Consider the following 144,179-nt stretch of genomic DNA (forward strand, 5'->3'; position numbering starts at 1 on the left):
TACCTCTTCAAACACCAGCCTAAAAGTTCAAGTGCCCCATCTCAATCACTTGACAATTGCCCTCAGAAGATTCAGGAGGCAAGGATGTCTATCATAGGAGTTAGAACTAGAAGGAAACAGAGCTAATAATGTACAACTTCATTTTACAGAAGAGGAAAGTGAGGCACAAAAGAAGTGATGGGGGTTCCAATATACTCTCCCAACTAGAGTTAATTAAAAGTGTATCCAAATTAATGATCTGTCTTCTGCCTCACCATCATCATTTCCAAGCTTACCACTTTCATGCCACAATGGTCTGGTCTGGTAGTCTTCCTTGGGGGTGGGGGTGGATAGACAGATAATTATACAAAAACTTCCCTTCCCCCCTCCCCTCTCAATACTAAGAATATGCTTCCCTTATTTTTCTGGCTATTAAAAGCCATCTCTGCTCTCCCTTCTAGTCCCTATGCACTGCCTCCTCACTCTTGCTTCTTAGTATGTATCCCTCAGTTCCCCTCAAAATTAAGCATGACTGTCACCTTCTGTATAATCTTTCCTGGGTCTCATTTTCCTGTTCTCATTAACTTGTATCCAATTTGTATATAATTACATAGTACATATTGCCTGCTTCATCAGAAAGCAAGCTCCTTGAGAGCAGAAGCCTTAATTTTTTTCTTGTCTTTGTATTGTTGGGCACAAAGTAGGTAATGAATGCTTACTACATCTTGCTTCAGACAAGCTCAAGTATTATCCCTTTCCCCTGGTCTTCCTCCTATATCCATAGAGCACTTTGTCCAGTTCTCTCCTTTGTATCTGAAAGTACTTATTGTATCTCCCATATTGGATAGTAAGCTCAAGGTCAGTCCCTGTTTTTCATCTTTGGCTCAACAGCACAAACAATGTGCATTACAACAAATAGGAGTTTCTTCAGTTGAATTCTGGTTCTGTCACTAGTTCGGCTTGGCATATTATCACTTTCCTTCTCTGAGCTCCGGTTTTCTAATTTAGAGAGGTTTAGGGCAGAGAGATGTGGAAAAGGACCAGTCATTTGACTTGGCATTCTCTCATTCCCACCTGCTGAAAAGCCCAGCTAAGAAGTTACTTAGAATCACTGAACTGACAGTTGGAAGGGATCTCATGCTTTATCTAGTCCAACCCTTGCCTGAAAAATCCCCTCTACAACAAACATTCCAACAGTCACACAGCCTAATTTTGAAGGTCTCTAGAGATTAGGGGAATCATTGCCCAATGGAGAGGTTTACTCCACTTTTGGACATCTCTAATTATTAGGAAACGTTCTGATATTAAACCAAAATCCTTCTTCTACATGTCAACTGATTCTAGTTCTGTCTGGGATCACCCAGAGCAAATCTTACCTTTTCCCACATGATACTATTAGGCTAAGTTTTACTTTTTTTTTTTTTTTGGAAGCTAAAAACTTCTCAATCTCATAACATCCAATGCTCTCACCATCCTGGTCACAATAATCCAGATAGTGTCTGAACAGGCTAGAAGACTAAGGGATTTTTCTGAGGGCTACCGCTGCCATCCAAGTCACTTAATCTCTCTCTATATATATATCTTGTCTTTTCCTGCTCCCCCAGCTGAGGTGATTTCTCATTGTATTATTTATAATCCACATACATACAAATACACTCCGTTCAGTAAGCCTACTTTATCCTGCCCACCACTATCCCTCTTTCCCCAAATAAAATGTGACCTTGAGAACACAAACTGTTTATTCAGGAAGATCTGAGTTTAAAGTCCTGCCTCAAGACATATACTGGCAATGTGACTATGGTCATTTTGCAACCTCTCAATGACCAAGGCAACTCTCTTAAGACTACAAGTTAGAGTAGCTACATTAATTAGTAATGAGAGTTCCAAAACAGTGATAAAAATCAGATTGCTTACAAACATATTGCTTACAAAAATATTTTTCAAAATGAGGAAACTGAGGCCAAGCATGGAAAAGGAACTTGCCCAACCAAGTCAGCAGAGGATTCCAAGAAGTGTAGTAAAGGGCAGTGAGCACAGGAAAGTTTCCAGGAGATGGGAATATTTGTCAAGACTTGATCATCCCTCAAAAAATTATGAACATTATAAAAAGAAAGTAGGGATTTTTTAGGAATCAGAATGGAGTCAAGAACAAGCCATGACAGAGTAATTTCATGTTCTTTTATGAAACAATTACTCAATACTCTAGCTTTGTGGAATGCCAGAGACATTGCTGAATTTGAGCAAATTATTTGACAAAGTTTCTCATGATATCCTTGAGGATAACATGGAAACATTATAAATCCAAAGATAATTAAGTATGCACCACATAAAAATTTCTTGACAATCAGAGCTGTCCAAAGTGGAAGGAGATGTCACAAGAGGTTACTAAGCTTGTCACTGGAAATATTTAAAACAAAACCAAACCCCAAACACCTGAATGACCTCTTGATTGGGGTTATTTTAGAAGGTGAAAGGATAAAGTTGTCCCTTCCCAATAGAATAAAGCAACACTTAAATTAAGCCTCTCAACCATGTGGTTTTCTGAACAGTATTAATATTTAAATATGTTGTAATGTTAGTAAACAAGCATTCACTGTTTTTTACTAAGGGCCATGCACTGTGCAAGCACCATAGATACATAGCAAAAATATTATTCCTGCACTCAAGAAGCTCATATGCTATGGGCAGAGCTCATTAATCAATGGGGAAAAGTGGGATCTAGCACTTAGGGGCGCGGGAAGAGAGGCATCAATAAAACTTTTAAGCTGCTGCCTCTGTTGTGGTCTTATAGCATGACAAAATTCAGAGGTTTTCTCAGGAGAGCTAAATTCAGGATTAGATTCAGTGGCACCAAGTCAAGAAGCAAACTTTGTTCATAATGACATTTTTGGAAGTGTAAATGAGACATAAAAGAAATCTGAAAAAATTCATAAAATTTATTTTAAAAAATTGAAAGTTTGTTCAAATTTTTCTTATATTTAGTTTTTTATTTCAAAAAGTTTCTGGATGAAACTTTCTCAGACCAGAAATCTGGAAGAGTAAGTCTTCTTGCTTGGTCACCTTATCTTCATTATACCTTTTCTTGTGGGATCATGTCAATTGTCATGTATGCATCAAAAACTTGTTCTTGAGATGTTCTTAGAGCTAGGATTACAAATACAATCCTTTCTGTCATTAAGCAACAGTTGATGAAAGTTTCTATAAACTTGGATAGAGCAATATATAACACAAGATAGTTATATATAACTTTTAATAAGAAACATCAATATTTTAAAAACAAATAACCTCCCCGCTTTTTTTATTACAAGTCTGTAACATTTATATTTCTTAAGTAATTAAAACTTTAAAACTACACTAAAACTTTTGGGACACCCTGTATGTGTATATCTATTTACATATATATATACAGACAGGGATACATATACACATATACACACTAAGTATGCATCTGATTACATAGTTCTCTCATGTTTTCATATACATTGTTACATAGCACTAATAAAGCCTTTTGACTCACATGTGAATTTACCTCGTTACTTAGAGCACAAATGGGAAGGAGTCCACTTCTCATTAGCCCAGTGATTATAGCATGTACAGTGGGAACTCTTGAAGGTTGACCAACAATGCAAGAAATGATTTGGGGTGATATCACCCTTTTAGACACTTCTCCCTCTGGTGAGATTATTAAAAAAAAAAAATTAGGGAAACAAAGGCAGATCACCATAATTTCAACCTTTAGCTTCAGTGGTGTAAAGTTTTATGGTTTGAATAAGCCTTTGCCCCAAATCTGAGTATCCTGGGGTTCAGGAGTAGCTAGGTAGGTGTTACAACTTCAAACATCATTTATCCTTTCTTGCTTGCTGTTATTTAACACTTGCTATCTGTTGTAAATCTCTGACTTTTTTTTCTTTGCCTAACCCTGGAAAAAAGAAAAACAGGTAGCTAGACTAATGCAGACTCTTTAACCTGGCTCATATCAACGTGAGTCACCAAGAATTAACTTCACAATGCTACAAGGGACCTTGTCCACCTGAAATATGGGACTAATGTAGACAAACCCAAGACAATTACTATGCTCAAACCCACATTTCACTTTTAAGCTCAACAAATATTCTGATTAAAAGGTTAAAAAAAGGAAGATTAGCAAGGTCCCTTAAGAAGAAATTTAGTTCCATTTTAAGAGCTGTGATATTTGTTGACTTCAGTTAGCTCTTCACAAAACTGCATATATGGGGAAAATAGTTAAGTATGAAAAGAGGGCCATGTAACTCTCTTCCTGATCAATCAAATGTTACTAAAGAAACTTTAGATATAAATGTGCATACAGGTGGAAAACAAATATATTTGATGTCTTTATTTCAGGAAGGGATTAAGAATACCGAGGGGGCAGCTGGGGGGCGCGGTGAATTGAGCACTGGCCCTGGAGTCAGAAGGACCTGAGTTCAAATCTAACCTCAGACACTTGATACTTACTAGCTATGTGACCCTGGGCAAGTCACTTAACCCCAACTGCCTCACAAAAAACCAAAAGAACAACAAGAGGGTTCAATTCCTGGGCTAATATTTTTAGATAAACTATAACCTTGCCAATACCAAACAGAAAATACCAGTTTAGAACATTTTCGTTGGGGGGAGGGGGGGGGGAGAAGAGGTGGTTTTACTCCACGTTTTATTACATCCATGGCTTGAAAAGGTTTTATTTTATATCAGCGAACATTGCAAATCATAGAAAAAATTGAATTATGCATTATTTCACAAATGAATTTTTCAATCTCCACTATAATTCCATTTACAATAAAATGATAATCAAAAAAACAAAAGTTACCTTTTACCTTTCAATGGCTTAGCAAGTTTATAATGCTATGAACATTCACCACAATAAATGTGCTGAATAATAAAAAAACAGGCCGGAGAGACGTTAAAATATTACTTACAACAGCATTATTACAACATACTTTCTTTAAAATTCCAACGTGTAATTTATCACTTCAAAAGCTATACAGCATTTCCATTATATTTGCAAACTTAACCTTATACATCTTTTAAAATCTTGAAAAACTTTTTAAGCTGTCTAAAAGCACTTAACAAAATTGATAAAATCTACATAATGGAATAATACTATACAATCCAGTATAAATTTTCATCTTCAGAGAATATGACTGTAAACACTCATTATTATACAACATGCATAGACTATACTGACCTTCCTTCTTCTGAACTGTTACTGCAATTGTGCTTCACGATCAACAGAAAAAGCTCCACAAATCCAGGGAGTGGCTGAAAGATTGTAGGCAATTAGGCCCCTGCACGGGATCATCAGCATCAGACTAGCTAAAAACTACCTCAAGTCAATAAAGAGAACAGGAATTAATTTTGTTTTAAAAGCTTGAATCCTAGGTCATTTGTCAATAGACTTTAAAACAAGGGAAACTGAGAGGCTCTTATTTCGGCTTGGTGCTGTATGTAGGGCCTTGGCTCAATTGAGGAGTCCGTGGCTGCCCTGGGCTCACCTAGCAGTGGCCCAAGTGAACTGTAATGCACTGTTTGGCTCATATTTGGTGTGCAATTATACCAACAGTATATCAGATATTTAGAAAGACAAATATAGGGCACAGTTTAAATTTAAAGTGACGATGAGTATATTTAATTGGTACAGGTATGTTTAAGAGAACTTTTTAAAGGACATTTTAAAAACTAGTTTGAACACCATGGTTGGAGTTTTAAAACCCAATGACCTTCTGTAGATTAGAGGCTTATGTGTGACCATTAAGGGATCCTCTGGGTTGAAAACTTTTATCAGGAAACTATCAGGAAAGCAGTATCTTTATTGGTATGAACTTAACAAGACACAACACAATGGTTGTGTTATATATACTACCTATGGCTCCTGTGGACCAGAGCATATACTGTAATTGTCCACAACTGCTCAACTATTAAGCACAACTGAGGCATAGTCATTTCCTTGGTTAAGAGAGCTATATTACAAAATTGATCACTGTGTTTCAGGAACATTTAACACAATATTCAAGTAACAAGGTGTTTAAATGGTTAAGTGGAAAAATCTTTACCTAGTATTTTACACACCTATGAAAAATTAAATAAAACAAATGTAATTTGCTTATGCATACACTTTATATCTCTGGGGGATTCTAAACTAAAAGTTAAACTATCATTTGCTTTAATGATACCATATTTTGCACAATAACTTATAATTAGGAGAAATAAATTCCCGTTTCCGCTAAAATTTATAATTATGACATTCACATTGATAATTTTTAAGAAAACAAAATTTAAGTGAACATTACATCTTCTGCAGTTATCATTGCAGACTTTCACACGTCTGAATGCCACCATTTGATGCATATAATTCTTGATCCATTAAAAGGGGTCTTAATAGAAATAAGACCAAACTGCTTAGCTTTTAAAGTTAAGCAATTTCTTACATTTAAAACATCATCGCAAAGACAGTGTAATGAAAATCAAAGGTAAAAATACAGTGCTATCTCATGTATATAGCTACAATGGCAGCAGTCAAGCAAAGATGGGTCACTTATTTTTTTCCTTCTATCAAACAAAAATTATATGCTATTTATTATCCCTTAGGGAGTGTGCCAAAACTTTTTTGCTAGGAAACATGAATGGTAGGAAGCTTGACGGGGACTGGAGCCTAATTCACTAAAGATTAAAGACTTGGTGGTATTGACCTGTTTGCCATTCTAAATTACAGGCAATAGCATCTGGCTTCCAAAGCACTGCCATAAGGAACTATTTCTTACTAAGACTATCTGTGGTAGATGAAATGAGCTTTTTGGCAAAGCCAAGAGGGTGCCTGCAGCACAAGTTGCTGATGTGTTGCCATTAGCATAGAGAAAGCATATGTTGTTGCAAAATTGTCCCTCGATTCTTCCCTACACCATCCCTGCCAATTCCCCAATTCAGCAGAAGGCTGGCTGTTTTGTTTTTTCTTTTTAAAAGGTGATTATTCTAGTGTTATACTCCTACTGTCATCATGCAAGAGCAACCAGTTGCTGCCCCTCTCATCTTTCCTCCTCTGATTTCCTCAATAGCTTCCACTAAGCAACACACAGACCTCATTTAGGTGCAAAAAGGAAAAATGAAATGTTCTCTTCCCTCCGACTTCTGTACTTGAGTAATCTTTCTCCAGAAGCATTTCTAAAAATCTACAGTTCCCAGATGACCCTCTTCCTAAGTAGAGGATCAATAAGCTTAAAAAGCAAGGTGCACAGAGGGACTTAAAAACACATGTCCAATTTTAATTGCATATTTTAAGTTCTTAAGAAAATGTACCTTAAAGCATCTGGCAAGCATTTTTTGTTTTTGGTATTGAAAACAGAAACTAGAAATCAAAGTTGATGATGATAGGAACAAGTTAATTATACCTAGAAAAATGCAGGCTGAGTTTAACACAGATCTGAATCTGTGGCTTGCTAGTCTGCTCCTCCTCCATCTTTGCATACACAAGGCCTGCTTTAAAGAAATCTATTCTCTAAATCTTAAAGCCTTGGTCAGACATGTTTTATCGATCTAACCAAAGGGCATTATCATACTGCCTTGGACTATATTTCTTTTTATCATAGTCTCTTTAGATCAAAAAGCTGACCAATCATTTCTACACCCTATCCTTTGACTCGTGTATTTTTGTTAGCAAATGTTGGTGCATAGCTACACAAAGGGGGTTGTGATTAAGAGACAAGTCGTACAAAGAAGAAGGAAAATGCAGTGGGCTTTCACTAAGTAGTCACCAGCCATTCAACCACTCATAAATAAGGAGAAATTCTAAACCTGTGCTCCTGTTCGGGTCTATGGCAAGCACACTCATGCTGGCCACTCCTCATTTAAATACAATCATCTTTGGCAAGCAGCAAGCTTTAAGGAAAGAAGATGACATTGAAGCGTAATGGTGATACGGATGCCCAATGTGAAAGGCACCAATTCCAAATGGATAAGCACCAGATAAAGTTGTTTGGATTCAATCTCTAAGGGTACTGAAAAAGGCAGGGAGTAGAGTGTAGGGGAAGGTGTGCCTGACCAGGGCTACAATGCAAAATGACAAGTTGGGGGGGGGGCACTTTAGTCAACCAAATTTTGAAGCTACAGTAACTTAGGCTGGTCTGTTCACTACTAGTGAATTTTCCACCAAGACAGATTATTAGGGGTTGGCTTAAATGAGACACCTGCCATTATCCCATTATGGTCTGACAATTATAAACCATCATTAGGACCTAAGTTGAGGAGACCACGAATGGCATTGGGACACTCAGCACTAAAGAGTCACGATGCAGTTTACAAACACAGACTATGTTTTCAGAAAAAGCATGATGTCTCAGGGGTGGTCAGTCAACTCAAAAATGAATAGGAGGCTCTTCCTGGAAAGCTAACAGTGTCACTATTATAATTACAATACGCACAAAGCAAAGATTACAGGCAATACAGAGTTAGACCTTCTGAGCTGACTCTTCTCCCCCTTCCACACCCTGCCGATTACAGTGAGACTGTTGGGAGAGTAACTCCTATTTATGGAGACAGTTCAAAAACAAACCCACAAACTAGGTGGGACGTGATGATTCCTCCCCAGCATTCAGGCAGGTACCGATGAAACGAAAAGCAAACTGGGAAGTGGAGGCAATGCAGAGGAATGAGCAAAGAATTAAGGCAGTTGCAGCACAGGACTGGAAGTGTTTGCCTTTTTTGGTAATAGCTGCTTGTCCACATAGGTATGATGCAGATGGCTGTCTGAGGTTCGGTAATACCTGATATCTTGAATAACAGTAGTTAATGCAAATTATTCTAAGCTACTCAAGTCTTTCATGAAGCAGATGCATATCTGACGTCAAGAACAGAAGTGGCCTGTAGAGGAGGAGAAAATCAAGTATTAGACAGCAATACAATGGAAAGAGTGCTAGACGTAAGTCAGGAAACCAAGGATCCCAGCTCACCATAAGGCCTTTAGACACTAGCAATATAGCTAATAATAATAGCTGATATGTACAGCTCCACTTTAAGGTTTCCAAAGTATTTTACATACATTTATTTGATTTTATTATAACAACTTTGTGAGATAGATGCTACCTTACTGATAAGGACACTGAGATTTGGCAATTTGTTTATGGGTCATACAACTAGTAATACCTGAATAATATGGGAAAGATATTTTAAAGAAGCTGCTGGGGGGCAGCCAGATGGCGCAGCAGATAGAGCACCAGCCCTGGATTCAGGAGGACCTGAGTTCAAATCCAGCCTCAGACACTTAACACTTACTAGCTGTGTGACCCTGGGCAAGTCACTTAACCCCAATTGCCTCACTAAAAAAAAAAAAAGAAAAAAAAAAAGAAACCGCTGGCCTATAAATTGTGACCTACTTCAAATTACTAACAATTTATTTAAAATATCACAAACTTTTTCTAGTTAAGTCAAGCAATTCTAAGCTGACCATATGAAAATGTTACTCATTTTAGCAAACCTTCCAATTGCTAAGTCCCCTTCTGTCTTAGGGCTTCGAGTAGTTAGACTAGACCAAAGAAATGACCTACTCAGTCTAACATCTTCAATTTATAGATGAGAAAATTGAGTTCACACAGGCATCAAAATACAAAGCCAAGCTATGAACACAGGTCCTAAGTCTAAATAAAGTGCCACCTTCTACTATACTATATATTATACTGTTACTGTACTTTCCTGCCACAAATGAGAAATTTAGACTAGGTAGTTTCTAAGAACCCCCTACTAGGTTACACTCTATTGTTTCTGCTCCTTGACTATGGAGGATGTATGTAGGGTGGTATAAGATTAGGAATTCAACAAGGAGCCAAACACTTGGATTTCAGGGGATTTATAAAACCTTTACTTCATCACCTCTTCTGTATTAGGCTACAGACCCAGGGATCCATCAGTCCATTCTGAACCTTGGAGGAAAATGGCTTTTTAATTAAAACTGGGAATGATCCATTGTCCACTGCTTGGACAATTCTAACACCAGATTGTATAATAGATTTTTCCCTCCTCCTATGCTACTCTACTATTGACAGCCCCAGTATGTCCTACCCAAAGCGATGAAGTGTGTTGTCTACACCCGGCAAAGGGGAGGCATAATAAAGTGGAATTCTTTGTCTTTCACTTCAATCTCTTTCTTTAGCCTTGACCATGGAAAGGCCTCAAATGGCATCAGAACATATGACCCTCAACATTTTTCTTCCTCCCCCTTCCCCAAGAGAACAATCTGATATAGGTTATATGTGTACAATTACATTAAACATATTTCCACATTAGTGAAGTTGTGAAAGAATCAGAACAAAAGAAAAAAACCTCAAAAAAGAAAAAAAAACACACAAAAAAGTAGAAACAGTATGGTTCAATCTTCATTCATATCCCATGGTACTTTTTCTGGATGTGGAGAACATTTTCCATTATGAGTCCTTTCGAATTTTCTTTGATCGTTGTACTGCTGAGAAGACCCAAGTCTATCACAGCTGATCATCTCACAATGTTGCTGTTACTGTGTACAATGTTCTTCTGGTTTTGCTCACTTCAGTCCACTTAAGTCTTTCCAGGTTTTTCTGGAATCTGCCTGCTCATCATTTCTCATTGCACAATAGTATTCCATTATATTCATATGTCATGACTTGTCCAGCCATCCTCCCCCGGCCCCCCATGAATGGACATGCCTTCAATTTCCAATTCTTTACTACTACAAAGAGAACTACTATGAAAAAGACATACATGAATTGATGCTGAGTGAAGCAAGCAGAACCAAGAGAACATTGTACACACTATCAATTGTAATAGACTTAACTCTTCTCAGCAATACAATGATCCAAGACAATGAATGCCAACTATGGAGTCTGAATGCTTCTGAAACATACTATTTCCACTTTTGTTGTTACTTCTTTTTTGTGTTCTTTTTCCTTTTATTCTGATTCTTCTCTTACAACATGACTAATGTGGAAATATGTGTAACATGACTGTAATGTATAACCTATATCAGATTGCTTGCTGGCTTTGGGAGAGGGGAGGGAAGGGAGGATGGCAGAAAAATGTGGAACTTTTCCCTATTACATATAAAGATATTTAAATTGTTTTTTTAAAAAGCTGCTATAAATATTTTTTTACATGTGGGTCCTTTTCTCTTTCTTATGATCTCTTTGGGAAAAAGACTGAATAATGGTATTGCTGGGTCTAAGGGTATGCACACAGCCTCATAGCTCTTTGGGCATAGTTCCAAATTGCTCTCCAGAATGGCTGGATCAGTTCACAGCTCCACCAACACTGCAGTAGTGTTCTAATTTTTCTACACCTTCTCCAACATTTATTATTTTCCTTTTTTGTCATATTAGCCAATTTGATAGGTGTCAGGTGGTACACCTCAGAGTATTTCTCTAATAAGTATCACAATAATTCTTGAAGCAGGACATGCAGGGATTATGGTCTACTTAATACAGATGAAGAAACTTAGGTCCAAAACACATAATCAGGGCAAATTTACACAAATATAAATTAGCCCTGGGCTTCCGAAGTTAGTACTCTAATCCACTACATATATTCAAATAAATTATTTGGAATCATTTGTTGTTCGGAAAAGCTAAGCCAGTGAAAGATAACCATAAATGAGGCTAAAACTACAATTCCCTGGCTCCCTACCTACCTGTGGAATGGAGATAAAACTAGCCTTTGGAGCAAGAAAGAGATAGGACGATAAAAGAAAATTTTGGTTTATCTAGAAAAAAATTTTAAATAGTATTTTTCTAGCCTAAAACACTTTTTAGTCTTTTCTCTCACTAAGAAAGAATTCTTTTCAGTCCTTTAATATGCTGAAATCTTAATATAAATGCAATTATCATATGATAAACCCAAAGATCTAAGCTTTTGAAACGAAACTCATTATTTGACAAAACCTGCTGGGAAAATTGAAAAACAGCATGGCAGAAACTAGGTATAGACCAGCACCTTCTTCACACTGTATACTATAATAAGGTTGAAATGGGTACATGATTTACACATAAAGGGTGATACCATAAGCAAATTAAGAGAGTATGGAATTGTTTATCTGTCAGATTTATGGACAGAGGAAAAATTTAGGACCAAAGTAGACAAAGAGAGCAAAACACAATATAAGATAGATAATTTCAAACAAAACTAATATAACAAAGATTATAAGGGAAGCAGAAAACTGGGAAAGAACTTTTAAAACAAGTATTTATTAAAGGCCACATTTCTCAAATATATAGAGAACTGAGTCAAATTTATAAAAATAAAATTCATTCCCCAATTGATAAATGGTCAAAGGATATGAAGACTGCTTTGATTTGTCTGATAACTATCTATAATCATAAGAGAAAATGCTCTAGATCTAGATCATTACCGATCAGATAAATGCAAATTAAAACAACTCTGAGGTATCACGTCACGAGTAGCAAATATCATAAAAAAGGAAAATATTGGATGTTGGAGGGGGATGCTAATCCACTGCTGGTGGAGTTGTGAAAAGATCCAACCATTCTGGAAAGCAATTTGGAATTATGTCCAAAGGGCTACAGGTAACTGTTCATATCCTTTGATCCAGCATTATCACTGCTAGGTTTTTATCCCAAAGACATCCCCCAAAAGAGAAAAAGACCTATGTGTACAAAAATAGTTATAGCAGCTCTTTTTGTAGTGGCTAAGAATTGGAAAACAAAGGAATGCCTGTCAATTAGGGAATGCCTAAACAAGCTGTGGTATATGATGGTGATGAAATAGTATTGTGCTATAAGAAATGACAAGCAGGATGATTTCAGAAAAGCCTAGAAAGACTTATGTGAACCAATGTATAGTGAAGTGAGCAGAACCAAGAAAACATTGTGCACAGTGACAGCAATGTTGTTTGACGAAGACAACTATTCTCAGCAATACAGTGATCCAAGACAATCCCAAAAGACTAATGAAGCCTACCATCCACCTCCAAAGAAAAACTGATTTTGATTGAACACAGAATGAATCATGCTATTTTCCATTTTCTTTAAATTTTTTTTATTCAGGTTTTCTTATACAAAATGACTTAATAATTGCACATATATAACCTATATCTGATTGCTTGCCACCTCCAGCAGGGGAGGGAGAGAGGGAAGGAGGGATAATATTGGGAACTCAGAACTTTAAAAATGTTTATCATTTAAAACACTTTAAAAGTTTACTAAGCGGGTTTTATGTACATTATATCATTGGATCCTTACAACCACCCAGGAAAAGAAGTCACTAAACAAACATTTATTAAGTTCCTATTTCTTATTTGATTCAACAACCCTGTGAGGTAGCTGCTATTGTGATCCTCATTTTACAGTTGAAGAAACTGAGGCAGCCAGAAGTTAGGCAATTTGCAAAGGCACACTGCCATTAAGGGTTTGCAGTCATATTTGAACTCAGGTCTTTCAGACTTTAAGTCTTTTTACTTTATCCACTATACTACCTAGCTATTTCAAGATGTCAAGGAGAGAATTGAGGTCACGAGAAGAATGCAAGGTCATAATGAGGGCAACTGGCAGGTATAGGAAGACTAAAGAGTGGAACAATTCAAGTTTTATGTTTCCTCACATATAACATTCCCCAGAAACAGAGGATAATATTTGTTGCTAATGAACAGTGAGACCACTCATTATTCAGATGACAATCACTTAATACAATCGCTTAACATGATGAGTCATTTAATCTCTCCAAGCTTTGATTCCCTCATCTTTAAAACAAACAAACAAAAACCTCCTGCCATCTACACATTCATTTCTGTTCTGCTTTTGGGCCTAGGTATACACATCCATGATATGGAGCCCTAGAGGTAAGGACCACAAAGGTCATTGCAAGGGCACTTCTACTTCATTCTGGGTCCTGGGTAGGAATCTGTGGGGGTCATATTCCCCACCTCCCATGGCTGCTGTGAGGAAGTCAATCAATAAACTTTACAAGTAGAATAGAAGTGCCTACTACATAAGAGACACTACAAACCCGATAGAAATGTGACCTACACTAACTGGAAAAGCTGAAAGATGATTAAAGACTGCCACAGAATCTGCACTGCATATTATTCACACAAAGGTGACCAAAAATTGATTGGAGGGTATAAGTGGGAATATTCTTTTCTATAGTATGTACAAGATATCAAATTACTGATATACCTAATTCACAAGGTAATGAGGAAAGTACTTTGCAAGATGCTATTAGTTTCGCTGTAACCGAAGGATAAAAGTATCTCTGTCAAAATCATAAAAACATTAGAAACTGACGAACATTCGTTGCCTAAGAAAAAGGTCAGATTTTAGGCTGCAGATTTACCTCCTCCTCTTCTTCAGGTATTTTAATGGGATTATCTGGGGACTTTATAGGTTTCTGGGTACTAGTTCCATTAGTTTCTTCTTTGCCATGTTCTGCTTCCCATTCTTGTAAGACTTCATCAATGTTGAAGCGGCGTCGGTAATTTACAAAAAAGTTTTTCACTTGTACCACTGATTTGTTTCCAATAACATCTGAGATTGCCTGAAAATCTCGACCATATTTCCTGATTGCTAAAGAATTAAAAAGTCAATTTAGTGTCAAAGAAAAATAATGTTCTGTATCCCCACCCCCCACCCCAGAGATTGTGTAATATTAAGAGAAAACCCTTACAAAAAGAGTGGAGAAAATTGTTTCCTTCACTTTATTTACTTTGCATATTATTGTATAGAACCCACTAAAATGTGGCACTTGGATTCTTGAAGGCTAAACAAACTCTGGCAAGTCTTAAGAACCAGAAATGGTTTTGAATATGGAACTATACTGTCACCCAAGAATAAGTCTAAATAAGTTCAGAGAGGATCATAAAACAGAGGGTTGATAACCAAGTGATAACTTCTGCCACAACTCACAAAAGACATAGGATTATGATTTGATTCAACAAAATGAATGCCTACACTGATGAAAAGCAAATTCCATTGGTGTTAAAAAATCATTACATAGATGAAAATTTGAAAGGTAGTGGGTCTATCAAAGGTAAACCAGACAGTGCCAGAGTTCTAAACTAAAGAAAGCATAGTGTGGATTTATATCAATCAGGAGAATGGCTTTCATACTATCTAACCATTCATAAGATAACTGAAATCTTCCAGAAAACCACCACAAGGAGAGCTTAAATTTGGCAAACACTTATTAAGCACTTACAATGTATATGGGGTATTGCTAGGCACTGCATGTAAGGGAAAAAACAAAACCAAAATAATTTATGCCTTCAAGAAGCTTGCTAAAATTGCCAAGGGTTATGGTGAAATACAAAATATGCACAGATAAATAAAAACAAGGTAGAAGGAGTCATGTACACTAATGAAACCTAATGAAACCAGTTCTACAGCTATGATTCTATGATGTTATCAGCCTGGTATATCAGGAGGGGTGTTGTGGGGGGAGGGGGTGCCCAAGGAGGGCAAATGAAAAGCATACTCTATACTGGAAAGGCCTGTCAGGGATGGAGTATCTTCTGAAGAGACAAGTTTCTATGAATTTAAGCCAAAGACAGGTAACAACATGCATGAATCCCAAATTTATTCTCAATTTAACAGCTCCAGGAATCAGTCATGATGTGGGATCTATTTTCTTTTTGGATTTCATCACTGGTCCAAGGATCTCAAAGGAAACGAGGTAGTTCTAATACTCATGCAGTCAAACTAATGTCAACTTTTATACATTGCAAAGCAAAAAGAAAAAAATCTAATTCCCTCCATACCTTGTACAGCAAGAAGCTGTTCTTCTGTGGTCCAACGTGCATTAAACTTCTGAATAACCTAAATGTCATCAGAATAAGTCATTGTTAGCCAATTTATGGTTGGAACTCTATGAGAGATGAACTGTTTTCATTTTCTATTCAATACAAGATCCTAAAATATTGGAACTTTACACTTATTTTCTCTTCCCCCAAAAAACTCATGACCAGGAATAATAGACTAATTACTTTACATATCAAATATAACAAGGTTATTGAGAAAAAAGTGACAGTATTAACAGTTTTACCTCTGGAAGTCTATACTGTTCTATTCCACCATCAAGTTTTTCTTTGAGAGCACTGTTTGTCTGTTTAATATTCTGAATCTGGAAGTAGAAAAAAATTATTCTTTTTAAATGAACAAAAAAAATTATAATAGCAGCTCAGCAGAACATGAAGATTTGCCTAGTGCTATCTCATAATACTATAATATTTAAAAATGTAAGTAGCTATAGATAAACTGAGGCTTAGCAAGATTAGATGACTTGGTCAGCTATTCATTTACACTGCCAAGATTTGAATCCAATTCTCTGAAGTCTGGTGTTCTTTCCCTTATACTATATTTTTTAAATAAAGGCTAATGAAAAAGATATCTAAAATTATGTTCACATTATTAAATCTCTCAAATTTATTTTGTCTGAATTTCTTGGGTGAAAAGAGGACAAGGGTAGAAAAAGTTTAGGAAGTCCTGGTATAGCAGACAATGAAAAATAGTCAAGATTCAAAAAGATCTTAACTGATTAGTGGCACGACAGCTATACTTCAAGTTTTTTAAGGGCTCTTATTCAGAAGAGAGATTAAGGCTTTTTCTACTTGGACTTAAGGAACACAAAATTCACAGTAATGGTTAGTTGGACAGAGGCCAATTTAAGCTTGATTTAAGGAAAATCTTCCTAATAATTAAAACAGTCCAAAGATAAAATGATAGTAGTGGAGGGATAAAAAGGTGGTGGAGTCATTATTGTGCTATAGAAGAAATGACAAGCAGGATGATTTCAGAAAAAACTGGAAAGAGTAACATGAACTGATACAAAGTGAACAGAACGAGGAGAACTTTGTACATAGTAACAGCAATATTGTACAAGAAAAACTGTGACTGACAGCTATTCTCAGCAATACAATGATCCAAGACAATTCCAAAGGACTAATGAAGTACACTATCCAGTGCCAGAGAAAGAACTGATACTGTTTGAATATAGACTGAAGCATGCTGATTTTCACTTTCTTTCATTTTTTCTTTAATTCGAGTCTTTTTGTACAAAACAACCAATGTGGAAATGTTTTACACGATTGCTTATGTATAACCTATGTCTGATTATTTACCATCTTAGAGAGAGGAAAGAGGAGGAAAAGATAGAATTTGGAACTCAAAACTCAAAAAAATGTTAAAAATTGTTTTAACATGTAATTGGGGAAAAATAAAATATATTAAATTTTTTTTAAAGGTAATGGAATCGGGGCAGCCAGGTGGTGCTGTGGATAAAGCACTAGCCTTGAGTTCAGGAGGACCTGAGTTCAAATCTGACCTCAGACACTTGACACTAGCTGTGTAACCCTGGGAAAATCACTTAACCCTCATTGCTCCACGCCAAAAAAAAAAAGGTAATGGAATCCCATTCTTTGGAAGCCTTCAAGAAAAGATGCTGCTGAAGAGGTCCCTCCTCAGGTTTCTATGGGACTAAATGGCCACTATGGAGATCACTTTCATTGCTAAAATTTGATGTATGTAAGATACTTACAAATAAAGAGCCAAACACTGAAGGATGGACATTAATTTTGCCATAAATAGTTCAGCTGTACCAGATTTAAATTTGGAGTTATGGAAGAAAGTTATGCTGTTCATATCCTTTCATCCAACAATTCTTCTACTAAGCACATATACCCAAAGCAAGACAAAGAAAGAGCAAAGGCAGTGGATAGAGTACTGGGAATGGAGTCAGGAAGACTTGTCTTCCCTAGTACAAATCTGGTGCAAGAGAGGGGACCAAGAGACTGATGATAACAAATAATGAAACATGTCAACTTAGAGAGGCAGGGAGGACAAATAGGATAAAATGTTGTATACAATGTCAGTTGTGGTCACTGTACTGGATGTTGATTGCCTAATTATATTTCTTTGTTAAAAGGAAGCATTTCAAGGTAAGTGGTGGGAAGAGCTGTTTTATGACTGTAACAAGAAAAGGCATTAATAAAACTTATTTTGAGAAATTAGTAACTCTTCAGCACAGACAGAAAAAAGCAGGCAGGAAAGCTAGAACAGCAGTCAAAAGTTTAGGGAGAGGCTGTTGTTCCTTCAGGAAGAAGGGCTGGTTGGTCAACAGTGTCAAAAACTTCAGAGGTCAAGAATGGTAAGAACTTAAAAAAAGAATCACTATATTTAGCAGTTAGACTGTTATTAACTTTTGATAGAATAGCTTCAGTGGGGTATTAAAATCTGAAGTCAGAATATAAAAGTTTGAGAAGTAAATAGGAATTAAGTGAGCTGCATTACTGTGGACAACATTCTAGTGCAAGGGTCCCTAAACTGATGTTCATGAATTTGATTTTTTAAAAATGTCAACAGTATTTCAATCCAACTGGTTTCCTTTGAAATCTTTATTTTATGCATTTAAAAACATGATTCTGAGAAGGGGTCCAAAGGTTTCACCAGATGGCTAAAGAGGTCCATGACACAAAAAAGGTTAAAATCCCCGTTTTGAAAGATAACTCACTGTTCAAATGGGACTGTACGAGCACAAGGCAGATCTAGACTAAAACAGGTTTCACTTTTCTCTTATGCCCAAAACAGACCTAGGATAAGTCAAAAAGGCTTCCTCTAGGGGCAGCTAGGTGGCACAGTGGATAGAGCACTGGCCCTGGAGTCAGGAGTAGTTCAAATCCGGCCTCAGACACTTAACACTTACTAGCTGTGTGACCCTGGGCAAGTCACTTAACCCCAACTGCCTCACTTTAAAAAAAAAAAAAAAAACAACGTTTCCTCTACTTGTTCGCTGGTACAAAGAACTGGTCTACCCTCAAATTATAATTGTTCTTTCATATTTTTGTAAAATCAGCATGATTTCAATGGTAAGGTAGTCAGCCTTCCTTTTACTACATTTGCACCTTAGGCATGGGAGAAGGAATTTTTCCAAAGGATGACTACTTTTCAGAGCCTTGACAAAGGAAAATCCTTACTGGAAATTATTTACTTCACTAAGCCTCAACTTCCTGTTTTATAAAATAAGAATCCTCTTTTTATGAGCAATCTCATAGGTTTGTTATAAAGATATGGTGTAAATAGGACTTTGTAATAATAAAGTGCTGTTAAATGTGAGTTATTCTCAATCTGGACTCTCCATCATAGACCACATACTATAGAAAGAGTAAAATTTAGAATCAGGACAACTGTGCACAAATCCCAGCTGCTACACTTGTTAGCTAGGTGACCATAGACAAGTCTCTTCTGACACTCAGTTTTCACATCTATAAATTGTGGATAGGATCTGTACCATCTTTTTGGCATGAAAGAAAGTGATCAGCAAACCATTCATCAATATGGTAATTTTAGTTATTACATTTGACTGGGATTTATCTTTGTTTGATAGAGTACAAAGTACTGTCACAGTTCTTCATTTGCCCTCACAAACCCTTGAAGATTGGGAGAGGAATAAGAACCAATTCCTAAACCCTATTCTTGTAATTATTTTATTCCCTCAGAAAGAGGGATTTTGTAAATAAGAGAATAAATATCAAGAACCAGGACTAAGTCCTGCCTCTGACACATACAGGCTATTTGGCCCTAGGAAAACCATTTCAACACAGTGAACCAAGCAACTCTTGAAGACAACTATAAATTACAGAGCAGGTGTTGATTCCCACTAGCTATCATTTTATATCTTTGCTTACCTTTTGTGGCTAAATTCCTTGAAAGGAGCATCTATAATAGGTGCCTCTCCCTCTTTTCAGTATACCTTTGACCTCATTATTCGACTCAAATTGCTCTTTTTTTGAATGGCCTTTTCTCAATTCTCATCCTTCTTGATCTTTAATCAATCAGTGGCCTTTTGTTCTCTTGATCACCCTCTTCTCCTTGATATTAGTGGTACTGCTTTCCTAGTTCTTCTACCTATGACATGATTCCTCAGTCTCCAACAACATATACAGAGCCCTCTGTTTTCTCCTCTATACCATTTCAGTTGTTGATCTCATCAGTTCCCATGGTTTCAATGCTCTCTATACAGATGATTCTCAGATCTACTTGTCTAACCTGAACCTTTCTTCAAAACTCCATTCTGACATCTGCAGCTGCCTTTTAGCATAGACACAATTAGACTCAAAATGTCCAAAAGTAACATTTCTCCCCAAACCTTTTCTTCTTCCTAACTTTTCTTTTACTGTTGGGGATATTACCATCCTCCCAAGCCACCCATGTGCACAACTTGTTTGTCATGTTTGTATCCTCTTATCCCAAATCACCTTATGCCTGGACTCTTGGAATAATCTTCTGGGTGCTCTCCTTGCCTCAGGTCTTTCCCCACTCTAATCTATCGAATCTATTCCCTACTTAGCGATAAAGTTAATGTTGGATGCAGGTCTGTGCATATCATGCCCCTATTCAATAAATTCAATATGGCTCCCTATTATTTCCAGCATAAAATTAAAAATCCTGATTTTAAAGCCATTCATAACCTGGCCCCTTCCTACCTTTCTAGTTCTCTTACACCATATACCCATCTTCACGTACTTACAAACCAGTGACATTGGCCTTCTTACTCTCTCACACAACACCCCATTTCCCTGTTCTTTACATTTTTATAAACTGTTCTACTGATGTGGAATACTCTCCCTCCCCATCCATACCTCCGAACTCTCTTGGCTTTCTTCAAATTTCAGCTAAAGTCCTACCTTTGGCAAGAAGCATTTCCCAGTCAGTCCTCCTTAATCTGAGTGCTTTCCTTCTGGAATTATTCTCACTTTATCCTGACTATATCTTGTTTATACAACATTGTTTGTTGTCTCCCCTATAAGACTGTGAGCTCCTTGAGAGCAATGACTATTTTTGGCCTTTCCTTGTATGTCCATTGGTTAGCACAGTGCCTGGAACAGATTAGGCACTTAATACTGATTGACTGGGAGTTTCTTATACCACTGAAATCACACATCTGACGACAAAGAAAAAATTAATATCCTACCATAAATAAGCACATGATTAAGGAGACAGAAATGCCAAGAACTAAATAAGACCACATAACTAAATGAAATATCAGATTATTGAGTTATAGAAACAGAATACTTAGGAAAAAGGTCCTCTGGATCACTGAGTGTCAGTTCTAGGTATCTCCCCAGCATCAGTACTAAAGGGCAGGTACCTGTCGTTTGATTGAAACCAATTCCATGTCCAGTTGTCTTAGCACTGTAGTAGCAGCTGTAGCATTGGCAGAAACTGCTTCCACATCTTCTTGAGAAAGAAACATTCCCTTGGGAGGTTTCCTCTTGGCCCTATTTTTAGCTTGTGTACTATGCTTTTCTTTTTTGATTTGAGGAATTGCCTCGGTTGGTGGTACCTGCAAAACAAATATTTGGAAAGAAAAGCAGTAAGTTCTCAGAACTCATGACTCCAAACTATCCATAGTTTGAAAAAACTATTGCTCCAAAAACCAAATATTTGATAAGTAACCCATGCTTAGCAAAGGCTTTCAAAATATGTGAAAGAAATCCATTGTCCTACAAAATAATTAACTGTTCTCTTTAATATGTCTCTAAAGGTGCTATCAAATACATGCCATATTATAATTACATCTACAAATTTTAACACAGGTGGTTCAGAGTAATAAGAAGTCACCAACTGACTTCAAAGCTGACTCCTGTGTCTCTTTTACAAAGAAGATTCATTACTTCAGTTTAAGCCTCTGCCATCAAGATTATTGTCTCTACTAGGATCTTAGCACTCTTGGATAATTCCAGCAAAAATAGGGGAAACCTCAGCATACTTTTGATGAGCTTTGCTACTCCATAATGTCTTTTAAGAACACGGGCCTATTTTATTCTGAAAGCTTTGCATCAAACTATACTCACTACAGTCTATCTTAAAATTATACTTCATTCCAGATACAACTGGTATAGTTTTGTTCATAATGAGCAATTATCAATGCTTATTATGAGATAAATTTTCAAAGTAAATCAATAATAAAGTGAAGTTCTCAGTATGTTGTGATTTAATATCCTAGCAAGGAAAAGCAGAACTTTGCTAATAAGATTTAACAAGTTTTTAATTTGTTAAATGTCTCACTTTTCAAGCTTTTACATTGTCAAGTTTATCATATTAATTAACATTTGAGGGTATATATACATATGCATGTGTTTGTATATATGTATGTACACACACATATATATATAAATAAAACCATCTGTAAACTAATATTAGTGAAATATAATTTGCGGGGCAGCTAGGTTGCTCAGTGGATACAGCACTGGCCCTGGAGTCAGGAAGATCTGAGTTCAAATCTGGCCTCAGACACTTAACACTTACTAGCTGTGTGACCCTGGGCAAGTCACTTAACCCCCATTGCCTCACCAAAAAAAGAAAAAGAAATATAATTTGCTCATTCATTACAATTAAGGTTAAGTACTTTTACTAATAAAACAATTTTCAGATAAAAGTCATTGTTTGGCATTAAAAAACCCCAAATCGCTAGAAATGAACAATAATGGTAGCAATTTCTTAAACAAAGCTTCTTAGAAGCAAACCATTACACTCTCAATTCTCTGTATAACATGATGGTTGTCTATTCAAAGCCAGGTGTGTAAAACATTCATGCTTTACTGAGGTTTCAGTTCCTAAGAACCCCGAGATGTAACCTTTTTTAAAAATAAAAAAGAATCAGGAATTATCTATCAGAGTAATTACTGTATGTTTACCCCTTTCTTGGTGATTTAAAATGCTTCAATGAAGAAATATTTTCAAATGACAATACACAAACAAATTATATTCCAAATGTAGTAGAATCATTTGGTTTCTCAAAGGAAACTCATAATCTAACACAATGTCCTGTGTAGTATCTGCACTTACATTTGAAGACATAGAAGAAATTTTTTTGGGGGGTGAGGTAATTGGGGTTAAGTGACTTGCCCAGGGTCACACAGCTGGTAAGTGTCAAGTGTCTGAGGCCCAATTTGAACTCAGATCCTCCTGACTCCAGGTCAGGTACTCTATCCACTGTAACACCTAGCTGCCACGATTTTTTTTTTTTTTTTTAAGGAAGGGGTGGCACCTTGCTTTCATATGTGAAAATGAGGCTGTTTATTAAGCCAAACCCTCTTTCATGGTTCCCCTTATGGTGAAAAGCATTCATTTCCCAAGAGTGCTAATTAGAAATGAGGATGTGGCAGAGAAGAAATTGGTCCAAACAGGAATCAAATATGGAACCATATCCTTATCCAGCACCAATTTCTAACCAAATGAGTCAAATGATTTAAATGAAAGATATGGGTTTATAACAGATGATGCTAGTATAGAGAATCTTTAATTACCTTTAGTTAAACAATATGAAAGAAAAAAAATTCTTCTTTACATTTATCTTTCCCTTCCTTGAACAAAATTGGAAATAGTATCAGTGTCTAAACTGTAACAATTTTTCCTGTGACATGTATTTATTTACTAATAAAAATAGATAATGAATTGTATTAGCCTTTCAAAAAATTAGGGAAAATATACCTCCTTTTTGCTTTCCTTGTTTGGATCAACCTCAATGTCAATTGGGTTATTTCCATTTGTTTCTTCCAGTTCATCCTCACTGTAAGACAAAAGTAAGTTACTGAAAAATTACTTTGTGATGGGTTACACACACACACACACACACACACACACACACACACACACACACACACACACTCTAAGCTAGCTTGGGTTCATTTGGTGTATATTTTAAACTTCTAAAGAAATGACATTTAAATCCCCTATTATTTTTGGACTGCATTATTTCTCTCTCTCTCTCACACACACACACACACACACACACACACACACACACACTCACTCACTCATACACACACACACACACACACACACACACACTCTCTCTCTCTCTCTCTCTCTCTCTCTCTCTCACAAAAACAGGCATCATTTGATCCCTTTCTCTAAACTACCAACGGAACAATCTGTCAGTAAGTATTTATTTATTAAATACCTATTATGTGCCTGACCCTGTGCTATAAGTTGGGAATATAAATGCAAAGAATGAAATCATCCCTACTTACAAGGTGCTTACATTCTAACAGAGAAAACAAGTACATGTGCTAATACACACGACATACTGGGAATAAACTCGATACAGAGTGGACACTAATAGGCAAGAATCAGAAAAGGCTTCACACAGAGCTTGAGCTGTATTAAAGGAAAAAAATAATTCAGTGGGGCCTAAGTAAAGAGGGGGGTGAATCTCAAACACACAGAATAGTTGGGGCAAAGGCCCTGAGAAAGGACGGGGAGCATTACGTCCTGAGGCCACTCAGGCTAGATCAAAGACTGTAGGATGAAGAATACTGTCCAGTGAGGCCGGAAAGACAAGTTGGGGCCAGATCGTGTAGGGTTTTCAAAAGCAAGACAAATGGAAATTTTATCTTTGAGGCAACAGGAAGCCACAAAAATTGACTGAATAGGAAACTCACATGGTCAGAAGTACATTAAAAGAAAATTACTTCGGCAGTAGTATGTATATTAGTCTGGACTGGGAAGAGACCTGAACAACAGGAAGACCAATTAGAAGGCTGCTGCGATAATCTAAGCAACAGGTTATGGGGACCTGTGGCAGCTATGTAAGTGGAGAGAAGGGGTTAAATGACAAGATGTAGCAAGTGCTTGTACTTGTAGGTTAAGGGTGAGTAAAGAGTTGAGGATTGATACGAATGTTGGGACCTAGTGGACTGGAAGGATGGTGGCACATTCAATAGAAATGGGGAGTTACTCAAGTCTTAATTTGCCCTACCCCCCACACCCTTTTTCTTGCCAGGGAGAATGAATTTTAAAGTAGAAAGAATAAAACCAAAATGAAAACCATAGTAAAGAGTTGATAGCCAAAAAAAGGTAAAAGCATCTAATTTGCCTTTCATGAGCTCAAGTCACTGACTCAGAATCCAGATTAGAATTCTGGAAGATATGATTGCTGAACCACTATCGACAATGTTTCTTATCTTTTTTTGATCTTTTGATATTTCAAATGTAGAAAGCTGGAGAGGTAGAATTGGAGGTGAAAAATATCCTGATTTAAAAGAAGATGAAGAGAATAAAATCTATTAATGAGTTTAACTTAGATTCCTGGCAAAAATTTTAGAAATGGTTAGTGAATGTTTAGAAAAGGAAATGAACAGAGAACAGAATGGATTTATTGAAGAACAGGACATGCCAGACTATTTCTTTTTTTGAAAGGGTCACTAAACTGTAGATAACAATTACCTAGATTTTAGCAAAACATTTGATGAATAAAGGTTGGTTACAAGACAGTACAACTAGGTGGATTTGTAGCTGGTTGAATGGCCTGATCCAAAGCATGATCATTACTAGTTTCACATCAATATGAAAAGACATCATCAATTAATTAGATTGTATTTTTGGCCCCAAAAGAAAGAATGAGGAGTATCAGGTAGGCATTGCTAAGAAGCAAATTTGAAGGAAATCTGAAATAATTTACTTTTTCCTTTTTTGTGCGGGGCAATGAGGGCTAAGTGACTTGCCCAGGGTCACACAGCTAGTAAGTGTAAACTTTTTTTTTACTTGTATAAGTAAACTTTCTAACAAATAAAACTACTCAAAAGTGGAATGAGTTGTCTTGGGAGGTACTGGTTTCCCCATCTCTAGTTGGGATTCTTTTTCAGGTATGCATTGGTCTATATCAATGGTTTTTAACTATAAGGTGTGAGAACTTGGTTTTTAAATATTTTGATGACTGATTCAATATAATTGGTTCCTTGGGTAATCCTACATTTAGAGTTAGGAATATAAGTATGAATTTGATAGATCCCAGAAGGAACTCGTGAAACCATTATTACAAAGCCTATGAAACTATCTAGAAATTATATTATTACTTTAAATATTCAATAAAAGAGAGGCTGATATTGGCAAAAAGAAAAATATGAAGAAAACATTTACTGTTTAATTATAATATTTCTGTTTAACTACTATTCTATCGAAAAATAAATGGGAAAACTCCAAGAAATCTATTTTTCCTTTTTTGTCTCTATCTGCTCTCATGAATTCTGGTGGCTAACCAAAATCACCCAAGCTAGTGAGACGAGAAACATAGCTATAGATTTAGTTACCTTTCTTCTCGTTCTCTTTTCTGCTTCCGAGCATGACGATCCATTACACTGGTTTTGGTTCTTGTCTTCTTCCAAGAATAGTAAAATTTCACTAGACTGGCTATAGACTTATCAGGAAGCTAAAAATACAATGAAAAAATTCATTCTAATGAAACTATATTGGATAAACTACAATTTGAATTTAAATACAGTAAGTTATTATCAAGATTAAAATACAACACTAAGTGAAAATTTTTTCTTAGTGCTAAAACAAATTTTAGCCTAGCCTATATAAAAAAATTACAATAAATTTTGATTACTGTCATTTAAGGGACACAGTTCAACTGTACTGAGTGGCAAAAGTGATCTGAAATAATAGAACATATTTAAGCTACATAGGAAATCCAATGTTCCTTTTTAAAAATTATTGATGCCCTGTTACGAGCAGTGATATCTGAGGATATTCATCCCTACCATCAGAAATGAACCTTCCTTGCAAGAAAGAAAAATAGTTCAGCAGAAGCACATGAAAGTGACTTCATCTAATGATATATACATGTAAATATATATATATACATATACATACATATACACACATATATATTGTAAAACCCCATGTTTCTACTATAGCCCTTGTTTTATTTTTTTAAGCCTTCTATTTTAAAAAAGTATCTTTAGAGATTTCTTAGACAAGAATTCAATTTTTTAAAAAATTCAATGAAACATCTTTAATCAATGACTAAAAGTCATTCTGCAGTCAGGTCTAAACAATAGAGATGGTCAACTAAAAGAAAACAATGAAATATCCTTTTTTGAATACTTGGCACACTCAAATCAGCATAGCTGTGCCAAGATATAATGTACTGAATAATGTCCTTTCTTATTTTTCTTCACTTACCATCTGTTGGATTCTATGAAAAGTTTTCCCATGAAAACTAAAGGCCTGTTCAAACAGAACTTTATCTTCCACAGTCCACTCATCTGGAAATGGGGTAAAGTTGGGTAGATCAGCCAAGGATTTTTCAATATTGTGCTTATGCCAAAAAAGCATCCCAAGTGCCTAAAATATATATATATGTGTGTTTTTATATGCAGTACTATAACAATAGATCAAACAATCTCAAAAACATACATGATGTTATGAATAGAGGTAAAGAACAAATACAAAAAGGTGATTAAACTTGTTAATATTGTCTTAACACTACAGTTTCCTAATTATGGTTTGTGAAGAAGTATTTAAGAAGAAATAATAAGTAGTTGTATTCCAATCTTGAAAAATAGCGTACGAGGAGGTACATGATAACATGGCTGTTGGAAGCAAATGGAGCTGTGCAGAAGTAGCAGAATTATGGCAATATAAAGTGCTTCCCTGGAAATTGGGCATCAACTGGATGATGGTCAAATGTTCTCTAGGAAAAAAGGGAAATAGTCTTGAGTGCATCCGGGGTATTTGTGGAGAGGGAAGGGTGGAGGAGGGTGGTGTTGGTACAGATTACCAAAACCAAGATATGACATAGGGAGTCTCTCAAACTAAGCCATCTAAAGATAATAGATACTCATGGGTCAGGTGGATGAGAATCTTCATAAAAGATTCCCTTGAGTCCATAACTAAACATTTGTGTTTTTTTAATTCTTTCCTTTTAACTTTAATAAATGGATTAAAAACCCATCCCCTTTCCCTTGAGCTGCTTCAGGATGAAGAAATAGGGATAAGGACTTCCACTTGAAATACCACCTTCTCCCCTCCTGCCCCACCTCTAACAATATGAACAGGGTCCCTTCTCCTTACCCACCAGATAAGCACCATTGGGATTAAATGAACTATTTAACAATGAAAGGACTTCCTTGGTAGGAGCAGATTTTTCCCATCAGTGGAAATTTTTAAGTTGAGGGTAGATGGCCAAATCTTTTGTAGAAAGATTTGCAAATGGAGAGAGATGCTACACTAGTTATTAATTCCTATTCCACAGCATTTTAAAGGCTTATAAACCACTTATCTGCATATTCATCGTGTGAGGTAATTATTACCCTGTTTTACAGAAAAGGTGATCTCTAAGCTCTCTTCAGAATCTATGGTCAGATGAAGAGGTAGAGACTCTTTCAGTACCAAAAGAAAACCCTTTTCAGCCGTTTGTTTAAACAACCCCACCTAATGGCAACAAGGGGAGGAAATCACTTTATTACCTGCTCCATATTATACCCATGCTTCTCCTTGGCAATGGCAATGTATTCATCTACTGAAAAACACAAAATAAAAGGATTGTAAACAAATTAAAGATTGATAGAAATACATGTATTTTTGTGTTCCCATTTCAGTTTTCAACACAGTGTTTGAAAGGATAGTGAATTAGAATTAGTCTGGGCTGAGGTTGAAGAGGAAATGTTCTGTTAATGTTTAATAGTAAAATTGCATTACCATATGATCCAAGCAAAAAAATCAAAATTTTTAAAACTGTACAATTGAGTCACTGGTTAGGCCTTTGATATATTACATCCTCCCTTTCATAGTCAAACTACTAGAAAAAGTTGTCTTTACTCATTGCCTATACTTTTGTAGTTTCTAACTTCACTATTAACAAATTATTTTCTTTAATGATACCAACAATTCTGATTTAGGACAGCCAGTTATCATAGTGCATGATCCCACTCTAGCTGTGGCTTTCCCTACATGGCTATTCCCTAGTTCTCCTACCTGTCCAGCTGTTATCTCCTGTATATCATCATTTGTCTTCCGTCCCATAACTGTGGGTGTCACCCAGAACTCTTTTTTAATCTCTACATCTTCTCAGCAGCTCCCATGGGTTGCATTACCTCTGTTCAGAAAGCTTTCAAATGGATATATCTGGTCCTAATCCTTCTGAAACCAAGTCCCACACAACTGATTGCCTAAATAATTCCACCTAGAAGTCACTTATGCATCTCAAACTCAACCTATCCATTGAAGGATACTACCATCCCTTTTAATCACCAGGTTCACAACCTTTGAGTCACCTCTGACTCTTCTTTCTCTCTCACACTCCGTATAACCAGCCAATCAGTTGCCAAGTTCTATCAAATCTATCTCTACAACATCTGTCCCTTCTCTATCTTCACTTTGCCATTTCCCTTGTTCAAATTCAGATCAACACTTGCCTAGACCAGGGTTTCTTAAATTTTTTCCATTTGTGACCCCCTTTCATAGTAGAAATTTTTACACATAGTAGAAATTTTTACACAACCCTGGGGTATACAGGTATATAAAGTAGGTATACATAACCTTTTACTGTTGCCAAATTTTTCATGATCCCATATGGGGTCAAGACCCACAATTTAAGAAAGCTTTGGCCTAGACTACTTCTAACATCATTCTAACTAGTCTCCCTTCTTTTAATCTCTTCCCTTTGCAATTTACCCTTCATCTAGCTATAAAAATAATTCTCCTAAAGAACAGGTCTGACAATGTTACCTTCTTGAACAAGAATATTTGGGGGTGTGGGGTGGGGAGAGAAAAGAATCCTTAGGAGCTCCATATTGCCCACAGGATAAAACACTAACTCTTTAACTTGGCATCTAAAGGGAGAATAAAGCATTTTAAGTGCATATTCTGTGCCAGGCACTATGCTAAACACTTTACAAATATTATGTCATTGAATGCCCTTCATAGACTTATTTTCATCATTCCTACCCCTGCCTACTTGTTCTTCCCCAAACTCTGTATGTAGTCTACCGCTTTTCTTAAGTGACCCTTCGTTCTCTATCTTAGAATCCTTAGCTTCCTTCAAAATTTATCAGGTACCATCTCTCTTCAGAAAAGCCTTTTCTGATTCCTCTCACCTCTCCCTCAAATTTTCTTGCATCTACTTATCTGTGTAAATGAAGTTAGTAAACCCTTCCACTTCCCCCTCTTCTCTCCTATTGTCTCTGCATCCCTAGCACCTAGTTCCTTGTTCATAGAAGGTAATGAATGTTTTTGAAATTGAATTAAATACCTTGTTCCTGATAATGGAATATAATAAAGGAAATTAGACATCATTCAACAAAATATTTTGTGAGCACCCATGTATAAGACATTAATCTAGGTAACATGGTAAATACAAGGACAGTGTACGCCCTCTGGACAACAGGAAATTGATTTTAAATGCCATGGGAAAGATTCTAGTTATTCAATAATACAAATGCAAAAATCATATCAAAAAATTTTCTAGATTACTCTTAAAACCAATAGAAATTTCATCCTCACCAAGTACTTTCTAGTCTTCTACTAAAGTCTTACTCTGATGCCTTACCATAGCATGGAGACAACTCCAGCTTCTTAAAGGATATGCCAGCAAAGCACAAGTTCTAGTATGTCTCACCCAAACTGTAAAGGCTTTGAGATTGGAACCAGTGACAGACCACATATATTGCCTAGCTACAATTCTGAAAGACTTATACTCAAAAAGATTGGCTATTAGGTGATTGATTTTTCAGAAACTCTAAGATTATCTAGATTAAGGTATGAAAGGGCTGCAATCTACATTCTAGGAAAGTATACTCACATTTGGAAATACTGAAATAATTTCACATGGACAGTATAAAAAGAAACACAGACACTTAGCAATATCACTACTAGGTTGGTATCCTAAAAATAATTTTTTAAAAAGCTGAATTCAAAATTGGGGTGATGCCCATCACTTGGGGAAAGGCTGAACAAATTATTGGATGAGATTAGGATGGAACACTACTGTGCTGTAAGAAATGATGAGTAGGATGCTATCAGAAGGACTTGTGAAAAATGCAATCCATCTACAGAGAAAGAACTAATGGTAGCTGAATACAGATTGAATTAATTTTTTTTGTTGGTTCCTCTTTCTAAAGTTTTTTTGCTGTTTTCTTTCACAACTTGACTAATGTGGAAATGTTTTGCATGACTACACATGTATAACATTGAATTGCTTCAGTTTTTAATGGGGGGGGGGTTGGGAGGGAGGGAGGAAGAGAATTTGGAACACAAAGTTTTAAAAATTGATGTGAGGGCAGCTAGATGGCGCAGTGGTTAAAGCACCGGCCCTGGATTCAGGAGTACCTGAGTTCAAATCCAGCCCCAGACACTTGACACTTACTAGCTGTGTGACCCTGGGCAAGTCACTTAACCCCCATTGCCTGCAAAAACAAAAACAAAAAACAAAACAAAACAAAAAAACAAAAATTGATGTGAAATTTATACATGTAACTTGGGGGAAATCCCAAATAAATTAATTAAAATTTTAAAGAAATAATCGCATACAAATACTCAAGACTCACAATATTAATATCTACTGATAGCATATGGAAAATATTGAGGGAGGAAAAATATTTGAAAAAGAAACAAGTACAGCTTTTAAAATAAACATTAATTTCTATCTAGAGCAATCAACTACATGCTTAAAATACCTCTAAATGAACTGTGTTTACTTGATCTAGAACAGTACAAACAGTAATAAGTCAACTTGTCTAGAACTCACCTTATACAATGCTTTCTTCAAAAATCAAATAATATTGGCATGCTACTTTTTCAGTAAAACATTTAATTACCTTGAAAGTAGTTATAAGTGGACTGATCTGTTTTAATAAAGATTTTTGATGATGAGATGAGATATAAATGGTTCCTGACTACCCTCAGTCAAATAGGAAAAATAAAATTAGAAAACATCCTAAGCAATCTGATCATTTAAGGTAAAGAATATATCCTACTTTACAGTGGTTGTGCTCTACAAATTCATGTTCTTCTGTACTAAGAAGGGAGGTCACAGAGGGTAGCAACTATGTCATTTAGAATAATAACCCCCACAGCTGTAAGTAATACTTTATACCTAGCTTATTGTGCTTTAATTTATTTGTAAATTGATTATTCGGAACTCAATGCATTTTCTACCAAAAAAAAAAAAAGGTTAATTCAGTATGGAAGCTAAAATAAAGGACTAAAGTAATTTTTATAGTTTTTAGCTATATGGCTATATGGATGATTGTATAATGTCAAGGTAGGTGCCCCCTCCAATTGATGAAGTGCTCACATAATCTATTTTCCCTTTCAATTTGCACAGTTCTTGCCCAAGTCATCATGTAAATCCTCCACAGGGGGTATATTCAATGTCCTGGCCATTTCCTTTAGGTTTTTGGGCATTATTTGCCAACAATGAAGCAGAAATACTACTCACAGAATATCTCTTGCTCTTACTACATGACTGGCCAGCCCATTTTTCCAATTATCTCTCACTTCTGATGCTATGATGAGTAAAAGCCTATTCACTACTCTGGTGCAGGCCTTCCTCACCTCATACCTAGATTATTGGCAACAGCTTGCTGGTGGGTCTGTCTGACTCAAGTGTCACTCTACTCCAATCCAGCCTCCATTCTGCCACTAAAATGATTTGATCATGTCAGACCTCTTCTACTCAAACTCCAGTGGCTTCCTATTGCCTCGATGATCAAATGCAAAATGCTGTTTGGCATTCAAAATCCTTCATAATCTAGGCTCCTCCTACCTCCCCTCTTCTGTTACACCATACTCCCTACTTTTCAAGTCTTTGCTAGGTAAAGTATTTCCCTTTGGTCCCAGTTATTCTTTAACTTCTTTAGGAAATGGTAATAGTCTGTTTCAATATCTGTTCCTTTATCACTTTTTAGACTAGTTAAGGTAGGGCAGGTTGCAGTTACCTTAATGGTTGCAGTTACCTTAATTACAAAGAAGTTTGATGGTTGGGCTATTCTCTAATGGCCGAAGGATAGGAGCAGGCAGTTTTCAGATGAAGAAATCAAAGCTATCTATTGTCATATGAAAAAATGCTCTAAATCACTACTGATTAGAGAAATGCAAAGTAAAACAACTCTGAGGTACCACCTGACACCTATCAGATTGGCTAATATGACAAAAAAGGAAAATAACAAACGTTGGGGAAGCTGTGGAAAAATTGGAACACTAATGCATTGTTGGTGGAGCTGTGAACTGATCCAGCCATTCTGGAGAGCAATTTGGAATTATGCCCAAAGGGCTATAAAGCTCTGCATACCCTTTGACCCAGAAATATCCCTATTAGGTCTTTTTCCCAAAGAGATCATAAAAAAGGGAAAAGGACCCACATGTACAAAAATATTTATAGCTGCTCTTTTTGTGGTGGCAAGGAATTGGAAATTGAGGGGATACCCATAAATTGGGGAATGACTGAACAAGTTGTGGTATATGAATGTAATGGAATACTATTGTGCTGTAAGAAATGATGAGGAGACAGATATCAGAGAAACCTGGAAGGACTTACATGAACTAAGGAGATGGACAGAACCAGTAAAACATTGTACACAGTATCAACAACATTGTGTTTTGATCAACCGTGACAGACTTGACTCATCTCAGCAATACAATGGTCCAAGATTGTTCCAAAGGACTCATGATGGAAAATGCTCTCCAAATCCAGAAAAAAGAACTGTGGAATCTGGATAAAGATTGAACCATACTATTTCTACCATTTTTTTTTTTTGAGGATTTTTCCCCTTTTGTTCTGATTCTTCTTTCACAGCATGACTAATGCAGAAATATATTTAATGTGATTGTACGTATATAACCTATATCGGATTGCTTGCTGTCTTGGGGAGGGGGGAGGGAGAGAAGTTTAGAACTAGAAATCTTATAAAAACAAATGTCGGGGAAGCTAGTTGGTGCAGTGGGTAGAGCACCGACCCTGGAGTCGGGAGGACTCGAGTTCAAATCCAGCCTCAGACACTTACTAGCTGTGTGACCCTGGTTAAGTCACTTAACCCCAATTGCCTCACCGCAAATAAAGACAATTGTAGAAAACTATCTCTACGTGTAACTAGAAAAGAATACAATACTTTTATGATTAAAAAAAGAAAAAGAAAGAGGTCAAAGACAGAAGGAAAGGACCAATACACACCAAAATAATAGCAGAATTTTTTTTTGTTCTTGAAAAGAACTAGAAATTAAGGAAGCATCCATCAAATGGAGAATAGCTGTGCAAACTATGTTATATGAATAAAACTTTTTTTTGCCCTAGGGGAAAAAAAAGATAGTGCTTTAAGGTTTGCAAAAGCACCTTATTAAGTCAGGACCGTCACCCCTCACTCAAGCTTTCCCCACTCCCAAAGGTAACTTTCCTTTGTCAGTTGGTCACCCCATTCATCCACCCCATCTACCATCTATAAAAGCTTTTTGCCTTTCTTCCATTTGAGGAGAAATGAGTTTCAGAGAATCATCTCTCTAAACCATTTTCTCCCCTCGAGAGTCCCTCTCCTCTTTTGGTTCCCGTCTCTAGCACTTAAATAAAAAACTTTTATTCTAATTGGATTTGTGTGTGAGAGGGTGTAATTCTTTAATGAGAAATACCTAAGAACCCTTCACCACCAATTTCTCTGCCACAATGACTAAGGACGAATATGAATTCAGATCTTCTTGATTCAGGTCTAGCACTCTATCCACTAAGTAACATTTTCCTGGTTCTGTTCAATTCATTCTCAATAAGTTATCGAGTCTTTCTGGATTTCTCTGAAACCATCCTCTTTATCATTTCTTACAGCACAGTATTATAATATTCCATCAAATTTATATACCATAACTTGTTCAGCCAATCAATGGGCAGCTCCTCAGTTCCTAATTCTTTGCCAACACAGAGATGCTATACATCTTGTACATCCTTGGGATTAATCCTTCCTTTAACCCACCCTTCCCCTCTCCTCTTTCCATTCTGTTTTCCTGTTGAATGAAATGTATTTTTGTACTGAACTGTGTATCTGTATGTATTCTTCCCTCCTCCTTTGACCAGTTCTGGTGTGAGGTTCAAGAGTTACCCGTTTCCCCTACCTCTTCCTGTTTGTATAGACTCCTATTTGTATACTGCAATTATATGAGATAATTTTTCCCATTCTTCTCCATTTTCTTCCTCCTTTTTAAGATCACCCAGACTTAAAAGAACCACCTCCCATACCCTCTATTTAGACTCTACCTACAATCCCTGATGGTAGGGTTCAATCAATCAATATGCATTTATTAAGTGCCTGCAATATGTCAGGCTCTGTGTTAAATTCTAGGAATGTAAAAGCAAAAAACAGTTCCTGTCCTCAAGAAGCTCACAATCACAGGGTAGGAAACATGCAAACAAATATGAACAATCTACAGAATAAATTGAAAATAATTAATGTAAGAAAAACAGTACAATTAAGAGGTATTAAGGAAGGCTTCCTAAAGAAGGTGGGATTTTACTTGAGATTTGAAGGCAGCCAGCTAAGCCAGGAGGTAGAGGAAGAACATTCCAAGTTCAGAAGAGACATATTATTTCCCCCATATGAGTATGAAAAACAATTCATCCATTAGGTTTCTACCTGGCTCAAATCTTTTAATCAAGAGTGTTTGGAAATTCTCTATTTCAAGACAAGTCCATTTTCCCTCATGGGATAATATTTTGTTTTTCTGGATAAGTTAATTTTGCATGTAACCTTTACTTTTTTTGCCTTCTGGAATATTGCAATCCAGTCTTTTAAAGTGGTAGCTGCTAAATTGGGTGTGAATCTGACTATGGCTCCTTGGTACTTTGATTCTTTCTTTCTGACTCCTTGCATTATTTTTCCTTTGATCTAGAAACTCTAGACAGGTTTTGGCTATTGTGTTCCTAGAGTTTTCATTTAGGAGTTTCTTTTTCTTTCTTTCTTTCTTTTTTTTTTTTTTTGCAGGGCAATGGGGATTAAGTGACTTGCCCAGGGTCACACAGTTAGTAAAGGGTCAATTGTCTGAGGTCGGACTCGGGGGTCCTCCTGAATCCAGGGCCAGTGCTTTATCCACTGCACCACCCAGCTGCCACCCATTTAGGAGTGTCTTTCAGGAGGGGATTAGTGGGTTCTTTTGATCTCCATTTTGCCCTCTGGTTCTAAGAGATCTGGCCAGTTTTCTTTTATAAAGTCTTAAAGTAGTTTTCAGGTAGTACAATTCCTAAATCATCTGTTTTACATGTCAGCTGTTTTCTTCTGAACTCATCTTTTATTTGACCCACTCTTAATTTTCAAGGAATTTGTTGCTTGGGAAAGGTAGTTAACTGCTTGCTCCAAACTGTTAATTTCCATTTCAGTTCTTTCTGTAGCTCTCATTTCTTTTCCACTTTTCCTCTTATATTCTCATTTCATTTATAAAAACTTTTTCAAGCTTAAAACTAATCTCCCAATACCAAAGAAGGCACAGTGGAAAGTGTTGGACTTGGAGTCAAAAAGACCCAAGTTCAAATCTGGACTTGATCACTTAACTAGATGTGTGACAAAATTATTCTCTGCCTGCCTCAGTGTCCTCATCTGTAAAACAGACATAGTAATAGCCCCTACCTTCCAGGGTTGTTATTAGGACAAAGGAAGATTATATTTGTAAAGTGCTTTGCAAACTTTAAAACACTATTATGAATGCTAGTTGTTAGTATTATTATATTGATGTTTTGGAGTCACTTTCTTCTGGGTTTGTATCTTCAGCATTTCTATCACCAATTTTTTTTTTTTTTTGGTGAGGCAATGGGGGTTAAGTGACTTGCCCAGGGTCACACAGCTAGTAAGTGTCAAGGGTCTGGGGCCGGATTTGAACTCAGGTCCTCCTGAATCCAGGGCCGGTGCTCTATCCACTGTGCCACCTAGCTGCCCCTCTATCACCACTTTTTAATGGTCCTTCTGCTCTTTTCTTGTTCATATTGAATGTTGTGTTATTCCAGGCTGTCAGGGTCATCTCACAGGCTGGCAGACCTGCAAGATTTCAGTGCTCCTAAAGTGGTCTGATAAAGGGCAAGGTCTGATTTCTACCTTTCTATTTGAGGTCTGCTAAAGTTCCTAAACTGGGTTTGGGTCTGAACAATACAACCATGGGTTTGCCCCAATCACAGTTTTAGTAGACTGCTGCCAAACTAAGTCCCTATCAACAAGCTAGAAAGCTCTGCTAGTTGAGTCGCAGAACTGCAAGTTCCCCTTTGGTCTGGGATTCCTACACTAGTTATTTGTCTGTAGGCTTTAGACTGGGCTAGAAGCTGGAATTGAGACCCACTTCACTCCTGGGGTTAGTACCAAACAGCTACCACTTGCTTCTGAACTCATTCCTTGTTCAGCACACAGCCTAGCAACCATAACCACTCCTCACCCTAGGGGCAGGTCTCCTGTGTCAGACCTGAATCTGTGACCAAGAACTGAAGAGTAGGTGACAGTTGCCAATTTGCATCTATTCTTGCACCCTGCATGAAACTAGGCACCTCTGCACTCTTCTTATTCTGCTTGGTTGTTCTTGCCTATACCCCATTCCCAGAGCCTACAGACTCTGTCTCCCTATACTGACCTGGGCTAGAAGAATTACTTCCTGCGGCTTTTTTCTTGGATTTCCTAATCAGGACTTTTTCTGGTGTGCTTTATTAAATTAATGCATAAGCTGTAGTTATTTGAAAAACAATCTTTTGGCAAATGCCTTTAAGAAGCAATGCAGTGGGGCAGTTAGGTGGCGCAGTGGATAGAGCACCGGCCCTGGAGTCAGGAGTACCTGAGTTCAAATCCGGCCTCAGACACTTAACACACACTTACTAGCTGTGTGACCCTGGGCAAGTCACTTAACCCCAATTGCCTCACACACACACAAAAAAGAAGCAATGCAGTGAGATGACTTTCTCGATGAACAATAAAACCGACTCTTACCTGAAAAGCATGCTGTATAGTAAAAGGAATGTTGAATTCTTTATCATAAGGAATGGCTCCCTATACGGGGGAGGGAGAGGGATACAAGGGTCTATGTGTAAAAACTAAATATATCAATAAAAACAATGTAAAAGAAAGAACCTTGGATTTTGGATTCAGTGGGCCTACTTTCAAAACCTGACTCCACCACTTGCTACTAGTTTGCACTTCAGGCAAATTCCTTCACCTCTCACAGCATCAACATTCAGCTGTAAAATGAGGAACTGGGCTATATTACTTCTAAGGTGGTCTGAAGCTCTAAATATGTGGTTTTATGAACTTTTTGATTTGATTACCCAAGGAGAACATGAATGTCATTTTTTCTCATTTAGATAGAACTTCTTTTTGTCTTACAGTTTTATTAACAGAAAAAAAGGTCAAAATTGATATGATTTAATTCCTCTAGTACTATGTTCACCATGTCACTGGACAAGGTTCTCACATTTCTAGTATCCAGCATCTAAGTGAATGTTTATAAATGGTCTAAAAACTGTGATTCTTTAAGATCTTTTGTTAATTTTCCTGCCATATTACTGCAAAAAATAGAAGGACATTTTCAAAGATTGTTATTTCATGGTGGGTTTTTTCCCCCACAAGTTGTCACAGTCAAAGAATTTATCATCAAGAAGCCAACCAATTACGCAATTCTGGTAACGAGTCTCTCTAAACTAAGCCAGGCTGTTTCTCAAAAAGCAGTTTCCTAAAAGGACTATCTTAGAAGTTCCACTAAAATGGGGGTTAATAAGGTCTTTTGTGACCCTAACCAGTATGGGAAAATGCATTAGAAGTAGCAAATAAGGAGCCATAACACTGCAACTACATCTCCCCCTATTCTATTGTACTTCTAGTAGGAGCAACCGGAATAATGAGAAAGTAACACTATAAAAATGGGAACCTCTTTGTCTCCTTATTGCCACTGTAGCAGCCATCAGGCACATGAGGCAAAGAGTGGCAAGTTAAGTAATAGTAACTGCTATGCTCTTATTTTTCTGAGGTTCCAGTATACAAGCTGCCTATACAAATATTTAGAATACTTTGAAGTTAAGGAGTACGTGTTTCCTTTTAGTAATCTGTTTTAACTCACCTTTAGGTGGCCCTTCACAATTTACAAAGAACTTTGCTGTAGGTAAAGTAGGTAGTACAAATAGTATTATCACCTTTTTAGAGAAAATTTATTCATGGTTATACAGCTAATAAAGGCTAGAAAGAGCCAGGTCTCAATTCCAGGTAGTCTGACATTTACTCTAGTGATCTTTAAATTACCCAATAATATCTGCAAAACAGTTTACTGTTCTGCAAAAATATTTATTTTAACTATATTTATTATTGTGGCTAATTCTGTTAAAATCTAATAATAAATCCATTCTTTTTATCTAAATGATATCTTAAGGCACATAAATGGAAAACAATCCCATCAAATCACCTGGACACAACCACCAAGGTCTACCTATTAATACATTAAAACCATAACACAAAGCTGGTAGCTCGAATTGACCTCAAGCAAAAACATCATTATTCTTCAGAAAGTTATATAATGGGTCTTCTAACTAGTGGGTGCCAACCACATGTGACAACCTCTCTTATTATTTTACTTAATCCTAGCAGTATTACCATGATATTAAAATCTCTGAAACAGAAAGAATTTCATAGAGTTCAACCCATATCTCTGTAACTGGAATTCTTAACCTATTATTGTGTCATGGAAGTGTCATGGGACTGCCTTTTGGCAGTCTGGGAAGCCTATGGATTGCTTCTCAAAAGAAATGACCCTTCTTGGGGTGGAGTCAAGATGGCGGAGGAAAGATATTAAACACACAGAGGTCCTAACACAATTACCCCCAAAACAGTCATAAAACAACCCTTGGAGCAGCAAAACCCACAAAAAGACAGGCTTAGATTGTTTTCCAGCCAAAGATAGCTTAGAGGAGCTGTGCTGGGCTACAAGAAGAGTCCAACCCCATGATCCCACCAACACAGACCCCAGGCACACTGCTGCACCAGAGGAACTTGTCCCTGAGCCTTCAAACCAGCTGCAGCACCAGCGTCTTCTGGAACTAAGCTTATGGTCAGGTGAGAGGGCTGAATGGCTGGCCAAGGGGGGAAAATATAGGGGTGTCTGCAGGACCTAAGAAGGAATTCAGCTATCCCACCCCAGTGGGGAACCAGGAAGAAATCGTGAGCAGTGAGGGGCCCACTTGGGGGAGAGTTGTCGGAAGCTAAGAACCACCAGAGCACACAAAGTTCTGCTGGCTGGTTAATTAGCAAGTTGGCTTAAGGTTATCTTAGACCAGAGAACAGGCCAGGTGAGAGAAAAACTTCCCCTCCCTCAAACCAAAACACCTGGGACCCACTGAAGCTTGACACAGTGTAGCTTGGAAGTAGGGCCCCACTGTTTTAAGTCAAGTAAAAGACAGCAAGATGAACAAGCAAAGAAAGTTGAGAACAACATAAAGTTTCTTTAGCAACAAGGAAGATTGAGGTGCACCCTCAGAAGAGGATAGCAACCTCAGGGCCCCTATATCCGAAGCTTCCAAGAAAAATATGAATTGGTGTCAGGCCATGGAAGCACTCAAAAGGGACTTTGAAGAGAAAGTAAAAGAGATAAAAGGAAGATTTAGACAGGTGGAGGAAAGAATGGAAAGAAAAATGAGAGTGATGTAGGAGAGACATGAGAAAAAAGTCAACAGCTTGAAAAGCCAAATGGAAAAGGAGATCTAAAAGCTCTCAGAAGAGAATTATTGCCTAAGAATTAGGATTGAACAAATAGAAGCTAGTGACTTTATGAGAACCAAGATACAGTAAAGCAAATCCAAATGAATAAAAAAAGTAGAGGGCGATATGAAATATCTCCTTGGAAAAACAGCTGACCTGGAAATAGATCCAGGAAAGATCATTTGAAAATCAATAGACTGCCTGAAAACCATGACCGAAGTAAGAGTTTAGACAGCATCTTCCAAGAAATTATTAGGGAAAATTGCCCTGATATCCTAGAAGCAGAAGGTAAAATAGAAATTCAAAGAATCCACCTATCATCTTCTGAAAGAGATCCCAAAAGGAAAACCTCCAGGAATATTATAGCCAAATTCCAGAGCTCCCAGGTCAAAGAGAAAATATTGCAAGCAGCTAGAAAAAAGGAATTCAAATACTGTGGAGCTACAGTGAGGATAAAACAAGATCTAGCAGTATCTACATTAAAGGACCGGAGGGCATGGAATATGATATTCCAGAGGGCAAAGGAACTGGGACTACAGTCAAAAATCATCTACCCAGCAAAACTGAGGAAGAAATGAGCCTTCTTACTAAAGCAACCCCCTCTACATGTACCTTTTTTTTTTAGTGAGGCAATTGGGGTTAAGTGACTTGCCCAGGGTCACACAGCTAGTAAGTGCTATGTGTCTGAGGCCAGATTTGAACTCAGGTCCTCCTGACTCCAGGGCCAGTGCCCCGTACATGTACTTTTGATTTCATCCCCTCCTGTGCTCTCCAGTTGACTGTCCCTATTATCATTCCTACATTCTGAATCTTCTTTTTCTCCCCCATCTACTGGCTCCTTTGGCCTACAAATATGTGCATGTATTTGCAAGTCCTTAAAAAATTTTCATTTGCTCCAACCACCTGTGGTCCTTTATCTTTTCTTCCTTCTCAACTAAACTGCTTGGGGGAAAAGAGAAACATCAACAAGAACCTTCACCACTTCCTCTCAGTTGACTGTTCTTAATTGGCATAGTTAATGGCCTTTTCTTGATCCTCAACTTTTACCTTTCTGCATTTTTTGATTGACACTTCTAAATTCTCTTTAGGTTTTGGTGATATTGCTTTCTCTTAGTTCTCCTATTCTTACAATGACTTCTCAGTCTCCTTTGTTGGACCTTTATCCAGGTCCAATTCTTATTCTTTCCCTCTGCATTACCTCATTGTGATCTCACATCAGCTTCCAAGAGTTCATAGATCATATCTATATTGATGATTCCCAGATTTATCTATTCAGCCCAATCTCTCTTCCAAGCTCCAATTCCAGATTCCAACCATCTCTGGACATATCAAATGTCCTAAAGACACCACCTCAAATTCAACATTTCCAAAACAAAGTTCATTTTCTTTCCCTTCAAATTCTCCTCTTCTTTACTATTTCCCTATCACATTCAAAGGTATTAACCATTGTCTCTGGTTCATAACATGGGTGTCACCCTCCACTTCTCATTCACAAGGAGCCCATATATCTGATTTATCAAATCTTGCTGTTTTTTCCCTCATGATACTTTTTTTACAGTATCAAATGTTTTATGGTATCTCTTCTCCTCTCATGATTACAAGCTTTTTAGTTGGTTTTCCTGATGTTCTCTACGACAATTCATGATTTCCCTAAAACACTGGTACACCTGTGTCATTCCACTGCCTCTCTATTAGCTCTATGATCAAATATAAAACCCTTTGTCATTTAAAGCCTTGCTTCTAAAACTGTGGGTTGCACCCCTATATGGGGGTTACATAACTGAATGTGGGGGGGGTCACAAAAATTTGGCAACAGTAAAAGGTTATGCATACCTATTTTATATACCTATATACCAGGGGTCGCATAAAAATTTCTCGGGCAAAAAAGGATCACAAGTGGAAAAAAATTAAGAAGCCCCGATTTAAAGCACTTCATAACCTGGCTCCTTCCTATCTTCCAATCATTTTACAGTTTATTCCCTTCCAAGTACTCTACAAACACTGTCCTATTTAGTTTTCTTCACACAGTACACTGTCTTCCAACTCAATGCCTTTGGACTGGCTGTCCCCCATATCTGGAATGCTCTCCCAACTCATTCCCACCTCAGTTTCCCTGGCTTCCTACAAGACAGTTCAAAGTCCACCTTCGGGGCAGCTAGGTGGCGCAATGGATAGAGCACCAGCCCTGGAGTCAGGAGTACCTGGGTTCAAATCCAGCCTCAGACACTTAACACTTACTAGCTGTGTGACCCTGGGCAAGTCACTTAACCCCAATTGCCTCACTAAAAACAAAACAAAAACAAAACAAAAACAAAAACAAAACAAAACAAAAACAAAACAAAAACAAAACAAAACAAAACAAAAACAAAACAAAACAAAAACAAAACAAAACAAAAACAAAACGAAGCCCACCTTCTTTCTACAGGAAGACTTTCCTTGTCATCCCCCCCATCTCTGCCCAAAGCTATTATATATATCTCCAAAATTACCCCTCATTTACCTTGCATAAACCTCTCCCCCAAACATTATTTATTTGGGGTGGTATTTTCTTTTTAAAATTTGAGTTAGAAACTTCTCCTTTCGATGCCTCCCCCACTGAGAAGTCAAGGAAAATTTTATTAATTATACATGTGAAATCATGCAAAACATATTTCCATATTAGTTTTATTGCCTATCCTACCCCCAAAGGCATGAAAAATCATGTGAGAAAAATCACACTTCAATTTGTACTCAAGAGTTTCAGTTTTTTCTCTCTGGAGATAGATAGCATTTTTTTTTTCATCACATGTCCTTCAGAATTGTCTTGGATTGTTGTATTGATCAGAGTTTGGTGAATTCATCTCATTCACTTCAGTTAAGATTACTATTTCCCTCCATCCCATTTTTTTCTGTTCCTTCTCTCTATCTCCATTTTATTCCATATATTTTGCTTTTAATCTCTGCCTCCTTTAATCTGCCCTCCCTTTTATTATCCCCTCTCTTTTTCTCTTATCCCTGGTCCCCTCCTATATTTCCCTACTGAGTAAATTACATTGCTACACATAACTAAGTGTGTATATTCTTTCCTCTTAGAACCAATTCTGATGAATGTCAGACATTGCCTTACCACCCACTCTCCCCACTTTCTCTTCCACTGTAAAAGTTGTTCCTTGTTCGCCTCTTTTATGTAAGAAAAATTTCCTCATTGTACTTTTCCCTTCTCCCTTCTCAGAGCATTTCCCCTATGCCCCCCCTTTTGATATCAGAACTATATATGGGCAATAGACTTGCTAATCAGTACTAGATTCACCCAATGACAGCAAAGGATTCCCTATAATCTCTTTCTGACCAATTGTCTGACCCTCTTATTGTCTCTGGGCTGAGAGCTCCTAAAGTTGCTGTTGCTCCCAAAGGAGCACCTGCTCCAAACTGGCCTCTAGTTCAGTGTCACAGACCTCTTCTGCTAACCTCCTAAATTTTCTTAGACTGGAAAAATGTTTCACTCTGACCTTTTGTTGGCTCTGCCATTCCAAAATTTGACTTGAGGTATTATTTTAAAGTTGTTTGGAAGGGAATGTTGAGAGAGTTCAAGTTGGGTTATTTCTGCTAATCTACCATCTTGGCTCCCAAGTTACCTTATACAAATCTTTTATGAACCCTCCTTGAGGGTAGGGACTATGTGTCTGACTCTCCCTTTCCCCCTAATGTTTAGCATTATGCCCAATTCATAGTAAGTGCTTAATAAATGCTTTTGATTCACTCTCCCTCATGCCAATTCTTCAGATATTATAAGATGGCAATCATGTCTGAGTTCCCTATCAGTTGTTTTCTTGAGGATAAACATTCCCCACATCAGACAAATGATCCTGAATCACCATGTGAAGGTCTTTATAAGTCATAGAGGGTTAAAGACAAAGCCCACGGGGGCGGCTAGGTGGCGCAGTGGATAAAGCACCGGCCCTGGATTCAGGAGTACCTGAGTTCAAATCCAGCCTCAGACACTTAATACTTACTAGCTGTGTGACCCTAGGCAAGTCACTTAACCCCCATTGCCCCGCAAAAAAAAAAAAAAAGATAAAGCCCACGCTAGCCATCTGCCATAGGTTCTAGAACCTTTAGGAAAGAGCACCAGGTGGAATTGATAAACTACCCACAAAGCTTCTTCAAAACAAGACTAAAAACAACTTTGTTAAACTATGCTTTGTGGGAAAGGACATCAAACTCAAGGGTTACAAAGCTCATAAAAAGCTGCAAACATAGAGCTAGCATTATGGTCTTCTAGGAAGATACATCATTGATTTCACCATTTAGAAGTTAATGGTTAGCCTGCCAATTGCTACCTCTTCACAGGATTTGGAAGTGATACCAAGGTCTAATCTGTAGACCCTCACCAAGTGAAATCAATAAGCAGTTATTAAGCACCTATAATATGTGCTAAGCATATAATTTACTGTGCTAAGCACTGGAAATACAAAGAAAGGCAAAAACAGAAGCATATTTTATGGGAAAGATAACGTGAAAAGTCTATACCAACAAGATACATACAAGATAAGTTGCAGATAATCAACTGAGAGAAGGAACTAGAATTAAGGGGTATTATTGTTGGATCACAGGGTATGCAGAAGGAATTATGGTGTAAGAAAACTAGAAAAGCTTTTAAAGACTTTAAACACCAAACTGAGAATTTTATATTTGATCCTGGAGGTCATAGGAAGCCAATGGAGTTTACTGAATAGAGGTTACAAGGTCAGATTTAGGCCTTAGGAAAATCAATTTGACAGCTGAGTGGAGGATGGAGTAGAACGGAGGGAGATGAGGCAGGGAGACCAATCAAAAGGCTACAGCAATAGCTCAAGTGGGGTTGTCTTATATTTGGAAAGGAACTAAGGATAATAGGACATATTAAAGGTCCTTAATTCTCACTTTCATACCACAGAGAATATTCAAGTTGATATGCATTCCTGTCTGTCACCATAAGCCATAGAAGTATGTACAATCTGTTATGGGATTAACCATACTCTGTTTTTAAAAATAATTCTGAAATTGCATCTATGAAAAAAACCTAATACACATAAAACTACTTTGGTAATTCATGCTAGAAATGCCCAAGGACAATTACCTAACATTTAAACTCTAAATTTGGGACACATAAATCCACTGTATCATGTTTTTGATTTTTTAAAACCCAATATCATGTAAGAGGGGTAAAAAATTTCACATACCATTAACTTTTTCAAAGAAGAGACTAAAAATAAGGAAAGCTACAAAATATCAAATGGGCAGCAAGACAACATCAATTAATGACTAGGACAACTCAGAATTTCAGCTACCCAATTAATAAGCATTTTGAATGTCCATTATGTAACTTGTGAATTTAGGATACAAAAGAAATACATATATGCCAATGAAAGAACTTTATAAAGGATATTTATAATCCAATGGAAGAGCCAAAACTTATATTCAACTTGAGGAAAAAAGTAAAAATATCAGGAGATCCAGCTTGATGATTTGGCAAAACTCTGCGTAGGTCTCAGTTTCTTCAACTGTATGAGGAACTGAGCTACATGATCTATAATCTCCTTCTCTGTCTTTGCACTGGCTATATTCCTTGAATGAAATACACTGTATTCCTTCCTCACTTTTACCTCCAGGAATCCTTGATTTTTTTTTTCAAGTCTTATCTCAAGTATCTCTTTCTGCATGAAGCATTGTCCAATTCCACCAGCTATTTTTCCTCCAAGGTCACCTTCCCTCTATTTTATATTATACTACATATACCTAAGTATGTACATGTTATCTACTTACTAAATGAATCATCCTTGACAGCAGGAATGTCTTATGTTTTGTCTATGTATCCTCACAGAGTTCCTGGGGCTTAATAAACGTTTATGGATTTGGAGCAGCTGGTGGCACAGTGGATAGAGCACTGGCCTTGGAGACAGGAAGACCCTAGTTCAAATCTGGCCTCAGATATGATACTAACTAGCCATACAAGGCACTTAATCCCAATTGCCTCTCCTGGGGGACAAAAAAAGTTTATGGATTGAATGTGTAAGGCCAAATAGCCAAGTAAGTTGCAGAGCTAAATTCAAACCAAAATCCTCCAGATTTTTTATGGCACTCTTTCTCCTATAACAAAGATACCTTGAGGTTCTAGCACAAGCCTTCACTAGCAGAGAAACTAGAAGAATGACAGACTGGCTTGGATGGAATGAAAAGAATATTGGAAAATAAAGGTAATGGGATATTTTGAAAGTAGAGGCACAGCAGGTAGATTCTAAAATTATCTTGTTTTCTAAATTAATTTTTGTATCTGATGAACAAATCAGCACTAGAAAGCTTATGATTCTCATATCAGTCTCGAGATGGAAAGGAAAAATCAGCCAAAAAACCACTACTATCACCTTAAGTCACCCTCTTCCCTATTTGCTGCAGGCATTCAAAAACACCTTGTGATTCTGCATATTCTTTGTGGTGCAACAGGATGACACAATAGGGTGAGTTAAGGACAGAGCTATCCCTTTAATGGAGCCTATTTAATGTATGGGCCATTTGCAGTAGCATTAGACACTGCAAAGGAAATCTGGCACAGATTTCTTCTCAAAATGAAATCTTGAGCATGCCCAATATTTTTTTTATCTAGACTGCGATGGCAAATGAATACATGGCTGACATTTTTATGATTAAAGGAATGGGCTATTGCAGCATTTCAATTGAAAGTATAATTAGCACAAGCTGTTTTAGTAAAGCAACAGTGCCATCTGGTGGTTAAAGAACATTAATGCAAGCAACATTAAGAAAACCTTGAGTTTGAAAGAATAATAGTAATAATAATTAATGTTTAGGGATATAAGGTTTGCAGAATATTTTGCATACACCATTCCACTTGATCTTTATAAAAAACCTATTAGGTAAGCACTACAGTTATTATTATCTCTCTTTTATAATGATATTTTAGTATGGAACTGCACATAAGAAGGCCAAATTAAGGTCAAAGATTGTCAGGCAACCACAATCCAATCAACCAAAGGTAACATTAAAAAAAAAATATGAAAGGTCAAGATTTAGATGAAGGAATTCAAAATGCTCTTTTGGTTTCTGAGCTCTTAAAAGCGAGGCTTTACTCATTACATTCTTCAAAAGTCCAAGATTAAAAGTTAGCTCAAAATTTAAATATAGGCAGTTTGACCCAAGCAAATGTCTTCCTAAAATGTGTCCTCTCATGTCAACTTTCTTTCCCTATACAATATAGGGAAGGAACCAGGGACAACATTAATATAAAAAATCATGAGTTAACAGAAAATGAATGACCCCATTCTCTGCCCATATTCATTCTGTAGAGCCACTCTACGTGAAAATGTTGTGTTTGGATGACCGAGCATACATCTCAGTGAGAAAGAGAGCTAAATTTGAAAATGACAGATATATGGGATCCTGTGACAGATTTCACAATTGATAAATGGTCAAAGGATAAGAAGACAGTTTTCAGATGAATTAAAGCAATATATAGTCATATGAAAAAGTACTCTAAATCACTACTGATTAGAGAATGCAAAAACAAAACAACTCTGAGAGACCACCCCACACATTAATCAAATTGGCTAATAGAAAGGAAAGGAAAGATGACATATCAGAGGGGATGTGGGAAAACTGAGACACTAATGCATTGTTGTTGGATTTGTCAACTGATTCAACCATTCTGGAGAAAAATTTGGAACTATGCCCCAAGAGCTATAAAACTATGCACACCCTTTGACCCAGCAATATCCCAAAAGGAAAATGATCTATGTGTACAGAAATATTTATATCAACTCTTGCGACTTTTAGTGGTGGCAAAGAATTGGAAATTATGGGGATGCCCATAAACTGGGGAATGGCTGAACAAGATGTGGTATATGATTATGATAGAATACTATTGTGGTATAAATAAGAAATCAGCAGGATACTCTCAGAAAAAAATTGAAAAGACTTACATGAACTGATGCAAAGTGAAATGAGCAGAAAGAGGAGAACATTGTACACAGTAACATCAATATTTTACAATGATTTAGCTACTCTCTGCAATACAATGATCCAAGACAATTCAGAAGGACTTAAAATGAAAAATGCTATTCATCTCCAGAAAAAGAATCAATAAGGTCTGAATGCAGAACACAGCATATTTTTCTTACTTTGGTTTTTTTGGAGGAGGTGAGGGTCTGTTTTCTTTCATAACATGACTAATATGGAAACATTTTGCATGAGTGAACATGTACAACCTATATAAAATTACTTGTGTTCTCAATAAGAATAAGGGGGGAGGGATGGAAAAGAGGGAGAGAATTTGGAACTCAAAAACTTTAAAAAATGTTTTACAAGCAATTAGGGGGAAAATAAAATATTAAATATGTATATTTATTCTTAAAAAGAGAGAAGAATGGTTTTAGAGTCTGGATAACTGAAAAAGATTTAGTGAAGTTGGAAGAAACGGTTTGATGTTTAGTTCATTTTTAGACAGTGGTGAGTCTGTGGTACTGATAGGTCATCCAGATGAAAATGCACAGCAGACAAAACAGAAATTCATTTGAGCAACTGGAAGGGACTAAAATAATGAAGTGTTTAAATTCTAAGCACTTATATTTTTTGGAGAGAAATAAAGCCAGAATAAAGCAGAAAGGGAAATAAAATCCTAACCAAATCAAGTATTAACTGTTTACTTATGTAAACTGTGTTTACAGACTACATTTATAAAAACTATATTATATTTAGCACTGTGGTAGGTTCTGAGCACACAAGTACAAACAGTGTTACTAATATCCAACTTGCATTGAGTTTATATTCTTTGAGGGCAAAGAACAGGTTCAACAGGAATGAAAGGAAAGGACAGGAATTTATGATCAGTTTTAGCAAATCAAAACCATGCCAACTTTTCAACTTATGATATGGACTAAAAACTAAACATGACTAGTTCTGCTTTATAACGGGTGCAAGAATAACTGGGAAATATTTTCTCTTGTCTCTTGTTTCTTCCACTGGCATAGATACTCCAAGGACCACAACTGACCACCAGATTTGCCAGAACTAGACACAACTGCCTTCTAGCTGAAACACCACCTTCTACTCATGCCTGCAACAAGGCAGAGTTCCAGACACCTCCTAGGACCCAGCAACGTGGCAAATGAGTACAGTTCTGAAATCTTTAGGATTCACTTCAAACCTTCTAATCATCTGCCTTCATCATTGGAATGCAATTCCTCTGCCTAAAAATTCATTCATTCTCCACTGGGAATACCCCCACTCCCTTTTCTTTGCCCTATCCCTATGATACTAAATTCCCAAATGGTTTAAAAAACTCTTCCCCAAATCTAGCTATTCACTCCCTCATTTCCAAAAACCTCTACCCTTCCCCATATAAAATCCCAATACTATGTCTTCTGGAAAGTCTGCTCCATAAACTAACACATTTCGTCTTTTTATCCTTCCATTTTCTGGCATTCACTGAAATGTGATGTCCTTTTAATAACATTTTATCCCTGACCACCCTTTCCATTAGTGGTTATTCATTACCAGCTTCTTCACTCAACGGTCAAAGTGGGGAGTTGGAATGTCCCTTGTTCTCCATTGCCAATCCCAGATTACTGCCATCCCTTCACTCAGCAAGCTCTACCTTTGAGTTTCATGCAATCAAGATTCTAGTAGACTACTTTGCTTCACTTCATTCTATTTTCTTCAAATACCTCCTCAACAATGTGTGGTACGCCTTACCCATTCTTCTGTCCCATCTTCCAGTTCTGGAACCACACATCAGAATAAAATCAACACTATCATTGTTCCTGAATGGACTGTATCAATCTATTTTCCTAGTACTGCCCACAGGTAAGTGCTCTTCCCTGGCCATCATTCTCTCTGTGTGTTGGTATCCCTCCTTATCTCACTGAGAACAGGGACTATCATTGCTTTTTTATTTGTAACCCCTGTGCTAAGTACAGGGTGTACCTAGAACACAGTATGTACTCAATAGTACAGTGGAGAGAGCACTAGTCTTAGGAAGACATGAATTTGAATCCTGCCTCATATACTTACTAGTTATGTGTGACCCTAGGTAAATCATTTAACTTCTGTGCCTCAGTTTCCTCATCTGTAAAATGGAGACCCACCTTCCAGGGTTCTCATGAGGATCAAATAGGATAACAAACAGCACTTTGCAATCTTAAGATGCAATATAAATGTTAGCTATGAATATTATTAATAAATGTGGACTGATATAGTGCCTAGCACATATGATCTCATTCCACATATCATTTGCAAAATGTTCTGTCTTTTTGTAAATTTTCAGTACACAACCCTTTTTCTCCACTCATATAGCCTCTTTACCCTACTTCATCCCCTTCTCTCCTCTGGACTATTGAAATGCACTAATAGGATTCCCTTCCTAAAATCTTTTCCTACTCCAACCCATTTTTTTTCACACAGCTGCCAAAGTGAGTTTCCTATAAAGCATAGGTCTGACCATGTCACTCCCTGTATTTGATAAACTGATATTTCCCTCTAGAATAAGATCTAAGCCATTATGATGTTTAAAAGCTCCTTACAACTTGGCCTTTTGCTATCTTTCCAATCTTAATACATTATTCCTCTCTATTTGCCATGGTCCACTCTCACACATACCCATACCTTGTGTCTCTAACTTTACAGTGGCGGTTCCCAATGCTTGAGTTTCAATGGGGGGGGGGCAGCTAGTTGGCACAGTGGATAGAGCATTGGCCCTGGATTCAGGAGGACCTGAGTTCAAATCTGGCCTAGGACACTTAACAATTACTACCTGTGTGACCCTGGGCAAGTCACTTAACCCCAACTGCCTCACCAAAAAAAAAAAAAAAAAAAAAGAATCAATCCTTGGCTTCTTGGCTTTAAGATTCAGTTCAAGTGATCTAACCATTCTGGAGAGCAATTTGGAATTATGCCCAGAGGGCTATAAAGCTGTGCACACCCTTTGACCCAGCAATACCACTATTGGATCTTTTTCCCAAAGAGGTCATAAAAAAGGGAAAAGGACCCACATATAGCCGTTCTTTTTGTAGTGGCAAGGAATTGGAAATTGAGGGGCTGCCCATCAATTGGGGAATGGCTGAACAAGTTGTGGTATATGAATGTAATGGAATTCTATTGTGCTGTAAGAAATGATGAGCAGGCAGATTTCAGAGAAACCTGGAAGGACTTGCATGAACTGATGATGAGTGAGATGAGCAGAACCAGAAGAACATTGTACACAGTATCATCAACATTATGTGTTGATCAACTGTGAAACTCGATTCTTCTCAGCAATACAATGGTCCAAGATAGTTCCAAAGTACTCATGATGGAAAATGCTCTCCAAATCCAGAAAAAAAGAGCTATGGAATATGGATGTAGATTGAACCATACTATTACTTTTGTTTTTGGTGCTGTCGTGTTTTTTTGAGGTTTTTCCTTTTTGCTCTGATTCTTCTCTTATAACATGACTAATGCAGAAATATGTTTAATGTTATTGTACATATATAACCTATATCAGATTGCTTGCTGTCTTGGGGAGGGAGGGAGAAAAATTTGAAACTAGAAATGTTTATAATAAAAGAAAAGATTCAGTTCAAGCACTACCTCTTGGAGGAAGCATTTTCAGGCTCCTCCCCACTCCTACTATCTTCCCCTCTAGGGCTACTTTCTATCTATTCTGCATCTTGTACATAATTGTACATAATGTTTTTTCTCCTTCCTCACCCCCATTTGAATGTAAGCTATTTAATAGCAATGACTATTCTTGCTTTTTTTACTGCTATTTCCCAGTAGTATTTCCCAGTCTTGCACATAATTAGTGCTAAATTAATGTCTGATTAATGCTAGGGGCATTGCCACATACCTTAAAGTGTGCCCTGCCCTGGATTTTTTTTTTCCAATCAACAAACATCCTCTCTCATCCCAACTGAGAAAGAAAAACAAAGCCTGGTTACAAACGCAGATAGCCTGGGCAAAACAAATGCCCACATTGGCCGTGTCAAAAAACAAACAAAAAAATCCCCCTACTAAATGACTGAAGCTTTGGAAAAGTGCTTCAATATTTCTGAGCCTGTTTTCTCATATAGAACCCCAGGGACTTACACTACTTGAATCTATGACTACTACATGGTAATTCATTTCTATAGTGCTTGACAACTTTCCTAAAATATTTTCCTTACAGACCTACGAGGTATATATTTTAAATGTTACCCTCATTTTCCAGATAAGAAAACAGAGGCTTCAAAAAGGTACGAAAGGTACGACAACTTGAACAAGGGACACACCTATCAAATATAGGGCCAAGATAGGTTTAGAACACTTCCCCACCAATACTATGTTTATATTCAGTTGGGGAAAAACAAACAAAAATACAGAGTGGATGCAAAGTAATTTCTGGATGAAAGAGAAGGGTAATCAAGAAAGGCTTCCTGTAGGACAAGACAGCACTTAAATTGAGTCTTGCAGAAAGTCAGGGTTTGTTTCTGAGATGCATTCCAGATGAGGTGCATTTCAGCTAAGGGGGACATTTTGTGTATACCCAAAGACACGAGATGGAATGGTGGGGGTCAGTTTGTATGTAACAAAGTGGTTGAAAGGAAGAACTTAGATTGCCTGAAGCCAGACTATAAAGGAATTAGAAAAAAAAAGTTTATCCTAAAGGCAAAAGGGAGACTTTGGAACTTTTTAAGCATGGAGTACGGAGAACAGTCTGTTCCACTGGTGTGCTTCCCCATTTTTTAACGAATGCCAAATGGTTTTAAATGCCTTATACTATACTTCGAGGTCTTCCTTCATCCTTACCCTTTTCACCATTTCCCTTTATACTCTAGATTTTTTGTTTCTTTAAGTGAATTGTGTTATTACTTTAAGTTCTGCAAAATATCCCTTTGTTAATTTGATTACCTTTAATTACATTCCCTTTCTCTGGAGGTAGGTAGCATATTTTGTCTGTATCGGAGGGGGACCTGGCAATGAGGGTTAAGTGACTTGCCCAGAGTCACACAGCTAGTAAGTGTCAAGCGTCTGAGGCCAGATTTGAACTCAGGTCCTCCTGAATCCAGGACCAGTGTTTTATCCACTGTGCCACCTGGCTGCCCATCTGTATTCTTTTGGACTGATGTTTTATCACTGTGTTGATCAGAGTTCCAAAGTCTTTCAAAGTTCTTTTCCCTCTATCATGTTATTATTGTATAAACTGTTCTCCTAGTTCTGTTCACTTTGTTCTGCATCAGTTTATAAAGCTCCTCCTCTGAAATTGTCCATTTGTCCAATTGTCTTTCTTATAGCATAACATCCATATACCATGATTTGTTTAGCCATTCATTCCCCAACAGGAGGACACATCCCTTTAGTGTCCAATTTCTGTATGGCACAAAAAAAAAAAAAGAAGAGCTACTATAAATATTTCTGTACATGTAGGTCCTTTTCTACTTCTATTCCTTTGTCGGTACAAGCCTAGTAGTGGTATCAGTGGGTCAAGGCAACTTTCTGGGCATAATTCCAAAGTGTTTTCCACAATGTCTGGATCAATTCATAGCTCCGCCAACCACTCCACCAATAATGTACTAGTATTTTCCCAGTCTCCTTTTCCTCTTTTGCCACACTTGCCAATCTGAAAGGCAGGAGTTGGAACCTCAAAGTTACTTCAATTTGTATTTTTCTATTAGTGATATAGAACATGTTTCACATGATTGTTAGTTTGAATTTCTTTCTTTCAAAACTGGCTATTCATATCCTTTGACCTTTTATATATTGAGAAGTAGCTGTTAAGTCTTATAAGTTTGAGTCAGTTCCTTATATAGCTTGGATATAATCTTTTTCAGAGGTACTTGTTATAAGGATGATTTCCCAGTTGTTAATTTCCTTTCTACATTATATTTGTTCAAAAACTTCTTAAATTTTAGATACCCAAAACTGTACATTCTATCTTCTATCATCCTCTCCATCACTTCTTGTCATGAATTCTTCATCTAGCCAAAGTTCCAAAAGTTAATTTCTTCCTTGGTGCTCTCATTTGCTTGTGATAGGACTTTTTATGTCTAAGTCATGTATCCATTTATAGCTTATCTTGGTAATATAGTCTGAAGTGCTGGGCTAACTAAACCTAATTCCTGCCAGGCTGCTGTCTAGTTTTCCCAGGAGTATGGCAATCTGCTATTGATAGACCTTCTTTCTTCATTACCCTTAAGATTCTTGACCTTTTATTCCTCCATATTTTATTGTTTTCTCTAGTTCTATATAATATTCTTTGGGGAGTTTGATTGATACAGCACTGAATAAAAAGATTTAGGTAGTAATATGATTTTTATTGTGGCTCAATCTACCCACTATCAACTAAAGTTTCAAAAAGCTATTTTTAAAATTTCCTATCAGAATCTTACATAACAGCATAATATTTTGCAAAATTACAAGATATTTTAGCAAAACGGGTAGATAAGTTATGATCTATACTAGACAAAAATGAGATCACATCCTTATGACACATTTAAATACTTCAGTGGATAAGAGTTTTGTTTGTTTGTTTTTTTTAGTGAGGCAATTGGGGTTAAGTGACTTGCCCAGCGTCACACAGCTAGTAAGTGTTAAGTGTCTAAGGCCGGATTTGAACTCAGGTACTGCTGACTCCAGGGCCAGTGCTCTATCCACTTTGCCACCTAGCTGCCCCAGATAAGAGTTTTTAACTGATGAGGACTTTAGAGATAGGCAGTCACTTATTTTCAATATAAAGATGCCACCAGAATTATCACAAATATATAATTTGTAAGATAAAGGTAATTAGTTTCCGTTTCCCCCTTTCAAAAGTCATCTGTATTTAAAACAAAACCTCCAGGAACAAAGCTTTTACTCTAATGTACATTTAAAGAAGATAAGATAACAAATTTTTATGTGGGCATTCTACAAAGGATCATTTGCAGAATACTGGTTCTAAAAAGCTATGATTCATGTGTTATGAGTCCACGTATTATTAATGAGAATTACAAAACCCCTACCAACTTTGCTAACATCAAAGACCCACTCATAGAATCAAAGAATACTGGTGTCAGAAGGGTGAATCGTATAGTTCAAACTCCCATATTTGACAGATGAGACTGGAGCCCAGGGAGCTAACATAACAAGTCTGAAAATCTAGGACTAAAATCCAGATTGAATGACTCTTGTTCAGTAGAGCATACCTCTCATTTCATCAAATTTGACTTTGGGTAACATTGGTATATTTTATTTACATATCCTTTCATGAGTTACCATATTAAAATAATTTTAAATCAAGTGAATAGTTAATCCCAAAGTTGTTGATGGGCTTCATTTGTATATCTCCCAATAGTCCAATATTGTACTCAGCTGTTTGCTTCCTAAGCAATTTCTGTGCAATTAACATTCAATTTTCTGAGTAAAACTTTCTGGATGCCAATGTTCTCAGGCTGTCAGTCAAGAGAGTGACAACAAGATTCTTTACTCCTTCCTCTCACAAGACCTCTTTTGAGTCAGACATCTCCTTCATAAAGTATTTTCTATTTCTTTTCAAATGCAAATCTTCAAGAGTATAATGAAACCTTAAACCTAGGTCTTTTCCACTGTCTTCTAGATTACCCATAATTTTGACTCTTAAGATTATGTTCAAGTAAAAGGGACTGTCTTCTTGTCCTGCCATTTGATTAGACCACATCAATAATATGTTCCACTCTGGGTATCACAATTTAGGAGTGCTATAGACAAATTGGAACACATCCATAGGAAAGATCAAAGATGAAAAACTGAAGGCAAGTCACTTAATCCCAAGTGCCTCACCAAAAAAAAAAAAAAAAAGAGAGTGTCAATTAGGATGTGTCAGAAGGAAGATCTGAAACCCAGGTCTTTCTGGATCTGAGGATGCTCTGACACTTCACCACCCTGCTTCTCAAATTTGTAAAATAATAATATGGTGAGAGTAAAAAGGTTAGAACAGATAAAAGGCTGATAATAAGATAACTGACATAAACTAGATGTGATACAGATTCCATCTTCTTTAATTTGCTATGGTCTGCCTACCAGAGTTTAGAGAATTGTATTTTTTTTGTATAAATGAAACCAATGTTGCTAACATTAGAAGAAACGACAAAAAAAATGGAGAGAAAAATGTTTATAGACAGTTTCTCAGATAAAGGTCTCATATCTCAAATATATAGAGAACTTTGTCAAATTTATAAAAATGAGTCATTCCTCAATTGATAAATGGTCAAAGAATATGAACAGGCAGGTTCTGGATGAAGAAATGATTTCTTCAAAGCCATATATAGTCACATGACAAAATGTTCTAAATCACTGATTGGTGAAATGCAAATTAAAACAACTTTGAGATATTGTCTCACACCTATTAGATGTGGATAGACAGAAGGGGAAACAACAAGTGTTGGAGGGGAATGTGGAAAAACTGACACTAATACATTGTTGTTGGAACTGTGAACAATCTAGCCATATCGAAGAGTAATCTGGAATTATGCCCAAAGATTATATTATATATACACACCCACCCTTGGACCCAGGAAATGTCACTATTAGGTCTGTTTCCCATGGTGATATCAGGGAAAAATGAAAAAGAACGCCATGTTCTCAAATATTTACAGAAGTTCTGTTTTGTGGTGGCAAAGAACTGGAAATTGAGACAATGCCCATCAATTGGGGAAAGGTTAAATGAGTTGTGGTATAGGGTTGTGATGGAATATGACTCTGCTGTAAGAAATAAGAGGTTGATTTTAGAAAAACATGGAAAGACTTGCATGAAATAATGAATAAAATGAGCAGAACCAAGAAAACATTATATACAGTAACAGCAATATTGTTCAAAGAATAACTGTGAATGACTAAGCTATTCTGAGTATTATAAATATTGAAATCAACTACAAAGTACCTGTGGTGATGCTATCTACCTTTAGAGAAAACTGAAAAATAGAAGTATGCATAGTATGGTTATCTATTATTGCAATTATTATTGTCTATTATAACAAATGGTAGCCTTCTCTATGGGAGGAGACAGCTTGAAAGTTAAAATGTAGTTTTTTTAGAAAAGAGAATTGTATTTTTGCAAAATGTATTTAAAGGAAAAAGTTCTTTAAAAAAACTTGGGAGAAAATAAGATTTTTGAGAATCATTTAGGAAATTCATCTTTAATGTTAGTTTGTGGTATGTGTATGTGTGTATGTGTTTAGGGGTGGGTAGAGGAGGGGAAAGGGCAGCAGGGTGGAAAAAGACCAAAAGCTAAAAAGCTACACACTAAGCATCAAAAATTACTAACAGCTGGAGTATTAAAAGAGAAAAACAAACAAACAAAAAACAAAGCTTAGAACACAAATACAAATTTAAAACCATACAAACTACAATTCTTTAGATAGTTCATCATAATTAAATAGTCTTGCCTTTCTAGTTTGTGAAGTCTTAGCAACAGAAAACTTATTTTCTACAACACGCATTTGCCATTGTGATTCTTCCTTTTACATTTCAAGGTTTTTCAAATTTGGCACCTTAAATATCCTTAAAGTCCCAGCTGGATTAGTTACTGTATTGCAATGTTCCCTCCCCTCCCTGAGCCTCTCATCCTGCCTCAGCAATGTTATTTTTGTGTCAGCTGCTATAGCACTGTGAAAAAATGGATGATTATGAAAGCTCATGGTGCAAAATTTTCAAAGGTTTGTGCCTAGATCACTGAAGACCTCTTTTTTGTGACGGCTGGCTGCCTAGCAGTATAGAAATAGTACATACATATCCATGAATTCATTAGCTATGCATACATATAATTAAAGCAAAATGCAACAGAAATAAGCACTTTTGGTTGAAAAAGGACTAATATGGTTCACAATTAAACAAAAGTAGAAAATTAAGTTGTTTTTAAGACTTACATTTTGCCTCTGATAGATTCTGATTAGGTGACCATACCAGCATGCCAAGATTTTCTCTTTCCTGAGAGCGCCTTGAAATTTTAGCTTGGAAAAAGAGCAGAAATGGTAACTTAAATATTTTATTATTTTAACAGATACAAAAAGCAAAGCAGGTATTGTTTTTTTTTTAATCCAGTGTGTTCTGATAAGATTATTCACCCTTACCTAAATTTGCCCTGACATGTGACAGAAAAATACATCCATGAGTATGCAAACCAAATGCTTTTTAAAATGTAAAATACTTCTACTTGTTTATTTAAAAAAAAAAAAAATCAATTTCTTGTATTTACCCTTCCTTAAGAAGGCCACAAAATATAAGGAAACCACTATTTCAAGTCAGAGAAACTTACAGCTTTACAATTATAGGAACCTTGGAATAAAAGTGACAAAAACTAACATTAATATCTACACCTTTTATCCAGGAATATTAAAGAACAAATATTTTTAAAGACAGTCACCAGACCTCTTTGAATGGATAATCATATTATTGTACCATTAGTTAAGAAATGGAAGCCCTGAGTAAGATGACTGAATATAGCCAGCTGAGATGGCACATGGAGATTGACAAATTGCTGACAACAACAATGGTACACATAGCCCACAGAACCATGGAGCACTGTATCTAAAGATACATAAAAAAGCAAGTTTAGGGGAAAAAATGACACATTAACCAAATCTTTATCAATCTCTTTTTTTTTTTTTGGCAGGGAAAGGTGGTTTACTTCTAACTGCAATCCTTCTGTAATAGTAGCCTTTCAGACATACTAATCTCCATCAGATTCTCTATCAGAGAATGTCAAAGAAGAAACTTAGAATTCACCTAGTTTAACCTCCATCATCACATGTTATTGTTCTGAAACAAGTGCTGAAATAAATAACCAACTTCAAGTAAAAATGGACAAAGCATTTAATTTCCAAAAAACCCCCAAACAAAACAAAACAAAAACCAATAAGCACTGTGAACTTGGATAGACTAAATTGTAGGGAATGGGAAATGGGACAAGGCAATTTAAGTAACTAACAATATACAGGGTACCACAGTCTAATGATTTAGGCAGAGTGTCTATGAGTTCTCAGTACCAAAGCTATAGCAAAACAAAACACCAAAAAACAAACAAAACAAACAAAAAACCCAAAAAAGTCAAAAGCCCAACAAACAAACAAAAACAACCAATCACCTTCATTTATGAAGTACACAGATTTCTGTAAAGTTGTATATCACTTCTTACATTTTTGAGAATCAACTGAGAAGCACATAGTGCAATGGTAATAGAACACTAGACTCAGAATTACTGTACAAGCAGTTCTGCTATAACACAACATATCTGTTCATAAAAATCACAGCTATGCAAACCTGAGTAATCAAAACCACAGGGCTTATAGGGAAAATGAAGTGGAGATGCAACACAAACTCAGTCCCAGGGAAAACTCTTTCAACTATAGGATCAGGGGTACCAACACCAGTGTCTCCCTAATGGAAAGCAAAAATGGGATCAGACTAAGGGACATAGGTGGAATCTACTTTGGACCTAGAAATGGGAGGCTTTAGGCAGAGTGTCTTATGTGAGGATGCTCACAGGACCACTCTTCCCACTAAGCACAAGAAAGACATTTAGTTCTAAGCCCATTTCCACTGAAGCACTACATTGCAACTATCTCCATCTGGGCTTTTCCCTTGGCAGGTGGCTGGGGTCAAAGGGGCTGAGTAATCATCAGTCTGTTCTGGGGTGAGGGGTATGTTAGGGGTCTTCCCTTCCCTTTTGTGCCTGCCTCTCAAGACCCCCACCTCTCACTCTCCCTAGTGTTATACTTCCCCAAGTAGCTCTCATCTCATACTAGGTAGATGAGGATGACTGCTTGCTGTTGCACTTTTCCCCCAGTGGGAGTCAGACATCTCTTCCCAAAGGCCCTACCCCCACCCCCATCATACCCAACTACTATGGTATGATGAAATCTGAAAAAGCAAGGTAAAATTCACATTATTTTAAAACCGTTCCTTAATATATCAATGACCTTGGAACAAATTCACATTTTCAAAACAAATGGTACAGCACAACTCTCTATACATACTCTAATATATGCTACTAAATTGCTGTGGTGATTTGGGGCAATCCCTTTATCTCACTGAACCTCAAGTTCCTCATTGATAAAACCAAGAAGGTCCCAACTCTAATATTTCATGATTCTATGAAATTTGTTTCTTCATTGACAATTAGTTTCAATGGTGCTATGTCATCATTTCATAGTTATCTTCAATTAACAATGGATCCTAAACCTATTTTGTCCCTATAAATGTGTTAATAATCTATACAACAACATTACAATGGACTAAGGAAACTTTTTTATAATTCGATAAGATAATTCTGTAAAAGCTTGAATTAATTTGTTTTGTATGTTAGGTTTTCTTAAAGCAAGACAAATGCAAACAAGGAATTGCCAGCAATGCCTAGAGCACAACTTTCCAATATGGAAACAAAATAGTATATCTGCAGAATTTAACAACTTCAGGGTAATTCAAAACCAAGTAACAGCCTAAGTTTATACACTTTACACTCATTATCTCATTTGAGCTTCACCTGTCTCTGTGAGGCAGGCAGTTCAGGTATTACCCTATTTTATAAATTATGAAATTGTAGCTCTCAGGCACATTAAGAGACTGTCATAATAAGATTATAGCTAAGATTATATCCCAGATCTTGTGACTCCAAATTTAGTGTATTTCACACCAAAACATATTGAGAATTGGGAGTATTTAACCTGAAGCTGTGACAGTGTGAAGAAAGGTATTCCCCCTTACCACCTCAGTTGATGTGGTCATAGAAGACACAGAATGAAATCACAATGTATTAATGAGGTGTTAAACTGACAGGAGAGATGCAGCTTTGCCCAGATCCTTCTGCCAGGTGTCAACACTTCACTGAGTCAGGAAGGGAACAACACAATTGGCTGAGAAAATAAATTAATTCTAAGGGCTTTAAATCGCTATGCCCTGAGGCATCTATGGAGGAGACCCTCAGGGAGAGGGGGAAAAAAGAATTTCTCTCTCCTCCTTCCCCCATATTGGCCATGTAGCTTAGAAAGGATACTATTGGACCAAAAGGAAATATTTTTATTTAATAGGGAGTAGACACACACTGGAGACAGATACAAAGAGAAAGTCACCTAAGAGAGTAAACAGCTCTGGAAAGAACTCTGGGAAACCAGGTTGGGGAAGCAGGGGAGAAAGAAGATCTCTACAAGGAGAGAAAGGGGGGACTTCCAGGACCTGCAGTACCAAGAATTGTGAGTTGCCACATGTGTATCCATCATGTCTCACTTCTATTGTACTTCTGAGTTTAATTCCACTATTCCCATGGACACTGTATGTATGTATGTATGTGTGTGTGTAAGAATATCCTCTACATTTAAGTAAGTAATGTTTTGTAAGTATTGTTCTTCAATTTCAGTAAATGCCCCTGATAAAAGCTAAGCCTACTGAATGATTGTTAACTGGAAGCAGAAAGTAAGAGTTCATGAGCAACAGTTATAGCAGTACTACCCATTGGATGACCCCTAGAGTCTAAGGTAACAGTACCCCACAGGTGAGTACATACTGGAGAAACATTCCAGAGAAGGTGTTACAATATCAGAAAGACTGTGGAACAGTGACCAGGTTCTATGTAACTCCAGAAGGCATAATTAGGATAAATGGTTGTAGAAGTTACAGGGAAGCAGATTTCAACTGAACACAAAGAAAAGATTGTTAATAATTACAGCACTGTAGAGGATATAAAAGGGACCTTAAAGATCACAGCTTGCTCATCACCCCGTTTTAGAGTGGTTGTTTACATGTCAATTATTCTTTTTGCTTCAGCACAAACTACAATCACATATGTTATGAGAAAAAAGAAAATGGAAGTGTCTTCCAATGGTTAGTACAGTGATTGGCACATAGTAGATACTTAATAAATGCTTACTGACTGACATTCTGTCCTGAGCAGCTGAGGGTCCTGAAACACCAGCAAGGACCTTGAAGATGCAACAATATAAATCTCAAAGATCAAGGGGGTGCATAACCCTGAGAGGTACAAGTCAGTACAAGAACCTAGAGAACTCATAAGACAGCAAGCAAGGCTGACCATCTGATGTAAAAAAAGTCCAGCAGGAGGAAGCCTAGACACAAATAATATGATATAAAGCCCCAACACACAAGCTAAATCTGTGGAGCTGAATAAATCAAAGAAAATACTGATCAGTAACTAAAAGGAGATTCCTTTTAAAAGGAGAAGGTAACTACGTAACAATTGCAAGCAGAAATTTAAAGGAAAAAAAAAAGGATTTTCTACAAGGACTATAAGAATGCCTAGAAAAAATGAAACAAGGTGCAATGAAACAAAAAAGGAAATAAAAGCTCTGGTGGAAAGTTGAATAACTTAGAAGAGAAAGTGATAAACTTTACCAATTAACAGATTCCCTGAAAACTAGACTAGACCAAGGCTTCTTAAACTTTTCCCACTAGAGATCCCTTATATTTTTACACAACCTTGGGTATATATGTATATAATAAAATAGGTATACATAACCTTTTACTGCTGCCAAATTTTTCATAACTCCCCCCATTTCAGTTAGCAACCCCATATGGGGTTGAAGCTAGGGACTAGACCAAACAGAAATCAATGACTCCATAAGAAAGCAAGAAATATTAGGACAAAATTAAATACTGGGGGAAAAAAATGAATATCATCTGATGTAAAAAACAACTGACTGGAAAACAGGCCAAGAAAGGAGGGATAATTTAAGAAACATGACTCCCTGAAAACTCAAAGGAGGAGAGGAAAGGTCGAGAAACAATATTTCAAGAAATCATATATGATAAATGCTAGGATCTATCAAAACCAGAGGGCACATTAAAGAGAGGGGAAAAAAACCCAAAACAAACAGCAATCACCAACAGAAGGGAATCCCAAAAGAAAAAGGTCCAAGAATAGAAGAGCCAAAATCCAGAGCATACACATCAAAGAGAAAATACTGCATGCACCTAGAAACCAACAATTCAAGTACTAAGTAATTCTAGTCATGGTCACATAAGACCTGATAGCTATTACTATAAAAAAGGAGATCTTGAGGGGCAGCTAGGTGGCACAGTAGATAAAGCACCGGCCTTGGATTCAGGAGGACCCGAGTTCAAATCCGACCTCAGACACTTGACACTTACTAACTGTGTGACCCTGGGCAAGTCAGGTAACCCCAACTGCTTCTCTCTCTCTCTCTCTCTCTCTCTCTCTCTCTCTCTCTCTCTCACACACACACACACACACACACACACACACACACAAGATCTTGGAATACAATATTCCAAAAGGCAAAAAAATTAGACTTGTAACCAGGAATAACTTATCTTACAAAACAGAGTATACTCCTAGAGGGGGGAAAACAATTTAAATACATTTTTGAGCAGGAACTTCGAAATACAAGCATAAGTGTCCAAAGAAAACTAGAGTGTGTACTTTGGCAGCACATATACAAAGAAAACTAGAAATTTATTTCAGCAATTATTAGAAGTCTTTTAATTTCTCATAATTGGGGTGCCTGAAAAGAGTATACAAAGCATGGAGGAAATGAAGGAAGTAAATAAACATCATATGAAAACCTAATACAACATCAAGGCAGAGCTAGGACCAGAAATCAGGTTTCTGGACCCCTAATCCAATAAAATCCTCAAAAATCCAAATTATAGTCATTGTATTCCTGAGCAATGTTACTTTTTTGGTAAGATTTCTTAAGAGCTAAACTAAGAAATGAAACTTTAAGATGTCACACCACAAGTTATATAGCTCTATAGTTGTACTAGACTGGTGATTAATGTGTATGGAGAATCAGGACTAAGTTTTAAGGCATTAGAAGATAAGCCCCTTTTAGAGTAGGGACTGTTTCCTTCTCCATATTTATATCCCAAAAACTTAGCACAGTGTCCAACTGATAGTCATGACTTGTTATTGTTGATGAGTTGCTTCTGTTGTGACAGACCTTTCATGATCCCATTTGGAATTTTCTTGGCAAAGATTCTGGAATGGTTTCACTAGTGCATTTTACAGATGAGGAAACAGAGGCAAACAGGGTTAGGTGACAATGTTTATTGACTACTTTATTAGCACAAATGTAATATCTTCATCCTGAAGATCAGTTATAATAAAGGTATTTAGACTTATTTTCCTCAAAACCAATATAAAGTAGTCCTCTTACTTAAATGAATGAATGAATTTAGAACAACATTTTAAAATATTGCGTGTGTGTGTGTGTGTGTGTGTGTGTGTGTGTGTGTGTATGTTTTGCATAACACCTATGAAATCTGTTCTTAATTTTACTAGCAGTTTGGTGAGAAAGTCTGAGCTTCCCCATGTGTAGAAACTCATTTAGAAATTGTAGAAATTACTTAAAGATTACCAAAAAATTATAAAAGTCTAACAGGATATGGATCAAATGTTGGTTTCTTGCTCAAGTTCCTTAAAATAAAAAACCCTAAAATAAACAAATAGATAACCCTAAAAATGAAGCTACATGTTAACGTATAATGTATAGTGATATGTTATCATTTGCTGTTAAAATAAGGCCAAATAGGTTTGAAATAATTATCAGAGGACCAGCCTAGGAACACTGCAATGCAAGCATATGTTATCTCATTAACTAGCTTCAGAAAATGACATTAGGTGAGAAACCACAAGGACAGTTAACTCCAGTAAACAGAAGAAATCTTAGGATTATAATCAGCCAAACAGCATTAGGACATTAAATCAAAGAATTTCAGAGTTGGAGGGGACCTCAGAAGCCAATTCATATTCAATTCAATTCAATTCAATTCAGTTCAATCTATACCTGACCAATAATGCTTCCAATATATCCCTGTTAAGTCTTGAACATTTGTTGAAAGCATCCTTTTGCAGTATGTATCCATACTCACGCAATAAGACTGCAAGGGATTTTTAACAGTACATATTAGGACAGACAGTAGTAATCAGTTCACCAACTGAAAAAAGCTACAAAATCCCAATTATAGAAACAAAGAATGTTAGAGCTGAAAGAGACTTTATAACCTGATATAGATCATCTAGTCCAACGCCCTAATTTTACAGATAAACTACACACTGGCTTTTGATTCAGAAAGATCCATTTAAACATGAAATAAATGAACAGAGAGGAACACAAGAAAGCAGCAGATCTGGACTTTAAACCCAACTTTAGCTTGTGAAACCCCAAGCAAGAAACTTAAATTCTGGGCTTCGCTTTCTTCGGAATAGAGGAGATGATCCAAAGAATGGTGGATTTCTGAGCTACGGCTTAAAATATGATAGGGCTTTTGACAAGGGATAGTATGCAGCTAACAAAAGCTAATAAGTTATATTGATCTGTCTTAGTGATAACAACAAAAAAAAAAACCCTAGAAAAAAAATGGATACACACCAATTGAGGAATGGCAAACGAATCATGGCATATGAAGGGTCAGTGAGGTGGCACTGGTCCTAGAGTCAGGAAGACTTGAGTTCAAATCTCACCTCAGATACTAGCTGTGTGTGACCCTGGGCAAGTCACTTAACCCTAATTGCCTTAAAACATCCAGGGCCACCTTCAGTCATCCTGATATATATCTTGCCACTGGACCCAGATCTGGAGAAGAGAGTGAGGCTGGTGACCTTGCAGAGTCCTTCCTCACTTAAATCCAATTAATTCACTTCAAGTCATGGCATCACCCTGATATAATGGTCCTTCTCTGAGAACAAAGAACAAACAATAACAACATGATACACGAATCACTTAGCCTCCCTTGTCCTCAGTTCCTTCATCTATAAAATTATGAAACTGGATCTCTTCTAGTTCTAAATTTGTCCTATGAATGTAATGGAATATTATTGTTCCATAAGAAAAAATGAATGAGGAATTCAAGAGAAATATGGAAAGATTTGTATGAATTAATACAAAGCTAAGTAAGCAGAATCGAAACTACAATAACAAAAATACAATGTAACTCACTAACGAGAATTTTGTAATGACCAATCCTTTTTCTCTAGAAGTAGATTATTCATGGAGAATATATATATATGCCACCAGATATAATCACAAGATATAGTGGTTAACTGTATTTGTAATAAGGATGGCTTATTGGGACATGTGAATTTCTAGAAATGACTAATGTTAAAAATAAAACACATCAGGGAGAGGAAGATAGAAAATTTTCTATGTACAATTACCAAGCTCTGTACTACAGAGATTAGCAGCTATAAAATAGGAATAGCAGTAGATGTATATCAAATTATATGCAGGAATCAAAATTCAAGAATAAAGTGATTTTAAAATCCAGCAATGAAAATCATGCCCTCGGATTATATACACAAATGTACAAATATAGTCAGGGAGGCAACTTGGAAACTTTTAGCACTAAGAAACAAACACAGAGTGAAACTTGTTGGGTGGAAGGGTAGAATGGCTCCTTTGGCTAAAATGTGGCTCTGTAAAATTGTAATAAAAGGACCAAAATAGGGGGAAAGGGTATGCACAGGGGAATAGTATCAAATATTAATAAGATATACTCACATGTGAGGAAATCTGGGAACCAGAGGTAAAAATCAAGAAGAATTTTCTGGTGAAGATCAAAACGAGAAAGAAATAGGAATGATATTGTCAAGGGACTATACTATACTATACCTGTACAGGAGGAGGAGTTAAGGAAACAGAACATAAACTACGCACACGAGCATAATATAATGATTGAGGACTTAAATTACCTGAATATTTATTAGAGGTCTGACTGACAAAAACAGCAGCTATTACATTAATGACATTCTCTAATAACTTCAACCTTCAAAGAGCAGAAGAAGCAAGAAGAAGAAATGCTATTATAGATCTAATTCTCACCAAGAAAGAAGAAATTGTTGCTGAAACAAAAATGATAGGAACCTTGGGAAGAGAACTGACAAGGAAAAGAGAGGCAATAGGCTGGGATGCATTCTAGATTTGGTGATAGTTTTATTTCAAAGAGTTCAGACAAAGAAACAACTGGATTATATGGCCCAAAATAATTCAGAGGAAATGTTAGCCCAAGAGGAGTGGAAGTTCTTAAGGATGAAATATTTAATACACAAAGAGAAATAATGCCAAAGAAGAGAAAATAAAGGAACTATGGAGGAATTACAGGGGAGCTCACTGACCAAGAATTTTTAAAGATATTTAAGGTGGAAGCTCAATTAAGGGATAGAGAATTAATAAAAGGCATGGCATAGACCTGTAAGAGTAACATCCAAAATGAAATAATGTTCATATAGAATATTGGAGAAAAAGAAGACATTAGAGAAAAAGAAGATAAAAGGGATAGTAAATGGAAATACAACGGATGGAGAAAAGGTTGAATATTCAACTCATATTTTGCTTATGTTCTCTTTATTTTACTTTCCCTTTCTACCTGTAAACTGGACTAGAAAGGTTGCATAAAAATGGTTAATAGGGTATTGCTACCCAAAATATAGTGAGGAAGAATATAGCTCTCCTCAACTAGTCCAAACAAACTACATTCACAGTGAAAGAACTGGCAGAAGTAACACTTAGTGGTCACTTAAAATTAATGAAGTATACCCAAAAAAGGTCAATACAGAAGTACACATATGTGCGAAAAATATTTATAGTAGGATTTTTTGTTGGTTTTTTTTCTTGTGGTACTCCAAGGAACCCAAATAAATGGGCACTCATCAATTAGGCTGAATAAATGGTGATATATGAACACAACAGAAAAAGAAAACATGATTTTTCATTAGATATACCCCATGCCTGGAATGATTTCCTTTCTCACCTCTGGCTCCAGACCCAGCTCAAATCTACCTTCTCTAAGAGGCTATGACCTCCCTCACTTTAACTAACCCCACTGTATGTACATAATTATAAAGGGCAACTAGGTGGTACAGTGGAAGGAGTGCCAAGCCTGGAGTCAGAATGACTCATCTTTCTGAGTTCAAATCTGGCCTCATTGACATTTACTAGCTCTGTAACCCTGGGGAAGTCACTTAACCCTGTTTGCCTCAATTCCTCATCTATAAAATGAGCAGGGAAAAAATGGCAAACCACTCCAGTATTATCTTTGCCAAGAAAACTCCAAATGGGGTCACAGAGTTTGACACAAGTCAACAACAACACCACACTGTTATATCTATGCTGTCCTCTATATTAGAGTATGTGGTTCTTAAGGACAGAGACCATATTTTTACCTTTTTTTAAAAAATCCCCCAGAGTAGCTGTACCTGCATATGATAAGTGGTTATGTTTGGTTAATGGTTGCTGAATCACTGAAAAAGCAGTCAGTAAACACTTATTAATGGCCTACTATGCGCCAGAGATACCAAAAGAGGCAAGAGACAGTCTCTGCGCTCAAGGAACTTACAATCTAATGGATACAACAAGCCAACAAATATGTACAAACAAGCTACATAGAAGATAAATAGAAAATAGTTCACAGAGGGAAGACTCTAAAATTAAGTCCAGAGTCCTGGACACCAACTCTCAAAGTAGCCAAAGATCACATTAGCTTTTTAGACTTCTGTATCAGATTATCAAGCTTGCAATACACCAAAACCACTGGATCTTTTTCAGATTAATAGCTGTCTAGCCACATATTCCATTTGTACTTGTACAGTAGCTATTCTGAACTCAAACATAGGGCTTTACATTTATCCCAATTATATTACATCAAGGTAGATGAAAAATGCCTGTCTAGACATACACAATTGAATGAACAACCTATAAAGAGCTACATAGGTCTGTTATCCACCTACAGTGTTTGCTAAAACTGTATTTTGTAAATTAATTGCTATTATACCCATTTTGTAGTAAGCATTTATTATTAATATTGAATATCGATAAAGTATTGACTGTGTGTCTCCCTAACTTCTCATTGTCTCAGGCCTTCATACCTACATAATCCTAAAAGAAAGAATTCCCACCAACAGAAAGCATTCCAAGACAAGGGATTGGGTAAAGAGAGGGACAAGAGGCATTGCCATGGGTTTTATCTTCTTCAGATAGAAATTATACACTGATCAAAGCTAATTAGTTAGCATCATTCAATTCCATTGGTTGACATGACTTGAAGGTGGTCTAAATTAAAATGAACTCTACCATGACATAAGGGAAGAGACGCTTGCATCTAGGTGTGGTTTAATCCCATCTGAGCTAGACAAAACAAAAAAAATCAATCTCCATTTCTTTTTTTCCCCAGACAAGATTTGGTGAAGTTCCTTAAGAACTGAACTTTCTGGAGTGAGGAGGAAAAAGTACTGAAACTGATCTCTGGGTCCCACCCAAGAAATTCATTATTAATAATTATTTTCTCACAATAGGATAAGGAAATTGGGCCAGATTGCCTTTGGAAAACTGAATAATGATTTTCAAATGCACTAACTTTTCTCTAAAACAAAAATGCTTCTTTATAAAGATCAATGTTCCAGAGCTTCTCAATCTCTAATTCTTGCCATTACCAAAAAACAAAAACACTGCTATAAATATTTCCTTTGCCTTTTTCTTTTTTTTTTTTTTTAACCTCTGGGATACAGACCTAGGAGTGGTATTGCTGGATAAAAAGATATATTGGGGGGGGGGTGGCTCGGCAGCTAGGTGGCACAGTAGATAAAGCACCAGCCCTGGATTCAGGAGGACCAGAGTTCAAATCCAGCCTCAGACACTTGACACTTACTAGCTGTGTGACCCTGGGCAAGTCATTTAACCCTCATTGTTCTGCAAAAAAACAAAACAAAACAAAACAATAACAAAAAAAAACCCTGTAAGGGGGGTTGGTTTTAAAAGATCTCCCAGGCTCGTTAAGCCCTGTATGGGCCACTAATCTGTAAGGGCCAAATTTAATATGGGAAGAGCTAGCTGCCCCCTCCCCAACTGTTCCTCCCAGACTGATAAGAAATGAGATTAAAAAGCCTCCTTTCAAATAAACCAAAAACAGGGTTTATTGATGAGAATAAATTTAGAAATAAGGATAAAGAAAAGTAGGAAATGGGGGCAGCTAGGTGGCAGGGGGCAGCTAGGTGGCATAGTGGATAGAGCACCGGCCTTGGAGTCAGGAGTACCTGAGTTCAAATCCAGCCTCAGACACTTAACGCTTACTAGCTGTGTGACCCTGGGCAAGTCACTTAACCCCAATTGCCTCACTAAAAAAAAAAAAAGAAAAGAAAAGAAAAGTAGGAAAATACAACCTGTAAACTCACCCACCAGACTCAGCTGCTTGGCTTTTAATTCCTTAATCTTCCTTATCAGCCATGGCTTGCTATTATGAGTTTTAGCATCCCACACCCCCTCCCCTTCTGCATTCCATTACATTCTGAATTCCTTGAGATCAAGGAAACATCTCATTCCCTTTTCTTATATCCCTAGTTGCTTAGCACAGTGTCTCACTTAAGGTAATGAAAATAATGATTAGCGGGGCAGCTAGGTGGCACAGTGGATAGAGCACTGGCCCTGGAGTCAGGAGGACCTGAGTTCGGGTCTGGCCTCAGACACTTAACACTTACTAGCTGTGTGACCCTGGGCAAGTCACTTAACCCCAATTGCCTCACTAAAAAAAACACAAAAAAACCCCCAAAACCCCGAAAATAATGATTAGCCACTGACATTTGAAGGAACATGAGGATAAAATGAAATAACATATATAAAGGGATTTGTAAAGCTTAAAAACTGCTAGCTATTTATTATATGTAAAAGATCTTGAGGTTTAAAAAATGGTTTAAGAAGCCAAGATGGGGGAGTAGTATAAGAAAATAATGGGCTTTTTGCCACCTCCCAAAAGCCCTAAATTGATTTGGACTTATTAGATTGACTGAAAGTGATTGACCTAGCTGATTAACTCAAAGTTAATTCAATTAAAACCACACCTTCATATGAACAAGCAGTTTTCTGATGAAGATTTCTGATAAAGGCCTCATTTCTAAAATATATCAGGAATGGGGGCAGCTAGGTGGCACAGTGGATAAGCACTGGCCCTGGAGTCAAGAGTACCTGAGTTCAAATCCAGCCTCAGACACTTGACACTTACTAGCTGTGTGACCCTGGGCAAGTCACTTAACCCCAACTGCCTCACCAAAAATATATATATATATATATATATCAGGAACTAAATCAAATTTATAAGAATCTAAGTCATTCCCCAATTGAGAAATGGTCAAAGGATACAAACAGGCAGTTTTCTGTTGAAGAAATCAAAGCTATTGCCATATGAAAAAATGCTCTAAATCACTATTGGAGAAATGCAAATTAAAACAACTCTGAGGTGTACCACCTGACACCTATCAGATTGGCTAAAATGACAAAAAAGGAAAATAACAAATGTTGGAGAAGCTGTGGAAAAATTGGAATACCAATGCATGGTTGGTGGAGCTGTGAACTGATCCAACCATTCTGGAGAGCCATTTGGAATTATGCCCAAAGGGCTATAAAGCTGCACATACCCTTTGACCCAGCAATACCACTAGTGGGTCTTTTTCCCAAAGAGATCATAAAAAAGGGAAAAGGACCCACATGTACCTTGTGTCTCTAACTTTACAGTGGCTGTTCCCAATGCTTGAGTTTCCATCCTAACCACTGACTCTTAGAATCAATCCTTGGGAGGCAGTTAGTTGGCACAGTGGATAGAGCACCGGCCCTGGACTCAGGAGGACCTGAGTTCATATCTGGCCTCAGATACTTAACGCTTACTAGGTTTGTGACCCTGGGAAAGTCACTTAACAAATCAAAAAAAAAAAATCCTTGGCTTTAAGATTCAGTTCAAGTGATCCAACCATTCTGGAGAGCAATTTGGAATTATGCCCAAAGGGCTATAAAGCTGCGCATACCCTTTGACCCAGCAATACCACTATTGGGTCCTTTTCCCAAAGAGATCATAAAAAAGGGAAAAGGACCCACAAGTACAAAAATATTTATAGATGCTCTTTTTGTAGTGGCAAGGAATTGGAAATTGCCCATCAATTGGGGAATGGCTAAACAAGTTGTGGTTTATGAATGCAATGGAATACTATTGTGCTGCAAGAAATGATGAGCAGGCAGATTTCAGAGAAACCTGGAAGGACTTACTGATGCTGAGTGAGATGAGCAGAACCAGGAGAACATTGTACACAGTATCAACAACATTATGTGTTGATCAACTGTGACAGACTTGATTCTTCTCAGAGATACAATGGTCCAAGACAGTTCCAAAGGACTGATGAAGGAAAATGCTTTCCAAATCCAGGGGAAAAAAACTGTGGAATCTAGATGCAGATTGAACCATACTATTTCTATTGTTTTTGTTGTTGGTTTTCTTTTTTGAGGTTTTTCCTTTTTTGCTCTGATTCTTCTTTCACAGCATGACTAATGCAGAAATATGTTTAATGTGATTGTACATATGTAACCTATATTAGATTACTTGCTGGGGCAGCTGGGTGGCGCAGTGGATGGAGCACTGGCCCTGGAGTCAGGAGTACCTGAGTTCAAATCCAGCCTCAGACATTTGACACTTACTAGCTGTGTGACCCTGGGCAAATCACTTAACCCCAATTGCCTCACCAAAAAAAAAAAAAAAAAAGATTACTTGCTGTCTTGGGGAGGGGGGAGGGAGGGAGAAAAATCTGAAACTAGAAATCTTATAAGAACAAATATTGAAAACTATCTCCACATGTAACTAGAAAATAATAAAATATTTTCATGGAAAAAAAAAAACAATAAAACACCATACCTTTCTGGCCCTCAAGAAGGTGTGTTTTCAGAGGGTGTGAACTCTGACCTCAATGCAGAACCACCCTAAAGTTCTGTGGATCAATAGATTTGGTTGATGCTAGCCAATTAGATTGAAGAGGTATGTACGGACCATCTCTCCTCCATACCCATAAAAAGCTTCCAGACACAGTTTGTGCAGTTACTGGTGCTTGGACAGGCTCATAGTGGAGGACACTTCAGGAAGAACCAGACCAGGCTGGAACTCTAGGCTAGATAGGCCTTTTCTTAACTTTCTGACCCAGGTGTTCTCGTTTTACTAATGCCTGGTATGCTTTAATAAATGCTTAATGCCTAAAACTGGTGCCAAAGCTTCTAATTTATATTAGAAACCTTAGGGGCAGTTAGGTGGCACAGTGGATAAAGCACCAGCCCTGGATTCAGGAGAACCTGAGTTCAAATCCAGCCTCAGATACTTGACACTTACTAGCTATGTGACCCTGGGCAAGTCACTTAAATCTCATTGCCCTGCTCCACCCCCCCCCCCCAAAAAAGAAAGAAGCCTTAGCTAATTTTCCCTACACTTGGGACAGGAATAAGGTGACCACACATTTAGTTTTACTCATCACAGCAAAAGGGGTGCTCCAGCCAAACTCTCCAAACATTTCCCTCCAAACAACCTTAAAATAACACATCAAATTGAATTCTGGAGTGGCATAAATATCATGAGACTATTTTTCCAGCCAACAATAACTTAGGAAGGTTGGAAAAAGAGGTCTGTGACACTGGGGTGGGGGCACAACCAGTTTAAGCACAAAAGATTTTTTTTAAGTGTAAGAATCTGGGAACATGAAATGCAGCCAACTAATAATGAACACAGACATACTATCAATTGATAAGTTAACAAGAAGGTGTTTTTTGTTTTAAATTTTTTACCTAATGCACTGGCAGTCTGGGTTGGCTTGAGATGTCCTAAACAAGAAAAACGTTTATAAAGGGAGTAAGGGACAAACTAAATTTATATTTAAACTTAGTAACCCATGAAATAGATATCGCAAGCATATGATACATGAGAAAACAGGCACTGAGAAGTTGGATGATTTGCATGGCTTTGATAGACAGTAAGTGTCAAAACCAAGACTTAAAACCAGACTGATTCCTGGAGAAGAACCCTTTCCTTACAGTGTCTACACTATACTGCTCCCATAGTGAAATAAATGCTAAACTGGTGATGCTTGACACTATTATTAGTGCCTCTCTCTTACAGCTTCTCTGGCTGTTTTTATTTTCTCATTCAGCATATTTGGGACTGATAGTAGCCCTACTTACTGTTACTGATGAAAGAGTTAGAAATCACATCTTTTAAGCTTATTTTAATTAGTAAAATATCTATAAATGAACTTTTTCAATAAGTCACCTGTATCTTGTTCTGCTTCATCCATGAGTAAGGAAAAAAAAATTTTGAAGCAAAAGACCTCCTAAATCTATGTTTTTCACTAACATTTCACTATGTCAGTGGGACCAGGTCTTACTGATGCCCATTTAGAAATGTTTTCTCATTAATTTTTTTAAAGATTATATTTAGTTTCAAATTATTTTTTCTACACAAATAATAGGAGTTCAAAAAAAGGGAAAAGAATGAACAGCATTAAGGACATCAAAGAGAGGATCCAATATTGTTCTATTTTATTTCTCTTTTAATTTCTATTCCATACTACAATTTAAGCTTTGAATGGAGATACATTTGTTGCAGGTAGGAAAAAGTCAGTCAATATTAAGTAATATTTAGCACTGTGCTAAGGCCTGACGATACAAAAAAAAGCAAAGGATGATTTATGTTCAAGGAGCTCAGAGTCTAAGTGACAAGACAAGCAAACAACTATGTACAACAAGCCAATAATTAACATAGGGATGGCACTAGAATGAAAAGGGGTTGGGAAAAGCTTCCTGTAGGAGACGAGATTTTAGTTGGGACTTAAAGGAAGCCGGGAGGCAGACATGAGGAAGAAGAACATTCTAGGAATGATAGGCAACCAGAGAAGAGCCAGAGCTGAGAGATGGTGTGTCTTCTGAGAGTAGCCAAGAAACCTGTGTCACTGGATCAAAGAGTACATAGTGGGGAGCAATTTAAGTAGACTGGGGGGAAGGGTGGAGAGCAGGGCTTCTTAAACTTTTTCCACTCACAAACACCAGAGAAATTTTTGTATGACAGAGTATAAAGATACATAAAATGTGCATACAAATATTTATGCCAAATTTTTTGCAATCCCTGCATTATTACTTGACCCCATATATAAGAAGCTTTGGTTCTCGGTAAATATAGCCAGCATTGTAAATGTGAATGCAGAAATAAACCCAGGGAGAGAGACAAGAAATCGAAATAACTTATCGGTGATGAAAAAAACTCCAGGCTATACTCTACTTTTATATAAGCCAAATCTTTGAGATAAGGACCATTTTTAGGAAGACTGAAGAGGTAGGAGGAGGATGGGTTTTAAAAGTCTTTTAATGCTAAAAAAGATTTAGGTTTGGATGGTAGAAGGCTAGAGGGATCCACTCGAGTTTATTGAGTAGGAAGCGTAGAGTGACATGGTCAGACTTGGGCTTTAAGAAAATCACTTTGGTGGCTGAATGGGAGGGTGGATTGGACTGGGGAGAGACTTGGAGCAGGAAGACCCACTAGCAGGTGATAGTAAAATATAATTGCACAGAGGAATGCTACCTAAGTCTGCTATGGGATGATGGTGAAGCACTAAACTTTTTAGAAAACCTCTATTTTCAAATCTTATCTCCACACCTCCTCCCACCCCCGACATTTAGCAATAAGCATATGATCTTATTTTTAAGGACCTGATGGTTTCCTTAGTAAAAAGATAATACCAAAAGTACTTCACATGGGATACAAGGTTCAAGTGAGATGATTTTTGTAAAGCACTTTGCAAACTTTAAAGCATTTTAACTGTAAGCAATTATTAAAATAAAGTCATTCATGCTATTGTTAATCAATAAAATTCTTAATTATGTTAGGTGAAGAGGATATAATGCAATAATTCTCATCTACATGCCAAGAAACAATGGTATTAGAATACTATTAGCAGCCAGCCCATCACAATATACTTATAAGCAAAGGCTCAGGGTTATCACTTCTAATTAGTAAAATATCTATAAATTTATTTTTTTCAATAAATTAATTTCATCTTGTTCTGCTCCATTCACAAGTAAAAATAACTGCAAAGCAAATGACCTCCTAAATCAATCCCCACCTCACCATCATTTTACTATATTAGTGATACCAGGTCTCATTGATGCCCATTTAGAAAAACTTTCTCAGTAAATTTTTGAAAAGATCATATCTAATTTTAAGAGCATTTTTCTATGGTAATCTGATCACATAAAAATGAACTGCTACAGCTGGACTACATTGTTTGTTATAAAGGAGAACCTATCCCCTAACCATCAGCAACCCAACTACCCAAAAAGGAAACAAGTAAATTCCATCAACAAAAATAACATAGAAAATGACCACTAGGACCACTAGCAAGGTCCTTATCTTAAAAATTAAGGATCACTGCAAGTTCTTTTGGTTTCCTGTCTCTCTCCTCGGGTATATTTCTATCTTGGGTATATTTCAACAAAGCTGACTATATTTCCCCCAGACTCGTTAGCTGCTTTCCTACTGTACTCCATTGAAATACTGGAGGTATAATAGTAGTATTAATGATGAGAGCTGGCATTACATCAAACTTTAAGGCTTACAAAATACATTAGCTCTTTTGAGCCACAACACAGCCTAAGGTACTATAAAGTGATTATACCCCATTTTTTATATTAAAAGCCTCATTAAAGGTAAGTGCTTTGTCCATCACCACATATAGTTGGTCTTAAGTGTAAAATACCTATATTTGATTTAAACACAGGTCTTCTCAATATCAAGACAAACATTCTATCAACTATATCCATTTAAAGGTCAATCTTTGGTTTAAGTGAAGTTTGGTTTTAATCTCTATTCATCTCCTCCTACAGGAAACTAATGAGCCAAGATCATCCTAAAAGTATTTTAAGGATGAAACTGGAAAAGGATAATCAGCAGATGAAAAATGTGTAAAAAATTTTGTTAACTTTTCTCCATCAATGACAGTAAGTAGGGATACCATTATTTGATCTATCATCAGTTCCAAATATGCTGGATAAGAAAATAAAAGCAGCAAGAGCAGCTGTACAAGATATGCACCAATAAAATCCTTTACAATTTTCATAACTAATAAAAAATACCATAATCTTACCACCTTGCTAGCTTTACCTCCTACTTAAGTAAAATCACACCTCCCCCCCCCCCAAAAAAAACAATCCCTTCATTTTCTTGCCTTTGCTAACACTACACCTTACTCCCAGAATATCTTTAGTCTCACTTCCACCTATGAAAAGCCTACGCAACCTTCAAGGTTCATTTCAAAGCAATCTCTATCTTCTATGAATTCTCAAAATGTTCTATACCTCAGAAGAACTTTCACATGCTGACATGTCTGTGTGTATGAAACATTTATAATTAGTTCAAATATAGACTGCTCCAAAAAGGTTACACTATGCCCCAAAGAAATCAAAGAGGAAAAGTTGCCATATGTACAAAAATATTTTTAGCAGCTCTTTTTGTAGTAGCAAAGAACTGACTCCCCATTAATTGGGGAATGGTTGCATAAATCATGGCACATATGGATGTAATGGAATATTTTGTGCCATAAGAAATTAAGATGGTTTCATAAAAACTTAGGAAGACTTGTATAAAGTGAGCAGAAAAAAAACCAAGATTTCTACAATAGTAATAACAGTGTAAAAACAACTATGAAAACCACAAGAACTATGATCATTGAAATAACTATGATCCCAGAAACCAATGAAGCTACCCACCTCGTGAGAGGTGATAGATTTGGGGTACAGAATGAATCTTTTTTTTTTTAAAGTGAGGCAATTGGGGTTAAGTGACTTGCCCAGGGTCACACAGCTAGTAAGTGTTGAGTGTCTGAGGCCAGATTTGAACTCAGGTACTCCTGACTCCAGGGCTGGTGCTCTATCCACTGCGCCACCTAGCTGCCCTCTGAATAATTTTTTAATAAAAAAAAAAGCATTAATTAATTTTGTGGAACTATATATTATTTGTTATAAGAGTTTTCTTTTTATTTTTTTGTTTAATGGTGAGGAAGGTAGATGAGAAAGATTTTTGTGCACCGAAAAACAAATTCTTTAAAAAGAAATATGGACCACAATCCCTAAAACAAAATTTGAATGAGAAAAAAACAGATATGTGATGGAAAAAATAACACTAGATTACACTCTAGTTTTATACAAGCCAAATTTGTGGGGAAAGGACAAATTAATGAGGTATTTCTGTCCATGTACAATTCTACCAAACTGTAAACTCCTTGAAAACAGCTTTCAGCTATATCTTAGGAAGTTAGCAAGGTACGTACCTGTGGGAAAAGTACTGTCACTAGAGTCAAAGGAATTGGATTAGCCATTAAATTCTCACTGCCTCAATTTCCTCATCTGTAATGATGGGGGATGGACTAGATTATCTACAAGGTCCCTTCCTCTCTAAATCTATGCTCCCTGCACCTTGTAGGTACTTGGTAAATTATTTATAAGTTGGATGTATGTATAGGGAAGGTTGTAAAAACTAGGGTTATAAGTTCATAACAAAGAAATTAATTCATTAAGCAGTTATTAAACACAGTAAAAGAAATGGGGAAACAAAGACCATTGGAAATAATCCCAGCCCTCAAGGAATTTACATTCTACTAAAGAGAAACATGTACACCCAATATAAAGCATATACAAAGTAAATAAAAAGTAAAATTAGGGGCAGGGGGATTAATAATTGAGGGAAAGTATCTTGTAAAGGGAAGCACTTGAAGTGAACTTTGAAGGCAGCAAGAGATTCCAAAAGGCAGAAGAAAAAAAAAATCCAGACATGAGGAACAGTCTGCAGAGCCACAAGGTGGGAGGTAGAATGCCAAGTTGAGGAAATCAGAAATTGCAAGTAATCCAGTTTGGTGAGAGTGAGAGTGCATAAGATAAACAGACTAAAATAAAAACAGCCTGGAAATAAAAGTTGGAGGTAAATTGCAAAGAGCCCTGAGGCAATGGGGAGCTTTTGAGGATTCTTGACCAAGAAGTAACGAAACCACATTTTAGGTTCACAGAGTTACTATAGCATCATGGATTTAGAGCTGGAAGAGACTTCAAAGGCCATTAAATTCAACCTCTCATTTTTACTGACAGGCAACTAAGACACAGAGAGATTAAATCCAGAGTCTGAGGTGGGATTTGAACACAGGTCTTCCTGCCCAAAATCCAGCACCGCCTCCACAATGCTTCAGTTTTGTGGCAGTGGGGCAGGTAGGTGGCACAGTGGAAAGAATATTGAGACTGAAGTCAGAAAGACTCATCTTCCAGAGTTCAACTCTAACCTCAGACACTCACTAGCTATGTGACTCTGGGCAAGTCACTTAACTCTATTTGCCTCAAGTTTCCTCAACTATAAAATGAATTGGAAAAGAAAAATGGCAAACCACGTCAGTACGTTTGCCAAGAAAACCCCAAATGGGGTCACAAAGGGTTGGACACAACTGAAAAAATGACTGAACTGAAGCAGCTTTGTGGAAGAGGGGAAGAATCACCTTGAGGTAAAGAAATCAATAAACTATTGCAATAATCCAGATCAAAGATTGCTCTAGTTTTCATGCATATTATCAATAATAGTAGAAAGTCATCTATATTTTTAATTAGAAAAGGCTATGTGGGGGGCAGCTAGGTGGCACAGTGGATAAAGCATTGGCCCTGGATTCAGGAGGACCTGAGTTCAAATTCGGCCTCAGACACCTGACACTTACTAGCTATGTGACCCTGGGCAAGTCATTTAACACTCATTGCCCTACAAAACAAACAAAAAAAAACAAAAAGGAAAAAAAAAAAAAGAAAAGGCTATGTCTCCCAGACATCCTAGAATAAAAGGCTTCCACTTGTTTGCTAATTCGAACACTATTCTAATTTCAGAAATGACTAGATAACTGTTCCCAAACCAGTAACTCCCTCCAGGTTACTTCTGTTCCTCTACTAAGCCATCTGTAAGTCCACTTCAAAGCTTTTTCCCCCATTCCAAGATAACTCAATTTTCCAATCACCTCTAACTTAAAAGACATATTTCCTCACAAGCAAAGGGAAAGTATAGAAGTGGGGGGAAGGTGAAAGGGAATGATAGCCACAAGTACAAAGGTATTGGAAGGACAGCAGGTAAGTGTTGTTAACCTCTCTGGACCTGTTTCTTCTTTGGGAAAATAAAATAGGCTACCCAAGTGATCTGATCATCCACTTCTAGCTTGAATTATCTACCAAGCCCTTACAACCAAAGACAGAATTCAAGAGAGGACAAAATTCTCTGTTCCCCTATTATCTAAAATGGAGTGATAAATGAAAATACAGGGTCCTGGGGTTAGGGTAGAAAAAAGTGGTCCAGTGGAAACAGGTCCTGGGCATTATTGCATAGCAACAACAAAGAAACCAGGGTATAAGCTAAGATACCTCCATACACCCAGTTTAAAATTTCAATACTCCTTACAGTACAGGAAAAACAGATCTAGGAAATGAGGAGGCTCTTAGTGTTGTTGGAGGCTCTTGTTTCTTCTATCACCATTTCAGGAGGGGTAATGTTTCCCTATTGATTCCTTCAATAAGACTGAATGATCTGGGTGCATTGCAATGAGAAAATGTTTTAACAATCAGCGATTTCCCTTACTTTCCCCAGAAACTCACTGAAGAAATTAAATTAGGAAGTCAGTGATTCTGTGAATTGTGATTCCTTTATCTCCAACTTATCTTTAGTTTCCACTACTAATCAGTATTATTAAAGTAAAGCAGATATCCCCATTCTCACTAGTCAAGTGGCACTATAGATTAACAGGTATAAGTAGGGAAGAATATTTGGACAGAAGTTTGTCCACGAGTTACTATCCCCCTCTTCCTAGCATTTTGTTTGAAGTGCCAACAAGCCATAGTGTGTGCAGCATGTCAACTCCCCATGGCAGATAGCATTTAAAGCAACAGTAATGAACAATGCCCCCCTATCTAAACACAAGCACCTGCTGGTAATATGAACAATATATTGGTCAATGATTATAATAAGAGACATTAGTGGTATGGTGGAAGAGCTGGACTTGGAGTCAGATGATGTGTTCAAGTTTTATCTTTACTGCTTACTAGCTATATTACTACTCCACTTTTCTGAGCCTTGGCTTACAGGTATGTAAAATGAACAAAATATTTGTTGTGAGGAAAACACTTTAGAAATTTTTTGTAAAATGCTATGCAAATATGAGTTTGAATCTTGCTTTTATAGAGACTCTTCAGCCTTGTCCAAGGGCTTAACTCTAATAATGGGTACTTTGGGTTGTAGTGGCAATCTTATAAGTAGAAGCTTCTAAGAAGTACAATTAAAGGGTATCACCAAAAAAACCTCAGAAGAAAAAGCAATCTCAAAAAAGAACACATTTTCATACTACCTATGTGACTCTCCGCAAATCACCCTCTATTTGCCTTAATCCACTAGAGAAGGAAATGGCAAATCACTTTAGTATCATTGCAAAAAGAAAAACAACAAAAACCCCCAAAAAACAAAAAACAAATGGGGTCCCAAAGAATCAGACACAACTAAAAGGGCATGGAGCACATAGGCAGAAGTATTGTCTGACAGGACCTGAGAACTTGCTGTTGACATTCTATTGGAATCCCCCATTACAGGAAGACATGACTGAATAACTGAACAACATAAGTATACAGTAGGTATTATTCCTATTTGAGAATTGAAAGGCAAGAGAAAAAGCTTAAAGTGTTGAAAAGAGGTACAAATTTGAAAATATTTGCTCAAACTCATAGTTCAGGGCAACAGCATACTTGAATTCCTTAAATATTAGTACAAATTACATAAAGCAATAATTCAGTATCAGTATCTAAGGAAAGGCTTCTAGTAAAAGTAATACCCTAACAAAGAAGCTAAGTGATACAGACCAAAAAATATTGTAATCATAAAGGTAAAAACAAGCTTTCTACTCAAGCAAGCCTTTTGTGTTGAGTTGGTTTGATAGTTGTCACAGGATTCCCCAGCTATATCCACTCTGCTAACCTGGGCAAGTTACTCTTAGAAGGAAACTCCTTGAGGGCAAAGACTCATTTTCCTTCCATGAACCCACAAGTCCTGGTATATGTTACATTAATAAGCGCTTGATTTCTATGAGTTGCAAAGTAATTGCCAATCACCAAAGGGCTCCCTACATTAATAAAAATCAAATGTTCAAACCAAATATAAATGCATATAAGAAAATTAAGGAAAAAGAGGGTAAAGGAGACAGACAAAAAACCTTCCACTTCAGTTTATTCTGTAAGTCTGCTACATTTCTTTTTTGTTTTGTTTTTCTGAGGGACAATGAGGGTTAAGTGACTTGCCTAGGGTCACACAGCTAGTAAGTGCCAAGTGTCTGAGGGCAGATTTGAACTCAGGTTCTCCTGACTCTAGGGCTGGTGCTTTCTCCACTGCACCACCTAGCCTTCCTCTACATTTCTTAATGGTATCATTTTTTGTCTTAAGAGTTCAATGTGAAATCAGATCTGATTTTAAGCCTGCTGTACTGCTGTGGATTTTACATAAGGTTCCTCCAATTTTTTTTTGTTTCATTTTAGAGCAAATACTGTTGCCATAATAACAAATCCAAATACTTTACAAATTGCATGGGTCATCTACACTGTCTAGGTGGCAAAGTGGATAGACCTGAATGAAATCAGAAAGACCCGAGTTCAAACCCTGCCCCAAAATACTTACCAGCTGGTAACTTATGCTAGGTTCAGATTTAAAAAAAAAAAATCAGTAGAGGGGGCAGCTAGGTAGCACAGTGGATAAAGCACCGGCCCTGGATTCAGGAGGACCTGAGTTCAAATCGGTCTCAGACACTGGACACTTACTAGCTATGTGACCCTGGGCAAGTCACTTAACCCTCACTGCCCTGGAAAAAAACAAAAACAAACAAACAACAACAACAACAAACAGTAGGTCTTACTTACAAATTAGTACCCATACATAATAGTGGATGGAAATGTAGACCCTAACTCAATACAGATAACCATCTTCCACAACTGTTGATATTAGATATTAGAACCGGAGGGGAGCAAGTAGTATCAACTTGCTACATTTGCATAAGAGTCCAAAACAGTCAAATATAATTCTAAGTAAGTCAGAGTATTCCTGATGTCCAGGATGTATTTTCCCTCTATTCTATTGAAGAGGCCCTTATTAAGTGCCTACTAGGTGGTATGCACTGTGTTAAGCACCAGAGATACAAAAGAAGGTTAAAAAAAAAAATCTGCTTTCAAAAAGCCCATGGTCTAATGGGGGAAGAAACATGCAAACAACTAAATACAAGATTTATACAGGATAAATTGTAAATAATCAAGAAATGAAAGGCACTAGCATTAAAAGGGAATCTAAAAGGCTTCTTGCAGGTGAGACTTTAGATGAGACAAAGGAAGCCAGGAGATGGAGATAAAAATAAGAGCTTGAGGCATGCAGAATAGCCAGTGAAAACTCCCAGACACAGATGAATTGTTTGTGGGAGGAAAAGAGGCCAGTGGCAATGGATTGCAGGGTAACTGGAGGAGGAGTATGGTGGGAAGGAGGCTGGGTTTTGAAGGGTTTGGAAAACCAGAATGTTTTATATTTGACCCTGGAGGTAATAGGAAACTACAGGAGTTTTTCAAAGATCTATTCAACAAAGCAGTACAGTATGGTAGAAATATTTCTGGACCACAAATCAAAATTGTCTACTTGTCTCTACTACAACTAATTTTAGGACCTTACTCCAATTTATTTATAGGAAAAAACCCTAAAAACAGAAGAGGTGAAATGACTTGCCCAAGATCACAAGGCTATTAATTAGATGATAGCTTCAAACCTAAAATTTTTTAGCCCAACTCTAGTGTTCAATTTGTTACACTACATTGCCCTACCAAACTGCTGGAAGACGACCTTGCTTTGATCTTTGACCTAACCTGGTGCCTTGCATATTGTAGGTGTTTAATATATTAAGACTCACATATAAAAAAAATTTTTTTAAAGACATGTAAATTTCATATTGTAAAGTACTGATAAATTGTCAGATTCATAAGTCCATTAGTACTTTTTAAAATTAGGGAACAAAAAGAAAAGCATACCAAGTAACACTGTGTGTGATCAATCAATAGATATATTTTTCAAGCAGCAAGACTGTTCTGTGCATTGGGAATACAAGTACAAAGAATGAAATAATTTCTATTCATGAGGAATTTACATTCTAATGGAGAGACAAATACACATATACATACACACATACACACACACACACACACACACACACATACACACAGAGCGTAAATATAAAAAACATACAAAGAAAAACAGAGTTCAGCTTGGCTGGACTGAAGAAATGTAACGTCCAATGAGCTTGGAAAGACAGGCTGGGGCCAGGTTGTACAGGGCTTTAAAAGCTAAATGGAAACTTAAATGTGTTTTGTTGTCGTTGCTTTTTAAATTCTAGAGCAATAGGAAGGCACTGGAATTGATTGAGTAGGGAAGTTACAGGGCTAGATATGTGCTTAAGGAAAATTAACAATGCCACTAGAACAAGAAAATAAGTGGTTGGTTCAGAGACACGGATATGCTTTACAGGGCAGAATATAAGTGCAAACTTCCTAAAGATATAATATTCATGTTCTTTTAAAGAACCCTCCGAGCAGCTTTGAGTCCCAGATTTCAGTCACATTATCCCATAAACATTAGAGATAGAGCCACATGAAATATAAAAGGTTTCCTCTCAAGTTCCCAAAGCACTGAGATATATTCAACTATACAAAACCTGATTCTTTTGCTGTACTATATATACCATTTAGTTTCTTGTACTCGTATCAATTGTCCTGCAGGGTTCAGTCATAATACGGGATCTGAACATTTGATAACTACACACGTTCAGAGATAAAAAGTAAAATACATATACTACAAAATAACAGAGTCACAGAAATAGAGCTGGAAGGGACCTCAAAAACCCTAAATCCAGCCCCCCTCACTTTACAAATAAGGAGACACTGAAGGAAATCAAGCACCTTGCCCGACATCCCACAGGCAATAAAAGTAACTGGTGATAAGCAACTACCTCTGGAAAGATCACTTTGTACCTTACCATCCCAAAGGCCAGGAATGATCCATTAAAATCAATCTGTAATAGACTAAAGCACTTTAGTAATCTAATCAATTTGGGCTTCGTTGTACCTATTTCACACTCCTCCCTTTCATGTACTCTATGTTCCTGCCAAACCAAACTACCAGATCTTCCCTGAATTCATCCTGCCCTCCTCCCCACCTCTGTGCCATCTGTACATATCCTTTCCAGACTCAAAAACGAAGCCTCCTCAGATCTCACCTGCTGAAATCCTTTTCTGGCTTCAAGACCCAGTTTGGGAGCTACTTCCCCTATGACATTATTCTAACATAAAATGTAATGCTGGAAGAGGCCCCTTCAAAATACCTCGAATGTCCTCTCCTCAACTCTACCTTTGTTCAAATGCCACCTTATATATTAAAGCCTTTCCTGATCCTTCCAACTGTTCATGTCTTCCTCACAAATTACCTCACATCATCTATTTTGCATGCATACACACACACACACACACACACACACACACACACACACACACACACACACACCACACAATCTAACTGGAAAAATATAAACGTATACAAATACAAGTATATATATTTATAAATATACATATATATTCTCCTCCAGCTAGATTGTAAGCTCCTTGAGGACAAGGATTGTTTCATTTTTATCTTTGTATCCCTAGTACCCAGCACATAGTAGGCACTTGATTAATGCTGTTTTACTGTTATTAACCATTAATGATTAATAATGTTTTACTGAAATTATGCCATCTCTTTGTGTGGGCCCTTGAAACCAACAGCAGTGGCAGCTAGGTGGCGTAGTGGATAGAGCACAGGCCCTGGATTCAGGAGGACCTGAGTTCAAATCCGGCCTTAGACACTTAACACTTACTAGCTGTGTGACCCTGGGCAAGTCACTTAACCCCAATTACTCAGCCCCCCCCCCCAAAAAAAAGAAAAAAAAAGAAACCAACAGCAAATAACTACAGGGTGGAGTACTTAATCAGTGTTTAAACTAAAATGAACCAGTTCATACACTGACCAAAAGAAACTAAAGAGATTCAGGTGGTTCTTGGGTTCAGGAGTGACTGAGTAGATCAAATATCTAGACCTGAGCTTGAAAGGATGAGGGGCTAGGTTTCAGGGAACACTACTGATAATTTAATTCTACTCAGTGTCAGACTTCAATTAATATGCTCATCCAATCCCTCCTACTCTGACATTTCATATAATTTCACAATTGCAATTTGGAATCTACTCCATTTTTTAAAATTCATACCCAGGCAAAGTTAGAGTTCTCTTCCCCCACAAAACAATTTTTTAAAAAGAATCCAAACACTTTTTTAAATGAGAAGACTTTAATACACATATTGAGCTAGATCTGCCTAGCAACAAGTTATAAACTCATGTCATCCTACTTATGTTCCCATGGCTACTGCCATGAACAGTACCGTGGCAGCTGTACAAATTGAGAAAAGGATCCCAAGAGAATCATATTTGAGACTTAGCTAGAAAACAATACTAAAAAGATAGGAATGCTTGTCTAGTACACTTTCCATTAAAGTCCATCTCTCCATTCTTTAATAAGTCCCTAACTGCCTTCATTAGAAACTTCCCCACAAATTTCTAAAAAAATGTTTGCCAATAAAGGTTTTGGTGGAATACTGCCTATCATCTGAAAACACCTTTTGTTTTGCCTTTTTCCAGATCAGTACAGAATCTCCAGCTCTTTCTGATGGAGAAGCCCTTAAGCTGGTTTGAAAATGAGGTGGAAGGCCAGTCCACATTCTAAAATAGCCAGGGAAGGGCTAAATCTTTTTTTCATTATAAACTAAATCTAATGATTTTTTGCATTGACATTTGTACAGAAAAATCAACGTGTGTACTAAAACATGACAAATAGTTGTTCTTAAAGATAGTACTTTAGAGCTTAATTTGTCATAACTTAAAAAAAAAACTGGTGAGATTCTTAACTAGAGAAGATAAGCAAAGTTTCTTCGATCATATTCTCTTTAATCCAAATAAAGCCACTATTTCCATGTTCAAGTTTCTCTAACAGTAAAAGTTTAGCAAAAAGGGAAGCTATCAAAAGCTTCTAAACATTATACAGAATATAACACTTGGGTTGTCTTCAAGCAATAAATGTCAAATTCTATGTTATAACTAACTATAATATACATAGCACATCTGGTTAACATTAGCCTTGAAAACATGCCCACAAAAGGTCATAAATACTGGCCTCATACGACAGGTATTTAGAACGTTAGCTCACTCATTTAAAATGTGTATATCCTTATAATAAGACATCTAAATGATGCTGTGAGTGGAGTGCAGGGCCTGGAGTCAGGAAGATCTGAATTCAAATCCAGCCTCAGATACTTACCAGCTACATGACTATACAAGTCACTTAACCTGTTTGCCTCAGTTTCCTCACCTGTAAAATGAGGTTGACAATAGAACCCTTCTTTCCAGGGATGTAGTGAGGATCAAATGAGACAACTGTAGAGTACTTAGAATGGTACCTGACACATTGTAAGTGATATTATCATTATTGTTGTTGTTATTCACTTATTTTACCTTGGCAGTTCAGTCAACAAAATTATTTGAAGTACACTGGTTCCATTGATCACTGTTGTAAAAGTTTCATTGTAGTTTAAGTCACACAAAGCAATGCTCATCATCCAAAGCAAACAGTCTGACAAGCAAATAGGATGGGATGAAGACAACTCATAGAAAGTAATATATAAAAACTTTTTATTATGAATGTATTAGTCGACAAACATGTCAATATACAAAAAACAAAAGCAATGATTATCTATAAACCCATAAACTTGTTAATTTAAGTGTATATTAAATTTAACATGGCAGTAAGAAAATTGCTGCGCATATCCCCTTTTGAACTGTTTTCTCCAGTGTTCTCCAATGTTATTAAATATTTAATGGAACAGAAGAATTTCAAGCATTTCTAATTAAAAGATCTGAACTTAATAGAAATGTGAAATTCAAACACAGTTGTCAAGAGAAAACTACAAAGGAAGGGCAGTTAGGTGGCACAGTGAATAAAGCACCGGCCCTGGATTCAGGAGGACCTGAGTTCAAATCCGCCCTCAGACACTTGACACCTACTAACTGTGTGACCCTGGGCAAGTCATTTAATCCTCATTGCCCTGAAAAAAAAAATCTCTCTCACTCACACACACACACACACACACACACACACTCACACACTCACACACACACACAAGAATTGATGGAATATGAATGCAGATCAATGCATACTATTTTTCACTTCATTTTTTATTTTTATTTTTGGGGAGGGGGTGATGTTGGTGTCTGTGCTTTCTTTCTCAACATGACTAATATCGAAATGTTTTGCATAATTGTACATGTATACCAATGTCAAATTGCTTACCATCTCAGGGAGGAGGGCAAAGGAGGAAGGGAGAGAATTTGGAACTCAAAATTTTTTAAAATGAATGTTAAAAAATTTTACATGTAACTGGGAAAAATAAAAACAAAATTATCCTTGCTGAAGAAAATTTCATGTCTTCAAAGGCATGGAAGAAGTAAAATAAGACAAACAGAGGATGTGGAGGTTGGTGAGTATGGTCTGTTTTGATGGTCATTAAGAGTAGAAAGAAAGGAGAGGGGAAAAAAGAAATACACTAAGTAAAATGGGGCCAGGTTGGGGTAGAGAAATAAATTAGATTGAACAGACAGGCAGATGACAGGGAGATGATGTGGGGGCATCTAGGTGGTACAGTGGATAGAGCACCGGCCCTGGATTGAGGAGGACCAGAGTTCAAATCCGGCCTCAGACACTTAACACTTACTAGCTGTGTGACCCTGGGCAAGTCACTTAACCCCAATTGCCCTGCCAAAAAAAAAGAAGAAGAAGAAAGAAGAAATTTAAAAAAATAAAGAAGTGTGGAAAAGGAAAAACTTCAGCTTCACTAAATGGATCATAGTAGGGAAGAAGACTAAAATGGAACGGGGGGAGGCAAGAATTAGTGATCAGAAAGGAAAAGGCACAAAGGAAGAGAAGAGGGACAGTAGAATGGAAGCAGAATTATAGATCACTTCATGGCACACCTACTTCACCACCGTCTTCTTTATAAAAAAGGGATAGAGGTAGAATAATAGCAGGATAGGAAAGGGGGGAACTTTACAATTTTAACAGTCATGATAGTGAAAGCGAATGGCATAAACTCACTCATAAAAAGAGGATCAGATAGAACAGACTAGAAAGCAAAACCCAATAAAATGCTGCTTACAAGAAACAAACTTGAAACTGATTCAGAGAGTTAAAATGAGAATGAAGCAGAAATTATGTTTCAGATAAACTCACAAAATAATAATAATCACCATCTTAGACAAGGCAACAGAAGGTGGGGGAAAGGCATGGTTAGATAAAGAAACATTATTATGGTGTTTTTTTTTTTAAATCACCTTTCACTGTTTGCCCAATTCTTCCCTGACCCCTTTTGGGGTTTTCTTGGCAAAGATACTGGAGTGATTTTCCATTTCCTTCTCCATAAAAGCACCACAGACAATGAAATAGTATTGAGACTTTACTATATAGAGACTGAATGTCATAAATAAGGGAAAAGTTAAATGCAGGGAGAAATAGAAAATAAAACTATAACTTCTGGGGAGTTCAATGCACTTCAGATCCAGCCACCACTAACAAAAAGATTAACAAGAAAGTCTGGGGGGCAGCTAGGTGGCACAGTGGATAGGGAGATGACCCTGAACTCAGGAGGAACTGAGTTCAAATTTGAACTCAGACAGTTAACACTAGCTGTGTGACCCTGGGCAAGTCACTTACTCCCAATTGCCTCGCAAAAAAAAAAAAATAATAATAATAATAATAAAGAAAGTCTGGGAATATGTAGAGACTAATGTAGAGTGATGTGAACAACTTAAACAATAACAATATCAAATACAAACAACTTTGAAAGATGTAAGAACTCCGATCAATTTAGTGACCAACAGAATTCTAAACAACTCATGATAATAAATATACTACCCATCTCCTGAAAGAGCAATGATAGCATTCAGAGTGCACTGAGACATTTTTTGGACATGACCAATTCTGATATTAGTTTTGCTTTACTATACATATTTGGAAAATGGGATAGAATTTGGAACTCAAAACTTTAAATAAAGGAACACTCACCGAGAAGGAAGGAAGGAAGGACCAAAAAAAAAAAAAAAGAACAACAATGATATAACACACCAAAACTTTTTCATGGCTGCCAAAATAGTCCTTAAAAGAAAATCTGTATATCTAAATACCTTTGCTCAAGTTATATGCCAATAAAAACAAAAACTTAAGTGAAGATTTACAGAAATATAAATTCCCAGAATAACAAAATCAGAAAGAGACTGTAAATAATCCAATCACAGAAACAGAAAGTGCTAAAGGATCAGACAGTTCACAAGTGTATTCTATCAAACATTCAATAATTGTTCCCTTTTAATCCATGTATTTTAAAGCATGATTCTGGGAAGGAGTCCACAGGCTTAACCAGACTGCCAAAGAAGCCCAGGTTATATCGAAATTAAAAAAAAAAAAAAGATTAAGAACTCTTGCTATAGACTGAAATCCTTAATGGATAGCCAAGACAGAAATATTAAAATTTTATCAATGAGGCTACACAACATTAAAAAAAAAAATTTATACACCATGACCGGGCTGGACTTATATCAAGAATGTTGGGTTGGTTCAAATTTAGAAGAAAAACTAAATATAACAGAACATATTAAGTTAAAAAAAATTAAAACCACAGGATTCATTAATAGATGCAGAAAGGGCTTCTGAAAAAATATATAGTATCCATTTCAGTTAAAAACACCAAAAGCCAAGTTAGGCATTTCCTTATTATGGTAAATGTTATGTATCTAAAACCACAAGCCATCATTATAATGAAAAAATTCTATAACCCCTTCCAGTTGTTTGTCCTTCATTCTCAAAGAGGACCATGACATCATAACATGCACTGAATTGGACTTAAACAAGGGAGGGCTCTGCAAGGTCACCAACTTCACTCTCTCCTCCATAGTCATCTTGGTCCAGTAGCAAGAATACACACACACACACACACACACACACACACACACACACACACACACACACACGCACACGAGACTGGAGATAGTCCTGGATGTTTAAGGCAATTGGGGTTAAGTGACTTGCCCAGGGTCATATAGCTATTAAGTGTTTGAGGTGAGATTTGAAATCAGGTCTTCTCAACTTCAGGGCCAGTGCTTTACCCACTGTGCAACCTAGCTGCCCCTACTCCTTCCAGTAAGATCAAGAACAAAGCAAAGATGCCCTTTATCACTATTAATATCTGATAGAAATGCATCTACAGAAAAAAGCCAAGGAAAAGAAAATTAAGGGAATGAACATAGGCAAAAAGCAAACAAAATTACCATCGTCAAAAAAAGCTATTATGGTCTACTTTCAGAATCCTAGACAACTAAAAATCAATTAAAACTTTCATCAAAATAGCAGCATATAAAATAAACTCACGAATCATCAGGTTTTTTTTTCCTCTATATTAACCAACAAAACCTAGCAGGAAAAGAGAAATAACACTTAAAATCACGACATAATGTATCAAATATTTAGGAGTCCATCTACCAAGATACAAAAGAACTTCATACAAAACAACTACAAAATATTCTATGGAAAAATAAAAGCTTAAATTAAGTGGAGAGATTTCTTTTTTGAACTTAAAATGTTTAATGATATATTTTTTCTTTTCACACAACAATTATTTCACTATATATGCTTTCTACTCTTCCCCCTAAATGTCTTGTTGCCTTCCCCCCAAAAAAGGCAAGCAAAACATACATAGCAGTTACTCCCAGCAACATCTATCATATTTGACATGTATAAGTATTTGATCTAAGTTTGTTTTTTTGATTAAATGCAACAATCAAAAAACAATCTCAGTTTTGTTATTGGGGGGGGGTTGTCATGCAAAACATTTCCACATTAGCCATATTCAGGGGGAAAGGGAAGAGGGAAGAAAAATAAAGGAAAAGAAAATATGTTTCAATTTGTACTCTGAGTCTATTGGTTCTCCATCTGCAGGTGGAAAGCATTTTACAACGTGAGTTCTTTGGAGTTATGGTAGATCATCATAATGAACAGTTATTAAAATTCACAGTTCACTATCTTTACAATATTGCTGTTACAGTGTAGATTGTTCTGGTTCTGCTCACTTCACTCTGCATCAGTTCACATAAATCTTCCCAGGGTTTTCTGAAACCACCCCCTTCATCATTTCTTACAATAATATTCCACCACATTTGCAGGGCAATGAGGGTTAAGCGACTTGCCAAGGCTCACACAGCTAGTAAGTGTCAAGTGTCTGAGTTCAAATTTGAACTCAGGTCTTCCTGAATCCAAGGTCAGTGCTACATACCAAAACTTATTCAGCCATTCCCCAATTGATGGACATCCTCTCAGTTTCTGATTCTTTGCCACCATAAAAAAAAAAAAAGCTGCTATAAGTATTTCTGTGCATGAGTCCTTTTCCTTTCTCTTTGATGTGCCTGGGGTATAGACGTAGTAGCAGTATTGTTCGGTCAAAGGTTATGCAGTTTTATACCAATTTGGGTATAGTTTCCAACTGTTCTCCAAAATGTTTAGATTAGTTTACTGCTCTATCAACAGTGCATTAATGTACCTATTGTCCAACTCCCCCTCCAGCATTTATCATTTTCCTTTTCTGTCATTTTAGCCAAACTGATGGGTGTGATATGGTACCTCAGAGCTGTTTTAAAATATATTTCTGATTATTACTGATTTAGAGCATGGTTTGGTATGACTACCAAAAGCTTTGATTTCTGCTCTACAGACATCCAATTCATATCCATTGATTAGGGAATCACTCCTATTTTTATAAATTTGGCTCAGTTCTCTATTTCAGAAATGAGACCCTTTATCAGAGAAACTTGCTATAAAATTTCTCCCCAGTTTCCTACTTTTCTTCTCATTTTGGCTACATTGGTTTTATTTATGCAAAAACTTTTAAATTTTATGACTGAAGTTCTCTTTCTCTTGTTTAGTCATGAACTCTTCCTCTCTACCAGATCTGATAAGTAATCTCTTCCATGTTCCACTAATTTGCTGATTTCACCTTTTATATCTAAATCATGTACTTTTTTTTTTTTTTGCAGGGCAATGAGGGTCAAGTGACTTGTCCAGGGTTACACAGTTAGGAAGTATCAAGTGTCTGAGGCCGGATTTGAACTCAGGTCCTCCTGAATCCAAGGCCGGTGCTTTATCCACCGTACCACCTAGCTGCCCTGAATCATGTACCCTTTTTGAGCTTGCCTTCGTATACACTGAGATATGTTGATCTATACCTAATTTCTTTCTTCCAGACTATCTTCCATGTTTCTGAAGTTTTGTCAAATATTAAGTTCTTTGCCTAATAACTAGGATGTTTGGGTTTATGAAATACTGGGCTTCTGTGCTCATTTGATTCTACATATTGTATACCTAATCTATTCCATTGATCAATCACTCAATTTCTTATCCAGGACCAAATTATTTTAATGATTATCACTTTGTAATATGTAGTTTGAGATCTGGTACTGCTAAACACTTTTCAGATTTTTTTCTTCCTATTAATAGTCTCAACTTTTTGTTCCTCTAGATGCATTTTGTTATTATTTCTTCTAGTTCTATAAAGTATGTCTTAGGTACTTTAATTGGTATAGCACTGAAATAATTAATTTAGATAGCACATTCAATATAATAAAAATATTGGTTTGGCCTTAGCATGAACAATTAATATTTTTCCAATTATTCGGATCTGTCTTTTTTGTGTAATGAATATCTTGTAGGGCACAGCTAGGTGGCACAGTGGATTAAAGCACCAACCCTGGATTCAGGAGAAAGTGAGTTCAAATTTGACCTCAGACACTTGACACTTACTAGCTGTGTGACCCTGGGCAAGTTGCTTAACCTTCATCACCCGGCAAATAAATAAATAAATATCTCGTAATTGTGTTCATATAGTTCCTGTAGGTGTCTTGGCAAGTAGTTTTAAGTATTTTATGCTCTCTGCAGTTATTATAAATGGAATTTTTCATTCTCTCTCTTCCTGATGGGTTTTGTTGGTAATACAGAGAAATACTGGTGATTTGTGTGAGTTTACTTTATATCCTACAACTTTGCTAAAGTTGCTAATTGTTTCAACTAGTTTTTTAGACTTTCTAAGGTCTTCAAAGTATACCATGTCATCTGTAAAAAGTGATAGCTGCAGAGCAGCTAGGTGATGCGGTGGATAGAGCACTGGTCCTGGATTCAGAAGGACCTCAGACACTTGATACTTACTAGCTGTGTGACCCTGGGCAGGTCACTTAACCCCAATTGCCTCACCCAAAAAAAAAAAAAAAGCAATAGCTCTTCCCTTGTTGCCTATGCTTATTCCTCTAATTTCTTTTCCTTGTCTTATTGCTATAGCTAACTTTTCTAGTATGATACTGAATAATAATGGTAAAGGACATCCTTAAGAAGTTTTATTGGGGCAGCTAGATGGCGCAGTGGATAGAGCACTGGCCCTGGAGTCAAGAGTACCTGAGTTCAAATCCAACCTCAGACACTTAACACTTACTAGCTGTGTGACCCTGGGCAAGTCACTTAACCCCAACTGCCTCACTAAAAAAAAAAGACCTTTTATTGATGTTATTTTTCTCTTTTTTTCTGTATCTCTGATCATTTTGCATTATTACTCTCCCCCCATGAACCCTTTCTTATAAAAATAAGTACAAGTTAAACAAAGCAATTCAACATATTACAACTGAAAATGTTTATCTCAAGAAGTGTTTATATTGGGTGATTCCACTCCCCAATAAGGTAGAAGAAGAAAAGAAGACTGAGAAAGAAGTAATTAAATGAGAAGGAAAGCTCATAGGGCATCCCAGAAGAAATCCCTCAATCCTCAATATAGGATGGAACTTTGTCCTAGAGCCATTTTTTCACGTCCCAAGTCAATTTTTTGATTTGGGATCCTATGTCTTCAATAAGCAGAGGTAACACAAACATCACCTTTACCCAACAGTATCCAAGTTTCTTTACCAAGACTTTGTAATCTTTTCCAATACTTTTAGGTTTCTCCGGCAGTATGGAAAATCACCAAAAGTGGGTAATAAATAACTCTTGGAAAGTTACCTGTTAAAGTCTTTTATACCTCACCAAGTAGACAACTGACTTCATCAAGCCTCAACCTCTCTGGACCTCAGTTATCTCATCTGTAAAATTAAGAAGTTGGACCTAGATAGCTTCTAAGGTCCCATTCAGTTTTAAAGCTATGCTTTAATGGTGCAGTACAACTATGAAAAAAACAACCAGAGTTCTTCTGAGATTTTTTTCGTACAGAAGGAAAGTTCTTAAAGGGCCCATGCCCCCCAAAATATAATTAGTTACATAACGAAAATCGGTTGGAATCAATTTACCATGTTTTGTTTTAAAGGATGCATTTCAGATGTGATTATTTCATAGAGAAGACTATATTTGCATTGGGCTCCTGGCAAGATCACATGGCATCATAGAATTTTAGAACCCCAAAAAGAGCCCCTGGTTCAACCACCTTATTTTAGAGGAGAAAAAAATAAAAACCATCTTAGTTTATAAAGCTTAGATGATCTTTAGGGCTCCCTCCAGACTTAAAAGAGGAAACAAAAAACTTCACAATTCTAGTTTCAAAACCAGGACTAAAACCTAGCTGCTGCCACCTATCTTCTTCCTTACTAGCAATCCAATGCTCGTTTTAAAACTAGACCACAGTGTTTTGTCCTAGAAAAACAGTTACATATCATGAATTGTTATTTTAAATCTGGACCAAGGTGAACTGCAGAAGCTCCCTCCACTGATACATATCAACTTACCTGTTAAAATCTTAAAGAGGTGCCTACCCCATTTGCAGGTTAAGTGACTTGCCCAGCCACAATCTGTATGGATCAGAAACAAGATCTGAACCCCAAGTCTTCATGACTCCTATCCATTCCAGTGGGTTTCCTCTCCTTCACAGATATTTATTCTGAAATATATAATATGCTGGTATTCCTATGCACAACCATGTTCCAGATTTCCCAAAGCAGTCCCAAAAGGAATATCTCAAAACTTTATTCAAAAAGTATGGTCCCTGCAGGTATACCTTGCAAACATAGTAACATTTATCATTTTGCAAATCATTTATGCTTTATAATTTCAAAATCCAGGTGAAAAAGGTATTGAATTTGGAGTCAGAGCACCTAAATTGTAAATCCCAGCTCCGCCTCTTAATAAACCTAATAACCTAACCCCAATAAAAGTAATTGACATTTTACTTAGTGTTTTAAAATTTGCAAAATGCTTTATATACATTAAATCATTTGAATCTCACCCTATGAGGTATTACCCTCTTTTTACAAATGAGGAAACCAAGATCTGAGGAGTGATTTGCCTGTCGTGTAGCAAGTACAGCAAATTTTATCCTATTATCTTCTTGATTCAAACCCAGAATTCTTTGCCATGCTACTTAAAACAACACTGTACCTGAAGTTAAAAGACCTTGGCCAAATACCAGCTCTGCTACTAACTGGCTCTGCAGCCAACTTTGTAAGATCAACTTTGCTGTGTTTCAATTTTTTTCAATAATACCTGTACTATCTGCTTCACAGGGTTATAAGCAAAGTGCTTTGTAGTAACAGATAAATGAGGGCTATTTTTGAGTTCAGAATCTGGATGCAAAACTGAATAATCATATGGTCATTCATCTTAAGATCTGGAAGGGACCTGACCCTTGGGATCATCTAGTCCAAACATTTATAGACAAGGAAATTGGGAATCAGAGAAGTTAATTTACCTAACACAGGTAATAAGTGGCAGAACTGGGGATTCAAATTCAGGTCCTCTAACTACAAATCAATACTCTTTCAACTACATCATGATTATACAGATGGGAGTTGGGGTAGAAATGTACAACTGCACACTCCAGTTACCCTAAAAACTTTTATTTACATTTACATGACACAAATTATTTCTATCACATCTAGCAACCTACATTTTAAGCCTCATAAGGCTGTCATAGGGAAATCACTTTGCAAAGTGCTACATAAAGCTTAAAGCATATAAACAATGAAATATTTAAAAATTTATATATACTTTATATTGTAAAACCTTAAAATAACTAATTGCCAATGCAGTACAACCTTCATATTACTACATTAAATCCTATAGTTAAAAAAAAAAGTAGAGGTAGTGAGGAAATAAGTTAAGGATTCTATCTGGGCACTTTCAAACTTTTTCTTTTGGGCTTTTTGATGGGACATCCTATTACATGTTGATGCTAACAACTTCAAAAATGTCTGCATTAGAGAAATATGTACATATCATAACCTCTGATCAATTACAAGAAACACTGAAAATACTGCATACCAAGGGACAAAAGCCCACTCTAAAAATCACATGATACAAGAGGCATAATTCCAGAGCTAATTAAAAAGAATAATCAAAAAGTGGGGTTTCAATTAAGCTCAGCTCCCCTGGACAATTCAAAAAATAAAAGACAATACATGTACAATAGCTGTAAAAATTTTCCTTCTGCATTATTGTAGATCATCAAGTCAGGAAGGCAAAATGAAGACATTTAAAAGCTTCTAACTACTTAAGCTATTCAGAATTTTGGTTGTTTTTTTTTAATAATCACAATCACAAGCATTAATGACAAAGTTTCATTAAGATTTCTCCATTCAAGGCAAGTTAGCAAGGCAAAAATGTTCAGATGCTTAAAGAAAATATGCTCTAAAAGTCAGAACCATAAGACCTCTCTGTCACCATTCATAGGCTATCATCTCCTGCTCTTTTCAGGGGCCTAAAAATTAAATTCCCTTCTGGAATATATTCAAATATTATAAAGTCATGGTCTGTTTCCATACTTTTCAACCCCACTCAGCAAACTGAAAGATACTTAATCAGACCAAATATGGTAAAGGTGTACTCACTTCTTTCCACAACTTGTGTATACTACTTTTAAAGCTGAACTTTAGGCTTAGGCTGAGAGGAAAATTCTCAATCTGGTAGGGTTAGGAATTGGAAATGCTGAGACAAGGTTCTCCAGGGTTATTTGACTTACTGCAGTGCAATCAAGTGACCATACTAGAATTCAGTTCAATAAAAGGCAATCAAAATTAGGAGCATGTCCATGACTTTAAACACATCTTATGTCATTTCTAAAGACTTGAACCCATCAACCCATCTACAACATGCATCTCTTAGCTATCATATGAACTTCCAGGAGAAGATATGATTCACCAGACTTCTGAGAGCAATGCAGAGGGGTTTACCCTAAGTTTGCCAAAGATTCCTGATATAAGTCCAAAGTCATGCCTCAGTTCACAAATCAGACAACTCCTCAACACCAAATTCAAAAAAGTTAAGATTCATCTACCTAGTAGAGGACTACTAGGGACACCTTCACCAATAGATGCTTTTTATCTATGCCTCTAGTCTTTGAATGGCAGGTCAAAGGCCACCCCCTAGAAACTCCTTTGGGAGTATGAATGAAATTAGAGAAGGGGAAAAGGGAAGAAAATACTTTGTGTTACTAAGGAAATCATAATCTTCTGGATATTTCACCTCATCTTGGCTTTTTCTTAACAAAATTTTTGATCATTACAAAATCCTACACATCTTAAGGATGAGAGAACAGATGACTAGCCTATAGATGAGTGATGCAATGGCAGCCATGAAATTAAAAGAATAAAAAATAGTTAATATATGAGTTTCAATGAACTAGGTTTTCTTTTTTTTTTTTATTCCTTGTAATAAGCAATCATTCTCAGTGGGGAAATGTAGGGAGTATTCAAACAAAAACAAAAAAGATAACGTGTGTTGTTTTTAAAGAGAGAAAGGCCACCAGCCTGTTGGGTAAATTTCCAGTGAAGAATCTATAGAAAAATATGGACAAGACTTGCACAGAATGAGAAGTTATTGAGGGGCTGCAACTTGTACTGGTGAATCTATTACCTGAACCCATGGATAATAGATTCTAAAGCTTAATCACTAGAATAGCTATATTGCCCCCTCATTGTCATCCTATGACACTGACTATGCTAACAGGATTATGTTAATTTATGCAAATGAAGGAGCCAAGATGACAGAGTAACAGGAAGTACAGCCAAGTTCCCCTCAATACAACCTCTCCACAAAGATCTAGAAAACATGCCAAGTCCTGATCAAGAAATTCAAGAAAAATCATACCCCTCAGATTGACAGCAAAATGACAAGTGCTAGAAAAGCTATGGGAAAATAGGCCCATTAATGCACTGTTCGTGGAGCTATGAGCTGATCTGACCACACTGATAAGTAATTTGGAGTTACGCCTAAAAAGCTATTAAATGTGCATACTCTTTGACCCAGCAATACAACAACTAGGTCTAAAGCCCCCAAAGAAAAAAGAGGAAAAGGACCAATGTGCACAAAAACATTGTAATAGCTTCATTTGCAGTAGCAAAGAATTGAATACTGAAGCAGTACCCCAAAATGGGAAATAGCTGAACAGATTATAGTATATTAATAAGATAAAGTTCTATTTTGCTGAAGTAAAAACCTGGAAATATTTGAATGAACTGATGCAGAGTAAAGTGAGAAGAACCCGGGGAATATTTTCTACAATAGCAAAAGCATTATGAAGACAATCAACTTTGGCAGACTTAGGAACTCTGATCATCACAATGAATAATCATGATTCCAGAGGACCCATCATGAAACAGGCTACTTACTTCCTGATAAAGGGGTGATACACTCAAGAGTGCAAACTGAAAGGGGTTCGGGGAGAGGGGGCAGGGTTTGGGCACGAAACACTGAGAATCTATATTTGACTCTCCATTTTTGTAACCAGGATTTTGTTTTTCTTGCTTCCCCAAACTTTCCCAATTGGGAATAGGGGAAAATGGGAGGGGGAAAAGACAGAGCTTAAGGAAGGAAGGAAGGAAGGAAGGAAGGAAGGGAGGGAACCTTATACAAATGTACTCTTTTTAGATGCAGGCATTAAATAACATAAAGGTTTCTTCTTGAATATGCATATTTAAGATAATTTTGCTCACTCATATAAACCACAGAAATTAACACTCTCAAGTAAATCCACTCAAAGAACCTAGAAGGGACATGATCCAGTCCTTGTGAAACTAGCTAGTGATCACAAATACTTCAGTTTCTTTTTTTAAAAATATATATCAAAGCAGGCCTCTTGATCCTGCCTGGAAACAAGGATTAGCTACATTATGTTTGGCAACCTAGAGTTGGACAATATCACACTTAACCAGAAGAGGGGGATCATTCACCTCAGGACCTTTTGGTCTAAAACCAAGCTGGTAAGCTGTGGGTATTGACCATTGCGATTTAACTAACACATAACAGGAAAGCAAGTCACTCAGCTTCTTGCTTCTAAGAATGGATTCCTTTTGTTATATTCCTCCTTTCCTGCTAGTCAAAGGGCAAATGAAGGTGGCTGCAAGAGTAATTTTTGTCAACCCTAGAACTGTAGCTACTAATATTACACTTAGAGCCATATGGACACAAATGATACAGATAAGCAAATAGAGTGGTATACTATGTAATACACTGTTTTTTTGTTTGGCTCTTTCCAAGCTATGCTGGCTTGAGAAATAAGATGGGGAGAAAAGTGTTGTCCCCATAAGATGACAATGTTATTCAATCAGCATACCCTTGGCTCTGTGAAGTCTTTCTGGTGGTAATAACCTTTTGAAGAACCTAATTGCTTCTTACTCAAGACTACCTGAAATTGATGGTACAAAATAATAAAATGACTTATAAGTTAGGCCTGCCTATAGTTATTAAGTTTCCTCTCTGCAAAACTGACCAAACCTATTATCCTAATTTCATCAGCATCCTACTCTTTAAAAAATATTCTTATGAATATAATCTTTTGTTTTGCTTTGCTTTCAATGAACAAAAACTGGTTTTCTCTTCCTCCCTCCTATTGATTCCAACTATGGACCTGGGGTGAAAGGAGGGATCTTGCAAAAAATATGGTCAAGCAAAACAAATTACAAAATTTTGACCACATAGAAATACTATGTTTCCTTCTGAATTCCAAATCTTATCACCTGTCAGGAAGTATGGTGATATAGTCCATCATTAGTTTTATGGAATCACAGCTGGTAATCAGAGTTCTTAAATCTTTTAAAGTTGTTTATTTTTACGCCGTCGGGGCAGCAAGGTGGTGCAGTGGTTAAAGCACCAGCCTTGGATTCAGGAGGTCCTCAGTTCAAATCTGACCTCAAACACTTGACACTTACTAGCTGTGTGACCCTGGGCAAGTCACTTAACCCCAACTGCCTCACCAAAAAAAAAATTTTACACTGTCATTTTAAATGTCTTGTTCTTCTCAATTCATTCTACATCAGCTCATACAAGTCTTCCCCAGTTTCCCTAAAGCTATCCCCTTGCATATTACAATAATATTCTGAAGAAAACTCAAAATAAAAATTGGCAGGGGGCATCTGAGGCACTAATTTACAAAGCCATTTATAAAAGTTCATACTTTTCAATTATCCATGTTAAAAACTAACACCAGAGGGCGGCTAGGTGGTGCAGTGGATAAAGCACCGGCCCTGGATTCAGGAGTTCCTGAGTTCAAATCCGGCCTCAGACACTTGACACTTACTGGCTGTGTGACCCTGGGCAAGTCACTTAACCCCCATTGCCCTGTGAAAAAAAACAAAACAAAAACAAACTAACACCAACTAATGATAACTGTCATTGCAGGGAAGCAAAACAAAATGCCCTTAGCTGAGTCTTTAGAAATAAGAATTCATACTCTATTCTCTCCTCCCCAAAGCAAAAAAGTTCTTTTTTTTTTAATCATCCAAAAAGAAGTAACTGAATCCTGATGAAATTTGGCTTCATATCTCCGGCCATATTCTACACTGTAATGTATTCTCAACAACTTATAGTGAAAAAAGCAGATATTACCAACAATATAGTAAAGTTGTTTAGAGCATCTCTCAAAGTCAAGGAAACATGTTTTAGCAACTTCTACACCTTACAAGCTAGCAGCCCACTGAGAAGATACTAAGAGTACTTTAAGAATCACAATTCTCTTAGTTGAGTAAATTCTAGCCAAGGAGGAGAGGTTAAGGAATACATAAGGTTCTTGTAAATGAGGAAATATCTATTTGGAGAAAGTAAAACTCCCCTCCAAAAAAAAATCATATTTTAAACCAAAAATTCAAAGCTTGTGATTTTTCTCTGCCAATTTTAAGTAGTCTTCCATCTACAGAATTCCAATTGTGAAGAAAAATCTTTTTTTAAAGTTTCCCCTCAAGATAGGAAATATATTATGAAACTTTTGTTAGCCAAATCCAAATAACTAACCAGAATCCTCAGATAACAAGGAGTAGTAGCTACACTCCATTTTTAGGGAAAAGAACCAAAAGTCATTGGGACTTTAGCTAAAAACAAAACCAACAATCTATCACTACAGCACTGGACATAGAGTGATAATAGATATGTAAAAAGTACTGGTCAAGAAACCTGGTTTTTGTTTCCAACTTTTCCACTAACTCATTGTGTGGACCTAATGAGTCTCAGAGATCTCATCTGTAAAACATAGGGAGAAGAGCTTAAATAAGGGCTTACCATGGATACCAAATATCACTGTATATGATTTTTACTGAAAAAACTAAGAGTTTAGGCTATGATGAGCTAAGCCTATGACATACCCCAAAAGCTAGACAGGTCAACCATAGTGCTATTGTCATTGTTCAGCATAAGTAGCTTGGACCTAGAGTCAGAAGACTTGAGCTGAAGTCCCAGCTTTGTCATGTACTAGCTGTGTTTCATAACTTTGGTTAAAAGTCATTTTACTTCTGAACCATAGTTAACTCATCTGGAAAAGTATGTGTAAAATAATGCTTTCAATCCCACAAGCTGTAGAGTAGGTAATGTGTATTGTGAGAAAATAATGGGATTTGGCAGATATTCAAAGGCCCACCTAGAGATTAATCTAAACTGACTAAATTAAGTGAGAGTGATTGTCTTGGCTGATTAGCCTCCTTAAAGGTAATTAGATTGTAACCACACCTGGCAGACCTTGAGAAAGTATTGTTCTCAGAAGCTAAGGACTTTGAACTCAACATGAGACCACCTTCAAGTCCAGTGAACCAATGGATTTGGATTATACTAACCAATCATCTTGAAGCAGTGTGTAAGAACCGCCTCTGCTCCAGACCTATAAAAAGCTTCCACACTCAGTTTGCTGGGGAATTTGTGGTTGAAGCAGGCTTGTGGTGAAGCAGTTGAGGAAGAACCAGACCAGGCTGGAACTCTAGGCTAGATAGGCCTTTTCTTAACTTTCTGAACTCCACGTGTTTTCCTTTTTACTAATACCTAGTATGCTTTAATAAATGCTTAATACCCAAAGACTGGTGGTAAAGCTTCTAATTTAAGGCAACCACACATTTAGATTTTAAACATCACAGTGTGTTGGTTTTTTTTAACTACTAATTTAAAAGCTACCTAAGTATAATAAGTAACATGGATCAGTGATTTCTATGACATAATAGATAGCTGGTCTTGAAGACAAGAAGACCTGGGATCAAGCTCCATCTCCCAAAAGTCATTTAATCTCTTATTGCTGCTCTCAGCAGTTACAGAGAAGTAAATCGGATAAAAGCATGAAAATAACGGTCTAGAGATGAGTGAGAATTCATCAAGATCCTGATACCAAAATTTGATTATATTTCACAGGGGAAAAAAGGAATGAATGTTGAAGTAGCTATCTTCCCTAGCTAACCCTCTGCAGTGTGGCACCCTGGAAAGAGCCCTGGCTTTGGCACCAGAAGCCCAGGGTTTGCTTCAGCCCTGACTGTCTTTGTCTTCCTATGTGAGTGTGAGCAAGACATTTAACCTCTCTCAGCATCCCACATTAGATAGGTGATCAAGAGTTCAGCACAAGTCCACAACTATGTTCAAGCCCACTCTGAAACTTCCAGTTCAGCTGAGATCTTAGAACACCATTCTTTAATAGCCTTTCTCCTTAACAAGCTAAAGTATTATCACCTTAGACAAACTCTCCAGTCAAGCAACACAGACCCAGAAACTAGCAGACCTGCATGCAGTCATTCATGGGCCAGGAGAAAGAATACATCCAACCTCACAGAAAGAAATATAGTAGCAAAATACCTCCCCACAACTCAGACAAAATTTATCAAGCTCCCACCCCTTAAAAGCTCCTGCACAAAATGCTGAGAAACAAAAACATGTGATGCCTTCAAGGAGCTTATATTCTACTGGAGGGATACAACATGCCCACAAGCAAATACAAAGTATGTATAAATTAATACAGTTATTTCCAAACAAAGAGCATACTAATGGTAGAGATCAAAGAAAGGAAGAGCGAAGGGGAGAGGAGGAAGAGAAGGGGACAAGAAAAAGCCTCAGGGCTGCACCTGAACTCTTTTTTTTTTAAGGCCACTGGGAATTCTGTAAGAAAGAAATTAAGAGAACCACATTCCAAGCATGGAGGACCACTCCTACAAAATCAGAAAAGAGATTGTTGTGTTTGGTGAAGATCTAGTGGCTAGTTTGAGTAGAACAGACAATGAGTACATGAAGAGGGCCCAAAGTTTCTTCCATAATTGCTGGTGTTGTTCAGTTGTTTCAGTCATATCCAACTCTTTTGTGACCCCTGTTTGGAGTTTTCTTTGCAAGGATACTGTAGTGGTTTGCCATTTCCCTCTTCAGCTCATTTTACAGATGAGAAAATGGAGGCCAAGAGGAGTAAGTGACTTGTCCAGGGTCTCACAGGTAGTGCCTGAGGCCAGATTTGAACTAAGGTCCTCTCCAGGCCCAGCACTCCATCCACTGAGTCACCTGGCTGCCCAATCCATAATTATTGCTCAAGACTTAAAAGTATCAACACCCCCCTCAAAATCAATTCCCCTTGGTACCCAGCTTTTATGCTGACTCTGGTCTCTGGAAGGCTATTACAGGGCATTATTGACAAAAGAAAGGGAAAGAGTACAAAGAGCAATCTCCCTACTACCACTTCTTGAAATAGACTTCAGGTTCTCAGTTGACAGGTTTATAAATAATACTTTCTTTTTTAAAAAATAATACTTTCTTCATAAACTCTTTAACCAAAGCTTACAGTTTTCCAGTAAAAGGCTTTAGTACACACAAGTCTAGTGGTATTATCTTACCTATAAAACAGAGATGTAAATGGAACTGGTAAGGAAAAAACCTCTCCTATACTTTTATTGGGGTCTTAACTTTTTTTTTTCCAAAGTTAAACAAAATCTAAATTTAAATATAAAGTCACATTAAAATTCCCTAAATTTATATTGTTCTGAAAAAGTTTATTCACAGCAACTCTCTCAACAAACTTCCTAATTCATCCAAGGTGATAAAGTAGAAATAATGCTGGATTTGGAATCAGAGTTCCTGGATTCAAATCCTGGTTCTACCATTTAAAGCAAGCCACTTAAGCTCTCCCGGACTACTTCCTGGTCTTTAAAATGAGGGAAAAGATGACCTATTAAGGTCTCTTCAAGCTCTAAGTCTTTGAACTCTATAATATGGCTTTCATCAGCTCAACAGGAGAAATAGAATAAAGACTTCTAATACTCACACATAAAATACTCAAACCTTAAGGCTCAGAGTCAAACCTTATTAAATCAAACACTATACTACCTAGGAATTCCTATGGCCCATGACTAGATTTAAGCTATTTGGAGGTTTACTCTTTTTTTTAAAGATCTTTTATGTTTTTGTTGGTATTAGGTAAGAAAAAAGGTTCTCAAGTGAATTCATAATGTACTTATCTATTCAGCAAAACAACCCTTTAACATGATAACATGTTTATGTCAGAGACTTTGTGTATAGGTATATATACTAGAAAGTAGCAAAATATTATTAACTCAGACTTCACTATTTTAGACTTACTCATTTGAATTAAACATTAAAATTTTACATTATTCTTCTAAGAATGATATTCTACTTTTAGGTGAACCAGATCTCATGGCCTAAGACTGTTAAAACTAGTATTTTTAATTATTTAATTTGTCAGTTTTTCTCTTCTGAAAATTGTGTCATAAAGCATATTTTGTACTAAGAAATCAACTAAATTTACTTAGTTCAATAATAAATGTAAAATTAATTCATTTGTACAATGTATTTAAATTAAGCTTTGAATTTTCTATAATACTTAACATAACTCCAATGGGAGAAAAAATCTAAATCAATTATCCCTTCTGTAAAAATTTAATAGGGATAGAGTTTTACACTTGTGTTAAAAAATAATTAAACTTGATAAACACAAGATAAGAGAAAATATGGCTTGGCATGTCCTGTGAAAAAAGAACCCAGAGTTTAAGTAGATTGAAAGCTCAAAAAAACGAGTCAGTAGTGTCAACTCTAAGGCAAAAAACAAAACAAAACAAAACAAACTAATGCTATTATAGACTGCATTGAGAGATATAGCAGCATCCAGTATGAGGAAACTAGCACTTACATTTCACCTTGGGCAGATTATATATAACTAACCCATTTGATTCTGGGCACCACATTTGGAAAAGATAAATTGGAATATGTCCAAATATTCCCCAGGAATTCCCTCTCCTTTCCAATTCATTTTCTCCAACTATCTCCTCCTTCACTCCAGTTTCAGATGAAGAGGTGGCCCTTGTTGCCATAGCAAACTCCTTTATCTGCACCTTTGATCCCATTCCCTCCCAACCTCTCCAGAAAATTGTTCCTACTCTTATTATCTTCAATCTATTGGTTCCTTTATTAATGCCTATGTTTCCCTCATCTTTTTTTCTTTTTCTTTCTTTTTTTTTTTTTGGCTGGGCAATGAGGGTTAAGTGACTTTCCCAGGGTCACACAGCTAGTGTCAAGTGTCTGAGGCCAAATTTGGACTCAGGTCCTCCTGAATCCAGGGTCAGTGTTTTATCCACTGCGCCACCTAGCTGCCCCTGTTTCTCTCATCCTTAAAAAATCCTCACCTGGTCCTAACAAATTGGCTATCATCCTTTTTTCTTTCCTTCCCTTCGTGGCTAAACTCTTTGAGAAAGCCATCCACAACAGGTGCTTCCACTTTCCCTCCTCTCCATCTCTTCTAAGTGCTCTACAATCCGGCTTCTACTTAAATTACCAATGACCTCTTAATTGTCAAACTTAACGACTTTCTTAACCTCTCTGCATACCTTCTGAATACTCTATCTTTTCCAGGTTTTCATGTCATGCTTCTCTCAGCTGTCCAACAGATCTCCCAGTCTCATTTACTGGCTTTTTATCCATGACATACCCATGGCCCGGCTCTCTTCTCTTTGCATTCTCTCCTTTCAGCTCTTAGGGTTCAATTATCTCTACGTGGATAATTACCAGATCTACATAACTATCACAAATCTATCTCCAGAGTTAAAAGTTAAGCATGTCCAACTACCTCTTCAAAATTTTGAATAGGATGTCCCATAGGTATCCCAAAATTAGCACATCCAAAACAGAATTCATTATCTTTTCTATTAACCTCTCCCTCTTCCAAACTTCCCTATCACTGACTAGTGGGGAGCTTTGTAGCATTAAGAGATAGAGTCCAGAATTTGTAATCCTTAAGACCTGAATTCAAATCCAACCTCAGACACTTATTACCTATGTGACACTGGGGAAAGTCTTGTTGCTCAGTCATTTTCAGTTGTGTCTGACTCTTCAAGACCTCATTTGGGGTTTTGTTGGCAAAAATACTGCAGTGGTTTGCCATTTCCTTGTCCAGCTCATTTTACAAATAAGGAAACTGAGGCAAACAGAGTTAAGTGACTTGCCCAGGGTCACAGAACTAGCTAGTAAGTGTCTGAAGCCAGATTTGAAGTTGTGAAGATGAATTTTCCTGACTCCAGGTCCAGCACTCCAGGCAAAGTCACTTAACCTCTATATTTCCCAATTTCCTCATCTGTAAAACCTCTACAAGATTGTGGTGAGGATAAAATCAGATATTTGTAAAACAATTTTAGCACAGTACTGAAACATAGTAGATGCTTAAAATTTTTAAATATCACATACTACCATCCTCCCCATCACTTTGGCTCAAAAATTCAATTATCCTCTCTCACTCCACATATTCAATGTGCTGTCAAATCTTATATCTACCTTCACATCTCTCATGTAGTCCACTTCCATCCAATCATACGACCACAACTCTAGTTCAGAACCATCACCCCTCACCTGAAATTCTCCATGAGCCTGGGTTCCCTGGTTCAATCTCTCCCCACTCCAATCCAGCTTCCACTTGGCTATTAAGATGACTTTTCATTTGTAATAGGTCTGACCATGTCATTATCCCTACAAAAATTCCCCGTGGCTCCTTATTACCTCTACAACTAACTAAAAAAATCCTATTTGGTTTTTAAAGCTCTCTATAACCTGGTCGTCTTCTCACACTACTCTTCTCCATACACTCTATAACTACATGGCCTGAGCAGCTAGGTGGCATAGTGGATAGAGCACTGGGCCCAAAGTTTGGAGAACCTAAGTTCACATCTCACCTCAGACACTTACTAGCTGTGTGACTCTGGGCAAGTCACTAAACACCAATTGCCTTAAACATCCAGGGCCATCTCCAGTTGGCCTGCTGTATATCTTGCCACTAGACCCAGATGGCTGGAGGAAAGAATGAGGTGGGTGACTTTGCACAGCCCTCCCTCCTTTAAATCCAATTCAGTGCAAGTCATGACATCATGACATGTCATAGTCCTTTCTGTGAATGAAGGACAAACAACAACAATATGGCCTACTTTCAAGTCCTCTCTCCCAATTCCATCTCTCATCTCCATCTCCCAACCTTTACACTGGTTGTCCCCTAGTCAGTCAATACACATTTATTAAGCACCTACTATATACCACTAATCACTAGGAATACAAGGAAAGGTAAAAGACAGCCCCTGCTCTCAAGCTCACAGTCTAATGGGGGAGACAACATGAAAACAACTATACAGAATAAACTGGAAATAATCAACAGAAGGAAGGCACTAAGAATCAGGAAAAGCTTCCTATAAAGGAGGATTTTAGCTAGGACTTAAAGGAAACCAGGGAAGCAAGGAGGCAAGAATAAGAACAGAAAGGGACAAGTCAGTGAAAGTTCACAAGAGCTGGGAGATAAAACATCTTGTTAGAAGAGTAAAAAGGCTAGTGTCACTAGATTAAGTAAATGAGGGAAGAGGAATGTAAGGTGTTAAGAAGACTGGTAAAGGGGAGGCAGATGATTTAGGGCTTTGAATGCCAGAGAATAAAAATATACTTTGTAATATAAATATAATTCACATTGTATTCTGGAGGTGACAGAGAAACTCTCAAGTTTACCTAGTAAGGCAATGACATGATCAGATCTGCTCTTTGGGAAAAATACTTTGATTACTAAATGGAAGATGGGAATGCCCTTCTTTCTCCACTGTGCTTCTTGATTTCCTTCAAGACTGATCTCAAATCCCACCTTCTACACAAGGCATTTCCCTAGCCTCCCCTTTTGAGTTACTTTCTATCTACTATGTATATAACTTGTATGTACCTAGTTTTTTATGTGTTGTCTTCTACATTAGAATGTACATTCCTTGAAAGTAGGGACAGTGTTTTGTATTTCTTTGTATCCCTAGGATTTAACACACTGCCTGGCACATATCAAGGACTTAATGAAAAACTTGCTGACTGCTATCACTGAAATACATACAACTGGAAGACAAAAAAAAAAAAAGAAGAAGAGAGAGAGAGAGAGAGAGAATATGGTAGCCTTACTGGACTATAGGATAGCAAAGACAGATTACTATTAATCATACTAATAAATTTATAGGAGTTTCCACATTTACGTAGGAGAAACCATATTAACTATTTCAAAATAATAGCCAGGACTTAAGAACATAGTGAACTATAGATTAATAAGTAGATTGAATAGAACAGAACAAGTACTAGATGGTAAAACAGATTTTTTTTTTTGGTGATAGCTGAAATAGATCTAAGGAGAGTAAAGTCAAAGGTAAAGTTTTAATGAAGCTCAGAAAAGACATCACTAGGGTCCACAATCCAAATTCTGAGAACAACCATTTTCTTCAAACAAAAGTCTATTCTACTAAGTGAAAGGTTCATTTCCCTGTACTACACTTTTCTTTTTTTTATTCTGAGTCCTAAAACCTTCCTCTCCTAGTGTAAACAGACATTAATTAAGATGACTTTATTACTGATTTTTTCCAAGTACTACTCCATTGATCTAACTTAGCTCTTAATTAAATTGTAAAAACTGAATCAACATTGTCATTCACACAATTTCATGACAGGATGATTGTATACCCTGATTGGTCTATAAAAGGGGAAGGGGGGGGGGGTTAGTCTTATCCCAACTTTATAATAAGTTATATAGTACCGTTAAGTAACCTTAATGGAAGAATATATTGTAGATAATAATAATGAGTCTAAAAATTACTTCTCTAGCCAGTCATCCCTTCACCCTTTACTAACCCACATCCCCCCCCACACACAAAAAAACACTTTACTTTAAAAGTAACACTTGTTAAATCCAATTTTCACTTCCTCTTCACTGATATCTGTTAGTGAAGCTAAAGAACAGTAACATGGCCAAAAAGTAAGCAGAAAAAGTAGTAAGGGGCCTGGAAAATCTTTAAATGAATAAAATTCTCTGAATAGTAGTCTCCCATTATTATACTTAACTAGTCTAAAAGAATGGAAATAGTTTAAGAATGAGCATAAATTCCCAAAATTAATGCCTCTCCTTCCCCTCTACCCCAGTTATTTGTTTTTGAATTTCACTAAGTATAGAACACTAGGCAAGAGTCATTAGTTGTGAAATTACAGTAAAGCCAAACACCCAAGCTTTAACCTAAAACCAACACCAACTTTCTGATATTCACCATTTCAGACTGCTCAAGTGTTGTTTGAAATTTATTATTACAGTTCAAATTTTTCACTTTTGTTCAAAAATAAAATAGCATTTAGAAATGTTTACACAAAACAGGCAAGATACACACCTATACACACAAACAAGAACATCTACAATGTTTTACTTTTTCACAAGGGACTTCTAATAAGCCTGTACCTAATGAATGCTTCCTTAAAAAGTGTTAGGCAGTTAAAATATAATCTGTTACATATACTCTTCCATGGGAGAATAAACAGGTCAAATCCTCAAATTATTAAGGATGCAATCAAATATTAAATACTAAAAGTCAGACCTGCTGTATTCAGCAAAAAAGTAAAATTTTTCAATCTTTTTTAGTTCCAATGCATCTGCTGCCACCTTTTCTTAGTGGGCCATTCAAAACATTTAAGTAAAAGGTTTCAACTAAATGTAACAAAAAAATGTATCAAATTGGGCCATGATAGTTACAACTTGTTAAAACTAGAAGATTTGAGAGTATGATTGAAAAAATGTACAAGATTTTGTGGATACTTGGTGACAAGTTCTATTTTAAATATGCAAAAGAAATGATGAGCTTGACCTACAAACTGAAGAAAGGGTCAACTGTAACCAAAAAACAATATGCTTCCCCTGGTGGCTGACTAAGGAATGGAGGAGTCATGTGTAAGAAATGGGGGAGCGGGGCAAAGCCTGGCTTCCTAGGTCTGCTCTGTCATTCAAAATGAGAAGTGACTATAAAAATGGGAGGGGCACTATCAAAATTCAGGTAATAAAAATCATTACAAAGTAACATGGAAGTTTTTTTTTTTAAGAAGGACAAGCCTTTATGTACTGACATTATATCTGCATGGTTTAAAAGGTTTATTTCAGAGTAAAATAGAAAATATCAAAATTACAAAGAAAGGTAAAATTGCAAGAAAAAAGTGTATATCCAAAGTATACAGGAGCAGGAAAGTCTTACTGATTTCAAACGTTAAATCACACTAGGTATCTAGAACCTTCACTAATAGAGTAAGAGTTGTACCTATTTCAGCAACTGGTCCTATATCCTGTTAATTTTCTGTTTGTATACTGGGGAAAACAGGTTAGGCATTATTCAAAGAAGTTTGAGCCATACAAATAAATGAAGCCAACTTCAGGTCTAAAAACCTCAGCCAGTAAGAGCATTTGACTAAGGGGCAAGTTTTAAATTTTTTTAAATAAAACTTCTGCCTTTTAAGAATTTTATACACCAACCAACATGTCATGTAAACTGACAAAGCTAAGATCCTAAGTATTAAAATCTAACTAAAATTCTTTTGTCTGGATACAGATTTGTTCCTATGCCACTTTAATTTATCTTACACATAACAGCAAACAGGATATAGTTTCAAAAAATTCTGTTCTTGTTTCTGGGCTGGTTGTTTTTAGATTAATCTATTCTAAAATTAAGATGAGACTTTAGATGATTTTATTTTCAAAACTTTTCCACCACCACCATCCCCAAAAGAAAAAAAATTTACAAAGAAGTCTCAAAAAAAAAAAGGCAAACTACACACGAGATCTCTCCTAGCTATATAAGCTTTTCTTCTACCTCTTCCCTGCAAAGCGCCTTCTGGAAAACCCACTTCTCTTATAAACTGAAACAATATGTATTTTGTGCTTATTCCATCCATCCTTGACGTTTCAAAATCAGTCATAAGGAGGGAAGGGCTCAGGAGGCCAGAAAGGAAGAAAAGGGTATCTTGAGTAATAATTGATTGGGTAGGGGTGTGTGTTCTATGTGGTCAGTGAAATTTCATTAAGTCCACTTAGCTTGCTAGATGCTACTTCACCACCACTACCATAATCACAGTGAATGTGAAACTAACCACACCTGAGCCAGAATGGAGCCAATACAATTGCTCCCACTACTACATCTCCGCTATCAATACATCCCCTGCCCTCCGAAGGATAGATACCAAATCGTAAGTTACACTGGTATTTCGTGAAGGAGAAATCATCTTTTTTTATAAGTCTGGAGGCACGTTGGCAGAACACGTTCCCCCTCCCCCCCCTTGCTGTTCTTCCCTTGGACAGCAGGGCGAACACACACAAAAAGAAAGTTGTTGATTTGATCTCCACTCCCTACCTAAATCCCCTCATACTCCCTAAAATCCACATGATCCTACGTTTTCCCACAATATTTTCTCCCCAAGATATGAAAAGGGTGGGGTGCCTGTCTCTCAGATATAACCCACCTGAAAGACTTGAGTGCAACAACCAAGGACACACACACCAGCAAAGTCCCCCTAGCACCGTCTCTAACCAGTTTGAGGCTACTACCCTACCCCATCGTCTCAAGCTCTAGATACCATCCTCCTCCACCCCAAACGGGCAGCGGCCACTCAATATCTGGAGGACCACCTCCCCAGCCCCCAAGGGTGCCAAACTCACCAGGATCAAAATCAGGGACCACTGCCTGGTACTGGGGTCCGACTCTCATGCCACCTCCTCCTGTGAATAAAGGGGAGAACGGGAGGGAAGTCAGCGAGGGCTCCGGGCAGAGTTTGGAAGCTGGGCAGGAGGGGACGACGGGGACGCCCGGGCGGAAGGGGGAGGGGGGGTATGGGGGGGGGTGGAGGCAGGGTAGCCTCGGCTCTAGTTTGAGGCTATCACCTACCATGCTCTTCATCACTCGAGGAGCCCGAGCTCGCTTCCTCCCAGGAGTTGGTGCTGTTTCCATTGGGCGCCGCGGCGGCGGCCGTGGCCAAACTTTTATTATGACCATTATTGGCGGAACCGGCGGCGGCCGAGGCGGAGGCTGCAGCGGAGGAGGCAGAGGCGGCCGAGGCCGAGGCTGAGGCTGAGGCGGCGGCAGCAGCGGCTGCGGCGGAGGAGGAGGAGGAGGCAGAGGAGGAGGAGGCAGCAGTGGTGGTGGTAGTGGCGGCGTTGGCGGCGTTGGAGGCAGCGGCGGCCGAGGAGGCAGCGGCATTATTCCTTCCCCTCCTCTTCCCCAGCACCTCCGGGCCCTTCTCCACCATGGCTGGCATCGAAGGGGACGGCGGGGAGGAGGGAGCAAAGTGGGGCTGAGGAGCGAGGCGGAGGGGAGGCTCGCCGCGAGGGCGCAGGGAGGGGGGCGCGCCCGCCGCCCGCCGAGGGGACCGGGGGCCCGGGACTCCGAGGGGCGACAGTTGGAACCGGGGCTGCCCGAAGGGAGAGAGGGCTGAGGGAGAGACTTGTGACTGCAGCCGGGGACGCTGAGCCGCTTCAACGCCCCAGCTCGAAGCCAAGCGCAACTTTCGCTCTCATCGCCGCCCGCCCGCACTTCACTGGCTCAACTACTCTGGGAGCAGGGAGCCGGGGGGAGGGGGGAGGAGAGAGGGCAGGGGAGGGGAGGAGGAGCCGAGAGGGAGCTCAGCCGAACTCAGCCGGCCTGGGGAAGGCCCCGCCCCCTCCCGGCCTCTCATTGGCTCCTCCGGGATTTTGGAAGAGCCACGCTCACGTCGGTTGGCTGGGACACTCCGTCTGTCAAAAGGAAGCTGGGTGCGGAAGGGAGGGGGAAGGAGGAGGGGGCGGGCCCGGCGCTTCCGTTGCTCAAGTTCGGTTGACGCGTATCGCCCGCTGTACGTGGTTGGGGGTTTGCAATCTCTCTACGCCCCATGATCCCTCTCTCTAGTCTAGGCAATGGAGAGGTCTTAGGCTATCTCCCCCCCCACCGCCCTTCCCGATAACACCCGCCAACCAACACCCTCATCTGGCTCCCCCCAAGGATCCCACCGATGGGCTAAACAGCTATTTTTTTTTTAATATATTAAAAAAAAAAAAGCTATTAAAGCCGGACTACTTTTTCTCCTCCCCCTTTCAGCGGAAGGTTACACCACAGTTTGAATGGAGTCCATACAAAGAAGAGAAACTAATTGGAAGAAACTAATTGCGCCAATCGCCCTCCCTCTCCCCCTATATCTCCTCCAAGGATTGGGGAGATGGAGAACCAGAGGGAGCAGTTTTTCCAAGGCTGAGTCTATTCCCAATACAGTATTCAAAGTCCTCCCCCACCCCCGTTGGGTGAAAAAGAGGAAAGTGGGAAGGGGGGAGTCATCTGAATTGCTGGAGTTGCCCAAATTATTGTGTGTGCTGCGGCCAGAGGGAAAGAGGAGGAGGAGGAGCTTCCTGCTGCGGAGGGCCATCTCCCCTCTCCCTGTTCTCCCTCCGGGCCGAGCCCCCGCCTCCAAAGGGAGCAGGCGAGGTCCCAGCCACTTTGCGATGTTCGACCTTAGACAACTGGAAGATTTTTATTCCCTGTTTGAACAGCAGTAGCTCCATGAGGGATAATAATGTGTACATCTCTCTCACACATTCACCCTCCCAGGTCTGGAGTTGCAGAGTTTCCAGTCAAATTACCTCCTTGTAGCTAGGTGCGGGCTGGTCAGTGTCATGATACTGTAAATTCCGCTGGGACTGCACCTTATCAGAGATTGCATCCTTCCAAACTGTCCCTCAGTCTCTCTGCCTGCACTCCCCTCTGTCCCTATCTCCCACCTTAAGCCAGAAAGAGCTAGGGCAGGGTAAAGGATGGAGGAGGAGGGCTGCTGATAAAAAGGGATAGTGCTGCTGGGTTTGAGGGTTGAATCCTCCTCCTTACTTGTCCCCCTTCCCCCACCGCTGGTCCTCAGATATTTAATTTTTCTCTACTGTAATTAGAAGACAAATGAAGTCCATCGAATGCTGGGAGAGAGTTGCTCTTAATGAAAATGGCCGGGATGTTGGAGAAAAGGATAAAGAGAAAAATATTGACACCCAAATCCCTTTGTTATGTGGGTCAACTTCCTCCAAAGACAAAGTCCACTTTTCAGTACTGAAAGCACCCCCTCCCTTCTAAAGAAATTAGTCCACTAGTTTCCAAACCTTTAGATCTCCTAGGAAGAACTTGCCTTTTCAAATACCTAGAATCAGTTTTTCGTTGATTTTGCTTATCCCCTCTGGCTCAATCTAGAGCTGAAGAAATTCATGAGAATGGCTGAACAGTGATGTGAGAAATTCACAAGTTCAAAGACTTAAAGGGACAAAACCCACCGGGGCTATTTTGGGGTCTGATAATACATCGGGTGACTATCTAGAAAATACTGTTTGGCCAAAAATCAAATGTGTTCTAAATAAAATATCGTTCATGGATAATTGGGGAGGGTCTTGAATAACTAATTTTTTAAACCTTCAGAAAAATAACATCCTTTCAAACCAAAGCTTAATATGTGTAGGATTTACACCAGTTTAGAGATGTAAATAACTAGGAAACTGTTGAGTTTCATGGTTTTAAAGACTAAATAATCACAAATTTAAATTTAGTTTTTAATACTACATGAACATTCATTATTAACTTTGTTGAACTAACCACATTCACTTCTATTTAAATGATCTCACATTGGTATAACTGGTACCCATTTTAGGAGTTCCATATTCATGGTTAATAGAGGAGAATTATACAATTTTCCTCTTAAAGAATGTAGACTATTCAGATCAGAGAACTGTTTTCATTAAGGTCACCAAATATTTACAGTAGTATTTAAAAATGTTTTAAACTTGACAAAATATCGCAATTTCTCTGCTATTTTTTAGATAAGCACCTACAGTGATGGGTAAAATGCTGGATTTGGAGTCAGAGGACCTAGATTTCCATTCTAGTCCTGGTTTTTGTGGTTTTCAGTGTTCTTATACCCAAAATGAAGAGGTTGGATTAGATAGTCTTTTAGGTTCTTTTCAATTCTAAATCCTATGATCCTAAGTGATTTTGTAGTAAAAATGACCTTTCTATTTACATTTCTGTAACTCATCTATAAAGTGAGTACTTTATGTAAGAACATGCTTATAAAGAATTTTGCACTTACTCCTTTTTTTCAGATTTCACTATAGATGTAATAGCTTTAAAAAAAATCAAATTTGGGGGTAGGGCATTTATCAGATCAATTCATTTCAAATTTCCCGAGTATGCCAGGAGGTAAGCTTTTGACTTCCCTTCCCTTCCCCTAGAAGGTCTAGATATGACCACTGGCCTGTTTAAAAGAACACACACACAACAAGCCCACCAAAAAACCCAAACCCATTTAAAACTTCATGACTAAGCTGCCCTAAGAAGCATTCATTTAATTGGAGTCACTATTCTAAGGGATGGGCTTTCAGTAACTCAAAGCTGCCGGCCCCCCCCCCAAGATGAACTGATTAATTCAGAATCATTAAGACAGATTCTTGTTGGAGAAACAAACCCATTTCTAATGGTTTATAAAATAAATCTTCATTAAGGACTCTAGATTTTTTTCACCTTTCTTCAGGAGAGACTGTAGGAGTGCATTAATAGCTGTTCTGAGGCAAACACACATGAGAGTTGCATGTGCTCACCACCTAAGTCCACTTGGTGGGGGAGAAGAGTTCCTGCTTGCCTCTTGCCTTTTTTCCTGAGAACAAGTTAGAAACCAAATACTTGACCATGGATTTCTCTGAGCCAAATAATGGAAAGAGCCAAGAAAGTGGTGGAGTATTATAAAAACAGTGATAGGAGCTACATGTGCTTGCCCACATGCCTTGAGAAGGGAGTTTAGGACTCTGATAAATGCAATGACCAACCACTTTTCCAGAAGACAGATGATGAAGCATGCTACTGCCCACTACCTGATAGAGGTAATGGACGGAAGGCATACATTTTAGACATGAACAATGTAGAAATCTGCTTTGTTTGACCATTCATTAAAAGGATTTTGCACTCTTGGTTGTTGTTTTTCAATGTGAGTGTTGGGGAGGGGGGAAGATGGGAAGGTAAAGGAGGAAATGGTGATAGGACTGCTAAAAAAAATGATTGAAGATGTTTTTTAAATGATAAGAGGCTAGGTTTGCGAAGCACTTTAAACAGGTTAACTCATTTGATCCTAACAACAATTCTATGAGGTCAGTGCCATTATTATCTTCATTTTATGGAAAAGAACAGGAGGGAAGACAAAGAGAAACACAGGCAAACAGTACAGCTTTGAAGATTATAAGTTAAATTTATTATATATTTAAAAGAAAAAAGTCAAGTAATACATACTACATTCACAGTTTCATGTAGAATCCTCTTCTTACAATCTACTTTGTGTATGGAAATGATGCTTTAATTTGGTTCTTTAATTCAGAATAAAAAAAGAAACTTAAAAACAAGAAAGGGGAGTTCGTGGATATTTTCACTCCCAAACATTTGCCTCCAAGTAGTGAAGGGACAGCAATAAAGGGGAATGCCAGCCTTAGAAATTGCCTTACAAATAATCCCTAATTTCATAGTTTAGGATTCTAGCCAGGGAAGGGGAATTCCCTGAATAGTATCCCTCTAAGAGAAAGAGGAGGCTAGCCCATATGGCTCCAAAAGATTAAGAAGCAATCAAGGATCAAAATTGTGGCAGAAAGGATTTTTTAAAAAAAGTCATTGACTCTGTTCTCTGCTATTACCTTGAGTTATTCAGAGAGAGAGAGAGAGAGAGAGAGAGAGAGAGAGAGAGAGAGAGAGAGAGAGAGAGAGAGAGAGAGAGAGAGAGAACAAATCCATTAGAAAAGGGATTGCCAGTCTAGCAGCCCCTAAGTGTGTTTCCTTTCTAGGGAGGCAAAGCCTTCAGGTCTCTGAGAAATGTAAAAGGCCAGACCCAATGGAGAATTTAGAGAATTGTATTGATTGCTTACAGGCTCCTTCAAGTCTTCTGCCTTTTGTGCATTTTCTCTGGGGGTAAAATAAATGTTGTCCTAAACCTAATATCATTGAAACCTTGAGCTGTGGGTCTTGTTGCCCCACATCTGTAGAGATCTAGACTCAAGTATTTGATGATTTTCCCAGATTAAGCTCTGCATAACAAGCTAATGGGAGTCACATTTTAGGATCACCCTCCAAGACTAAAAATTATTTCACATGTAAATCAAGGCATAAATTATTTTCCCAAACTCTTAGCCTAACTTTTACAAGGCAGAACCAAAATAATTAATTAGTAAAGAAAATGTTTTTGTTCTTATACCTCATCTTTTGTCTAAGAAATTTAGACTTATCATACTAAAAAAAGATGAACTAACATGTGGTTAGGCAACTAGATGACTCAATGGATAGAGCACTGGCCCTGGAGTTAGTTAGACTGGAGTTCAAATCCAGCCTTCAATATTTACCAAGTATATGATCCTGGTCAAGTCACTTACCTTACCCTCTGTTTGACTTAATCCACTGGAGAAGGAAATGGCAAACCACTCCAGTATCTTTGCCAAGAAAACCCCATGGACAATATGCTCCATGGGATCCAAAAGAGCTGGTTATGACTGAACAACAAGTGTTATATACAAGTAATATTAAGCCATTTATTATGCTCTTTGCATAGACAAAATTATTTCTCTTCCTATTTCCCACATATTATCTGTTATGATTTATAGAATCATGGAGTTAGAAAGCCATCTAGTTGCTGTGCATAAACAAGCAATCTCCTTTATAACAATTGATTGGTCATCAGTTTTCTACTGGAAGACTTCCAATGATGAATCAGTGAACAAACATTTTAAGCATTGTGATAAATGCTGGGGACACAAAGAAAGGCAAAAGATAGTCCCTATCCTCAAGGAACTCAATGTCTATTGTGAGAAAAGAATGGGTTTTGGAACACCCAAAGGCCCCAGCTGGATTGGACTGATTAGATTGAGTGAGACTGACTGACTCTGCTGATTAACTCAAAGTTAATTCAATTGAAACCACACCTGCCTGGTTCTCAAGAGGGTGTGTTCTCAGAGGCTGTGGACTCTGACCTCAACACGGGACCACCCTCAAGTCCAGTGAACAAATGGATTTTAGCCAATTAGCCTGAAGCAGTGTAGAAGGACCACCTCTCCTGGGGACACAGAGGAAGCTTGCTCTTTCAGTTTGTTTCTCAAAACAGACTGGTGGTGGACTTGAGGACACTAGGCTAGATGGGCTTTTTCTTGGCTTTCTGACCCAGGTGTTCTCTTTTTACTAATAAATGCTTAATGCCCCAAACTGGTGCTAAAGCTTCTAATTTATAAGTAAACCCTAGCTAGTGTTCCCTACACTGGGAACAGAAATAGGCAACCACACATAAAATTTTAAATATCACACTATGGAGGATACAACAAGCAAACAAGATATATAGAGAATAAATTAGAGATAATCTCAGAGGGAAGGCACAAAGAATAAGAGGATCGAGGAAAAATTTCTTGCAGAAGGTGAATGTTAGTGGATTTAGTGGATATTTGAAGGAAGGACTTGATAAAGAAATCCGTATGTCCTGAAATTACCCATTCTACTTTTGTAGCTTTAGTTATTGTTATTGAACCATGTTTGACTCTCTGTGACCCCATTTGGGGTTTTCTTGGCAAAAATACAGGAGTGGTTTGCCATTGGTTAAAGGACTTGCCCAAGGTCACACAGCTAGTAAGTGTCTGAGGCTGGATTAGAATTTAGGAAGAGGAGTCTTCCTGATTCCAGGACCAGCACTCTATCCACGGTGCCACCAGAGATTAAACCTGCTTCTTTACAAATTCCACTCACTTCTCCCAGCTCTGCCTCCTGAAACCAAGCAAATGTCATAGGGTCAAACAAGATATGTTCACTGAATGGTTGTGGTAGACTTTCAAGCACTGAAAAACAGCAGTGAGGTTTGTCAGAGACTGAAAATCTTAGGACAATTAGACTGAGTGTAGTGAGTATAGTGTGAAACAAGACTTGATAGGTAGGATTCCTAAGGCTGCTAAATTGAGGGAAGCCTTGTTATTGGTGGTGGTGTTCATCCTTTGTTCTCTAAGAGGACCAATGGCATTATAAGGGTGATATCCTGACTTGCTCTTAAATTGGATTTAAATGAAGCAGAGCTGGGCAAAATCATCAGACTCACTTTCTCCTTCACAATCATCAAAATGCTGTGGCAAGACAAAGGCCAAGAGGACTGGTGATGGATAGTTCAGGATGCAGTGGATGACCTTGACCTTTCTAAATTAAAATCTTTCCCAGTTCTGTTTGTCTGAGGCAACACCCATTCTATGACTAAAAGATAGGTAAGAATTAAGATGGTGTAATTTACCATCACAAAGATATCAATCTGGAAGAGGAAGACCCTCAAGAGTTTCTGGCCAAAACAGAAAACAATTGATATTTACACTTATTGGAAGAAGAAGGAGGAGGAGGAGGAGAAGGAGGGGGAATAGTAACAATAATAATAGCATTCCTCAACTTCTGCAAGAATTTTCAGGTTGAGTATCCATCCAGAAGGCAGCTACTACTACTCTCAGATAACATGATAAAGACAGTTAATACCAAACCTTCTCCTCAGAACCTGGTCCACTCCATTTTGGGAGGTCCTGAATATTATGGTAAAGAGTTTGAATTTTGATTGACAGGCAAAGGTCAAGTTTTGAATGGAGGAACATGGTCAGATCTATACCTAAGGAAGGTTGATCTGCCAACAGTGCAGGACCGATACTTCCTCTATCTTATGTCCTTTCTTGAACTGAACTGCCAAGCTTTCAAACTCTACTATAGAGAGTGCAACTCCAATGGTCTGGCCGCATTGCTCAAATACCAAACTTACATTTGCCTTAAAGACTATTTTCCAGAGAATTCACACAAGGTAAGTGCTCATATAATGGTGAGAAGAAGTGATGCAAGGACACTCCCAAGGTATCTCTGAAGAACGTTGGTATTGATTGTGAGACATGGGAGACACTGGCCTAGGACTGTCCAGCATAGCATGCCCATATCAAAGAAAGTGCTGTGCTCACTGAGCAAAGCAGAATTGCAGTAAGTCAAAAGAAACATAACATGCACAAATTTAGAGACATCTCCCTTCCAGATGTTCATATGTATCTGACCTGTGGTAGAGCCTTCCAAGCTCCTATTGGTCTGATCAGTCACAGCTGCACATACTGTACATTGACCCGGACATGGTGATGTCATTTTGGTCCTCTTCAAGCATGAACATTAAATAACATTAAATCTTGAACTCTATCTAATGACCCATCCTAGTGTAAGGGTTCTATAACCCCACCTTAATAATTAAATGAAGTTAAAAATGTATGAACAGGATGGTTTATAATCCTTTATTAGGTCTGAATCTCTTTGATTGGGTCAGTAAGGTACTAGTGTAATTTTCTAACCAAACAAGCTTACCATGCTCTAAGGGCTTTAAATAGTGTAATAATTTCATCATTTAATCCAGTAGCAAAGTAATCAAGCCTTGAAACCTCCTTAAAGAGGCAGACCCTATATGAGAGTAAAAGGGAGTGAACTTATAGGGAGTTACACTCCATCCCCCCTCATCAATTGATCATGTCATGGACTAATAGAAAATATTGTATCCAGGAGGGAGCTGAGAGGATTCTCTGAGGACAAATATGTAAAATGAAGTGGTTGTACTAAGTGACCTCTGAGGGTCCTTGTAGCCAGTGATGTGATGGTTAAATATTTAACAACCACCTCTCCAGAAAAAAAATGTATTCATATACACACACTTTTAAGTTTAGTCTGCATTATTAATATTTTCTCAATCAGTTTAAGTCTAGACTAGAGGTCTCCAGAATCCAACCTGCCCCCTGTTTTTGTAGGGCCTTTGAACTAAAAATGGTTTTTACATTTTAAAATAAAATTTTATCATATTTAAAATGCAAAAAGCATTCTTAGCTTAAAGCTAAATTTTGCCTTTGGGCCATAGTTTGCCGACACTTCCCCCCTCCCCAGCCCACCCTCACTTTCAGACAATCAATAAAATAACAAATCAAGTCCTCATGAGGCTCATGAGCAACAATACGAGAAACTCCAGTGATTCTCACTTCCCCTGCCTCCCTCCCTTTCCCCTTCCTCATAGAACTCTTAGGGCAATAATAGTATGTCTAGTAGGATAAAGGTTGAAATAAACTGTCTCTAGGTAAGGAGCACTATATTGGCATTCCTAATGTAAAGTCAATTTGGTCATACTGAATAATTTTGTAGATTTATTGCCATGATTCCTTTGTCAGTATTATAATTAATATTTTTACATTTATATTCATGAATGATATTAGCCTGTGATTTTCTTTCTCTGTTTTATCCCTCCTTGCTTTATGAATCAGGACCATGGTTTTTTGTTTGTTTGTTTGTTTGTTTTTTGTGGGGCAATGGGGCTTAAATGACTTGCCCAGAGTACACAGCTAGTACGGGTCAAGTGTCTGAAGCCAGATTTAATCTCAGGTCCTCCTGAATCTAGGGCTGGTGCTTTATCCACTGTGCCACCTAGCTACACCCACCCCCCCATGTTGTTCTTATAGAAAGAGTTTGTTAGAGTGCCTTCTTTCTTGATTTTTGAAAATAGTTTATATGCCATAGAGATCACTTTGTACTTTAAATATTTAATAAAATTCATGTGAACCATTTGGTCCTGGAATCATTTTTTCTCTCTAAGTAATTTCATTTATGGCCTGCTCATTTTTTCTGAGATCAAATTATTCAGATTATCCAGTTTTGTTCATTTTTTGCATTTTTATTTATGAAAATAAAACCATGAAGTTATTCATTCATTTCATTCAAGTTTTTAGTTTTTTGTCACATAATATAATAGTCATTTCTGATAATGTTCTTTTATTTCTTTATTTTAAATTATCCTTTTAATTTTTTTTGTTTTTCTTTAAAAAATAAAATCAAATTAGCCAATGGTTTATCAATTTTTGAATGTATTGAAATCGAGCTCTGTGATTATTCCATTTAAAAATGTTTTGATCTTATTTATTTTTCATTTAATTCTCAAAATCTCTTTGATGCTTTATTTGGACTTATTATTTTTATGATTTTCTTCTTTTCTTTTTTTTAGTTGCACCCTCAATTCATTGTCTTTTTTCCCCTTGTTAATATATGTCTTGAGAAATAAATGCTTTCCTCAAAAGACTGCTTTTACAGCATTGAATAAATTTTGGTATGTTGTCTTATGTTTGTTATTTTTAATATAATTTTTTTAGTTTGTGCTATTCAAATTTTGACCTACTAATTATTTAAGATGTCAGGTTTGTTTTGGGGGGCGGGGTTGGTGAAGCAATTGGGGTTAAGTGACTTGCCCAGGGTTGCCCGGCTAGTAAGTATCAAGTGCCTGAGGTCAAATTTGAACTCAGGTCTTCCTGAATCCAGGGCTGGTGCTCCATCCACTGCGCCACCTAGCTGCCCAAGATGTCAGATTTTAAAAAAAAAATTTTTTTTCTTTTTTTTATTCCTTTCCCCCTTTAAGCTGCCCAACCACTGAATTCTTCTTTATATCAAAGAAAAACATTGAATTAAAGCCAATTCACATAACAACTGCATCTAACATTGTATTACACATTCTACCTCATGGTCCCCACCTCTCTACTGAGAAAAGAAAGATGTGTTTCTTTGTCAGTTCTCCAGGACCAAGATTGTTTGTTACAATTTATCAGAGTTCAACTGTGTCCCAGTGTTATCCTTTATATAATTGTTGTCATTGTGTATAAGTCTATCTTGCTTCTGCTCCATCTACTCTGTATCACTTCATGCATCACTATGTTTTCCTGAATTCCTCATATTCCTTGCTTATTATGATAGAATATTTCTTTACATTCCTGCCCCAATCTCTCTCCTGACCTCCGATTTTGCATTTCCAACTGCCATTCAGACATCTCAAACTGGGTGTCTAGTAGCATCTCAAACTCAATATGTCCAAAATAGAACTCATTATCTCTCTCCCTAAACAGTCAAACCCCTCCCCCTACCTTCCCTGTTAGAGTAGAGGACAACACCATCTTCCCAGTCCCTCGGGCTGACAACTTAGAAGTCATCCTGGATTCCTCACTATCTCTCATTCCCCATATTCAAGCAGTGGCCAAGGCCTGCTGATTCCACCTTTGAAATATCTCTCAAATAGGAACGAAAATTTTATTATATTTTTAAAAATGCAAGTCCCTTTCTCTCCCAATTCAGTCCCCACTATAGTGTTGGCCTTCATCACATCATGCCTAGATTGTTGCAAGACTCACCAGTCTTTCTGCCTCAAGTCTCTCCCTAACTTCAATCCATTCCTCATTCAGTCATTAAAGTGATGTCCCTAAAATGTTGGTCCTAAAATATCAGCCATGACCCCTCCCTACCCAATAAACTACAGAAGCTCTGTATTGCCTCTAGGATCAAATACAAAATGCTCTGTTTGGCATTCAAAGCCATTCATAACCTAGCCCCAACCTACCTTTCCATTCTTCTATGTATTTATTTATTTATTTATTTATTCATTCATTCATGCATGCATTCATTCCTTTATTTATTTATTTATTTGCAGGGCAATGAGGGTTAAATTACTTGTCCAGGGTCACACAGCTAGTGTCAAGTATCTGAGGCCAGATTTGAACTCAGATCCTCCTGGATCCAGGGCCAGCTAGTTGCCCCCTTTCCATTCTTCTTACACTTTACCCCGCTACATGTACTCTTCAATCCAGTGACACTGGCCTCCTGACTGTTCCACAAATAAGATACTCCATCTCTTGGCACCAGGCATTTTCTCTGGCCATCACCCACACCTAGAACACTTTCCTTCCTCCACTCTATTGATTTCCCTGGCTTGTTTTAAGTCCCAACTTTTAAAAGTCCCATCTTCTACAAGAAACTTTCCCTAACTCCTCTTAATTCCAGTGCTTTCCTTCTTTTAATTATTGCCTATTTATCCTATATATAGCTTGCTTTGTATGTATTTGTTTGTATGTTGTCTCCTCCACTAAATTGTAAGCTTCCCGAAGGCAGGGACTGTTTTTGGTCACTTTTTTAAAAATTTCCAGTGCTTAACACAGTGCCTGACATATTTTTGTTGTTGTCATTTAGTCATTTTCATGCCTGACTCTTTGTTATCCCATTTGAGATTTTCTTGGCAAAGATACTATAGTGATTTGCCATTTCCTTCTCCAGCTCATTTGACAGATGAGGAAACTGAGGCAAACAGGGTTAAGTGACTTGCCCAAGTTCACACAGCTAGTAAGAGTCTGAGATCAGATTTGAACTCAAGAAGATAAGTCTTCCTGACTCTAGGCCCTGCACTCTATCCACTGTGCCACCTAGTTGCCTCCTTGGCACACAATAGTGCTTAATAAATGTTTACTGATTGATTGATTGATTATATTCATACATTTTCTTCAGCTATTCTTCAAAACTGAGGATTTATCCTGCTTATAATTCTCTCAAACTACTGAGTTACATTTATTAAATTCTGTTTAATTCATCATATTCTGATGCCAGAATATTAAAGTCAACTAAAATTACTATCTCACTTCTAGAGCTTTTTCATTTCATTTAGCTTTTCCTTTAAGATCCATTTTGGGGGTGTGGTGTCTGTGTGTCTGTGTGAATAATATGTTTGATATATACAATATGTATTTAAATATATCTAATATTGATATGGTTTCAATATTTAGTGCACCTTTAATTGTAATACATTCCACAATCCTCCATATTTTAAAAGTTTCTCTCAATATTATATATATTTGCTATTACTTTATATAAAATCATGATTGTAATGCCTCCTCTTTTTTTAAGCTCAATTGTGGTATGGAAATTCTCTTTTTTACTGGAATTTAAATTTGGAATTTTATAAATATTTTTAAAAGGGAAAAAACATAGTCTTATTCCTTGTACTATCACACTGTTTTTCCTCCTGCCCATACCATAAATAAATTTTGTCTTAATCACATATACCTTTCTTTATGAATTCCATTTATTTGCATGCTGCCATCTATTCTCAAATTTTAAGTAATTTTCTTTTACAACTTACTGGAATATAATATTCAAACTCTTTATATTATGTGTGTGTGTTTTAGGAGACCAGAATTAATTTTTACATCATCTTAAGAAGCTCAGTCCTCTTGTGCAATAGAATGCTACTTTTTTTGTATTTTTAAAGTTCAGTGCCTTTCTGCCAGAAGGTAAATGGCATATTTTATCTATATTCTTTTTGGTTTCATTATTTTTTTTACAGGGCAATGAGGGTTAAGTGACTTGCCCAGGGTCACACAGCTAGTAAGTGTCAAGTGTCTGATGCAGGATTTGAACTCAGGTCCTCCTGAATCCAGGGCCATTGTTTTATCTACTGTGCCACCTAGCTGCCCCAGTTTCATTATTTTATTATTGAGTTGTTTTCTCTATAATATTATCATTGTATTAATTATTCTCCTAGTTCTTCTCACTTCGCTGTGCTTTAGTTCATATCTGATTTTTTTAAACAGTCCATTTCATCATTTCTTATGGCATAATAATATTTTATTATTCATATGCCAGTGTTTGTTTAGTCATTGACCGATATAAGAACACTTCCTTAGTTTCCAATTTGGGGCTAGGTGAAGAGTTACTATAAACAATTTTGTGCATGTATATCCTTTTCCTCTTTCTTTGATTTCTTTGAGGAATAGGCCTAATAGCAGTATAACTAGGTCAAAGGATATACACAGTTTTGTAACATCTGGGCATAGTGCCAAATTCCTTTCCATAATGAAATCGGTCCATAATGGACCAATTTACAGCTTCAAGAATAGTATATTAGTATACTCATTTTCCAGTAGCTCTCCCAACATGTCATTTCCTCTTTTATCATCCTCACTACTCTCATAGGTGTTGTCTTAGTTTGTATTCCTCTAATTATTAGTAATGCTAAAAGACATTTTAAAAAATAATATTGTTGGTAGCTTAGATTTCATCCTTTGAAAACTGCCTGTTCATATCCTTTGACCATTTATCTATTTGGCTATTTACCTATTTATCATTTACCATTTATCCATTTGGGGAATGGCTCTTAGTCTTATAAATTTGAATGCATACCTTATATATCTTAGATTCGAGACCTTTATTGGAGAAATTTGGTGCAAAGATTTTCACACACACACACCACCAGTTACTTATTTCCTTTCTACTTTTAACTATATTCAATGTTTGTGAAAAGATAAAACTTCTTAAATTTTATGTAATCAAAACAATCCATTTTATCTTGTGTAATCTTCTTTATCACTTGTTTAGCCATGAACTCTTCCCCTTTCCACAGATTTAAAAGGTTGTGTTTTTTTTCTTGCTCCTCTAACTGTTTATGCTGTGATCTTTTGCACCTAGGTTATGCATCTATTTGGAACTTATCTTAGTTTACAGTGAGAAGTACTGGGCTAAACCTAATTTCTATCAGACTGCTGTTCAGATTTCCTAGCTATTTCTGTCAAATAATAAGTCCTTTCCGCAATAACTTGGGTCTGTGGATTTATGGACTACTGTGTTTGCATGCTTCTGTATGTTATGTGCTTCATCTGTTCCACTAATCAACCACTCTTTGTTAAAAAAACCAAACAAACAAACAGTATCAAATTGCTTTAATGATTCCTGCTTTGTTATACATTTTGATATCTGGAACTGATAGACCCCCTTCCTTCCCACTCTTTTCATTATTAACTTTGAGATTCTTGACCTTTGTTCTTCCATATGAATTTTATTATTATATTTTCTAGGTCTATAAAGTATACTTTTGGAAGTCTGGTACAGCAGTGAATAAGTAAGTTCATTTAAATAGCATTGTCATTCTTACTATATTAACTTGACCTACTAATTAATATTTCCTAATTATTGCAATTCAGTCCTGCCAAAAATGATTTGCAATTAGACTCATATAGTCTCTGGGTGAATCTTAACAAATAGAATCCCAAATATTTTATTTTTTCTGTAGTTATTTTAAATATAGTTTCTCTCCTGAAAAAAAAACCCAAACAAACAAATAAATATAGTTTCTCTTTTTGTTGGTTTCATATATAGGAATGCTGGTGACATATGTTTTTCTTATGTCCTGCAACTTTGCTGAAATTTTATTTCAATTAATTTTTAGTTGACTCTCAAGAGTTCTTTAAGTATACTATCATATCATCTGTAAAAAAAAATTTTTTTCTTTTTTCTTTGCCTGTGCAAAGGAAGGAAACAAGCATTTATTAAGCACCTACTATGTGTCAGGCACTGTGCTGTGCTTTATAAACATTTCATTTGATTATTTGCTAATTCCTTTTATTTCTTTTTCTTGTCTTATTGCTATAGCTACTACCTCTAGCACTAATATTAAATAGTATTAGTGATAATAGGCATCCTTGGGGCAGCTAGGACGACCTGAGTTCAAACCCGGCCTCAGACACTTAACACTAGCTGTGTGACTTTGGGCAAGTCACTTAACCCTCATTGCACCACCCCCCCAAATAATAATAGGCATCCTTGCTTTACCCCTGAACTTTTTCTTTCTTTCTTTCTTTCTTTCTTTCTTTCTTTCTTTCTTTCTTTCTTTCTTTCTTTCTTTCTTTCTTTCTTTCTTTCTTTCTGCGGGGCAATGAGGGTTAAGTGACTTTCCCAGAGTCACACAGTAAGTGTCAAATGTCTGAGGTCAAGTTTGCGACCTAGGAGTCATGCTGGATTCCTCACTATCTCTCATCCCTCATAACTAAGCTGTTGCCAAAGCCTATTGATTTCACCTTTGCAACATCTCTTAAATATACCTCCTTTTCTCCTCTGACACTGTCACCACTCCAGTGCAGCCCCTCATCACCTCATGCCTGGCTTGTTGCAATAGCCTGTTGGTGGGTCTGTCTTCCTCAAGTCTCTCTTCACTCCCATCTAGTATCCATTCAACCACTAGACTGATTTTCCTAAAGCACAGTCTGCCCTGGAGTCAGGAGTACCTGAGTTCAAATCCAGCCTCAGACACTTGACACTTACTAGCTGTGTGATCCTGGGAAAGTCACTTAACCCCAATTGACACACACACACACACACACACACACACACACACACACACATGCACAGTCTGGTCATGTCATTCTCCTACTCAACCAACTCCAGTAGTTTCCTATTACCTCTGGGAGCAAATACAAAATGCTTTGTTTGGCAATAAAAGCCCTTCAAAACTTTTCCCCCTCCTACTTTTCTATTCTTCTTACACCTTACCCCACAACATATACTCTTCAATCCAGTGATACTGGCCTCCTGGCTATTCCACGACCAAGGCTGCATCTTTTGGCTCTAGGCATTCTCTCTGACTGCCCTCATGCCTGGAATGCTTGCTACAACTACTTCCTGTGCTACATACAACTACTGACCTCTCTGACTTCCTTTAAATCCCAACCAGAATCCTACCCTCTACAATAATCCTTCTCTAACTCCTCTTAATTTTCGTGTTTTCCCTCCCTTACTTAATTTCCTATTTATTCTGTATATACCTTGCTTTGTATATATTTGTGCATGTTGTCACCTCCTTTAGATTATAAGTTCCTTGAGGGTAGGGACAATTTTGTCTCTTTTTGTATCCTTATCACTTAGCACAATGCTTGGTATAAAGTGGGAGCTTAATAAATGTTTATCAATTGATTGATTCCTTTTGTTAAAAACCAACACTGCATTCTTGGCATAAATCCAACTTGGTATTAGTGTATAATCTTTCTAACGTATTACCATAGCCTTCTAGCTAATATTTCATTTTAAAATTTTGTGTCAATGTTCATTGAGGATATTGGTCTGTAGAGTTTTTTTTCTATGTTTTGTTTCTCCCTGGTTTAGGTATCAAGACCATATCTATAACATAGAAAGATATTACAGGGCAGCTAGGTGGCGCAGTAGATAGAACACTTGCCCTGGATTCAGGAGGACTTGAGTTCAAATCTGACCTCAGACACTTGACACTTAACTAGCTGTGTGACCTTGGGAAAGTCACTTAATCCCAATTGCCCCACAAAAAAAAGAAAAGAAAAGAATTTGTATAGTATTGGAAATAATTATTCCCTGAACGTTTGATAGAATTCACTTAGAAGTTAATCTGGTCCTGTAGTGGTTTTTTTCCAGCTGAGCTATTTTAAATCCTAAAAGATGATGCTGTTAAAGTGCAGCACACAATATGCCAGCAAATTTGGAAAACTCAACAGTGGCCACCATACTACAAAAGATCAGCTTATGTTCCAATACTGAGGAAGGGCAATGCCAGAGTATGTTCAAATTGTTAAACAATTGCACTCATTTCACATGCTAGCAAGGTTATGCTTAAGATTCTTTTTTTAAATAATAATTTTCCTAATTACAAGAAAAACAACTTTTAACATTCATTTTAAAACATTTTTAGTTCCAAATTCTCTTCCTCCATCCTTTCTGCCTTCCCTCCCGTAGATAGTAAGCAATTTGTTATAGCATATGCATATGCAATCATGCATATTAGTCATGTTGCAAAAGAAAACCATACCAACCCCCCCCCCACACACACACACATACAAAAGTGAAAAATAGGATGCATTGATCTGCATTCAAACTCTATCAGTTCTTTCTCTGGAGGTGGATAGCATTTTTCATCATGAGTCCTTCAGGATTGTCTTAGATCATTGTATTGCTGAAAATAGCTAAGTTGATCATCTTACAATATTTCTGTTACCGTGTATAATGTTCTCTTTGTTCTGCCCACTTCATTTTGCATCAGTAATGTAAATCTTTCTAGGTATTTCTGAAATTATATTGCTCATCATTTCCTATAGGTGCTTAAGATTATGAAAGCTAGGCTTCAGCAATATCTGAACCAAGAATTACCAGAAGTGCAGACTGGTTTTCAAAGAGGCAGAGGAATTAGAGGTCAAATTGCCAACACTTACTGGATTATGGAAAAAGCGAGAGTTCCAGAAAAGCATCTACTTCTGCTTCACTGACTACACTAAAGCCTTTGACTGTGTGGATCACAACAAAATATGTCAAGTCCTCAAAGAGATGGGAGTATCAGATCATCTTACTTGTCTCCTGAGGAACCTGTATGTGGACCAAGAAGCAACAGTTAAAACCAGACATGGATAAAGTGATTTATTTAAGATTGGAAAAGGAGTATGGCAAGGCTGTATGTTGTCACCTTATTTATTTAACTTACATGCAGAGTACATTGTGTGAAATGTCAGGCTGAATGAATCAAAAGCTGGAATTAATGTTGCTAGGAGAAGTATCAACAGTCTCATATGCAGAAGATACTGCTCTAAAGGCAGAAAATGAAGAAGAATTAAGAAACTTCTTGCTGAGAGTGAAGGAGGAGAGTGTAAAAGCTGACTTAGCTTACCATTAAAAACAAAACAAACAAAACAAAAAACCCTAAGATCTTGGCAACTGGTCCCATTACTTCCTGGCAAATAAAAGGAGAAGAATTTTAAATTGTCAGATTTTATATTCTTGGGCTTAAAGTTCACTGAAGATAGCAGCTGCAGCTATGAAATTAAAAGATTTTTGTTCATTGGAAGGAAAGTTATGGCAAATCTAAACAGCATATTAAAAAGCAAAGAGACTACCTTGCTGACAAAGGTCCACATGGTCAAAACCATGGTTTTACAGTAAGTAATGTATTACTGTAAGAGTTGAACTATGAGGAAAACTGAGCACCACAGAATCAAAGTTTTTGAGATGATGCTGGAGAAGAATTTTGCAAGTCCTTTGGATAGCAAGGAGATCAAATAAGTCAATACTTAAAGAAATTCATTCAGACTGTTCATTGAAAGGTCAAATACTGAAGCTAAAGCCTAAATATTTTAGCCACATCATGAGAAGATGGGACTCATTGGAAAAAGACCTGATGTTGGGAAAGATTGAAGGAAAAAGGGACAGCAGAGGATCAGATGATGGTGTCATAAAAAAGCAATGAATATCAACTTGGACAAATTTCAGAAGATGGTGAAGGAGAAAAAGGCCTGGTGTGCTATGGTACATGGGATCAGAGTCAGATACAACTGAATGACTAAACAACAACATCTCTTTCCTCTAAGTTATCAGTTTTGTTAGCATTTTATTGGGCAAAATAGTTTCTGATTATTTCTTTCATTTCCTCTTCAATTATTATGAGTTCTCTTTCTTCACTTTTGATATGAAAATTTTGGTTTTCCTTTCTCTTTTTAAAAATCAGCCTAAAAAAAATCAGCCTAGATAAGTTTATCTTTTTTGTTTGTTTTTTTTAACAGCTCCTAGTTTTACTGAATAATCAAATGGTCGTTTGCTTGTGGGTCTTATTAACCTTTTCTTTAATTTTTGTAATTTATATTTTGTTATTTAGTTAGATTTTTTTTGCTTTGTTACATTTTTAAAAATTTCATGCCCCATTCATTGATTTGTTCTTTCTCTCTTTTGCTGATGAAAGTGTTTAAAGATATACATTTTCCTCACAAAACTGCTTTAGTCATATAGCATAAGTTTCGGCATTTTGTCTTTTCATTGTCTTTTCTTGGATAAAATTTTCTATTTTCATATATTTTTGACCCACCAGGTCTTATTAGTCTCTATTACATTTTTTGGTTTTTTTTTGATGAGGCAATTGGGGTTAAGTGACTTGCCCAGGGTCACACAGCTAGTAAGTGTTAAGTGTCTGAGGCTGGATTTGAACTCAGGTCCTCCTGACTCCAGGGCCAGTGCTCTATCCACTGCACCACCTAGCTGCCCCAGTCTAATTCTATCTTTAAGGGTTCTTTATTGAATTTAAATTTTATTGCACTGAGCTCAGTAAATAACATTTATAACATTTTCTGCTTTTTTACATTTTTTTCATGAGAAATTTATGCTTCAATACATGGCCAATTTTTTGTAATATACAGATGAGAATTATATCCTTTCTAAGAGAACTTTTCCGTCTTAGAGATGCCAGTTTTCATCATATGTCTTTTTTGTTTTTGTTTTTTTGTTTTTTGTTTTTTTCTTCTTATTGTTTTTGTGGGGCAATGGGGATTAAGTGACTTGCCCACGGTCACCCAGCTAGTAAGTGTCAAGTATCTGAGGTCAGATTTGAACTCAGGTCCTCCTGGATCCAGGGCTGGTGCTTTATCCATTGTGCCACCTAGCTGCCCCCCATCATATGTCTTTTTACAACTCCAAAACACTAGCTATTCTCTTCTTTAGAGACTTAGTTATATAGCAGTCTTGCCCTTGTCTTCTGGAGATTCCAATTCATTTTCTTCTATGCTACAATATTTACTTACTATGTTAATGCCTCTTTTTCTATTTATACCCTTTTTCAATCTTTCTGTTAGTTTTCCTCTAAGGTTTTTCCTGTAAAAGTTGCTTTCTCTTCCCTACTTTTCTTTTTTGTTGTTATTCTTTAGGCTGTTGCTTCTGTCACTGTATTGAAATGTGAAGAGAGTGGACTTATTCAAGACAATTTCTTCAGCTATCTGACCAGAATTTTATGTTATTTCTTTCCTGTCTGTATTCCCCAAGCCCCAGAGTCTTACTATAGCACTTGCTTTGTGTATATTGGGTACCTGATTCATGTTTGCTAAATGGATTGTGTTCTATTTCTTCAGATACTAAAGTAGATGGAATCAACATTCTTTTATTTTGGGTCCCCAGAAATTATTACATTCCCTGATTTGGTAAATCAATAGCTTTAGATGGAGTAGAAGGCAAAAAAAATGTTGCTGATTATCCCACTCTCCATCAGAATTTGCAGTTGAAAAAGCAATCTGAGGCCCACCAAAATGAAATAAGCCTCTACCCCAAGGTCAGCATCACAAGCCTAGATGACTTCAAAAAGGTGAGTTGGAAAAAACATCGTGACAAATATAAACATCCTTCAAGCAACAAAAGCAGTTATTCCTGACAAGTATTTCATGGTCTGATACAAGAATTGGTGAGTATAAGTAGACAGCAAAATATTCCCAATGATGATTTTCACATAAGAAGTTGTGTAAAGGCATCATCAAGGATGTAGGATGAGAACGAAGATGAGTCTTTATGATTGGGAAAGGAAGTGAGTCAGTCATGTAAGGATGTGAGGGATAACAGATGCAAAGGCCCATTGCCAAATTGGCATAAATGACATTAAAAGAAACAGGAAAATCAAGAAAATACAAAGGGGATACAGTCTATAGCAGGTGAAAGAAATATTGCTGCCTATAGGATCTTGAATCCTTTGGAGTATAGAATGATGAGAAACAGAGATAAACAGGTGTCATGGCACTTATGCATACATTATCTCATTTAATTTTCATAACTTTATAATTACCCAGACTGAGGTTCTGTGGATACAGTAGCTATGGAGCAAAGGCTGGGGTCTATAGGACTCCTGCTCTGATTCTTCTGTGAATCAGATCTGTTTTGTTTTGTGTTCTTATTCCTGGATTACCTTCTTTTTTTTTTTAACCTGTTAGGTATTGACAAAAAAACCAATCCTGATTACCCCTTTACACTTTTGACAGTTGTGGTAGTATAGCATTACCTAGCTGAATAGGGACCCTCACTATTGTGTAGACAGAGTCACTCTTTCCCAGCTCTTCAAGTGTCACCATGAATGTGACTTTTCCCTCAGTTACCATCTTCCACTCTGCCCTTCAGGCTCTTCAACCTGCTTTGAGATTAGAACAGTAAAGAAGGGAGTTGTTCAAGGCTACTGCCTCAGAAGCAAGCTTCCTCATTTTTATTACCAGACCTCTCCTCCCACTACAGTGTTGGCTCAATTGTGTCCAGGGAAATCCAAAATAGTACAGATTCATTTTTATCTCAGGCTTGGAGAAATTTAATATGCTATCATTTTTAAAAAATCTCTTTTGTTTGTCTCAAGCACCCCAGTTGGTAGGAATCTTGGTGACTGGAAAGAAAATCTCCTTTCTTTGTATGTAGCTGATCATTGCCTCCCTCTCAACTGTCTTTGAAGAAATGACATGTGTACAGACCAGTAATGCACTGAGTTTACCAGTTTTATCTTAATGCTGGCTTTTAGAGCATAGATGGACAGAAATACAAAGTAGACTTTGAAGAAACGGAGATAAGCTTTGGAAGAGGTACATGCTTTCCCAGGAGAGAAAGATAAACCAGGATTCTGTTTTGTCTCCTAGTAATCCCACATTGCTCAACTATTGTCTTTTCTCTTATCTCACCCCCAGTGGTGCTAAGCTCCCATCCTCTCCTATTCTTCCTCTGGTCATCCCTGTAGTAGAAGCTGCTAGTAATTGAAGCTGTGGCATAATGGTTGAAGTTCCTTGGGCACAGACACTACGTCAGGAGTTGGCCAGAACCCTCTTGCTTTCACTCACCTTTGCAATTCACTTACAATTTTTCACTGATGGCATAACCTTCCTGTGCAATTCCTCCTGCTCTTCCCTTATTCACTGGGGAGGTAAAGGACTGAGCTTCCAGTCACAGGCTCATGGCTCTCAAAGACTGAAAAGATATGCATTGGTGACCTGGTGGTTTCACCCTTCTTTGGTAATAGCTTGGTTTCTTTATGTAAGTAATGCTTATTCTACTCTTTCTGTGATCATAACAATAAAATAAGGGAGTTGGATTTGATGACCTCTCAGATGGCAAAATATAGAGATCATGTATGGTATTGTCCACACATGGGAAGCATGTGTGGAAAGGCATCTTTTGACATTGTTGGGCCCCTGATGTCCCCTTGTGATATCTTCATGCTGCTTTTTGATGGATGTAATGTCCTGGTTGGCATTTGGCTTGGCTGGTTTCATTGGGCCTGCTCACTACAGGGCATGTTGCTGTTTCAGTTGGTTACAATCTTCACTGCCTCTAGTTATTACTTCACCTGAAACTATTGGCTAGGGTACTGCTATCCTTTTTTTTTTTTTTTTTGCAAGGCAATGAGGGTTAAGTGACTTACCCAGGGTCACACAGCTAGTGTCAAGTGTCTGAGGCTGGATTTGAACTCAGGTACTCCTGAGTCCAGGGCCGGTGCTTTATCCACTGCGCCATCCAGCTGCCCCCCTGCTATACTTTTTGAGAAAAAAAAAACCAGAGCCCTTACCCTAGAACTAGCAGGAAGCCTTTCCAGTAATATTCTCTTAAAGTCTTGGCTATAAAGGTTGCCATCTCCCAAGCAACAGGATCTCAGCTGCAGATGCCAAGTTTTCTCACTCCTTGACTCTCCCTACAAAGAAGATTAGGGTTCAGGAAGTATTGTCCTTGAATTCCCTTCTCGAGCTTTGTAGAAGCAAAAGTCTCCTATGGCTATGTGCTTCTGCCACAGGACACCGTTATCAATAATAGGGAATGGGGTAAGGTGAGAGAAATTTCTTCCCCTCTTGTTATACCCTACAAGTACAAGCAAGAACATAAGAGCAAGTCCTTATTCTTTCCTCCAAAGCTAATGCTCAAGCTCAGACTCTTAGAATAGGTCTAGTTTGCTTTTTTTTTTTTTTTGCAGGGCAATGGGGGTTAAGTGACTTGCCCAGGGTCACACAGCTAGCAAGTGTCAAGTGTCTGAGGTCGGATTTGAACTCAGGTCCTCCTGAATCCAAGGCTGGTGCTTTATCCACTGCACCACCTAGCTGCCCCCAGTTTGCTTTTAAAAGATCAGCAAGTACATGACTGATGCTAAGCTAACCAATCATGAGAAATTCCCTGAGTCTCATCAGTTGCCTTCTTCAGATGACCAATGCCTTATAATATTATCAGGTTGTCTAGGAAACTCCTTTATGATTTGTTGATTTTTTTCAAAAATCAGGTTGTTTAGGAAAACTTTCCAATTTGATCAGAAACTGCCCTGATGTACTTCCTCTGCACTATTTTAAAGAAGACAACAATCACATAGATATAAATTCTAATGTGTTTCTTTTTTTCTATAAAAAATTAGTTTCCATTATATTCCATTTTATTTCATTTTTATATATTTTGTTCTATATGGATATGACACCTATAGATACTCATATTCAGGGCTACAAAAAAGCCAATATCAATGAACCATTTTGAACCATTTCTAACCATGCTAAACCACCCACAGAAAAATGTTGAACTACCTCTAGATGGGTATGTTTAACACATAAGGGCATAACATATTTGAAGATTGTACTGCTGATATTACTTTCTCTGGATATAACACATTTCCAATAAAAATAACTCATATTTATAAAGCATATACACCTAATTTTATTTCATCCTCACAAAATCCATTTTAGGTAGGTAGTACAAGTAGTATCTTCCTTTTTTTTTTTTCAAGGCAGTGAGGGTTAAGTGACTTGCCCAGGGTCACACAGCTAGTAAGTGTCAAGTGTCTGAGGCCAGATTTGAACTCAGGTCCTCCTGAATCCAGGGCTGGTGCTTTATCTACTGTGCCACCTAGCTGCCCCAGTATCTTCCTTTTATGGTTAATGAAACTTAGCCTTAGAGGATTTCTGGTTTGTCTTGTGCTAGTAGATCACAAAGCTAAGACATGAACTGGAATCCAACTACTACTCCTCAAGGAATGATAACAGATTTTGTACAGATAACAGATAATGTAGTTATATATAAGTTATATATAAGTATAGATTTTGTCTTCCCTACTCAATTGAGAGCTTGTTGAGGTCAGGGACCATGTTTATTCATCTTTGTATTTCTATTAACAACAAACACACAAACATTAGCAAAATACTTGTGGAATTGAATTGACATTGGGCTTGTCATTTTTTTTCCACACTAAGTACATGTATAGATTTTCATCTAGGTCAAGAGTTTATAAACTTTTTGTGTCATGGACCTCTTTGGCAATCTGCTGAAAACCATGCACCCCTTCTAAGGGTGTTTTTAAATACATAAAATAAAAGGCATGGGATTACAGAAGAAACAAGGAATAATGAAATAAAGTTATCAAAACATTAAAAACAAAACCAAATTCATGAACCTCAAGTTAAGAACCCCCAAATGTGATAGGATCTATTTCTGAGAGCCTACTTTTCTTTCTTTTGTTTTTTTTTTCTTTTTTTGCAGGGCAATGAGGGTTAAGTGACTTGCCCAGGGTCATACGGCTAGTAAGTGTCAAGTGTCTGAGGCCAGATTTGAATTTACTGAATCCAGGGCCAGTGCTTTGTCCTCTGCACCCCAGGACCTGTTTCTAAGACGTGTCTCTATCTTCTATCATAGCTTTTTCAATGTATGAGTAATGGACCTGTTAGTTATAGATTCCTCAAGGCCAACGTCTCTGCATGTTGCTTACAGTCCATCACCCTCACCCTCCCACACAGAGGAATATGTACACATATACATATTACAAAGTATGACCTTAAACCATTCCATGTATCTGCTTGGCACAGAACTAATTTCATCACCTTCCAAATGCTTAGATATCTTGTTGCACTATAAAATGCAAGATACAATCTATGCAATGGTCAGCCCTGCCTATGTACTCTAAGAACCCAGAAAGTATAATCTCCCACAGGGCAAGAATGGTATCTGCTTATATAATACCTTTAGTGCAGCACCTAAAACTATGATATGCAATTGGTTGATAATATCTGAATCTGTATATAGCAGATAGGAATAGAAACCTTTCCTAGCTATTAACCTTTTCCTGTCCCTTTGTTGGGAAGGGGCCAGAGAGAATTACATTTAGAATAGCTTCAGAACATGTGGAAGGTAAGAAGAATGTGTTTCCTGGAATTATGTGTGCTCAAAGTTCATGGTAGATAGGCAAGTGGAAAAGAGAAGAAGGTAGAAGTTAAGAAAGCAGCTGCACACAAACCTGGGAGCTGGCTCTGGAGGTGACTTAATTTGGCAAGCAAACAGCCAATGGCAAGAGACTACAAATGGCTGCCAAATGAAACTGGTTGATGATCTGAGCAGGGATGCTGATGCTGACTTCACAGAAGTTTCCAACCTGTCACTCTAACTACAGAGATATTTTGCCTAAGCTTGTTCTATTAGAGTTGGGAGTGTTTAGAGATGATGAAGACTTAAACAACTCTTTGGGAGTAGAGGAATGTGATGACACTCACTGGGAATTTGGGTTATGATTACTTCCTATTGCTTTACTGTTTGTGTCCATTATGCAAAAGTGTTCTTATATTTCAATGCCATGGGGAGACATGGTTTGCTAATATATGAGTCAAGTGAATCCTCTAGAAGTGAGTTATCTAAAGAAGTTTCCCAGAACAAAGATAGAAGCAAAATGAACCAAAGAAGAGTAATAACCATTGAGAACCTACATAGTAGGAATTCAGTCTAACTATTAGAGGTTAGGTCCAATACCTAGCTTACATGTCAATGTGGCCCATTTAGACCCCGGGGCTGGGGTCCTTATCCCAACTCTCACGTGCTCACTAGCAGAGCAGGTTCCCAGAGGAAGGCTACATCTACCCCTCAAAGACTTTGGGGTAACCTTAAGAGGATAGTGGATTTAGTTTATTTGGGGGGAGGGGGTTAGTTTAATGCTATTATCAATTAACTTTTACTGACAAAGAAGGAATCAAAATATAAAAACATCCCTCCTCCAAACTAGGACATATTCTCCCCTTCATCACCTTGGTCCATGGAGAGAGTAGGTTCAGATATAAAGTAGTTGCTACATTTTTGTTCCATCAGATTAATTTCTGTTTTGTTTTTGTTTTTGTTTTTGCAGGGCAATGAGGGTTAAGTGATTTGCCCAGGGTCACACAGCTAGTTAAGTGTCAAGCGTCTGAGGCTGGATTTGAACTCAGGTCCAACTGAATCCAAGGCCAGTGCTTTATCCACTGCACCACCTAGCTGCCCCAAATTAATTTCTGAATGGGTATCACCACTGGACAAGCCATTCCTTTGCTGAAAAATAAGCATCTTGGCTACCAGGTTGGTCCACTGCTGGGCTGAGTCAATCTGATATATATATATACACATATGTGTGTGTGTATGACGATCACATTAAACATTTCTGCATTAGTGATGTGAAAGAAGACTCAGAACAAAAGGGAAAATCCTCAAAAAAAGTAAAAACAAAAACAAAATTAGAAATAGTATTGTTCAATCTTCATTCAGAATTCACAGTTCTTTTTTCTGGACGTGGAAAACATTTTCCACCATGAGTTCTTTGGCATTGTCTTGGATCATTGCACTGCTAAGAAGAGCCAAGTCTATCACAGTTGATCATCACACAATGTTGCTGTTACTATCTATAATGTTCTCCTGGTTCTGCTCACTTCATTCAGCATCAGTCCACTTAAGTCTTTCCAGGTTTTTCTGAAATCTGCCTACTCATCATTTCTTATAGCACAATACTATTTCATTACATTCATACACCATAAATTGTTCAGCCATTCCTCAATTTCCAATTCTTTGCTGCTACAAAGAGAGCTGCTATAAATATGTTTGTACATGTGGGTCCTTTTCCCTTTTTTATGATCTCTTTGGGATATAGAGAGTAGTGGGTCAAAGGGTATGCACAGGCCCATAGCCCTTTGCTCATAGTTCCAAATTGCTCTCCAGAATGGTTAGATCTGTTCACAACTCCACCAACAGTGCATTAGTATTCCAATTTTTCCACATCTTCTCCAACATTTATTATTTTCCTACCTCAGAGTCAGTACAGCTATTTTGGAAAACAATTTGGAATTTTACTAATAAAGTGACTAAAGAGTTCATGCCTTTTCATTCAGAGATTTTGCTACTTGGCTTATACCCCCTCAAGAGAGCATTAATAAGAAGAAAGTCCCTATATACACCTATGATAAAACGAAGTTGACTGTGATACTTGATTGTCCCCAGCTTCCCTGATGTGACTTAAGGGTTGTTGAGAAGCATAAAGAAGTCCCAACCATGTGGAATCTGGGCCTCTCAGACTTGGTAGGCATCCAAGAGCTTGGGTTTCACCATACACTGATGACCTACTGACCAGATGGAGACAAGAGAAGCTACATCCAGACAAGCAAAGGGCTACTCTATTCCTGTTGCATATTCTTGCTGTGTTATGTAAAACAAACCTCTTTTGTTGCATGTTCAGTGACTTGTGAGTGACTCATTTTGTCCCAACATCACTACTGAACTAAGAGGGGTTAAGGCATTAGGGCCACACTGACAACACCAAAATACTATTTTACAGAGAACTCACTCAAGGCAGTTACTCACATGGTGGTCAGAAGAAGTGATACAAGGACACTCTCAAGGTCTCTCTAAAGAAATTTGGGAGACTTGGGAGACACTGGCACAGGACCTCCCCGCTTGGAATAACCTCATCAAAGAAGATGGTATGTTCTATGAGCAAAGCAAATTGCAGTAGGTCAAAAGAAATGTGAGATGTGCAAATTTAGGGACATCTCCCTCCCAAATGTTCATATGAACTATTGTGCCCAACCTGTGGTAGAGCCTTCTAAGCTCATATTGGTCTGATCAGAAACAGCTGGACACACTGCACATTGACCCTGACATTGTGATGTCATTTTGGCTCTCTTTGAGTATGAAGGACAAACAACATGATTTATAGCAACTCTTTGTGGTCACAAAAAACTGGAAACAAAGTGAATGCCTATCAATTGGGGAAGAGCTAAACAAATTGCGGTATAAGAATGCAATGGAATATTATGATGCTGTGAGAAATGATGAACATGATGAATATAGAGAAGCATGGAAACATTTATATGGTCTGATACAAAGGAAACAATATTCAATACCTAATAATTATAGCAATTTAGATGGAAAGAATCACAAACAGTAAAAAAATCAAAAGTAAATGCTGCAAATTTTTTTTTGGTGGGCAATGAGGGTTAAGTGACTTTCCCAAGGTCACACAGCCAGTAAGTGTCAAGTGTCTGAGGCTGGATTTGAACTCAGGTTCTCCTGAATCCAGGGCTGGTGCTTTATCCATGGTACCACCTAGCTGCCCCCAATGCTGCAAAATTACAAAGAATAAACCTGGCTCCAAAGAAGTGGTATAAGAAGATATCTCCAGCCTACTCTTTTACAGAGGGAGGAGCTAAGGAAAAAAAAATACTCATTTATGTAGTATTTATTATACAAGGCACTGTACTAAGAAATTTTTAAAAATGTTATCTAATTTGATCCTCACAACAAACCTACAAAGTAGGTCTCATTTTACAGTTGAGAAAACTGAGGCAAACAGAAGTTATGTCTTGCTTGGAGTCACAGAGCTAGTGTTTGGGGCCAGATTTGAGCGCAGGTTTTTTTTTTTTAGTGAGGCAGTTGGGGTTAAGTGACTTGCCCAGGGTCACACAGCTAGTAAATGTTAAGTGTTTGAGGCCGGATTTGAACTCAGGTACTGCTGACTCCAGGGCCGGTGCTTTATCTACTGCGCCACCTAGCTGCCCCTTGAGCGCAGGTCTTGACTCCAGGTCCAAAGCTCTATCCACTGTGCCAGAGGTCCAAAGGTGAGGTATATTTTCTATCTTTTCATATTTTTTATGTTTTGATCAGTTTGCTGCTTTTTTTTCTTTAAAAAATATTCTTTGCGGGAGGGTGGGGGTGGGGGGCAGCTAGGTGGCGCAGTGGATAAAGCACCAGCCCTGGATTCAGGAGGACGTGAGTACAAATCCAGCCTCAGACACTTGACAATTACTAGCTGTGTGACCCTGGGCAAGTCACTTAATCCTCATTGTTTCGCCCCCTCCCCAAATACACACACACACACACACACACACACACACACACATATATATTCTTTGTCATACAAGATGGCTCTCTGGGGGGAGGGGGAGAAGCCAGGGATACTGGGAGAAATTTTTGTGATATAAAAAATAAGATCTCAATAAACATTTTATTTTTTTAAATAACCCTACATATTACAGGATAGGTGCTGATTCATGTTGGTGGAGTGAGTTTCTTCATCAGGAATCCCCCACATTGTCGAAGGCACAGATATAGTCCCAGGAATAAACAAAGAAATGATCCAGCAAGCACATGCACCAGCTGGTGAAATAGATACCCAGGATACCTGCAGCTCTGATCTGCAACATTCTCAAAGGAATCCAATTAGGAGTCAATCAGATGTTAGAAGGACAGAATGACCTGAGAGGCTCCTGAACATTGAAGTTTTCACTGTCGTTTGCTCAAGAAGACTAAGGGAGTTGGAGTCTTCTGCAAATGCATCAATCTGAATATTGGAGGCAGGGGAAGACCATAAAGCCTTTCAAAGTTATCAATCACGAATAAGCTAAAAATTATACAGACAAGGAACTGAGGCTCAGCAGTTGTATACAGGAACTCTGGTCATTCTAACCTAGGAGGAGAATTTAGGTCTCTGAGCTCCCACACCAGGGCTCTTTCCACTAAATTGTGTTGCCTCCTTTGATGATGATAATATTAT

General features: G+C 37.4%; 1 protein-coding gene across 1 annotated transcript; it reads right to left on the bottom strand.

The window, feature by feature from the left end:
* Window positions 1–2,933: 2,933 nt before the first annotated feature.
* On the bottom strand, window positions 2,934–114,351 carry RCOR1 (REST corepressor 1). Its single transcript, XM_043985056.1, has 12 exons — window positions 113,855–114,351; window positions 113,629–113,688; window positions 58,285–58,368; window positions 28,208–28,260; window positions 26,922–27,083; window positions 26,045–26,163; window positions 23,445–23,523; window positions 21,100–21,294; window positions 16,000–16,077; window positions 15,716–15,773; window positions 14,296–14,525; window positions 2,934–8,847 (listed from the first exon to the last, which is right to left on the bottom strand). Exons 1-12 carry the CDS (start codon window positions 114,222–114,224, stop codon window positions 8,806–8,808), a joined length of 1,530 nt encoding a protein of 509 aa, XP_043840991.1. The 5' UTR covers window positions 114,225–114,351; the 3' UTR covers window positions 2,934–8,805.
* Between the last annotated feature and the right edge of the window lie 29,828 nt (window positions 114,352–144,179).

Source organism: Dromiciops gliroides, chromosome 2 (genome assembly GCF_019393635.1).
Source record: "Dromiciops gliroides isolate mDroGli1 chromosome 2, mDroGli1.pri, whole genome shotgun sequence".
NCBI classification, from domain to species: Eukaryota; Metazoa; Chordata; class Mammalia; order Microbiotheria; family Microbiotheriidae; genus Dromiciops; species Dromiciops gliroides.

What these genes read in the sequence shown, in the direction of transcription:
- RCOR1 (XM_043985056.1), bottom strand. Translation starts at nt 114,224, where the DNA reads ATGCCAGCCATGGTGGAGAAGGGCCCGGAGGTGCTGGGGAAGAGGAGG. An exon ending in AAAAGAGAACGAGAAGAAAG is followed by an intron (nt 23,524 to 26,044) that starts GTAACTAAATCT and finishes TTTGTCTTACAG; the next exon opens with TGAGGATGAACTGGAAGAAA. An exon ending in TGGTTTCAATCAAACGACAG is followed by an intron (nt 16,078 to 21,099) that starts GTACCTGCCCTT and finishes TTCTACTTCCAG; the next exon opens with ATTCAGAATATTAAACAGAC.